Consider the following 129,475-nt stretch of genomic DNA (forward strand, 5'->3'; position numbering starts at 1 on the left):
CATCGTGAACATTCTCACATCTGTCTTTGAAGTGTGTGTACCATTCAAATATGCTGATATGACATTTCATTATCATAAATAGTTTTTAAGATTTCATACATTTGTTTCAGATTGTCTAAGCTTAAAGAAAAATATGATAATTTGTTCATTGCTCCATTGCGAAATCATGACATGGAACTTTAATGCTACTAATGAAACTGGTTGTTACTTGCATGCTCTCAGTCTACTGGACAATCTCTCTACCACCATCTTTTGGAACAAGTTTAAACTACTTCTGTTTATTTTCAAACTCATTGAACATGGCTACAACAGTCCAGGAACTTTATTGCCACACCTCACATGTACACCTATCATCTTCTCCACGTCTGTCTTTCTCTCAGAGGGATTCCCAGTAGATGTTCATGAAATTTTATATTTGGGTTTTTTCATTAAAATTAAAATTAATGTTGTATTGTTAACTTCAGACAGTCTGTGCATACTTTGCATGTATTGTTGTGTAAGACTCATGGATGTGGCATTAATTGTGAAGAGATATACACACAGAAAAGACTTAAAAGTATATGGAAGATGTAATTAAACTGAATGGCTAAGGTTAGAGAATGCAAAACTATAGTTTTATTAAGTATTCTATAAAGTTATAATCTTACTAATTGATAAGGATATAACTATATTTACTTCCCACTTCTGTTAATAACAAAAAAAAGAAAAACAATCGAACATGCCTAAAATGTATTGCACTGCATACATTGACTAACTATTTTCACCTCAAACTTTGGTTTTCATCCAGGAGAATAGGCAAACTGACCATAGAGTTCATTCAAGTAACCATTATATACAGACACCTCATAGCCTCGGTTGTTTTGGTACAAATGTGGTAATGGGAGTGCTTATTACATTTCTGTGTGTGTGGTAAATTGAGGTTGCACAGACACCCTCAAAGAATGGTGCAGGTGCAACAATTTTTATTTTTAAATTCTGATTTTTTTTTTTTTTTATGTGAACGCCAAACACGAGAGGTATTAGAACCTATAGTACTTAGTACCGTGCTTGGGTTGGAGGTTGAGAAGACGAAAGAAGATATTTGTTGACATTGGACTTGAACTTCTGTAGATTGTAATTTTCGGGAAGGTTGTTCCAGAAAACGGCAGTTGAATGAATAAATGAGGAAGATGAAAACTTGGTTCTGTGGGTTTGAAGTTGGACAGTAAATGGATATTGGCTGGTGGCGGCACGTGTTCGGACTGTTTTGAAAGAGAGAGCGGGAATTATAGAAGCCAATTCAGAAGAACAGTGCCCATGGAAGTATCTGTAGAAGAGGCATGTAGCAGAAACAGTACATCTATGAGAAAGCGAGTGGAGAGACTCTGTTAGAGATGAATCATTAATTAACTTAACTGCCCTCTTCTGAATGGAATCAAGAAGCCTGAGAGAGGTTTTGGGGGCACCACCCCAGATGTGGGAACAATAAGAAGAACAGTGCCCATGGCAGGGCGGATTTGCGATTTATACAGAGTGAGCAGCTGTTTGGAAGAAAAGTAACGCCGAGAGCGAAACAGAAAACCAAGTTTTTTAGATGCAGGGGAAGCAATATTTGTAATGTGCTTGTGCCAAGAGAGATTAGAAGTCAGGGTAATCCCCAAAAGAGATATATCATTTTGCCTAGAAATCGGAGTGTCACCAAAGATAAGCATAGGAGCAGAAGAATCCTTTTTGCGAGATATAAGACAAGACTGAGTTTTAGAAGGGTTGAAATCAACTAAGTTGTCTTTGCCCCACTGGAGAATTACCTGAAGATCGGCATTTAAAGAATTGGTAGCAGATTTTCGAGAAGTTGAAGCTGATTGAGCAGGACAAGGTTTCTCAAAATGGAAAGTGGAATGCAATGTGCTATCATCGGCAAAACTATGGATAGGATTTCCAGTCAATCGAAGAAGGTCATTGATATACAAGAGGAAAAGAGTGGGGGAAAGAAATGAACCTTGGGGAACACCGGCATTAGTGGAGAAGTTAGAAGACAGAGAGCCATCACCCTCAGTGAGCGATCAGAGAAAAAACTGGATAAACAATTACTAAAAACAGTTGGCAAACCATAAGATGGAAGCTTGTTTAGAAGAAGACCTTTATGCCAAACACGATCAAAAGCCTTTGAGATGTCAAGAGCAACTACTTGTGTTTCACCGAACCTTTCCATTGAATTAGTCCATAAATGGGTAACATAAGCCAGAATATCACTAGTGGATCGACACTGATGGAATCCATACTGGCGATTGTTGATCAGACGGAAGGTTTCTAGGTAGTTTAAGAGTTGGCGGTTGATTGATTTCTCCATTAATTTAGAAAGAGTAGAAGTAATTGGATGGGAGGGATTTGTCACCCTTTTTAGGAACTGGCTGGATATGAGCAAATTTCCAAGCAGAAGGAAAAGCACATTTGGAATAAGAAAGTGAAAAAAGGCGGCAAAGAATAGGAGTAAGTTCAGGAGCACAGGTTTTGAGAACAAGGGGAGAAATACCATCAGGACCTGGAGTTTTCTTAGCATCAAGATTCATCAAAATCCTTCTGATATCCTTTTGACGGAAGACCAGGCGTCTCCGTAGCCAGGTGGGAAGGAGCAGCAGTGTGTAGTACACACTTCTTGATTAGACCGGGGTTCGAGCCCGTCACCACCAAATACGGAGGATGCGGAAAGGTCAGGGAATGACCACCGCATATCCCGGAGCAATATGGCCTTAGTTGCTAATGCTCCTAAAAACCAAATAACAAACAACAGACGGAATTGAATGGAGCGCGTTGGGAATGGTGGGAGGTGTTTTACCAAGATCATTAATACATGAGCTGGAAGAAAAATGGGATGCTAGTAGGTCAGTTTTATCCTTGGCTGAAGTGACAACCGAACCATCTTGTTTGGACGGAGGTGGGAGCAGAGATGGGCAAAAGTTGCGGCCAATAGCTTTGGCAAGAGACCAGAATGCTCGGCTACCATTAGGGCAAGAAGCAAGTTTTCTACTCTTAGCCTGTTCAAACTCTAGTTTGGACATTAATAACTGCTTTACAATTGTTGCGAGCTTTGGTGTAGGCAGAAAATGAAACTGAAGAATTAGAAACAAGCCAATTATGATATGCTACATTCTTCTCTTGAACAGCCTTAGCACATTAGGCACCTCCATAGCCAGGTGGGAAGGAGCAGCAGTGCATAGCACACGCTTCTTGATTAGACCGTGGTTCGAGCCCGTCACCACCAAATATGGAGGATGCGGAAAGGTCAGGCAATGACCACCGCATATCCCGAAGCAATATAGCCTTAGTTGCTAATGCTCCTAAAAAACCAAGGTTTAGATAAAGGACGAGATTTTAAAGTGGAGTGTGGGATAAAGGATTCCATTATTGCAAGAATAATTTCGCTGACACGATCTGAGCAAACGTTGACATCAGAAGTTTTGAAACAGTAATCCAACCAAGGAAAAGAAGAAAAGTCTCGCAGGTCAAACCATTTTGCATTCTTGTAATGCCAAACAACACGAGGTTGGGAATAGCCATGAGATAAAGGTTCCATTGGAGAAGAGACAATCACCAAGTTGTGATCTGAAGTGCCTAAAGGACCTCTCACTTCGACCGTGTACTTAGAAGGGTTGTTTGTGAGAAAAAGATCAAGCGTATTGGCTGTATGATTAGGATTGTCCGGTATTCTTGTAGGTAAATGAACAATCTGTGCTAGATCATTAGTAATGGCAAAAGCCTCAGCATCTCGACCTGCTGGGTCGGTGTGACTAGAAAACGGAAGCCAGCTGGAGTTGTGAACATTAAAATCACCAAGAAAATTACCTCACTGTTAGGAAAGGTGGACTGGAGAAAGTCAGTTGCAAAGAGAGGAAGTCAAAGAGCTCCAAGTGATTAGTGGAGTTGGGAGAACGGTAGAGACAACAGATGAATTTGGCACAATGAGGTAGAGAGATTTTAAGCCAGAGAAGATCAAAGAGAGGAGATTCCAGATTGCCAAATCTCTGACAGGGAATATCAGAACGGACATATGCAGAAGTACCACCTTTGAGGCAAAAGGAATCATACAGCGAATAATTTGGGCATCTGAGATGAGCAGTAGTTGAATCAACCAATAACTGAGATTCTGTCAGAAAAAGTACATGGGGGTTGGCAGACTGCAAGTGGAAATGGACATCGTTGAGATTAGAATTGAGACCACGTATATTTGTGAAATGAATTAGGAAGTGCTTGGGAGGTTTAGATCTTTTTGCAGATAAGCTTACTCTATCAGTTTGACAATTCATGGTGTATTCAATAGTAAGGAAAAGTGGGTGGGACATGCTGTAAGAAGTAATGAAATTTTTGGATATGGTGTACACATGGTAAGAATATACCCAGATCCTTGACATAACGTGGCCTCGACAATGCTCCCCGCATACACACTACACTTCCTCCAGTAACTATCTGCCAGAGTAGAGGTGGCAAGATTATACACTAGCTGATCCAGAAGCCTCCTAGAGAGTTACCAATAGGTTCGGTCTGGTGTACTAACTAGCGGCCGGCCTGCGAACACCGTTTTAGAGCTGTACCCTCGAAATGTAAGGAATATTGGACCTCGCCACGACGTTCATCATAACCTGAAAAGTCATCAATCATACTGCATGATGGAAGAGATAGGGAAGGGTTGACTGGAACTTAGCTCTAGAGACTAAACATGGTCTTCAAGCCTCTAATAAGTAAAGTGGTGGTATTGCACCAGTTGATGAGAGTCATCTACCACCTAGTACTGCCTGGTAACACAGAGGGGTGGCATTCTTCCATGTGGTGTGGCAGCCACACCTCGACCCCTGCTTACGTTGGTTCATACCTGGGTGGTCACCCACAGTGTGCTTGTGCATGGAGGTTATACCCAGGATTACTAACAGTCCCACCATCGTGAAGGTGCAAGCAGAGGATTTGGCTGTCACAGACCGTCCGGACTTCACCGAAATTGGGTCCACTTGACTTGAGTGTCACCCGAATATCAGTTTCACAGCGTTTAGACTCCCAGGTAGCAAGTACAGCTTGTTTGGCATATCTGAGAGAATGTCTGTGACAACCTCAAGGACTAGTTTTAGTTTACCTATGGTTCTTGAGGCTGTCACAGACATTCTCTCAGGTATGACAAACTGGGCTCGCTACCTGAGTTTAAAATGCTAATAGAACTCGTATTCAGGTGACACTAGAGTCAAGTGGATTGAATTTTGGTGAAGCCTGTCATTTTGTGACACAAATCCTCTGCATGCACATTCATGATGGTGGGATTGTTATAACCCCCATGTGCAAGTCCTTAAATACGGCCTCTAGTATAATGGAACAGACCACCCAAGTGCAAACCAATGTATGCAGGGGTTGAGGTAAGGCATCCACACCACACTGATGAATGCCACCCCTCTGTGTTACCAGGCAATATTAGGTGGTAGATGATTAATTATGTGATGATTCATTTGGTATCACCACTTTGCTTATTGGAGGCTTGAAGTGGTAGAACTAATGTTTACTCTCCAGAACAAAGCTCTGGTATCCTCTCTCATTTCTTCCATCGTGGTATAATTGCTGTCTTTTGAGTGTTTGGGCATCACGAAATCCAATCTAAAACTGTGTTCATAGATCTACCACTAGACCTGTGACTAGTCTGTCACACCGAACTACTGTTAATGCTCTGAGGCTCCTGGATCAGCTAGTGTATAATCTTGCTGCCTCTACCTTGCTAGTTAGTGACTGGAGGGAGTCCAAGTAATGTAATGTGGGGACACATTGTCTAGGCCACGTTATGTTAAGGAGCTGGGTGTATTCGATATCCAAAAATTTTATTACTTCATACACGTCCTTACTGAATCCATCACGAATAGGCAAACTAATAGAACAAATTTATCTGTGAAAAGAGCACCTTCCCCCCCCCCCCCAAAAAATTTTCTTTTGCTCATTTCACAAATATATGTGGACTCAGTTCCAATATACACAAAGTCCATTTCCACTTAGTCTGCCAAGCCCCACTTACTTTTTCTGACAGAATCCCAATTATTGATTGATTCAACCACTGCTCATTTCAATTGTCCTAATTATTTGCTGTACAATTCCTTTTGCTTCAAAGGTTGTACTTGTGCATTATATCTGTTCTAATATTCCCTGTTAGAGACAGTAATTTCGAATCTTCATTTTTTTAATCTTCTCTGGCTTAAAACTTCTACCCCATTCTATCAAATTCATCTCTTGCCTCTCCCAGTCACTTGGAACCCTGACTTTCTCTTTACTTTCTCCAGTCCAACTTTCCTGACGGTAATTTTCCTTAGTGATATTAATGTTCACAACTCCAATGCTTTTATTTTCTAGTCACATGAACTCAAATGGTTGAGATGTTGAGGCATTTTTTGCAATTACTAATGACCAGGTGAGTGGTCCTCTAAAATTGCAACTTGGTGATGGTCTCTTCTCTAATGGAGCCTTTCTCTTGTGATCATTCTCAAACTCATGTTTAGCATTACAAGAATGCAAAATGGGATGATGATCTGCATGATTTCTTTTCCTCTGGTGGATTACTCTTTTAAATCTGATGCCAGTGTTTGCTCAGATTGTGTAAGTGAAATTATTCTTGTAGGGATGAAATCATTTCACACTCAACTTTAAAATCTCGTCATTTATCTAAACCTTGGTTTTCCAATAAATATGTTAGGGTTGTTCAAGATAAGAACGTTGCATATCACAATTGGCTTGCATCCAAAATATCCAGGTTCATTTTCCACCTACACCCTAACTCAACAATTGTAAAGTGGTTATTAATCAATTCAAACTAGATTTTGAACAGGCTAAGGGTAGAAAACTTCTAACTTGCTGAACCAAAAGTTTCTGCCAATAGCTCTTGCCACAGATATTGGCTGGAACTTTTGCCCAACTGTATTTCCACCTCTGTCAAACCTGGATGATTTTATTCAGCTAAAGATAAAGCTGACCACTAGCATCCTACTTTTCTTCTAACTCATGTATTGATGATCTTGGTAAAATACCTCCTGCCATTCCCAGTACATTCCATTCAATTGCTCCTATGGTCTTCCAGCAAAAGGATGTTAGAATTTAACTCTTGATGACAAGAAAGTGCCAGGTTCTGATGGTATTTCTCCACTTGTTCTCAAAGCCTGTGCTCCTGAGCTTACTCCTGTTGTGTTGACTTTTTACACTTCCTTATTCCACCAGCATGTTTGGAAATTTGTTCATAATCCATCCACTTCCTAAAAAGGGTGACAAATCCATCCAGTTTTCATCCCACTGCACTTCTACTCTTTCTAAAGTAATGGAGAAATTCATTAACCACCAACTCCTAAACTATCTATAAATCTTCCTTCTGATCAGTGATTGCCTGTATGGATCTACTGGTGATATACTGGCTTATGTTACCCAGCTATGGCAAAATTTAATGGAAAATATTGATGAAACTCAAGCAGTTGCTCTGAATGTTTCAAAGGCCTATGATAGTGTTTGCCATAAAAACCTAAATAAGCTTCCATCTTATGGTTTGCCAACTGGTTGAGTTTCCAGTTTTTCGAACCACTCACTTTGGGTGATGGTAGATGCTCTGTGTTTTAATTTCCCCATTAATGCTGATGTTATCCAAGTTTCAGTTCTTTCTTCCACTCTTGTATATTAGTAACTTTTCCATTGATTGGAAATCCTATCCATAGTTTTGCCGATGACAGCACAATACCTTCCAGTTTGAGAAACCTTGCCCTACACAAACAGCTTCAACTTCTCAAATATCCTTTACATTCCTTAAATGCTGACCTACAAGTAATTTTCCTGTGAGGTAAAGATAACTTGAATCCTTGAATTGTTATGCAAAAAAAAAAAAAAATTGAGACATCCCCGTGTTAGGTTCTGTGCTATTAAACATGTGGAAAAATCTAGATTTCAGTTTCATTAGCATTAGTAGAGGCATTTGATGCAAGAAAGCAAGCTTATGCAGCATCAGCCAAAAATAAAAATAAATTAATTAATAAATAAAATAAATAACTATTGGATAACGTGTCAGGCCATCCAAACTTTGAAGTAATGTTCCTAGTACAACTTGAATTAGAGTAAGGCATTATATCTACCTTTGAAACTCATTACATCAGAAAATTGTTACAATGGATTTTGAAAAAAATTGATTCTGAATCTATTGAAGTGATGGAGGCATGAAAACATTTTTCAATTGTGGACTGTATCGGAATCATAGCTTTATTACTCAAAGAAGAAAAACTATCGACATTAAATGCATGCTGGAAAAATGTATGGCCAGAGTCTGTTCATTCAGGAAATATAGGCGAACCAACAGAAAACTGAATCCGGGTGATAGTAGAACTTGTTAAGTCAGTAAGAGGGGAAGGTTTTGTTGATATGACTATTGAAGCCCTCGTGGGTAGGTGCCTCCGTAGCCAGGTGGGAAGGAGCAGCAGTGCGTAGCACACGCTTCTTGATTAGACCGGGGTTCGAGCCCGTCACCACCAAATACGGAGGATGCGGAAAGGTCATTCAGGGAATGACCACCGCATATCCCGGAGCAATATGGCCTTATGGCCTTAGTTGCTAATGCTCCTAAAAACCAAATAACAACAACAACAACAACCTCGTGGGTAGTAATGAGTTTCAAAGGTACAGTTGGTAGGAGGAGGGATAATACCTCCTTATACCTGCTAGAAAAATTCCTGTATATCATTGACAAGACACCATGAGCTACTCTTGCAGACTGTCTGCACTTTTAGAAGACTTTATATCTGACTGCACAATTACCTCCAGGTCCTTTTCACTCTCTACCTCTGTCAGTGTAGTACCACACAGTTAATACATTACTCTGGGGTTACTGCTACCCATATGCAGTACTTTACATATGTTAAAGTTCAGTTGCCACCTCTCAGCCCATCTGCTCAACTTTTCTAGATCCTGTTGCAGTAGCAAAAGGGTCTCTCTTTGAAACCAATCTGAACATGTGCCACAATGAGTCAGCATTCCTTTTACTGGTCAACTTCCAATTAAAAAAAAATTAGTTTACAGAAATTCAAGTCTAATGTTAATGAGTATCTTCTTTCATTTTCTCAACCTTCAACCCATGCACAGTATTAATTATTATACATTCTAATAGCTTGTGTGCTTGAGGTTTTTATATAAAAAAAAAAACAATGCTTATGCTTGGCTTTTACCCCATGAATTGCAATTCATACTTATTACGATTTTATATTTTAAGTTGTTGGCTGTTTGTGTTTGATTACAAAACTTTTTTTTTTTTTTTTTTTTTTGCTGTTTCATTCCAGCTTTACCAGAAAAGCATATTGCTTGCTTTAGAAATTCATAATACTTTCAAGCTATTTTTTTTTTTTTTTTTTTCACTTTCACAATTTAATTTTCAAGAAATACCTATGAAGCAAAGGAAACTATTCCATAAAACTCAAGTTGAAGGAATAAATGAGGAAGAAGAAAGTTGGTTCTGTGAGCTTGAAGTTGGACAGTAAAAGGATGCTGACTGATTGTGCCATGTGTTTAGACTGTTTTGGAAGAGAGAATGACTTGTTCCAGTAGCTCTACATCCTTCCTAAAATGAAGTATCCAGATCTGTATGCAGTACTCAAGTTGTGGCCTGACCATTGCCTTATACAAGCAAATTATCACCTCCTTATCTCTCCTAGCAAAATTCCTGTATATTATTGACAAGACCCCATGAGCTGCTCTGCTCAGAAAACTTCATATTGGACTGCACAATTACCCCCAGGTCCTTTTCATTCTCCACTACCCCGAGCATAGTACCACACAGTCGGTAGGTTATTTTGGGGTTACTGTTTCCACTATGCAGTACTTTGCATTTGTCATTGTTACACTTCAATTGCCACTTCTCAGCCCATCTGCCCAACTTTTCTAGATGCTGTTCAATAGTGTGCTGTCATTAACAACCCCGCCAACCTTCGTATCATCTGCAATCTTGGGCATTAAGCCTGATATACCTCCATCAATATCATTGATAAATATAGAAAACAATGGGTCAACACCGAACCCTGGGGGACTCCACTAATAACATTAGTCCACGAAGAGCAGTGTCCACTAATTACCACTCTGTCTTCTCCCACTCAATCATCCCTGTATCCATTTTTGATTCAGTTTAGCAATATAGCACGGGTCAATGGCTCTTATCCCGATAGGCAGAAATCTTAAAAATATTACTATACAACAAATTTTAACGGTTTTCTTGTGTGGGGATGCTGGAAATTATACATTCACTTTTGGAGACTTTTCATACATATGCACTCTATTGGTTTATAATTTCTGGTACTGAATGGGAATAATCATCTGTTTTGTTTCAAGGAAGCCAGTGGTAATGGCATCAACAAACAAGTCCTTAAGATCTTTTTGAATGTGGCAAACCTATCAGACTAGGGGGACTGTTTTAATGGTTGTACGTATCTGGGAAAAAAGAGGAACCCATACTGGCATGGGTATCATTTCTCAACGTTTATCTTATCTGTTGAAAAAAAAAAAAAAAAGAAAACAATGGCAAAACCTATATTTGTTGCACTAGAAAAGACATCCATATAACTGCTGTAACTAGTTGCAACGATTTTGTATTGTCTGTAACACGTTCTGCAATCTTGGAGATATTTCAAAATGATCAACAGTTGCAGAAATATTAAAATTAAAGGAAAAAATATTTTAGTTGTAAATGAAGCTTCACCTCATCACATTTTAACAAATCAGCTAAATCTGAGAAACAATTGATATTTGGAATTTATTTACTGAAATAAGGTATTGTTGATAGCCAAATTAAGTTTTAAAGAGTACCACTGAAGAAATTTTGTTAAAAAAAAAAAAAAAGTCATCTTCCAGACAACACAACTTACATAACTCCACTCTTTTGTGGCAAGAAAATAATTTTGTTCCTCCAACTAATCTTGTTGCTCTCTTTTGTACCCTTTCCAACAAATGTATGTCCCTCCTAAAATGTGGTTTGCAAACCTGTATGCTGTATTCCAGATGGGATAAGCCCCTCTTTGCCATTGCTAACAAAGGTCCTGTATAGTACTGACCCCATGAGCTATTCTAGTAGCCACCTGTTGCTCAGAGAACTTCATGTTGGGCATATAATTATGCATAAGTCTTTTTTCTTAACTATCTTGAGTTTGGTGCTAGGATTACTGCTACCCAAATGCAGTCAGTACCTTGTTATTTAACATTTACCAATGTTAAACATCTTGTGCCATTCTTCAACTCATTTGCTTAGTTTATCTAGATCAGTGGTTTGCAAGATGATTACATGCTTGCCCATCACATAATTCTGAGAAGCATATTTTTGTGACTTGGGGGTTCATTGCAAAGCTAGGAATCAAAAGGGTTCCATAGCCAAAAAAAAAAACAAAAAAAAAAAACGTTTGTAACACTGATCTAGATCTTCCAATAGCACATCCACCTTTGCATCAACTGTAACTGTTGTCTTTTACTGCTTAATCATTGGTTTAGCCATAGCAGTAGCTTGCCACATTGCCCCATCACTAATTCTGAGAAGCACATTTTTGTGACTTGTTATCATTGCAAAGCCATAATGGTCTCCATAGCCAAGTGGTCAGGAGCAGAAGTGCAGTAGCACACACACACTGAGTAGACTGGGGTTCAAGCCTCTGACTGCTAAATACGGTCAACCTGCACTGGACCAGTGTGGCAGATTGTGGTCTATTTCCCTCAACGTGAATTGTTGAGGAGGCTTCCATCCTGAAGTGGATTGATAATGGCTGCAGTGTATTGCTTTTCTTTTTTTTTTTTTTTTCTACAAAGTGGCAAAGCTAGGAATCAAAAGGAATACATATCAAAAAAAAAAAAAAAAGTTTGTGACACTGATCATCATCTGTAACTACTGTCTCTTACTGCTTAAACATTGGATTAGTCACAGTAGTAGCTTGCCACAATTTCTATGCAACAATCATTCATGTGGAACAGTATTAAGAACTTTACTGAAATCTATGTTGCAAAATTAAATTTTGTATCCAGTTATTTTCTAATGTCCTGATAGTTGCCATCAGAAATGTAATAAATGTAGGGCATATGGAATACAAGTTGCTTGAATAGAATAACACATCTCTGAATATAAAATTTATTAGAATTTAAACTAGCTGTACACTAACTATTACATTTACCATTTCACATTATCTCAGAGTTTCGTCATCAGTAAATTAAAATAAATACTTAAGCTGGAAACAGGAGAAATATTAATTGAAGTGCCAGACAGAAGAACAGAATTTTCCACGTTCCATTTTATTTTGTTTTTTGGAAACTGGACAGGACTGTAAGATGTATTAGTTTCAGTATTTAATTTTTTGAAGAAGAAACTTCAGTTCTTCATCAAATTTTTAATATAATAGTAATGTATAGTTTAAATTTCAAGATTTCCTAATAAGCTTTATACATAGAGAAGGGGCATTCTAAACAAGCATGTAGAGATATACCACTGAAACAGCCTCGTACTTCAATTAATATTAATGAGAAAATTTAACATCCAAAACTGATGTCTGTTAATAGTTAAAATTCTAATACTGAGTTTGTTTATAAATGTATAAAACTGAGAGACTTATACTTATTTTCAAATTTTGAAAATCCCATCTTGCAGTAGTGTGTTGCCTATAAACGCCTTGAAGATTATGCAAACACCTTGCCTTGATGTTTTCATGTGGGTTAGTCAATTATATAATTAGTTAATATTTATTTAATATAATTTATTAGAATCAAAATATAGTGATCCGGATATTCTGTCATTAATAACAACCATTAAAACTTTATTACAGCTGTAATATTTAACATTTAGAATAAAGTACTCCTGTCTTCATGACAATTTTTTTCTTTCATCTTGAAAAGATATAAAAGGAAACAAATTAAAAGATAACTTAGTGAACATCACAAAAAATCCCGTGATGTATATGAAGTATTTAACCAATAGTCCTTAAACTACTTTGTTTTAAAATTATTATACTGATACAGAAAGGTATGCCTATCAAATGTGGTTATATTTCATAGTCTACAATTAATTCACACCAGAAAATAATCTGTGGAATGATACTTAGTGTGTGGATTTTCAAATAGAATAAAATTTTGGTTGATATAATTACCTTATGCCAATGGCAGATTAGCCTGAGATAATTGTACACTTAAACGCAGATATGATATTAAGCAGTTAAATTTTAACTCGACAGACTTTTTTTTAAAGACTAAAATTTCTTGGTTTACAGGACATACAAAATCCTCCTTTTTTTTTTTTCTCTCTACCAACCATAAATAATAAAACCTAATTTCATAATTTGTGAAAATTTACAAAATTCATTTGAATTAACTTCTTAAACTGATACTGGAATGTCAAAATAGTTAATACGACAAGTCAACAATATTTTGAGCATTTACCTCAAGGTATCTTACTTTACTAACATCAATTGCTGAATATATTTATGCTCAAAATCAGATTAATATTTATTTACAGGAAATGGTGGGGACTTTCATTTACTGACCAATGAGATTACTAATCGACCACAGAGCAGTTAACTTCTGCTATGCATAATATATGACTTCAATATAAAAATGAATAAATACAAAGAATTAGATCAACATTATTTACACTCCAAACTCTGTACAAATCAATATTGCTTTGGAATCGCATAATACTGTCAACTATGACACATTTCACATTTTGCAACCTAATGTAGAATACTAACAAAGTTCTGAGTAGATGAAGTAAGCCCTTATTTCCAATGTATATATATGTGTGTGTGTGGTTTGTTTCATGGGAGCAAAAACAGATCAACAACTGTTTTTGCTCCCATGAAAAGGAAGTGTATTTTTGAATATCAAATGCAATTACAACAATTAGTTGTTTCCACTTTGTTGCTGTCTTGAGTATTCTTGCTGTAGTTCTTTCAAGTTGGCTTCTAGCATATTCACTTCGTCATACTTATGATCTAATCGTGCTTGCTTGATGTAATGCTGTATGATGTTGATTTGTTGTAACATAGGGTCGTCTTCTGGACTCATGCCAGATGGTACAGAGTTACTGACAGTCCAACCTCCTTCAGGTGATACCAGTTCTCTCTGTGGGGGAAGACGTTGAAGCACCTCCTTTTGTTCTCTCTGCTCCCGTTGTTCTTTCTGCTGATGAGCCTCCAATACAGCTTGCTTCTCTTGTTGAACACGCCTCTGAACTTCCTGGCGATAGCTATGCTGATATCGATGCACTTCTTCTTCAGACGGAAGTGAAGGAAGGCCTAGCACTGTATCCCTGAGGAAATAACTTGCAGCTAAACGGACACCACCCTGTAGTTGTAAGGTTCTTGGGGACTGAGGAAGCTCATCATGGGTTCCTAATGTTGCAATCTTACGGCTATTGAAAAGACAAATAATAGTATATAAGATTCTATCACATTACTGGTGAGTTGATGCATTAGTAGGAAAATTCTAGAATACTGAAACAGTTGAATGAAAATATTCATCTTAGAGATGTATTAAGAGCAAAAGCTTGAAATATATTAAGCAAAACAAATAATGTAGTTTCTTGTTTTAGGACTGGTAAGAGCTGAAATATACTTAAACCTAGTATGTAACTTGTAAGAGAATAAAAATAAATAAAAAAGAAAGAGCTCCGATCTCTGGTTCATCATCCATATGCTAGTCAAAGTGCACAACTGCAGAACGATTTTGTTTTGACAGAGTGGTGGAGCAATGTTGCCACTATAACAATTACAACACATTGCTCACTGTGTAAAGTTTTCCAAGCAATGACAAATATATTATTAAATAAACCTGAACTCTATTTCATGATAGTAGTCCTGAACCTTATGATATACTGGGAAACTCTGCTATATCTTCAGTGGGCAAGGAAAGATTCAGAGGGTAAGGAATATGCTATTGAAGGAAGGGCAATATGCTCTTCCTTCAAATTTTTTTCATGCAGCCTTGTTGAATTTCAATGTAATACATTTGACTGACAGTCTGATTTGGTGGGACGTATTCAGCCATAATCCAAAGCCAATATCGAAAGAAAGAAAAAAAAAAAAAAAAATTCCTGCTTTTTTTTGGTCTTGTTGGGATTTTGTCTTCGACTGCACTGACTGTGTTTTAGACAAAACATCTTCACAAACTTGGAGTCTTCTCATTCTTTGATTGTCATTCAAAATTTTTGGCACCACCCTGGTACGCATTTTTCTCATGCCTAAATTTTCAGTTCTGATGCAGCCATTCTAATGCTTAAATGAAAATCACTCCTAACAGTGTCCTTACCTGGTTCACATTTTCATCAGTTTTCATGGATACTGGAAGGCCTGGTTGTTTCCACATTCTCTCTTCCTTCTAAAAATCTTTTATGCCATTCAAACACATGAGTTACTGACATATCTTCTTCATAAAATGGACATAAAAACTCATAACTTTCAGTTGATGTTTTCTTTAGTTTTGTTAAAAAATTGAGGTTGATTCATTGTTTGATCCTTTTGTCTGTCTTGGAAAACTGCAAAAACACAAAGAAATAAAAACCTGTCTCACTGCAAAGCAAATGAGCATGTTGGAATGACTTGCCAGACAACTAGGAAAGGTTCAAGGTCAACTGCTGTGCTTTTTTACACAGGTGGTACTTGGTGAGTAGTGCTTGCACAGTCTTGTTGTTTAACAGCCACACCTCGTACTAGGATTCTGCAAAAAAAAATTCATAGTAGTATTGCAAATTACATTATAACTATAGGAAACTTTGCTATAGCTTCTTTCAGCAGTATTTCCTGATATCAGTGAACTTGCATTATGGTAAGATTGAGCAGTTCACTGAAATCAAGCTGAGTTGCATCTCTCTTACTTGTTGTTCCTAATCACATCTCATAGTTACTGTCGTTCAAACTGTATGTCATATAAAGTTGAAATCAAGCAAGAATACAGGAAGCCTATTTCAAGAAATGTACACAAGGAAGTTGCTGAAGCATCATACTATATGTGGAGTTAGATTATCAACAAACTACTAAATCATAACATAGCATAGGCTTGATATTACCGTGCAGCAAAGTTCCTGCATGGATAGCTGTATTATGGTCAGTACTGTATTGATTATACAGTGAACCCTTCATTTTATGGGCTAGCAAGGAGAAGAGAATGTTCATTATTGCTGAATGACCATTAAATCAAAAGTTTTTTTCGAGACCATTTTATCCCACATAACTGACAATGGTATGTACATAATAGTATGTATGTATTAGAAACAGTGAAATAAAGTTAAGCAATAAAAATACAAGCTTTTATTTACCTTGGCTTTTTTGGTTGATAAATGTTTACTAGAAGATAACGGATCATGATGACTGTATGATGTTGCCTAGAAAAGAGTCAGAATGACGAAGTCAAAGTTGAGATAGTTGTGAACCGTTAGTGTTCCTTCACAGGTGCAAACCAATGTAATCCATTGTGAAGGCAAAGTTTTTTCCTGCTGTGTGTATAAAGACCACTGCATTAGTGTGATGAAGGCCAGAATTGTATCTGCTTTTATATTGGCTGTAGTTATTTAAAAAAATGAGACACATCTATTTGAAAGCAGTACGTCACTAAGTACAAATCAGAAGGCAAAGTTTGTTCTGCTGAGAACAAAGAATATTAGAACTTTACTTTTTTTACAACATCTGATGCATTTTTTTTTCACTCAATATTCCTCATAGATGAGGGAAAGAGGCACACCAGAGTAACTCCTTTAACAATAATTTCTGTGCAACACTGAGACGCTTTTTCTTTTCATCAGTTTTCTTAGGGCCACGATGATACACTGAGGTTATAATTGGCACAGATGAGCTATTAACAATATGACAGCAAGCTTATCCACAAACACATTGATATGCCTGCTCGTGACTCAAGTTCCCAATTTCCTCTATTTCACGAGCACCTCAGAATACATTTTTCTGTAATATAATATTTTGTCATTTTTACTTTATTAATGGTTAATACAATAGCTAATCGGAATACCATAACACACAGACATGACTTGTACATTAAATTTAAAATGGTAGAGGAGGAAAATGATTTGTGGGTTATGATTTTAGACAGACATGTAATTCTCTATGCAGGGTAGATAAACAGCAAGGGGACCCATGGTATTAAACAACTGCTTGTGAGATAGATTATAATAGTACTGTATGTGAGTGCAAGTGACAATTGTGAGGCTGCAAGTGAAATACCATGTCCAGGTATGGAGGCCACACCTGAAGAAAGTGTCTTGAAAAGGACAAAGAAAGACAATAGGCCTGGTGAGATAAGCTAAAGGGCAACCATAAGTGGAGAGATTTCAAATATGTGGGCCACAGAGCTTGGCCACTAAGTATCTTAATTTGATTAGGATTAATCAAATTAAGGTTGAGAGGGAATAGTTAAAACAGATAGTGAAATTTTTATAATATTAAATGATGTTAGACCCAGGGACAAATTTGGTGCCTCCTATGGCAATGATCAACAAATTGTGCACTAAATGGATAACTGTGTATAAGGGGTGATCGATATTCAACTAGCACTTCTGATGACAGAAGGTTGAAACCAGCATTTTTATTAGTTGTTTTCTACACAGCCACTGGCAGGAAGACATTGTGCTACCAAATGAATGCATTTCCAAAGATTACCTTTGTAACAAAGTGACCTATGGACATGTGAAACTGTGACTCAATTTCAGAAATGACGGCATTATCACTAGTATGATTTGCTGTGCAAAAAAAAAAACAAAAACAGGACTCCAGGGAAGGAAAGAGGATTAACTATGAATAATGGATGAGATCAGAAATGCAGTGAATGTAGTAAAATTTCAAGCCACATTTAGCTTGGCAGTATTTGTTGGGTTGTTAGGGAACAGCTCTCTTTTGGTCAGCATCACTTGCCATTTTTTTCTTGACAGGTGTATATAAATAAGACAGAAGGTCCCACGTCATACTTGCTCAGGATCACACCATACTGGTCACAGAAAATCAACATCATCCTGTCACTTTTCAAGCAGATGTCTATGCCCCTATGTTCATCAGGAGTGATGAATCCCATCTCACCGTGTGGTCATTGCTGCATATCATCAAAAGTTGCTCTATGCAATTTTGCTTTGCATCCATCAACTGGAAAGGTGACAGCAGTTGACGGATCAATCTGGCAGAAATTTATGCAGGTGCAAGTGGTTTTTCATGATGTTTTCCAGAGAGCCCAGACAGAACTTTTTATGAGCCAATTATGAATTACAAAACTGTGGCCTTTCCATGATAAATTCCTCCACTTTTTTTCTTTCACATTCTCCTTCATCAAACAAACTGTAAGGTGCCCTGGAATGTCTCTATCATGAACACTAACCAATTGCCACAGTTCTCTGATAGAATGAATAATACTCTTGATCTGATTATCAGCAGTGATTATTTATGCATTAAGAATTTGCAGATAAAGGAACCACTGGGTGACAGTGAACACAATGTACTAATGTGGGAATTACTTTAAGATGTAACTACCATCAAGGCTAAAGGGAAGGACATTTGCTTTCATAAAGGTGACTACAGGGGTCTCAAGGAGTTTTTAAATTCTGTACAGTGGGATCAACTGATGATGTTACCAACATTGAATTCTAAATGGGAAGCCTTCAGGGACTTAATCTTGGAGGCTACTAGGCTTTTCATTCCAGCTAAGAAATACTGTTCAAGATTCAGGCCTAAATGGATGTCAGATGAATTAATGAGGCTCGTGGCAGAGAAGACACACGTATGGGATGCATAAAAATTATCAGGTGACACAGAAGCCTATGGCAGATATAAGTTGGTCTGTAATCAAGTCACAAAGGAGGTCAGACAGGCGAAGCCAGTTTACGAGAAATCTTTGGCAAAGGATGCAAAGAGTTCTTTACTTATGTAAACTCTAAAAGGAAAGGGACGAATCAGATTGGGCCACTTAACATAGATGGGTTGACTATTGATGATCATGCTCAGGTAGCTGCAAAACTGAATGAGTATTTTGCATCTACATTCACACATGAGGAGCTATTCAATGAGGGGAATGCCAGAAGTTTATCAAACTCTTAAAACAGGGAGCTAAGTGATTTTGCAATAACTGAGAGCAAAGTGGAGGAGAAATTGTTGAAGTTAAACATAAGGAAGGCACCTGGGGTGGACGGTATCTATCCAATTATATTAAAGGAGGCAGCAAAGGAAGTAAGCAAACCCTTAGCCATAATTATAAGAGTTTCCTTGGATTCAGGGGAAGTCCCCATGGACTGGAGGTGTGCAAATGTATCACCAATTCACAAAGTGGGTTCAAAATGTGACACAAGTAACTATAGACCTGTTAGTTTAACTTGTGTTCCGGGGAAAATAATGGAGTCACTGGTTAAAGAAGCATTGCAGGATCATCTAGACAAGACTGCAGTAATAGTTAAGACACAGCATGGGTTTGTTAAAGGGAGGTCTTGACTGACAAATTTGATTGGATACTATGATGTGGTCACAAAGGAACTGAATGTCAAAAATAATTTTGATATCATATACTTGGATAGGTATGGCATTAAGGGTAAGTTGCTACAACGGATAAAGGGATGGTTAAGTGGGAGATGACAGAGTGGTAATCAATGGACACTGCTCTTCATGGACAAATGTTATTAGTGGAGTTCACCAGGGTTTGGTGCTGGGCCCATTGTTGTTTTGTGTATTCATCAATGATATTGATGAAGGTATATCAAGATTAATGTCCAAGTGCGCATATGATACAAAGGTTGGTAGGGTTGTTAATGACAGTAAAGACAGTATGTTACTCCAACTGGATCTAGATAAGTTGAGCAAATGGGCTGAGAAGTGGCAACTGAAGTTTAACATTGACAAATGCAAAGTACTGCATATGGGTAGCAATAATCCAAGAGAAAAGTACCACCTGTGTGGTACTACACTCAGGGAAGTGGAAAGTGAAAAATACATGGGGGTAATTATGCAGTCAAATATGAAGTTTGCTGAGCAGGGTAGGTCATGGAGTCTTGTCAATGATATATAGGAATTTTGCTAGCAGGGACAGGGAGGTGATTATCCAGTTGTACAAGGCAATGGCCGGGCCACACCTAGAGTACTGTGTACAGGTCTGGAGACCTCATTTTAGGAAGGATGTAGAGTTGCTAGAATGAGTACAAAGAAGGGCAACAAGATTTTGAGGGGAACAAAGGGGTGCTATTACCAAGAAAGGCTTAAGTTCTGCAAATTGCAGTGCCTGGAGAGTAGACACCTGCGAGATGATCTCATTGAGGTGTATAAGGCCTTGAATGGGTTGAGCAAGCTGAATGCTGATGAGATTCTTCCTCTTGCTCAGATTAAGAACCCAAGGGGGCACAGTTTCAAATTGAGCAAAAACAGTTGTAGAGTGGATGTGCAGATGTTTGCTTTTAGCCAGAGGGTGGTTGGTTGGTGGAACAAACTTCCATCTTTTGTTGTGGAAGCTGATAGCCTAAATAAATTTAAGGCTGAGCTGGACAGGCATTTGGAATGAATGGGATGTTTTTTTTTGGCTGATGCTATATAAGCTTGCTTTCTTGCATCGTATGCCTCTGCTAATGGATAGCTCTCCCTACAGATGAATATAGATCTTGACTGAACAATCCTCATAACAAAAAATCAAACTATAAGAATTAAAAATATGTTGAAAATATGGAAGAGGAGAAACATATTACTTTCCAAATTTTGACACCTTTAAAATTGACCAACTCTTTATTCTGAAAGACTGATTTTAAACATTTACATTAAAAATAAATATTTTTTTAAAATCAAGTTTCTTAATTTACCATTCATTATCTTTTCATACATAAATTATGAAATACAAAAAACTGTATTTACAAGCCATGTTACCGCCATTTCTATAAGTATTTGCATTCTTTTATCATGTCACACATCTTAAGTATTTCCACAATTTTATTTTATAAAATCTAAACTAATAAAAAGGAACTAATCAATATTACCTATATATATCAACATTTTCTGCTAATTTTGTCAATTTTAATCTAACTTGCTGAGCATCAGTCAGGCTGTATGTTGTTTCTCCTGTACTGCAAAAAAAATTTTTTTTAGATAAGAAAAAAAAAAAAAAAACAGTAAGTAAAATTCAAATGAAGCTATTTGTTTAAAGCTATTAAAATTGCTTAATTTTTGTGAACAACAGTAGAAAACAGAAATATCTCCATATGAATAACAGTACAATATAAATTTCCTATAAAAATAAACCGAAATTGATAATGGTTAGAAACCACAAGTACTGCACGATATTCAACTAGGAATTTGATAGGGGGAAACCTTATGTTATTTACAATATAAGTGTAAATAAAACGGTTCTTTATTCTCAAATAATTAGTTGTATGAAAACAGTTTTGTCATTAATTTTAACTATAATTTAAAAAAACAAACATTTAAGTTTAAAAAATAAAAATTATATAGATCATAGGAGACATTTTGAAATTCCTCATGGTATTTCTTCAAAATAGAATTAATCCTGCTTACATTTTTTTTTTTTTTTTTTTTGTTAGTTGTTTAGATCATCATCATCAGCCATTTTCAATCCACTGCAGGATGAAGGCCTCTCCAGCAACTTTCCAGTTTCTTCTATTTTGAGCACTGGCCATCCATTTACTCCAAAAAACTCACGAATTTCATCTATCAATCTCCGCCTTTGTCTTCCAGGTTTTCTTCTAGCTCCTCTTGGGTACCATTCTGTTATTTTCTTAGTCCATCTGTCATCATGTCTTCGAGCTATGTGTCCTGCCCAAGACCATTTTAGTTCTTTAGTTTTGATAATGAGTTTGCTGCTTAATCCATGTGTTTCTCTTCTTATCTAACAGTCTGATTCCCAGTATAATTCGTTCCATTCTTCACTGTGTAGTTCTCAGCTTCTCTTCCATTCTTTTGGTGAGTGCCCAAGTTTCACTTCCATAAGTCATGATGGGGAGTATACATTGATTCATTATTTTACGTTTCAGACAAACTGGGGTATTGCTCTTCAGTATGTGACTATATTTCCTGAATGCTATCCATCCAAAATTTATTCTTCTCTTGACTTCCAGCCATTTATCATTATTACAGCTAATAACTTGTCCCAGATAAGTATATGACTCCACCTTTTCAATTACTGCTCCTTCAATCATTATTTCCCTTTCTGTGGCATACTTGTTCATCATTACTTTTGTTTTAGCCATATTCATCTTTAGTCCAAAATCCTTACTAACTGTGCATAACTGATTAAGCTTTTCCTCTAATTCTTTGGGATCGTGGCTTATGACCACAATGTCGTCTGCAAATCGTAAATGGTTTAGGTACTCTCCGTTCACATTGACTCCTTTCTGCGACCAGTCTAATCTTCTGAAAGCTTCCTCAAGGGCAGCAGTAAACAGCTTCGGAGATATTGTGTCTCCTTGTCGAACTCCTTTCTCGATTTTAAATTTCCTACTGTCTTTGTCTAGTCTAATAAAGGAGGTAGCACTCTCATATATTTTCTTCGAAATCATAATATATGGGGTACCTATGCCTTGTCTTTCCAGTGCCCGAAACATTGCCTTATGCTGTATGGAGTCAAATGCCTTTTCATAATCCACAAATGCCAGGCATAATGGTGTTTTATATTCATTTGCTTTCTCCATTAGCTGTGATATTACGTGAAGGTGATCCATAGTTGAGAATCCTGTCCTAAAGCCAGCTTGCTCTTTTGGTTGATTCTCATCAAGTATTCTTTCTAATCTGTTAGTAACGACCCTTGTGAACAACTTGTAGATGTGGGATAACAAGCTAATTGGTCTATAATTTCCAATTTCTGATTTATCTCCTTTCTTATGCAGCAAAACTATGATTGCATTATTCCACTGCTTAGGCGTCACACCTTTTCTAATGTACTTTGTGAAGAGCCTTGCCAGTTTTTGTGTTATGTCTCTTCCTCCCAATTTTAACAACTCTACAGTAACTTCTCTTCCCCCGGGGCTTTCCAATTCTTCATTTTCTTCAATGCATGTTCTACCTCATCAGGAAGAATATCGGGTATGTCGTATGTGTTGCTACTTTTCAATTTAGATAACCAGCTTTAACAGTATTTGGTAAGTTTGGAGTATTGAACGTGAGTATTACGCTATGGGTTCGAATAAGAATGCCATCTCTACGAGTCAGAATTCTCTCAGCTAGTATAATCTTTTGGTCTTTCAGTTCTTGCACAAGTTCCTCTTCTGTTACATTCAACAGATCCCACTCAAAGATAACACCTTTAGAACTATTTAGGGGTGGCGTGGGGAGAGATTTTAACAGGAATTCTCCCAAATGTTGTAAGCTTTAAGAACAGTTCAATGTTTTGACTGTGTCGTCTCAATGAGTAAATCCCCTGACTGTAATATTTTGACCATTTTAGGTGAACCAACAGCATTTTGTAGGAATCTTTGTATTATAAACACTGGTTGACTACTTAAAGAATGGATAATGAGGAAAGTTGTTTCCTCATTATCCATTCTTTAAGTAGTAGTAGGAGTAGAAATACTCAGTTTGGTGATTATCTGTTTTTAAGTGCTTAATTTACGTATTTCCTTGATCCAAGTTATACCAATCTGTGGTATTTAAGCTCGGAGGCTCTAATGCTGGATAATTTTCTTTATCCATGTCAGCTCCTTTTCGCCCTGGGGGATTAGTTTATCCACCCAGGTTACTAGCCCTGCCACGGGGAGGCAGGAGCAGTGCCGCTTGTGGCCAAGCATAGGAATTAGTTCGGTTAGTAAATTAATAAAGAGTAAAGAAAAAGGTACTTTCCTTTTCCTCACTCTCTTTTTATATTTTAAAAAAGTAGAGTTAATAAACAGAAAGACATATAAAATGAAATAAAACAGAGAAACAGGAAAATGAGAAACTCAGTCGCACTAGAAAAAAATTGCTCTAGGAAATAGCACAGAAGATCGCTTGGCACCCGGGGCCCCCCTCACTCGCATACTTATAATAACACCATCCCAATTTTTTCATGTAAGTGTTTATTTCTAAAACTACATTGTGCCCCTCATTCCAGGGTCAACAAATCTTGCATCTACAACAATAAGTCTTATAAATGACTTATTTAATACACAAAAGTAAGGAATAAAAAATTTAATCATGCCATACCTAGTGGCCAGATACTCAGGTATCTAGCTATCAATATGGCAGGTTAAGTCATTTATATAATAGAACTACATTTATTTAAGATATACTTACCAGATTGAATCATACATTTTAAAGTAGAGAGGAACCAACTTATCCACTTCATTCATATGATTCCGCATTCTCTGTGAGCGAAAAAAAGCAAGCATAATTTAACTATGAATAAAAAAGGTTAAAAGGTTAAAAAGGCAATAAAAGTACGATGTAAGTAATGATAATTCCCATTTTTTTCTGTCAAGCTGCAGTTACAGTTACATATAATGGAACTATAATTAAAACCAATGGCAATTAGAAACACTTTCTTTAACTTAATTTTCACTTTTATAACATTAAAAATCATTGCCCTCAGTTTCAAGCACATTTTTGTAGTCTCCTTATTATATTAAAATGTTATATAAATAATTAGGAATAAAATAAAATGAATTAAAAAGAGCTATGCAATTTATTTTTCTGGGCTACTTACGGTAGCATGTGGCATTTTTATATACACTACATTGCACTCTTCAATGTATTTGGACATCAGTACCTTTCAAGAAAATGGATGTATAAGGCAATTAAAAATTTTACAAGTAGACAGCTGATCACCCCCCCCACTCACTTTCATTCATAGTAATGGCAGCTGCACAGTCATAGATATGTTGGCTACATCCTGGTTTTGCATTTCAAATGCATCACAGATATGTTTCATCGGATACAGAACTGTAGTGTAATGGAACAAGTCTATACATTTTTTTATTTTAAATTTGAAGTACTTATTTATTATTATCAATACTATTTAATATTATCAACTGATAATAAATAGTTTTTATAGGATTGAAAATTATATTTAATAAAAGTAAATTATCTGATTACCTCTGATTAAAAAAAACCAAAAAAAAAAAAAAAATAGTAAAATAACAAAAGCAAAGGCAAGTAGGGTTCCTGGTTTTGATAGCATATATCCAGTAATATTCAGGAAGGTGGACAGTGTCTTGAACCACTGAGGTTAATTATGAGGGCATTGTTGCACTCGGGAGAGATTCCTTTGGATTGGAGAAGTACCAATGTATCAATAATACAAAAAGGCAGTTCTAAGAGTGAAGTTGTTAACTAAAGACTGGTTAGTCTGACTTCAGTGGTAGGGAAAATCTTAGAGGCAATGATTAAGAGTGCAATTCAGAGACATTTAGATAGAAATGGCATTCTGGAAGACATAACATGATTTTCTATTAACAAAACCATGTTTAACTAACCTGGTATCTGACACAGTTACTAATGAGGTGGATGCAGAGTACAATATCGACATAGTTTATTTTGATTTTAGCAGAACATTTGACTTAATCCCTCATGAGAGGTTACTGTATAAGCTGGAAAAATTCTAAGATGGATTGGAGGGGGATACAGGGCAGAAGGTTGTGATTTATGAATATTCTCCAGAGTGGTGGTGTAATAGGAGTAGGAGACCGGCGGAATTACTTAACAAGTACAGGTTACTGTTGAAAAAAAGCCGTGAATTAGGATTGAATTTTAAAGTGTCTGCAATTCTGCCCAGACACAATAGGAGGGAGTATATGATGAGAGCCCTGTCGATCAATTCGGCCCTGGAAAGATTGTGCAAGGTTCAAGGGGTAGAATTTTTTTCAGCCTGGTCTGTACTTGTTAACAGGAGAGACTGCTTCTACAGGGATGGTATACACTTAAATAGAAAGGGTGCAAGAATGTTTGCTGATGCTATTGAGGCAGTGTTAGGTGGGTCGGAAAACTGCTAGATTGGGGAGATACAAGGACTAATAGATTAACAGTAGCCACTGGCAGAGGTGAAAGTGATTCTTGCACTGCTTCTATTGGAATGAGCAGCAGCAGCCAGGAAAATAAGATGCAGGATATTTCAGAGACTGCTGGAAGTCATTGCGGTACAAGTAAACACATGGATTGTGTTAGGGAAGCTAAGAAAGAGAACAGGTGCATGTATACTTGCGTGTACACCAATGCTAGGAGTTTAGTAAATAAATTTGATGAATTTGAGGTATTGCTCAAAACATCAAACGCAGATATTGTTGCGATTTCAGAGACGTGGTGTCACACAGATATAAGGAATGCAGAACTGGAATTTGGGGAGTACAATGTCTACAGAAAGGATAGACAGGAGAGGAAGGGAGGAGGGGTTATGCTCTTAGTTAAGAAATACATAAAATCCAAGGAAGTGAAGCCAGTCGACATCGCTGGACAGTGCAGTGTCGAGTCAGTTTGGTGTGACATAAGCATTGGGAGATCAAAATTGAGAGTAGGAGTGTGCTATAGCCCTAATGACTCTGATGAGTATAATAAGAAACTGTACAGGGAAATAGAGTGGGCCAGTAAATCAGAGAGTCTTATAAAGGGGGATTTTAATTTCCCAGATATTGACTGGAATTTGGGGCTGTTCACTCACACACTAGCAAGGCTTTTGTGGATTTATTGGATGATTGTTTTCTACATCAGCATGTTCGGGAGGCAACTAGAGGGAGTAATACTCTTGATTTGATTATCAATAGTGATTCTTCGTGCATTAAGAATCTTCAGATAAATGAACCACTAGGTGGCAGTGATAACAGTGTGCTGAAGTGGGATTTACTCAAAGAGGTAACTACCATTAGGGGTAAAGGGAAGGGTTATTGCTTTCGTAAAGGGGACTACGATGGACTGAGACAGTATTTAAATTCTATACAGTGGGACCAACTGATGATGTTACCAACAGCAAATTCAAAATGGGAAGCATTCAAAGAACTTATCTTGGAAGCTACTAGGCTTTACATACCAACTAAGAAATATTGTTCAAGGTTTAGGCCTAAATGGATGTCAGATGAACTAATGAGACATATGGCAGAGAAGAAAAATGCATGGGATACATACAAATTAACATGTGACACAGAAGCCTATGATAGATACAAGTTGATCTGTAACCAAGTTACAAAGGAGGTTAGGAAGGCGAAGGTAGATTACGAGATATCTTTGGCAAGGGATGCAAAGAAAAACAGCAAAGAGTTCTTTACTTATGTAAACTCTAGAAGGAAGGGGATGAATCAGATTGGTCCACTTGATATTGATGGATCAACTGTTGATCATCCTGCTCAGGTAGCTAACAAACTAAATGAATATTTTGCATTGACATTCACACATGAGGAGTTATTCAGCGAGGGGAATGCCAGAGGTGTATTCAACTCTGGCAGTAAGATAGAGAATCTTGTAATAACTGAGAGTAAAGTGGAGGATAAATTGTTGAAGATAAACACAAGAAAGGCACCTGGGGTGGTTGGGATCTATCCAGTTATATTAAAGGAGGCAGCAAAGGAAGTAAACAAACCCTTAGCCATAATTATGAGAGCTTCATTGGACTCAGGGGAGGTACCCATACTAGAGATGTGCAAATGTGACCCCAATTCACAAAGGAGTATCTTCTTTTCCAGGAAAATTAATGGAGGCCCTCATTAAAAAAGCAAGCAAATAAACAATATAACACAATTGCAATATAACAATATAGCAAAGGAAGTAAGCAAACCCTTAGCCATAATTATGAGAGCTTCCTTGGATTCAGGGGAGGTACCCATAGACTGGAGATGAGCAAATGTGACCCCAATTCACAAAGGAGGATCAAAGGCTGACACAAGTAATTATAGACCTGTGAGTTTAACTTCTGTTCCCGGAAAATTAATGGAGGCACTGGTTAAAGAAGCACTGCAGGATCATCTAGACAAGACTTCAGTTATAGCTCGGACACAGCATGGTTTTGTTAAGGGGAAGTCTTGCCTGACCAATTTGATTGGATACTATGATGCAGTCACAAAAGAACTGGATGCAGGGAATAACTTTGATATTGTATACTTGGATCTTAGAAAGGCTTTTGATACTGTTGCACATGGAAGACTGCTGCACAAATTGGAGCAGTGTGGCATTGGAGGCAAATTGCTGCTATGGATAAAGGGGTGGTTGAGGGAGAGAAGACAGAGAGTGGTAATCAATGGACATTGCTCATCGTGGACTAATGTTATTAGTGGAGTCCCTCAGGGTTCAGTATTGGGTCCATTATTGTTTTTTGTATTTATAAATGATATTGATGATGGTATATCAAGCTTAATGTCCAAGTTTGCAGATGATATATGAAGGTTGGCAGGGTTGTCAAGGACACTACTGACACTATGCTACTGCAAAAGGATCTGGAAAGGTTGAGCAGATGGGCTGAGAGGTGGCAAATGAAGTTTAACATTGACAAATGTAAAGTACTACATATGGGAAACAGCAACACCAGAGCAACATATCAACTCTGTGGTACTACACTGATAGTGGTAGAGAATGAAAGGGACCTGGGGGTGGTTGTGCAGGCAGATATGAAGTTCTCTGAGCAGTGCAGACGGGCTGCAAGAGTAGCTCATGATGTATTGTCAATGATATATAGGAATTTTTCTAGCAGGGATAAGGAGGTGATTATTCCCTTGTATAAGGCAATGGTCAGACCACACCCAGAGTACTGTATACAGGCCTGGAAGGCTCATTTCAAGAAGGATGTAGAGCTGCTGGAACGAGTACAGAGAAGGGTAACAAGATTAGTGAATGGAACAAATGGGTGCTCTTACGAAGAAAGGCTTAAGTTTTGCAAATTACAGTGCCTGGAGACTAGGCACCAGCGAGATGATCTGATAGAGGTGTATAAAGCCTTGAATGGTTTGAGCATGCTCAATGCTGATGGGATTCTTCCTCTTGCTCAGAATAATCACCTGAGAGGGCATAAATTCAAATTGAGGAAAGACAGATGTAGGATAGATGTGCGGAAATTTGCCTTTAGCCAGCGGGTGTTTGGTAGGTGGAACAGACTTCCATCCCTTGTCGTGGAAGTTGATAGCCTAAATAAGTTTAAGGCTTTAGCTGGACAGGTATTTCGAACAAACAGAGGGGTGAAGTGGTTATTTTTTATTTATTTATTTTTTTTTTTTGGCTGATGCTGCATAAGCTTGCTTTCTTGCATCAAATGCCTCTACTAATATTAATGCTAATATCAAAAGCGGGATTCCCAAGAATCAGTTCTTGGACTACTGCTGTTTCTGATTTTCATAAATGACATCAACAAAGGGATAAAGGATGACATGTCAAAATTTGCAGATGATGTAAAGCTTGGGATAGCCATTAATGATCAGTGCCAAGCAGCACTACTTCAGGATGACCTATACAGGTTTGAATAATGGTCAGAAAAGTTGCATCGATGTTTTAAAATGAAATAACTTATACACGTGGTGGCATTAAATTAAAAACAGTAGAGGAAGAAAGAGATCTGCAAGTTATTATATAGGCAGGCATGAAGTTCTCCAATCAGTGTAAACAGGTGGTCAGGAAAGCCCAATGTGTCCTATCGATGATTTCTTGAACATTCTGTAGAGATAGGGAGGTCATAATCTCACTGTATAAGGCAACTGTAAGAGTCCATTTGGATTATTGTATCCAAGTATGAAGATTATTCTCCATACTTGGACACATCTGAAAAAAAAAAAAAAAAAAAAAAAGACACCGAGCTTCTCAAAAGAGTCCAAAAATGGGAAAACTTACATGGTGAAATTGGGCAAAAGGGCAACAGTACAAGGAAAGACTTCAATTATGTTGGCTGTAGGGCTTGACAACCAGGCACCTTAGAAAGGACCCGACTGGGGTTTATAAAGCTCTGAGAGGGATTAGTAAAATGAATGAAGGTGGAATTTTCGCTATTATAAAGAATTCCAGAACTATGGGCCATGAATTCAAATTAGTGGAAGAAGTTCAGACTGGATTGTAGGAAGTTTTCTTTTAGCCAGTGAACTGTTGATTATTGAAACACAATTGCATCTGCAGGTAGTTGAGCCTGAAAGTTTGAGGAAATTCAAATGTGAACTGGATAGTTATCTGTGTGAGGAGGGAAGTGCACAATTTGTTTTATATTTTCTTATCTCCTTTTTAATTATTTATTTTTTTGCCTGGTGCTGCAAATGCTTTTTTCGCTATATGGCTAATACTAATACTGATTTATTTTAAATCAGTAATACTTCACTGATACAAATTTAGTGAAGTAATGCTAAGTAATAAAGAAGAGGTAAGGTTCTATTTATTATAGCCATTTAGGCTGGCATACTTTACACACACACACACACACACACACGCACACTTAGTTACAAGGTGCTAATAGTAGTGTCTGTTAGCTAATAGCAGTGTCTATGGAATTTATATCCAGTGAATTCGGCAGTTGAAGTAGCACTTGAAAGTAACTTTTGTGTTAGGTGAATCACTTGAACAATATCAGCAATTTGGCAGGGCATATTATCCTGCTGGAACCACTCGTGCTATTTGTAAAGACAGTAACTACGAAGGGGATGCACCTGATCAGCTACAATGGAGAGGTAGTTTCCAGCATTCAGAGTGTGATCTAAGGATATGGGGGATCCAAGAGACTCCTAGGAAAACATCCCCATACCAAAAGGTCTCCTGGACCAGGACACTGGAGCACAGTTTGTCACTGTACCCTCTATCTACCATCTGCACAGCACAGAAGAAAACGTGATTCATTGGAAAAGCTACTTTTTCCAGTCATCAATAGTTCAATGATGCCATTCAAATGCAAACTTTAGGCATTGTTGGTAATGGGTGGACATAAGCATGGATAGCTCAACTGGGCACCTATTCCAGAGGCCCATATGGAGGAGGGTTCACTGGATTGTAGTCTTGAAAACATTACTCACCCCCTGGTTGAAGTCCATGGTTAGCCATTGCACCATTTTCCATCTGTCAGCTTGCACTGGACAGATCAGCCTATGTTCACCACCACCACTGATGAGGCATGGGCATCCACTATTGTCCCTGTGACTGTTGCTCTTTCCACTATCTGCCCACTCTTGGAACATCTTAACTACAACACTGTGAACAACCCACAAGGTTTGCAGTTTCAATAATAATGTCACCCTTCAATTGGTACCTGACAAACATCCCTTTTTTCAATGTATGTCAGATCACTTTCCTAGCCAACAAGTCATCTTGTGCCAACAGCTGAATGCTGAAACACAGGGGGAGGGATCATAATGTTTTGACTGGACAGTGTATGTATTTATATATGTATCTTCAAGACGCCTGGTCAGCGTGAAGAGGAAAAGACCAAACCCTCCAGCAATGAGAGCACAACAATACAAATGGCCCTCAGTCCCCAGCAGCTTTCACTTTCCCTCTTACGGCAGCGATAGGATCAGAGTGGAAGCAGAGGGTGCTAAGAATCTCTGGGTATGACCAGGCTGCCATGCACGGAAATTGAACTTGGCCTGTTATAACGTACGATCACTCATCGGTGAAGACAGGATATTAGAGCTGGAAAAGGAATTAGAAAATGTGAATTGGAATATCATCGGTTTGGCTGAAACAAGAAGAAGAAATGAATCACTTATAAGTTTATCAAATGGAAATCTGCTGTACACCAATGGAAACAGTGAAAGGAGTGAAGGTGGAGTTGGGTTTCTGGTCCATAAAGATTTTAAAAACAACATTTTGGAATTCAAAAGTACATCACCAAGGGTGTCAAGACTAATATTCAAGATTTCTAAGAGGTACAAGCTAAAGATTATAATGATTTATGCACCAACATCGAGCCATGATGATGAAGAGGTTGAAGAAATGTACACTGAAATTGAGAGTCTTCTAGATGAGCAGAAAACCCACTACACTATTATTATGGGGGACTTCAATGCTAAGGTTGGAAAAAGGCAAAACAGCGCAGAAAGAGGAACTATAGGAAATTTTGGAATTGGTGAAAGAAATAAAAGAGGTGAAAGAAATAAAAGAGGTGAAAGACTTGTGGAATTTGCAGAATCTCAAGGACTGTCAGTAATGAACACTTTTTTCAAGAAAAGGGAGAACAGAAAGTGGACATGGAAGAGTCCAAATGGATTAACAACTAATGAAATCGACTTCATCCTCACTAACAGAAGATATATTGTGAATGATGTTACCGTCCTGAATAAGGTAAATGTTGGAAGTGATCACAGAATGGTAAGATGTACACTTGATATAGATGTAGGAAAGGAAAGGAAAAAACTGACTTGAGTAAATAATACAAAGGTCTTTGAAATAACAGAGGAGGAGAAAAAGCAGTATGTACTGGAACTTAAGAACAAGTTTGAGCTTCTGCAGACTGCTCAGGACCAAGATATCGACGAGGAATATTACAACTTTCTGAAAGTGATAAAGCCCAAGAAACCTATAGGGAAACAGAAATCCAAAGAAGAAAAAATTAGTCAAGAAACACTTGTCATGATGAACCAAAGACGACAAATGAAGAGCAAGAAAAACACTGACAGGGAGAAAATTGAGTATACTGAGTTATGCAAAGCCATTAGAAAGAGACTCAGAGAGGAAATAAGAAGATTTAACACAAGAAAAGTAGAACAAGCATTAAGGGAAAACAAAGGATTTAAATCAGCAGCCATGAGCAGTAATACAGAAAGACAAATGATACTGAAACTGAAGAATAGCGATGGTGTACTTATAAACAGCAGAAAAGGCATAATTCAAATAGCAGAAGACTACTATAGAGAATTATACAAGGAGCGAGGGAATGATACCAGCAGTGGGGAAGATGGATTGCAAAGTAGCAACACATACGACATACCCGATATTCTTCCTGATGAGGTAGAACATGCATTGAAGAAAATGAAGAATCAGAAAGCCCCGGGGGAAGATGAAGTTACTGTAGAGTTGTTAAAATTGGGAGGAAGAGACATAACACAAAAACTGGCAAGGCTCTTCACAAAGGGCATTAGAAAAGGTGTGATGCCTAAGCAGTGGAATAATGCAATCATAGTTTTGCTGCATAAGAAAGGAGATAAATCAGAAATTGGAAATTATAGACCAATTAGCTTGTTATCCCATATCTACAAGTTGTTCACAAGGGTCATTACTAACAGATTAGAAAGAATACTTGATGAGAATCAACCGAAAGAGCAAGCTGGCTTTAGGACAGGATTCTCAACTATGGATCACCTTCACGTAATATCACAGCTAATGGAGAAAGCAAATGAATATAAAACACCATTATGCCTGGCATTTGTGGATTATGAAAAGGCATTTGACTCCATACAGCATAAGGCAATGTTTCGGGCACTGGAAAGACAAGGCATAGATACTCCATATATTATGATTTTGAAGAAAATATATGAGAGTGCTACATCCTTTATTAGACTAGACAAAGACAGTAGCAAATTTAAAATCGAGAAAGGAGTTCGACAAGGAGACACAATATCTCCGAAGCTGTTTACTGCTGCCCTTGAGGAAGCTTTCAGAAGATTAGACTGGTCGCAGAAAGGAGTCAATGTGAACGGAGAGTACCTAAACCATTTACGATTTGCAGATGACATTGTGGTCATAAGCTACGATCCCAAAGAATTAGAGGAAAATCTTAATCAGTTATACACAGTTAGTAAGGATTTTGGACTAAAGATGAATATGGCTAAAACAAAAGTAATGATGAACAAGTATGCCACGGAAAGGGAAATAATGATTGAAGGAGCAGTAATTGAAAAGGTGGAGTCATATACTTATCTGGGACAAGTTATTAGCTGTAATAATGATAAATGGCTGGAAGTCAAGAGAAGAATAAATTTTGGATGGATAGCATTCAGGAAATATAGTCACATACTGAAGAGCAATATCCCAGTTTGTCTGAAACGTAAAATAATGAACCAATGTATACTCCCCACCATGACTTATGGAAGTGAAACTTGGGCACTCACCAAAAGAATGGAAGAGAAGCTAAGAACTACACAGCGAAGAATGGAACAAATTATATTGGGAATCAGACTGTTAGATAAGAAGAGAAACACATGGATTAGGCAGCAAACTCAAGTAAAGGACATTCTTATCAAAACTAAAGAACTAAAATGGTCTTGGGCAGGACACATAGCTCGAAGACATGATGACAGATGGACTAAGAAAATAACAGAATGGTACCCAAGAGGAGCTAGAAGAAAACATGGAAGACAAAGGCGGAGATGGATAGATGAAATTCATGAGTTTTTGAGTAGTAAATGGATGGCCAGTGCTCAAAACAGAAGGAAGTGGAAAGTTGCTGGAGAGGCCTTCATCCTGCAGTGGATTGAAAATGGCTGATGATGATGATGATGTATTTATAACATAAATATATATATAAACGAAATAAACTTTATATAATATATTTATTTTAAACAAACAATTCTAACGACACAGATGGATATTAGCATTATAGAGGCACATGATACAAAAAAGCAAGCTTATACAGCATCAGCCAAAAAAAAAAAAAAAAACACCATTTCCCATTTCACTGATCCATTCATTCCAAATGTTTCTCTAGTTCTGCCTTGAATTTATTTAATTTATCTATCAACTTCCACAACAACAGATGGAAGTTTGTTCCAGCAATCAACTAATTGCTGGCTAAAGGCAAACTTCCGCACACCTATTCTATAACTGTCTTTCCTCAGTTTGGATCTATGCCCCCCTCTCAGGTTTATAATCTGAGTAAGAGGAAGAATCCTCTCAGCATTAAGCCTGCTCAATCCATTTAAGGCCTTATACACCTCAATCAGATCACCTCAAAGGTGCCTAGGCTCCAGAAGCTGCAATTTGCAGAACTTAAGCCTTTCGTCATAAGAGCACCCCTTTGTTCCCTTCAACAGTCTTGTTGCCCTTCTCTGTACTTGTTCTAGCAACTCTACATCTTCCTAAAATGTTGTTGTTGTTGTTGTTTGTGGTTTTTAGGACTATTAGCAACCAAGGCCATATTGCTCAGGGATATGTGGTGGTCACTCCCTGACCTTTCCGTATCCTCCGTATTTGGTGGTGACGGGCTCGAACCCCGGTCGAATCAAGAAGCGCGTGATACGCACTGCTACTCCTTCCCACCTGGCTACAGAGGCACCCCTAAAATGAGGCTTCCAGACCTGTATGCAGTACTCAAGGTGTGGCCTGACCATACAAGGGGATAATCACCTCCTTTTCCCTGCTCGCAAAATTCCTGTATATCATTGATAAGACCTGACCTACTCTGGCAGCCTGTCTGCACTGCTCAGAAAACTTCATATCTGACTGCACAATTAACTCAAGGTCTCCATTCTCCACTACCCTGAGTGTAACACCATAGTTGGTACATTTCTCTGGGATTATTGCTACCCATATACAGTACTTTGCATTTGTCAACGTTAAACTTCAGTTGCCACTTCTCAGCCCATCTACCCAACTTTTCAAGATCCTGTTGCACACCCCCGAGCCTGATGTGACTCAGCTAGTTTACAAATGTTTGGCTTTGTGATGACACCCCATTATCAGTATGGGAAACCAACGTCTATGTTGGGAACCAGTGGTCCAACCTTTAATGAAAATCAAAGTATTTGCTACCGCAAGCAAATAAACAATATAACCCAATTGCAATATAACAATATAGCAAAGGAAGTAAGCAAACCCTTAGCCATAATTATAAGAGCTTCCTTGGACTCAGGGGAGGTACCCATGGACTGGAGATGTGCAAATGTGACCCCAATTCACAAGGGAGGATCAAAGGCTGACACAAGTAATTATAGACCTGTGAGTTTAACTTCTGTTCCCGGAAAATTAATGGAGGCACTGGTTAAAGAAGCACTGCAGGATCATTTAGACAAGACTTCAGTTATAGCTCAGACACAGCATGGTTTTGTTAAGGGGAAGTCTTGCCTGACCAACTTGATTGGATACTATGATGCAGTCACAAAAGAACTGGATGCAGGGAATAACTTTGATATTATATACTTGGATCTTAGAAAGGCTTTTGATACTGTTGCACATGGAAGACTGCTGCACAAATTGGAGCAGTGTGGCATTGGAGGCAAATTGCTGCTATGGATAAAGGGGTGGTTAAGGGAGAGAAGACAGAGAGTGGTAATCAATGGACACTGCTCATCGTGGACTAATGTTATTAGTGGAGTCCCTCAGGGTTCAGTATTGGGTCCATTATTGTTTTTTGTATTTATAAATGATACTGATGATGGTATATCAAGCTTAATGTCCAAGTTTGCAGATGATATATGAAGGTTGGCAGGGTTGTCAAGGACACTACTGACACTATGCTACTGCAAAAGGATCTGGAAAGGTTGAGCAGATGGGCTTCGAGGTGGCAAATGAAGTTTAACATTGACAAATGTAAAGTACTACATATGGGAAACAGCAACCCCAGAGCAACATATCAACTCTGTGGTACTACACTGATAGTGGTAGAGAATGAAAGGGACCTGGGGGGTGGTTGTGCAGGCAGATATGAAGTTCTCTGAGCAGTGCAGACGGGCTGCAAGAGTAGCTCATGGTGTATTGTCAATGATATATAGGAATTTTTCTAGCAGGGATAAGGAGGTGATCATTCCCTTGTATAAGGCAATGGTCAGGCCACACCTAGAGTACTGTATACAGGCCTGGAGGCCTCATTTCAAGAAGGATGTAGAGCTGCTGGAACGAGTACAGAGAAGGGCAACAAGATTAGTGAATGGAACAAAGGGGTGCTCTTACGAAGAAAGGCTTAAGTTTTGCGAATTACAGTGTCTGGAGACTAGGCACCAGCGAGGTGATCTGATAGAGGTGTACAAAGCCTTGAATGGTTTGAGCATGCTCAATGCTGATGGGATTCTTCCTCTTGCTCAGAATAATCACCTGAGAGGGCATAAATTAAAATTGAGGAAAGACAGATGTAGGATAGATGTGCGGAAATTTGCCTTTAGCCAGCGGGTGTTTGGTAGGTGGAACAGACTTCCATCCCTTGCCGTGGAAGTTGATAGCCTAAATAAGTTTAAGGCTCAGCTGGACAGGTATTTCGAACGAACAGAGGGGTGAAGTGGAAGTGGTTATTTTTTATTTATTTATTTTACTTTATTTTTTTTTTTGGCTGATGCTGCATAAGCTTGCTTTCTTGCATCAAATGCCTCTGCTAATGCTAATACAGAACTGCTGAATTGTTACTACTATGCATATTAATTTAGTTGCATCTGTCAGTGCAAACATGTTTACATTTAACTTGTCAATATCATTTTCTACCGCAATTGAATATAATATTAACTGTCTGATCAGCAACTGCTATAACCAAAAAGCAGCCAGAGTTTCTATGACCAGTGAAATTATGTGATTCTGATAAACTCTTTACTTGTTTTCTTTTTTAAACAAGACAATGGCATTTGGCAACTGTAATTTAAATCTTCTTTATAAAGAAATTAAGGGAAAAAAATCTTTACCAGGAGGTGGAAGCAAGTCAAAAGATGGGTTTGAGAATCTTCTCCATAAATCAAAAGAGCTGCAAGCTCTTTAATGTGTGTATGAAAGTGTGTATATGCAGGGGTGGGGAGAATTCACTTTAACTTAAAGAATAGCAAAAGCTGAGTTTAGTCAATACCTCATACATCTGGACTAAAATAGGCTTTAGAGCATGTTGTTCTACTTGCTGATCTCGACGGATTAATAATGCTTTGCAGTCCCTACACACTCTGATATGTGGTTCTCCTACTGCACTAACCACTGACAAAAGACTGCTACTACTGCTTCTACGTTGCAGAGGTGGACGTGATACTGTTGGTGGAGCCTCATGGCTCATTGTTGGCCGGATCAGTTTTCCTAGATGGAAAAAAAAAAAAAAAAAAAAACCCACAATTAAAATATAATATTACAACTGAGAAAGTTAATAATTCTATGGTATGCACATTTCTTCAAATGTCTTATTGGAGTTTCTAGATGGCCATTTGTAACTTTCCATAGAAGCAGCAAAAGAATGTGAATTCATTTAATGAGTCTAATTATTCATTTAATAAGTCTGGTTTGAGCAATTTTTATATTTGCGATTCAGAAGTGAAAATACAGTGCTTATGACTATCTATTACCCAATTTATATAACTGCAATGTTTATGGAACATATATAATGATATCAAAAAAATAACAGAAATGAAGAAACAATGCCAACAAAAGTCTCCAAATCGCCTTTCAGCGTGAAAGGTGTGTGTGTGTGTGGGGGGGGGGGGGAATCAAGGACCTTAAAAATAACACAGTTTAAGTAAAGAATCAGATTACTATTTCAATTGTGTTATAAGTCAAATGACTGTGATGAGTAAAACAAACAACTACTACTTTTGCAAAGAGAGTGAGCAAGTAAATAAGAATGCCATATCATGGGAGATTTTAACTTTCCACATATTCACTGGAACTTAAGTTGATCACTGACACATTTACAATACTTTTCTGGATTTATTGGATGACTGTTTTTCTACATCAGAACATTAGAGAGGCAAAGTGTGTTAGTTGTGTGATGGCACTAGTGGTTTACCCCATCAACGCAACGTTAGAGAGGCAATGAGAGAAAGTAATACTCTTGATTTGATTATCAGCAATGATTCTTTATTCACTAAGAATTTTCAGGTAAAGGAACCATTAAGTGGCAGTGATCACAATGTATTGATGTGGGATTTACTTAAAGATGCAACTATTAATGGCAAAGGGAAGGGCTTTTGCATTTCATAAAGGTAACTAAAATAATCTCAGTCAGTTTCTAAAATCTATTCAGTGGGACTAACTAATGATGTAACCAATGACAAATTCTACGTGGGAAAGCATTTGGGGAAATAATCATAGAAACTACTAGGCTTTTTATACCAAATAAGAGATACTGTTCAAGGTGCAGACTGAAATGGATGTCAGATGAAATGATGAGAACTCTAGTGGCAGAGAATAAAAATACATGGGATGTGTATAAATTATCAGAGGACACAGAAACCTGCAGCAGATATAAACTAGTCTACAATCAAGTCACAAAGAAACTAGTCTACAATCAAGTCACAAAGAGGGTTAGGTAAGCTAAGTCAGATTATGAGAAATCTTTAGCAAAGAACAGTAGCAAAGACTTCTTTCTAGCAGAGATTTGTTTCCATCACATATGATTTGCATTGTTTTTTTATTGCACGGTTTTGCTATTGCGTGGTCATGTATTTACTACCAAAATTTTAGATTGCATGGCGAGTTTCACTGCCTACGCGATTTTTGTTTACAAAGTTTCAAAAATAGGAATAAAGAGCAGATTTTGAAAATTTGTTTTTTATAGATTGAAGATTTCATTGAAGGAGAAAAACATTTCGCCACAATAACGTAGAATCCCGCAGAATTTCAGCTGTCGGTATTATTGCAAATGCAATAAGTTGAGTTTACTATCCATTTATAATCAAGATTGCACTAACAGAAAAGTCCAATAAACTGGAAAGTTCAAATTGCTTTTATTGTTTTATGGTCACAACCTCCAGAAATATGCTTTAGAAAAATATCTCAAAGACATTCAAAACTGATTCTTATAACCAAACATAGCAATAAATGGTGGTGTGTTTGTCTGGTTATTTTTGAAACAACTTCCTCATTCGGGAACCTTCTTCATCAGTTATCCTGTGTTAGCTGTTCAGACAGAATATTTTTCTGGTTCGTGCAACGTAAAGTGTTTTAATCGGTAAGCATTGCTTTTGCTAATTTAATATTTCTTGTATATATAAAGTGTGTGTTTAATTAGTGTCTAAAATGAAGAAAGCTACAAAAAAAAAAAAAAAAAAAAAAAATTTAATTTAGAGGAAAAATTAAAAGTCGTTATGGAGTTAGAAAATGGCGAAAAGGTTGTGACATTGGCCAAGAAATACAGCACTAAAAAAAGTGAAATCTGTTAATAAAGAAAACTGAAAACTTTCTTTCTGGATAAAAGATCTTAATCAAAAGAGAATGCCTATTAGTTCAGATATTATTCATGCCAAAGCTCTACAAATTTTTAATCACTTACAAGAAGAAGAAGCCGGTCCATCCAATGCAGACATATTTCAGGACAGTAAGGGTTGGTTGGAAAATTTAAAAAAAAATGTCAGTCTTCACAATCTAAAATTAATGGGTAAAGCAGCCATTATTATTATTATTAGCCATATGGTGCAAGGAAACCCGAGGCTTATGCTGCACAAGCCAAAAAAAAATTCCCCGAGTTACCTTGAGAGTGTGAGAGAGAGAGCAAGAGTCAGAAGTAAAAGGGAATCACCAAGAAAGAGAAGAATAATGATATCCAGCTTAGGACCCTGGGTGTGCCAAGCCCATACTCACAAGATGTGAGCCCCTGGGGTAGATACGGAAGCTGCTTCTTTGTATCCGAACACTTTCAAGGATGTTATTGCGATTGAGGGCTATCTAGCAAGTCAAGTGTTTAATGCTGATGAGACCAGCTTATTTTGGAAGCATATGCCAAGCCAAACATTCATTTTAAAGAAGAGAAAACCATCCCAGGTTTCAAAGCTGCAAAGAGTCAGAAAAAAAGAGTCAGAAGTAAAAGGGAATCACCAAGAAAGAGAAGAATAATGATATCCAGCTTAGGACCCTGGGTGTGCCAAGCCCATACTCACAAGATGTGAGCCCCTGGGGTAGATACGGAAGCTGCTTCTTTGTATCCGAACACTTTCAAGGATGTTATTGCGATTGAGGGCTATCTAGCAAGTCAAGTGTTTAATGCTGATGAGACCAGCTTATTTTGGAAGCATATGCCAAGCCAAACATTCATTTTAAAGAAGAGAAAACCATCCCAGGTTTCAAAGCTGCAAAAGATAGATTAACATTTTTGTTGTGGCAATGCAGAGGGTGACTTTAAGCGTAAACCACTGCTAATTTATACATCAGAAAATCCTCATGCTTTTAAAGGAATATCAAAAAAGATCCTTACCAGTTCATTGGAAATCGAGCAAAAAAGACAGGATGACCGCTAAAATCTTCGAGGATTGGTTTTTAAATTGCTTTTTCATCGAAACAAAAGGATATTGCCTGAAGAACATAGCATTCAAAATCTTGCTCATTCTTGACAATGCACCCAGTCATCCTGCACATTTGTCTGATCTGCACCCAAATGTGAAAGTTACCTTTCTTCCAGCAAATACAAGTTCGTTAATTCAGCCGATGGACCAAGATGTTATAGCTTCCTTTAAACTTTATTACCTAAGATCTTTTTTTACAATTGGTAGAAGCTACTGATGGAATAGGCAGTCTTTCAATTCGAGATTATTGGCAGAATTATAACATTCTTGATGTAAAAAATATTGAATTTGCGTGGGGTGAAGTTAAGAACTCAACAATGAATGCAGTGTGGAAAAAGCTGTGGCCACAAAGCTTCACTAAAGAAGCCATGGTTGAAATGCCAGAGGAAGTTGAGATTGCGAGAATTGGCAAAATGATTAGCGGAGAGCGATTTAAAGAACTGGAACCAGCAGATATCAAAGAACTCCTTGAATCTCATGGAGAACGCAGTGGATGACATTTTTTCGCAATGTGAAGATTACAAAAATGATAAAAATGAAGACGCACACAATGACCGTGAAGAGACTAGCTGAGTTTTTAGGACTTGCAAATCAGCTTAGCCAAGAAGCTCTGGATATGGATCCTAATTTGGAGAGGATTTTAAATTTTCACAGAACTTTATTATTAGCTTTAGTTCTTTATGAAGAAATTTATAGAGAAAAACAGCGTGCTTCTAAGCAAACAATTTTAACTAATTTTTTTCAAAAACTGACTGATACTGTTGCAAGTTTATCACAGGAAAACAGTGACAAAGAAGCAATGAATTTAGATAAAAAATCTAGAGGTAAGTATTAGCAAGATTAATTTTATGGACATGTTTCTAATTTTTTTCTTTTTTTCTTACCAAATGAAGACAATTTTTTTTCAATTTAATTTTTTTGCACATTTTTTTTTGTGTACATGTACGGAACCCTCATTATGTCATATAAACTATGTTTTGCATTGCGTGGATTTGGACTGTGCAGTATTTTCCCGGAACGAAACCCCCACGCAAATGGGGGGATGACTGTACTTAGATATATTAATACAGGTCGACCATCACTAATCCGGTAGTGTTGGGACCTGTGGGGTGCCGGATTAGTGAGTTTGCCGGATCACCGGTGGTTATTTTTAGCACATATTTTATCCAACAGCTAACCACCTCCTTCTACCTTTAACATGTTGACTGTCAAGCTAGTTTAAGAAAAAAATTCCCCAGGAGCCAAAAAATATTTAGGAAATAATTTGATTAGTAATTCTAAAATAAATATTGTAATGTCAGTGTTGTTTTTTCGCTTAAAATATATATAAAAAAAAAGTATTTTTTTTATTTCGCATATACGTTTTATAACTAAAGTATGTTGGTTACTTTATTTCTTGAGAAGCCATGTTGGCCACATACATGTGATGCTATTACGGCATACATATGACGGTTATTTTTGTTATTTGGTTTTTTTAGGAGCATTAGCAACTAAGGCCATATTGCTCTGGGATATGCGGTGGTCATTCCCTGAATGACCTTTCCGCATCCTCCGTATTTGGTGGTGACGGGCTCGAACCCCGGTCTAATCAAGAAGCGTGTGCTATGCACTGCTGCTCCTTCCCACCTGGCTACGGAGGCGCCTACATACATATGACGGTCGTTTGTGATTAGTTTATTGCACCTGCGGCGAGCGCAGCAATAAAACTAATTGCGATAAAATAAACTCTCAAATGTCGCAATAAGTTTGTCAGTATTGTTAGAGATTTTGTGAAAACAAGTTCATTAGCATGCTGTATTATCCATCATATTGTGTTGTGTGGCGCCTCCGTAGCCAGGTGGGAAGGAGCAGCAGTGCGTACCACACGCTTCTTGATTAGACCGGGGTTCGAGCCCGTCACCACCAAATACGGAGGATGCGGAAAGGTCAGGGAATGACCACCGCATATTCCGGAGCAATATGGCCTTAGTTGCTAATGCTCCTAAAAAAAAAAAAAAAAAAACAATTGTGTTGTGTTTTTCTGCAAGTTTGTATAAGTGTGTTGTAAAAAAAAAAAAAAAAAATCCAAAAAGGAATGGCTAAAAGAAAATTACTAAGATAAGAGGAACTGAGAGAAGTTGCTGCAATTTACAATTAAACAAAGTTAAACTTCTCATAGACACACCACTGTCGAGTTTTTTCAGAAGTTCAACTTTATCTGTTATGGACAATGTATGGTGTTTGTGCTTTACAACATGAGAGGCACTTCCTTTATGCATTGGAACCACGGCTGGGGCTAAATGTGAGCAGGTTATAATAATAAATGCAATAAACAAGTGGGAATGGCTTTCCAGTGTTTACGAGTTCGTGCCAACAGCTGATGCTGCAATCAACGCCACCAAAACAGTAGCGGCAGGTCGGTGTGCCGACCCGGGAAATTTGAAATTACACTCACAGAAATCATGTCCGAATTAGCGGTGGAACCGGATTACCAGTGGCTGGATTAGTGATGGTCAACCTGTACTAGAAGGAGAGGGAGGAATCACATTGGTCCACTAGATATGGTATTACTGTTAATGATCCTGTTCAGGTTGCTGACAAATTGAATAAATATTTTTCGTCCAGCTGCAATGATTTTTAGGGATCAAATTACCAGAATACTGAGTTTTAATTAGAAGCTATATGAATTTGTAATACTTTATAAGAGAGTGGAAGAGAAATTGTTAATACTAAATGTAAACAAGGCACCTGGGTCTGATGTATCTATACAATTATATTCAAAGAAGCAGAAAAAGGGATAAGCAAACAGTTGACCATAATTATGTGATCTTTGAATTCAGGAATGGTCCTAACAGATAAGAGATGGGCAAATGTCTCTCCTATACACAAACATGGAGGGGGGAGGAATCCAAGGACAGAGCGAGTAATTACAAATCCAAACCATCTAGACAAAATGCAATCATACTACAGCATGGATTTGTTGAGGGATGATTTTGTCTGACCAACCTGACTGGATACTATGATGCAGTAACAAAGTAACTGGATGCAAAAAATAATTTTGCATTCAGTTCATTTGTTTCCATTATACACTTAGATTTCAGAAAAGCTTTTGATACTGCTTCTCATAAGAGATTGGTGTACAATGGAAGACAGACAGTTGATATCAAAGGGCATAGCTCTTCTTGGATTAATGCTATTACTGGAATAGCTCCAGGGTGCAATGTAAATAAAATTAGTTGTTTTTAATATTTAATATTTGTTAAAGATATTAATGAAGGCATCAGGTTTAATGTCAAAGTTTGCAGATGATACAAAGATTGGAAGGGTGGTTAATTACAGTAATCAGGGTATGCTACTGCACCAAGATTTAACAAAATTAGAGAGATGGGCTGAGAGGGCGCAACCAATGTTAAACATTAATAAATGAGTTACTACATAAGGGTAAGAGTAATCCCAAATTAGCACACCAACTGTATGATACCACACTAACGGTAGTAGAGAATGAAAAGTACTCTGGGGGGGGGGGGAAGAGTAATTGCAGAGTCCAATATGCAGTTCTCTAAGCAGTGCAGACAGGTTACTTGGACAGCTCATGGGATTTTGTCAATGATATACAGAAAATTTGCCAGTAGGGGTAAGGAGGTAATTATTCCTTTGTATAAGGCAAAGGTACTCAGGTCTGAAAGCCTCATTGTAGGAAGGATGTGAATCTGTTGGAATGGGTACAGAAAAAAGAAACAAGATTAGTGAGGGAAACAAATGGATACTCTTACAAAGAAAGCCTTCAATTCTGCAAATTGCAACATTTTGAAAGTAGGCACCTGAGAGGACATCTGATCATGGTGTTTAAGGCTCTGGATTGAATAAGTAAGCTAAATTTTAATGGCATGCTTACTCTAGTTCAGACAACACACAAGGAGGCACAAATTTAAATTAATGTAGGATGGTTTCAGGATAGATATGCAGGAAAAACAGTGAATATATGCATTGAATCTAAATGAAAAAAAAAAAAAAAAAAAAAGGTAAACTGCACCCATTATCAACCCACTGCAGGATGGAAGCCTCCTCAACAATTCATGTTGAGGGAAATGGACCATAATCTGCCATGCTGGTCCAGTGCGAGTTGGCAGATCGATTGTATTTAGCAGTCAGGGGCTTGAACCCCAGTCTACTCAAGGAGCGTGTACTACTGCACTCCCGCTCCTGACCACTCGGCTACAGAGGCCTTAACCTAAAATGAATAATAAATCTAAAATAAATCTAAATGAATCATAGGCTAAATAAATTAATATATATAATCAAACCTAAATAAATCAAAACAGTTTAATTAAGCAAAATAAAAAAAAGAGATAACTGGAGACTATTGTAAAATGTTGATTCGTATCACAGTTACAAGCACATACATGTAACGAAACCACTGATGGGGAGAGATATTATTAGCCATATGGTGCAAGAAAGCCTAAGGCTTATGCTTGCAGCAGCCAAAAAAAAAAAAAAAAAAAAAAAAATTGAGTAACTCAGAGAGAGAGAGAGAGAGAGAGAGAGAGAGAGAGAGAGAGAGAGAGAGAGAGAGAGAGAGAGAGAGATATTAAAAAGTAGAAGGGAATAACCAAGAAAGAGAAGAATGATAATATCCAGTTCAGGACCCTGAGTGTGCCAAGCCCATACTCACCAGATGTGAGCCCCTGGGGTCATGCACAAGGAATCACTGGTGAAAAGAGTTAAGAACAGTAACAAGGAATTATATATACAGCAGGCCCTCGTTATAACACGGTTCGCTATAACACTGTTCTTATATTATAACTCGTAACTGACTATAACACCATCACAAATCACTATAACGCTCTTTTACAGATTGCATTTTTGGCATATTTAACAAAATCGTTTCGTTTGATGGAGTCAATAGCTTGAAAATGAATATCAAAACATCATTAAAATGTTTCCCACGCCAGCTTGAGAAATTTTCCCACACTCAGTGAAATTTTCTCGCACGCTAATTTAATTACAGGACAGTGACTTGTTATGTATTCCGGGATCAACATTTTAAAAAATGATCAAGTATATTGCTTGTAATATTTGTGTTATATGCAGTCCGAAGTCTAGTGATCACTCAGTACAGTATTAGACATTGTGTGTAATGGACAGTTTACTCAAACATTGTATCATAATTAATGCAAACCAACGCTGTTACATTTTCGAAGAGTTAATAATGGCGGATTAGAATGAAAAAGCAACAACGTCTGGACACAGTACGAAGATTATAAATGTAAGAAAAAGACTGAATTTCAAAATTAAATTAGATGTTTTGAAGCAAATCGATTCCGGTCAACGACAAGCAGATGTGTGCCATAATTTAGGACTGGCAAGTTTAACTGTAAGAACAATTATAAAAAATAAAGAATTAATTTTAGCAGCAGGAAAGACAGCTGTTCCATTGCAAGCAACTAGGACTAGGTCAGCTATTAGGATTGAAATGGAGAGACTTAACTAATTTTATTGAAGATAATATCCAATGCAGAATTCAGTTAAGTTAAATATGATAAAAAAAAAAGAGAGAGGGGGAATGATGATCTGAAGAAAACGCACCTAAAAAAAAAAAAAAAAATAGAATCATTTAAAACTAGTAAGGGCTGGTTGAACAGATTTAAAATCCAAGGAGAAGCCGCAAGTGCAGATCAAGGAGCTGAAACTTTCAAAAAAGAATTTGTTAAAATTATTGAAGAGGGGTATTGTGTGTTACACTTCTCAACAAGTTTTTAACATAGATGAAGCAGGACTTTTTTGGAAACAAATGCCTAAAAGAAGTTTCATATTGAAAGAAGAAAAAAACATGCCAGGTTTCAAAGTGGCGAAGGATCGGTTGACTTTATTGTTGGGTAGTAATGCTGCGGGGGATTTAAAATTAAAACCCCTTTTAGTTTACCAGGAAGAGGACCAAAGTACAACCCAAAATCGACACATTTTTCATGATTAAATTCCTCAATTAAATTAAATCAATTTAGATCAATTAAATTCATGATTTTAATTGGAATTTTAAGTTTAATTTTGATACGCAAGTAGTTACCACATAATTATATACGTATGTAATGCAGAATATTTTATATGTAGAAATATTTGAATATTAAATATTTTGACCGACATTTGTGCATCTTTTCACTACCGTTTATTATTGATTAGGAAATATCCTATGGCACCAACCGCAACTCACGAATACATATGTTACCTTATGGGAATGCGGCGCTCGCTTAAAGTGGATTCACTTAGTGCTCTGTTTTTCTGGAACGAATTATTAGCATTAAGCGGGGGTCACCTGTATACACAAAAGAGAGGAGCATACATCAGAGAGAATCTTTAAAGAACCGAAGTGATGGAATCATAGACAATCCGGATGAAGTGACAGAGCACTGAGCAGGTACTTTGCAATGGTCTTTACAATGAAAAGACCACTCAGAGCAATTAAGATGAGTCAGATTGCTTATATTAAATGATTAATTATTTCTGAAAAGTTTTTATCACAAAAATTACTAGGGCTGATGGAGAGTAAGTTCCAAGGAAGTATATATCAAGGTACACTAAAAAAAAAGGCATATGAGTAATCAAACCATAATGTTAATCTTGGTCTCATAAACATTGGGAATGTAAATACCCTGGAGTGGAGAAGTAATAAGGGAGGAGCTAAAGAGATGATAAACACTACAGCCTAGCGAGTTTGACTTCCATATTGGGCTAAATCATGGAGTTCTACGATTTCTCCATCTGTTTAAAGACAGAATACAAGACCACTACAAAAAATGGAATCCTAAAGGGATTCCATTTTTTGAATTAGCCTTGTATTTTTTTAATTCCATTTTTGGTTCACGAAGGGGAAAGCCTTTCCTAGCCAATCTGATTAAATACTACGGCATGGTCATAAAACAGTTCAGATGCAAGAAACATTACTAACATTTTGTACCTAGATTTTTGATATATGCTTCACAAGAGGTTTTATATGAAATGGAGCAAGCTGGGATTGCAAAGAATTGAAGCAGGAACTGGCTGAAAGACAGGCAACAAAGGGGACATTTCTCAGAGTGGACCAGTGCAGAAAGTGGATCCTTGCAGGACTAGTGCTGAAGCTCTTCTTTCTAATCTTCCTTAATGACATTGACAAGGGAGTATACAGGAAAACTATCCAAAGTGGTTGATAATTTGAAGGTTGGGAGGGTGATAAATGATCATAATCAAGCTATGCTGTTCAAAATGACTTAGACTAGTTACAAATATGGTCTGAAAAATGGCAACCAAGGTTAAAGCTATTAAATGTAAGGGACTGCATCCTTGGAGAACAGAAATACAGGTGTAAGTTATACACTGTGGTTAAGAGGAGTTAAAGGTGATTCACGGCAAGAAAGATTTTGGGATTAAAGTAAAACCATCGGGCTATTCAAAAACTCCCAGAACACATGTGGCATCCACTCTTGCATAAGGTCCAAACCCATTCCCCACCTTCAATTTATTCATTCATTCATTCCCTCTACTTCCATTCTTTAGCACAACCTTTTAATATGCATTTTTTCAAAATTACCTACGTATAATCATATCCAGTGTAAACAAGTTTCTTCTTGTGTTTAACACTAAAATAGAAAAATAATTAACATGCATCTACACAGCACATAAAGATCCTGCAGATGACATCATTCCTTATACCAGGGGTAGACAACTTAATTTGTGATGCGATCTACTTTTTTTTCTTTAAAATGTGCCACAATCTACCATTTCAAGAATTTCACTGCACATGGTTAAAAAAAGTTAATCAACACATATTGAAAACGGTCGTTTATAAATTTTAAAATGAAATACAATTCAGAATTCTTATTTTAAATTAATATATATTTAAATTTTCAATTTATGTGAAATATGGGTCTTCATGTCATCTGCCAAGCTTTCAAAATTGGGGATATACTGTGATAAAAAAGTTAATCAACACATATTGAAAATTGTCGTTTATAAATTTTAAAATTTAATACAATTCAGAATTCCTATTTTAAATTAACATATATTTAAATTTTTAATTTACATGAAGTTTGTGTCTTCATGTCATCTGCCAAGCTTTCAAAATCGGGGATATACTGTGACAAGGCCAACAGTAAAGAATCTTCTGTATGCAAATCCGTAACAGTAGAGTGATTCTTCGTCTTTGTTTGTTTCAAATATGAAAAGGCCGATTCACATAGATATGTGGAACCAAAACAGGAATTTAAAAGTAAACTGCATTTTTTTTAGATTTGGGTGCTTCTCTTGGCAAGCATATTTCCAAGTCTTTTTCTGATGATCTGGCTTTCAGGAAGATATTGTTTTGCAATATAATAAGTTCATTTTCAAGTAATATTTTCTCCATGAGAAAAATCTCATCGATTTTTTCTGCAATTTGTTTCATATCTAAGTCAACATTAAATGGATAAGAAATATATTGAATAATGTCTTCAATTGTTTTAAAATCACCAAATCTGGCTTCAAAATCCACAACGTTCTCAATTTCAGAAACATATTTCTCACTATTAAATTCAAAAGCAGGATTTCACATTTGGTGAGTATGGACTTGGCACACCCAGGGACTGACTCTCTCTCTCTCTCTCTCTCTCTCTCTCTCTCTCTCTCTCTCTCTCTCTCTCTCTCTCTCTCTCTCTCTCTCAGGGTAACTCAGAAAATTTTTTTGGCTAGTGCAGCATAAGCCTCAGGCTTCCTTGCACCATACAGCTATTAATAATAAAAATAATATTTTTGCAAATGATCTTGCATATTTGCAAAATGATAGAATTTATTTTCTTTGAGATCCTTAACTATTGCCAAAAAATTGATATTTATATGCAGAAATACTACTAATCATGTCACCCACATTTTTATTTTTTCCTTGTAATTTCAAATTCAGATCACTTTAATTTACTTGTAAAATCTGACAAAAAAGCCAGATCACACAACCACTCCATATCTTTAGCTGCTGATAATCATCTCCCCTTTGATCAACAAATTTTTTAATTTCATTCAGTAAATTTCAAAATCTCTGTAGAAACTTACTCCGACTCGGCCTCTTCACATCTGTGTGTAATATCAGATCTGGTTCATTTTCTTCAAGTTACATTTTGAAATGTCTCCTTTGAAGAAATTGTCCTCTGATGGAATTCACGATTTCGAAAGCTATGTCCATAACACTTTTAGTATTTAATCTTTTGTTAGCTAACACTTGTTGGTGGATGCAAAGAGTGCAAGGAAATTAGGCGACAACTCGGCGTTGTTATGGGCCTATATGAGACCTTGAAGGACAGGGTGGATGCCCTCGAAGGAAATAAATTGAGGGGCCCATCAAGCTCTCAGCTGCCCACATCAACACCAGAGCTTGGACTTGGTCATCTTGCAACACAGAGGCAGCCCCCAAGGCAGAATGCGCTGGTCCAACAGGAACTAGTAGTTGTTGGTGACTCAATTGTCAGGGAAACGGGGAACATGCTTTGTAAAAAGGATAGGTGGAACAGGACCAGGGTATGTCTGCCAGGGGCAAAGGTTGATGACGTTGTAGAGCAGATATCATCTTTTAAGGGCACAAAAGGTGATATAGTTGTACACGTTGGCACTAATGATATTAAGAGTAGGAGACCAGCGGAATTACTTAACAAGTACAGGTCACTGTTGAAAAAAAGCCGTGAAGTAGGGTTGAATTTGAAAGTGTCTGCAATTCTGCCCAGACACGATAGGAGGGAGTATATGATGAGAGCCTTGTCGATCAATTCGGCCCTGGAAAGATTGTGCAAGGCTGAAGGGGTAGAATTTTTTTCAGCCTGGACTGTACTTGTTAACAGGAGAGATTGCTTCTACAGGGATGGGATACACTTAAATAGAAAGGGTGCAAGAATATTTGCTGATGCTATCGAGGCAGTGTTAGGTGGGTCGGAAAACTGCTAGCTTGGGGGGAGACAAAGACTAATGGATTAACAGTAGCCACTGGCAGAGGTGAAAGAGATTCTTGCACTGCTTCTATTGGAATGAGCAGAAGCCTGAAAAACAAGATGCAGGATATTTCAGAGACTGCTGGAAGTCATTGCGGTACAAGTAAACACATGGGTTGTGTTAGGGTAGCTAAGAATAGAAACAGGTGCATGTATACTTGCGTGTACACTAATGCTAGGAGTTTAGTAAATAAATTTGATGAATTTGAGGTATTACTCAAAACATCAAAGGCAGATATTGTTGGGATATCAGAGACGTGGTGTCACACAGATATAAGGAATGCAGAACTGGAATTTGGGGAGTACAACGTCTACAGAAAGGATAGACAGGATAGGAAGGGAGGAGGGGTTATGCTATTAGTTAAAAAACACATAAAATCCAAGGAAGTGAAGCCAGTTGACATCGCTGGACAGTGCAGTGTTGAGTCAGTTTGGTGTGACATAAGCATAGGTAAATCAAAATTGAGAGTAGGAGTGTGCTATAGGCCTAATGACTCTGATGAGTATAATAAGATACTGTACAGGGAAATAGAATGGGCCAGTAAATCAGAGAGTCTTATAATGGGGGATTTTAATTTCCCAGATATTGACTGGAATTTGTGGGTTGGTCACTCACACACTAGCAAGGCTTTTGTGGATTTATTGGATGATTGTTTTCTACACCAGCATGTTCGGGAGGCAACTAGAGGGAGTAATACTCTTGATCTGATTATCAGTAGTGATTCTTCATGCATTAGGAATCTGCAGATAAATGAACCACTGGGTGGCAGTGATCACAGTGTGCTGAAGTGGGATTTACTCAAGGAGGTAACTACCATCAGAGGTAAAGGGAAGGGTTTTTGCTTTCGTAAAGGCGACTATGATGGTCTGAGACAGTATTTAAATTCTATACAATGGGACCAACTGATGATGTTACCAACAGCAAATTCAAAATGGGAAGCATTCAAGGAACTAATCTTGGAAGCTACCAGGCTTTACATACCAACCAAGAAATATTGTTCAAGGTTCAGGCCTAAATGGTTGTCAGATGAACTAATGAGACATATGGCAGAGAAGAAAAATGCATGGGATACATACAAATTAATGGGTGACGTAGAAGCCTATGATAGATATAAGTTGGTCTGTAACCAAGTCACAAAGGAGATTAGGCAGGCAAAGGCAGATTATGAGAAATCCTTGGCAAAGGATGCAAAGAAAAACAGAAAAGAGTTCTTTACCTATTTAAACTCAAGAAGGAAAGGGATGAATCAGATTGGTCCACTGGATGTTGATGGTTCAACAGTTGAGGATCCAGCTCAGGTGGCTAACAATCGAAAACGAGTATTTTGCATCTACATTCACACATGAGGAGTTATTCAGGAAGGGGAATGTCGTAGGTGAAGTAAACATTGGCAGTGAGCTAGATGATTTTCTAATAACTGAGAGGAAAGTGGAGGAGAAATTGTTGAGGATAAACATAAAAAAGGCACCCGGGGTGGATGGGATCTATCCAGTTATATTAAAGGAGGCAGCAAAGGAAGTAAGCAAACCCCTAGCCATAATTATGAGAGCTTCTTTGGACTCAGGGGAAGTACCCATGGACTGGAGATGTGCAAATGTAACCCCAATTCACAAAGGAGGATCAAAGGCTGACACAAGTAATTATAGACCTGTTAGTTTAACTTCGGTTCCAGGAAAATTAATGGAGGCACTGGTTAAAGAAGCACTGCAGGATCATCTGGACAAGAATTCAGTTATAGCTCAGACACAGCATGGGTTTGTTAAGGGCAGGTCTTGTCTGACCAATTTGATTGGATACTATGATGTAGTCACAAAAGAACTCGATGCAGGGAATAACTTTGATATTATATATTTGGATCTTAGAAAGGCTTTTGATACTGTTGCGCATGGAAGACTGCTGCACAAATTGGAGAAGTGTGGCATTCGAGGCAAATTGCTGCTATGGATAAAGGGATGGTTGAGTGGCAGAAGACAGAGAGTGGTAATCAATGGACACTGCTCAACGTGGACTAATGTTATTAGTGGAGTTCCTCAGGGTTCAGTGTTGGGTCCATTGTTGTTTTCTGTATTTATAAATGATATTGATGATGGTGTATCAGGCTTAATGTCCACGTTTGCAGACGATACAAAGGTTGGCAGGGTTGTTAAGGACACTACTGATACTATGCTGCTGCAACAGGATCTGGAAAGGTTGAGCAGATGGGCTGAGAGGTGGCAAATGAAGTTTAACATTGACAAATGTAAAGTACTACATATGGGAAACAGTAACCCCAGATCAACGTATCAACTCTGTGGTACTACGCTGACAGTGGTAGTGAATGAAAAGGACCTGGGGGTAATTGTGCAGGCAGATATGAAGTTCTCTGAGCAGTGCAGACGAGCTGCAAGAGTAGCTCATGGTGTCTTGTCAATGATATACAGGAATTTTTCTAGCAGGGACAGGGATGTGATTATTCCCTTGTATAAGGCATTGGTCAGGCCACACCTTGAGTACTGTATACAGGTCTGGAGGCCTCATTTCAAGAAGGATGTAGAGCTGCTGGAACAAGTACAGAGAAGGGCAACAAGATTAGTGAATGGAACAAAGGGTTGCTCTTACGAAGAAAGGCTTAAGTTTTGCAAATTACAGAGCCTGGAGACTAGGCATCGCCGAGGTGATCTGATAGAGGTGTACAAGGCTTTGAATGGCTTGAGCATGCTCAATGCCGATGGGATTCTTCCTCTTGCTCAGAATAATCACCTGAGAGGGCATAAATTCAAATTGAGGAAGGACGGATGTCGGATAGATGTGCGGAAATTCGCCTTTAGCCAGCGGGCAGTTGGTTTGTGGGATAGACTTCCATCGCTTGTTGTTGAAGTTGATAGCCTAAACAAATTTAAGGCTCAGCTGGACAGGTATTTCGAACGAATTGAGGGGTGAAATGGGAGTAGTGGTTGTTTTTTTTTTTTTTTTTTTTTGGCTGATGCTGAATAAGCTTGCTTTCTTGCATCATATGCCTCTACTAATGCTAATACTAATGCTAATGCTAATGATACAATAGTAGCTCAAACAATCTGGGAATTCATCATCCTTTTGGCACAATGCGATGAATCTGTTAAGATGCCCTGTCATTGCTTTAGCTCCATCTGTTGTTACTGATACGAGCTTAAATAGTGACAATTAAAATTTTTCAATGAAATTTTTGAATGTGTTAAATATATCAAGATCTCTAGTTCTTTTTTGTAATGAAACCATACCCAGCAGTTCTCTAGTGGCAGAATCATCAAAAACCATAGGAATAAAAACGAGCAACTGAGCTGTAACACTGACGTCCGTAGATTCATCCAGTTGTAAAGAAAAGGACACACAATTAGCAATATGAGCACGCAATTGTTTGCTCACATTTTTACTAATTTTTTTGATGGGTCACATCACAGTACAGGCATACCTCGGTTAACGTTACCTCTGATAACGAAGCTTCAATATAACGAAGTCAGCAATTTCAAGCCCCATTCAACATAAAAAAAATTCCAGTTTAATCACCTGAAATCTAAACAAACTGAAGAAATTACGGAAACCTTTGGGGCTTCTCGTGGTTGGTTCAAGAAATTTAAAAAACGGGCCAGGATTCATAGTGTAAAATTAACAGGAGAAGCTGCAAATAAGTTTCCAAAAAAACTAAAGGAAATAATTGAACGTGAAAATTTTCCAAATTTGGTGTTCAATGTTGACGAAAGCGGTTTGTTCTGGAAACGGCTACCAACAAAAAGCTTCATTTCTATTGAAGAAAAATCAGCTGCTGGGTTCAAAGCAGCCAAAGACCGTTTAACGTTACTCTTTGGATCAAATGCCTCTGGCGATTATAAATTAAAATTGTTATTAGTTTACCATTCAGAAAATCCGAGGGCGTTAAAAGGTAACATCAAAATGAATTTACCTGTAATATGGAAAGCAAACAGAAAAGCGTGGGTTACCAAGGAGTTATTTACTGATTGGTTTGTTAACCACTTTTGTCCTGAAGTAAAACGGTATTGTCAAAAAAAAAACAACTTTGAAGAAAAAGCTCTTTTGTTGTTAAACAATGCTCCGGGACATCCTACTGATCTTAACATGTTGGACACATGCATTCCTGTCAAAGTTGTGTTTCTTCCAGCAAACACAACTTCCCTGATTCAACCATTGGATCAGGGAGTAATAAAAAAGTAAAAGTAAAGTGCAGCCATTATCAACCCACTGCAGAGTGGAAGCCTCCTCAACAATTCATGCTGAGGGAAATGGACCATAATCTGCCACGCTGGTCCAGTGCGGGTTGGCAGATCGACCGTATTCAGCAGACAGGGGCTTGAACCCCGGTCTACTCAAAGAGCGTGTGCTACTGCACTCCCGCTCCTGCCCACTCGGCTACGGAGGAGTAATAGCATCATTTAAAGCTTATTATCTGCGTCGAACATTAAGCAGTTTAACTGAACTAGAGGATAAAGAGGAAATGACAGTTAAAACTTTTTGGAAAAACTACACCATTAAAAATGCAATTGAAAACATTGATAGTTCTTGGAAAGAAGTCACTAAGAAATGCTTAAATGGAGTTTGGCACAAAATATGGCCAGAAGTTGTACTAGAAGAAGAAAATAACATCCAAGAAATTAGAAATGAAGTTATCCAGATGGCTCAATCAATAGGTTTCGAAAATGTTGATGAAGAGGATGTTAGAAATTTATTGAATGCAGAAGATGGTTTTTCAGTGGAAGATTTAGAAAACCTTGTTAGCAACAAAGACAAAGATAACGAAGACGAAGTTAAAGAAGTTCCTGCCGAAAAAGTGTTAACAACCAAAGATTTAAAAAGGTGCTTAAATGACATTGAAAACGTTTTAAATTTTTTTAGTGAAAATGATCCTGATTTAGGAAGAAGTGTTATTGTTAAGCGATCAGTGTTAAATGCAATAACTCCGTATAGGCAATTGTTAAATGAAAGAGAAAAAAAGCATAAGCAATCAATTTTAAAATGTGATTTCACTTTGTATGTAAGGTGACTGTTTATTTAATAAAACTTTTCTTTGTTCGAAAAAAAAGCTTTTCATTTTCTTTATGTAGGAACGTATCCCTATTCTGGCCATAGTATTTTTACCTCTGAAAATGAAGTTTCGCTTAACGAAGTAATTTCGTGGAACGCATCCTATTCGTTATTCGAGGTATGCCTGTATTTCGAGATAATTGCAGATCTAGAAGAGCACTTTTAATTTCATTTTTGCTCTTAAAATTGTCAAACGAATCCTAAAAGAAATGAGTCATCAAAAAAATGGTTTGCATTTTTTGATGAGTCAAAAAATGCATTTTTTGATGAGTCAAAAAATGCGAAATCCTGCTTTTGACTACTTAAAATTTGATGACCCAAAAAATGCAATTTAAAGTGAGTCATCTTAAAAGAAGATGACTCACTTTAAATGATGCTACAGTTACTGCTTTAGATTGTAAATTAGGTGTTATGAAGAAATTTTGTTGTGCGAATAATCTGGATATAAGCTCTTTTAATTTATTTTTTCTAAGGTCACCATTAGGCAGAAAATCCGATTGGTGTTTACTGTGGAGTGCACTAAAGTGCCTTTCTAAATTTCCTTTTTTCGGTAGAGCCACGGAAGCATTGTAAATCAAACATTTTTCTTTCATTACTGCAAAAAAGTATTCTAGTTCCCACTCTTGATGAAAATGATATGTTTTACTCTTTTTTGTAGTATTCATTTTAAATCAAAAGGTATTAAATTAATGTATAAGTACTGTCCAGTTATTAATAGTAAGTAATCTAAATAAGAATTCGACACATATACATGCTCTCCACAATGTAGCTACATGAATTTTCATTAGACAAGCCTAGCAGCTGCGCGGCAACAAGAGTAATCATGTGGTTCAACAGATTTGTAATAAGTGTATGCAGTGGGGCGCATAATAATAATAATAATAATAATAATAATAACAACATTTAGATTTTGACTAATCTATTTTTTATATATTTTTAAAATTTGTTGTGACGTGATCGACCGAAATTGAAGCTGCGATTGACTGGTAGATTTTGATCGATTTGTTAGCCACCCCTGCCTTATTCAATTTAATCGTACTCTATTCTTTATCCTTTTGCATTTTATTTCACAAATCTAGATTCCTTTGAAATCGCTAACTGGAGGAAACCAGATTGTTTGAGCATTCTTTGATATACTTACATAAGTGCTTTTAAAAAAAATTTTTTCACTTAATTATGTGAGAGATACTCTGTATAAATTAACTCTAAACTATGAGGGGTAGTCTCTAAGTAGTTATATTCACTCAGAAATATTGTGTGCATGTGCTTACATACTACTGTCTCATAAGTTAACATATATTTGTTTTTCTAGATCCACTGGTTACTGAACCAGAGCCATGAATAGAGTAAGAGGTGGTATGATGGAGAAGGTTGAAGTTCAACCCATTTGCAAGGCACAGAAGCAAGACAAATCCATGAGGAGATAAAAGCTATATTTGGGAAGGATTGCCCATCATATGAGACCATGAAAAATTGTAAAAGGTAGTTCAGGTATGAGTAAAGCAGTGTGCAAAATGCCCCAAGGGAAGGACAACCCATCTCAGCCACATCCCTGCTTTTGGGTTAAAATGGAACAGCTAGTCCTTCAAGAGAGACATGTGACTATAAATTTTATAACAAATGAAGTGAACATTAGCTAAGGATCTGTTTGCACCATAATGCATGAGTTCCTGCAAGTGTCTAAGGTGGCAGCTGATAAGTTCTGAGATTGTTTTGACACTTCCTCAAAATTTCCATAGGAATAAAATAGATAAATAAGAAAATAAATAAACATGAAGTAGTCATTAGAGGCAGTAAAATACAAATCCTCCACATGATACCCAATATATTACTGAAATTACGTATGGAAAAATTAATACAAATGTCCGTAGTATGGCAAAACTGTAGAGCGAAAATTTAACATAAACCTAACAATTAATCGTAATAGGGAGGGCAGAGAAGGGGTAACAAGACAGAAACTGTAGCCGAAACCCTCCAAATAATTCAGAATATAGTTTAAATCCAATTCAAATATATCCATTTTAAAATTTAAAATATAGAACCAATTGTATAACAATTTAGCGGCACTCCCCCAGTAAGGTACCAGTTCCAAGAAACATGAAATATCACCAAAAGAGACTAATCAAACTACTAAAACAAAATAAAATAAAGATAGACTAACCATTATGCCCCATATCAACAGAGGGCCACGAGGTCCTCTGTCGTTTGGAATCATTACTTCTGTTTTAAAAACAAATTGAGGATGTTTTATCAAAAAACAAAACAAATTTTTTCCAACCCGAGTTTCTGTTTTTAAAAGTTTTATTTCAATTACTGCTATATACAGTTAATTTACTGTGCACAGACATTAGGCATTTGCACATTCATTATTTTTACTAAAATAGAAACCATTGAATGGATTCAAGGTCAATAAGAATTCAAGTTTACAAAATTATTCAGTGAAAACAAAACTGCAACTGATTTCAAAATATTGTAATGATAAAAAAATACTTAAATAGTCAGAAAAAATATAATTTTTTCATGCACTTACTTGCAAATGAAAACTCAATGAATTCTGAACAGGTCTGGCACATGACTCCTCCACAAAGTCGGCAATGATGCCTCCGCCGTGAAAGACCAAAAGTACGTGCACAGCCAGGACATAACCTAACATCGGCATCTGGTATCCAGGATACTATTTTCTTCTCATGAGCTGAGAGTCAGAGAATGATAATTATCAGACAATGATGAACCAAAACACTACAAAAATTATTATAAGCATTAAATTTTAAGATTAAAGCCTAAAATAAAACTTATAATAAATAATAGTTGATAATAAAAATAACGAAAATTTGTCACAAAGCTAAATACAAAATCTAGAATTAGTCTTTATTAAATGAAAGTCCCATTCCTTGGATGACTCTCCTAAGCTATTTAAGGCTATGCTACCTCTGTGAGTTTAGTATTAGTATTAATAGTGGCAAATGATGGATGCAAAAAATCAACTTATATTGCATCAGCCAAAAAAAAAAAAAAAAAAAACCCATTTCAGCTATCCATCTCCTCCAATAGTTCATCTAGTTCTTCCTTGAATATATTCAAAACTATCCACTTCCACAACAGATGGAAGCTGTTGGTGGTTGATTTACACCAATCAACCACCTGTTGGCTGAAGGAAAACTTCTGTACATCTGTTTAACAGCCACCCTTCCTCAATTTGAATTTATGTTCTCACATGTACATAGTCTAAGCCAGTGGTCTCCAAACTTTTTTGGTTGTGCACTCTTATTATATCTGGGTTAAAAAATAAGGTTAAGAATAAAAAATTAAAAATTAAATATATATAATATATTTTTTTTATTTATAAATCATTTATATGGAAGGCATTATATCTAAAATCACATTTATAAAATCATTTGTTTGTTTGCTTAATCTCCATTTGTTCAGTAAGTTAAACAAGGATGGAAAATATATTCCGAGCCTGAAGCGAGCATGTGGCTGCATCATGGGTGAAACTGACTGCATAATCAAATAACGATGCACGATCAAATAAAGCTGCATATTGAAGTATTAAAAAAAATTTATTTATAATTTTTATTTTCAATTACGTTTCAAAAAACTGAAGTTTTCATAATTAATAAATATTGATTTATTGGGGATTATCTCGCACACCCCTAGGGGTGCATGCACCCAACTTTGGAGACCACTGGTCTAAGCAAGAGGAAACACCCCATCAGCACTGAGTTTGTTCCATTTAAAGCCTTAAACACCTCAATCAAATCACCTCACAGGTGCTTAGTCTCCAGATGCTGAAATTTGCAGTTTATGTGGTTTTTGACTATTAAGATCTGCTAAATGATTCCCAATGGGGCAGTTTTTGCTTTTCATTGTTAGAGGGTTCCACATTCCATCATATTCACACCCAGGAGAGGAAACCATAACTAGTTATTGAATAGACAGTTTGGGTTTTCTCCTTGAACACGAGCACAGAACTTTCAATCCACAAGAGTCCAGAGAAAGCAGCAGTTTGCAATGGGCCTGACACGAAACCCTGGGGGACTCCACTAATAGCCTATGAAGAGCAATTTCCATTGATTACTACTCTCTGTCTTGATGAGGTGAACATTAATGTTTCCTAGGTGTTTTAAGATTAAGAAGTTGAGTCATTTGGGCATCAAGGATCTGGAGTATATCTTTTCAGAGCCTACCATGAAGGAGGCCTTAAAGACCAATACTCAATGGTGTTAAGAGCTAATGATAAAAATTAACAAAGCTTATACAAATAAATAAAAAAAAATTGTTTATACTCTGGGACAGAAATAGGTCAAGAGAGTTTACAATTTCATAAGAATTTCCTGAGCTTTGCTAATAGTAATTAGATCAAAATAACAGTGACCTTGATAAAGCTTTGATAAAAATCATCATATCTGCAAACTTTTAGAAAATGAAAAATGGACAACTTTTAACGAACATGTTTGACTGTTCAAGAACACAGTTCCCAACCTTTTTTTCTGGATTTATGATAACTAATTAATGCAATATACACTGCAGTGGGTAAATTATGCATGCCATCATGAAATATAGTAAACTATATTTTAAAGTTCTTTTCTTTGTTTGTTTATTTATTTATTCTATTCAGTTACACAGTATTGACTAATGCAAAATCCTTACTTTCCAAGACCTGGTTGAAGTTGACTATAGTGCACCACTGCCAGAAATAAGAATGCCACAGTGCAGTTATTCAACAAATTCAAAGTAAACTCATCTTTCACAAAAAAATTCTCTTAAAAAAAAAATAATAAAACATTTAAATATTCAAACTAACCTAATCTTCTTACAATTACACAACACAGAACAAACTACCAGATAGCCAGTAACAAAAATAATGCACATGTTAATGCTATTTATAAAAAACAAGCAGTAAAATTAAGATATTGAATAAATTCATTATCTCAATAAACGAATTCAGTATACACATAAAATATATTAAATGTTTGCATGTTATTATAATATTATACTAAGAATACTTAAACAACAATATACAGTAGACTTTTTTTTTTTGAAAATGAAATGCACAAGGCATAATTCTTATGGATTTTGGTAATTAACTATATAGTATTGGTGTAAATACACCACAGTTAACCCATAAATTTTAACTACGTAAGTAGTGTAGAGGGTATCGTTTTAATTGTATCTCATATTGTGGTTGCCTTCACAACGAGATAGCGGTATTGCACTACTTCAAATAAATAATGCTTCTCTAGTAGAGAAGACTACTGTTATTTATTTTAATGGGTGGTGGTATCCTCTGAAAATAAATAACAGTAGTCTTCTCTACTAGAGAAGCGTTATTTATTTGAAGTAGTGCAATACTGCTATCTCGTTGTGAAGGCAACCACAATATGAGATACAATTAAAACAATGCCCTCTACACTACTTACGTAGTTCAAATTTATGGGTTAACTATGGTGTATTTACACCAATACTATACAGTAGACTTTTATAACTTACATCTGTTATAAAAAGTTTCATACTCTAATACCTAATGTAATTCATCCTTGTTACATTCTAGGAGAAAATTAGTTCAGTATGCATTTTCACTTTATGCAAAAATTTTCACAATTCTCTCTGGAAATCAGTGTAATTTGTGCATTCTCAACTTTCTCTTCAAATGTTACATTTTTACAGGATTTCAGAGTTTTCTTTAGGAACTCCTCTAATACTTTAGTTTAAATATTTGTGTGTAGCATTACGATGAATATATATATAAATTTTCTTCAATTATATTGTATATTCTATATTATTTCAGTATGGCAAATGGTATATTACCATATGCTATTTCATTATTACTAATTAATACTAATACATAAAACACTGAAATAATAGAATACATAATTATATAATTAAGAAATTTAGATTTTTTAATTTTTAGCATATTACCTTTACGTTTTTCTGGATCATCTGGGGCATCTGTTATAAGTTTATCTAATCGAATTAAGAGTTTATTTGTTTCAATAACATACCGATCCATTCTGCAACCCCTAACTTTCTTAAAATAATCAGTATGACATCTTGAATGGCCTGTGATGAGAAAAACAAAATGTTATCACAAAAAAAGTGAAAACAAAATTCCATTAAATAAGTTACTTACAGCTGTTTATACCTACTTCAACACAAATCATAAATGAAATTACTTGCATAGAGTAGGCTAATTATCTCACATAAAAACTAACTGTGCAATGCATTAGCCCCTAACTCATGGCCCTCAGGCAAGTTTTTTGAAGCGCTCTCTCTCTCCTCTCAGAGGGAGGGAAAAAAAAAAAATTATTGCATGTTATGATTAATTAGAAATTAAATAGAATAAATCTGCTAAGAATCAATATTCTTGCCAAGAACTGTACTGAACAGTTAACATAATACACTTTAATATCAGACACAAATAACAATCGTATGGCCAGCTGCAGAGTGCTTCAAGTCTGCTGACAACATATAGTCAGAATCCAAGTTTATTAACATTAATGTAAACTTCACTAGTTTATCAATAATGACAGCAACCATAAGGATCCATACACCAAGATCACATCATGGCAGTTGTTATAAGTAGCCATGGTAGATGACTTTCATCAACCGGTGAAATACCACCACTTTGCTTATTGGAGGCTTGAAGTGGTGAAACCCATGTTTAGTCTCTAGAGCAAAGTTTCCGGCATCCCCTTCCCCCCATACTTCTCTTTCAACCCATGCACGGTACTAAGTACTATAGGTTTTGATACCTTTCGTGTTTGGGGTTTTCATAAAAAAAAAAAAAAAAAAAAAAATCACACATATGCGTGCATATATGTGTAAGCAGTAGAAACCAGCCAGTTGGCTTTTGCCTTTTAGTGCTATCATTAAATGTGCTGTCCTGAACCTCCACTTTAACACAGAGATCAGCTTTTTTCATTTCTATTTTTACCTTTTACCTGATATTCAAGTGTATTATTTTGGTAAGTTTCAAAAATGTTCTAAAAGCCACTTTGGTAAACTTTACCCCCTTAAAGTTCAGGGATCTTTTGCAAAGTGCAGGTTCTTTTTTTAACCATGCAGCCAAACAGGAGATACACAGCTATCAATCATGATTAGTGAAAGCCGATGACAGTGAAAGGTGAATGTGCAATTGTCAATTGTGATTAGTGGAAGCCAACAATAACCAGTGAATTATGCCACACAGCCAAATGCATGAAATCTACGGCAACAATAACGATATAGTGGTAAAAACAATAGATACTTTTGTATATATAATAGGCCACAAAAAACCTCCATGGATCTATTATGCAACGGTCTTTCCCCAATTTGAATCTATACTCCCCCCCAGGTTCTTAATCTGACCAAGTGGAAGTATCCCATCAGAATTAGGCAGGTTCAAACCATTCAAGGCCTTATTTACACCTCAATCAGATCACCTCGCAGGTGCATAGTCTCCACATGCTCCAACTTGCAGAATTTAAATATTTCTTCTTAAGCACACACCCCCCTTTGTTCCTCTCAGCAACAAGATTGCTGAGAGGAAAAAAGGGGTACTTGTTCTAGCAACTCTCTATCCTTCCAAAAATGAGGCCTCCAGACCTGTACGCAATACTCAAGGTGTGGCCTGACCACAGCCTTATACAAAGGGATAATTGCCTTCTTGTCTCTGCTAGCAAAATTCCTATATATCATTGACAAAACTCCATGACCTGCTCTGGCAACCCATCTGCACTGCTCAGAGAACTTCATATCTGACTGCACAATTACCCCCAGGTCTTTTTCATTCTCCAACTCCCTGAGTGTAGTACCACACAGTTGGTTTGTTTCTCTTGGGTTACTACTACCCATATGCAGTACTTTGGATTTGCCAATCAGCCAATTTGACTAACTTTTCTAGATCCTGTTGCAGTAGCAACCCTGCCAACTTTTGTATCATCTGCAAACTTGGACATTAAGTCTTATATAGCTTCATCAATATCACTGATAAATCCACAGAACAACAATGGGTCTAGCACGAAACCCTGGGGGACTGCACCAATAACATTAGTCCCCGTAGAGCAGTGTCCATTTATTACCACTCTCTGCCGTCTCCCACTCAACCATCCCTTTATCTACTGCAGCAACTTGCCCTTAATGCCATACCGCTCCAATTTGTACAGCAGTCTTCCATATGCAAAAATATGGGTTGTTGTTATTGTTATTTGGTTTTTAGGAGCATTAGCAACTAAGGCCATATTGCTCCGAGGATATGCGGTGGTCAATCCCTGACCTTTCCGCATCCTCCGTATTTGGTGGTGACGGGCTCGAACCCAGGTCTAATCAAGAAGCATGTGCTACGCACTTTTGCTCCTTCCCACCTGGCTACGGAGGCGCCCCAAAAATATGGGATCTACATCCTTCCTCATTTTAGGAAGGATGTACAGTTGCTAGAACAAGTACAGGGAAGTGCAACAAGATTGCACTTCTTGGTGAGAGGAACAAAGAGGTGTGCTTGCAAAGAAAGGCTAAAGTTCTGCAAGTTGCAGCATCTGGGGACTAGGCACCAGTGAGGTGATCTGATCGAGATGTATAAGGCCTTGAATGGTTTGAACAGGCTCAATGATGGGATGCTTCTGCTTGCTCAGATTAAGAACCTGAGGAGGCATAGATTCAAATTGAGGAAAGACGGTTGTAGAATAGATGTACGGATGTTTGCCTTTAGCCAGCAGGTAGTTGATTGCTGAAATGAACTTCCATCTGTTGTGGAAGTTGATAGCTTATATAAATTTAAGACTGAACTAGACAAACATTTGGAGTGACTGGATGAGTGAAATGGTAAGGTTTTTTTTGCTGATGCTGTATAAGCTTGCTTTCTTGCATTATATGCCTCAACTAATGCTAATATCAAAAGCTTTCTGAAATCCAAATTATTTCTTGATATCAAAATTATTTTTTGCATCCAGTTCCTTTGTGACCACATCATAGTATCCAATCAAATTGGTCAGACAAGACTTCCCCTTAACAAACCCATGCTGTGTCTGAACTATTACTGCAGTCTTGTCTAGATCAGAGAACGAGTGTAGCCTTGTGCAGGCGAAGTTTTTCTGTTTTATTAGCTTAAATTGGCATATTAACTTATTTTCTAGAGTAGCTTTATATTCCTAGTTATGATACTTAGTTTAAAGTTTAACTTAGATATAGATTTTGTAGGTATTACTTAGTATCGGTAAGGGTATCAAATCCACATGTTACAAGTTGCAGCTCCTCTGAATGAGAAGTTTTTTAGCCATATTTAGCCGCTTTATTTACCAATTGTTATATTAAATTATTTTCTATAAGTAGTTTTTTCACACGTCAGGATCCTTAGTTTATTCTGAATTGAGACAGCGAGATTTGGAAGTTAATTAATACTTAAGTGTCTGTAGATTTACCGCTCGTAACTTGCCGTCATTGTTATATGATACAATGTTATAACCTGAACTAGATAGTGTTAGCTTAGTATAGTATATAATATAATATTGTTAATTAATCAGTAAAATCTATTAATCTTGTTAAACTTCATTGTCAATTAAATTATACTTTTTAACTAAATACATATAACGACTTAGATTACAAACGTAACATAATTAATTAATACATAACTTGATATGGAAGTTATATAAATGGAACTCGTAGATAATACTCAATACTGAAAAAAATATATAGCGTTATAATTGTGTTGGGATACAAGTTTAGGGTTATAATTATGTACTGAAATTGAAATTTTATTGAAATTAAATCGAAATAATGACTCAGACCAGAGCAGCAAAGCAAAAGGCTCAAGCTAATGGGAGTGCTGTGGCTCGGAAGAACTGAGGAGGGGGCAGTTGCCCTCTCAATCACAGCCTTTTAAAATGCACTGCTTGCTTGATGTTTGTGGAGCAATCGGGTACGGGACATGATATTGTCACGGGGGATGTCTGTGTGTGGGCGATGTAAGGAAACCAGGCAACAACTCAGCGTTGTTATGGGCCTATATGAGAGCTTGAAAGACAAGGTGGATGCCCTCGAAGGATCTAAATTGAGGGGCTTGATATCAAGCTCTCAGCTGCCCACATCAACGCCAGAGCTTGCACTTGGTCATCATGCAACACAGCAGCAACCCCCAAGGCAGAATGCGCTGGTCCCACAGGAACTAGTAGTTGTTGGTGACTCTATTGTCAGGGAAACAGGGAACATGGTATGTAAAAAGGATAGGTGGAACAGGACCAGAATATGTCTACCAGGGGCAAAGGTTGATGACGTTGTATATCGGATATCATCTTTAAAGGGCACAAAAGGTGATACAGTTGTACACGTTGGCACTAATGATATTAAGAGTAGGAGATACCTGCGGAGATACAAGTACATGTCACTGTTGAAAAAAAGCCGTGAATTAAGGTTGAATTTGAAAGTATCTGCAATTCTTCCCAGACACGATAGGAGGGAGTATATGATGAGAGCCTTGTTGATCAATTCGGCCCTGAAAGATTGTGCAAAGCTCAAGGGGTAGAATTTTTTTCCGCCTGGTCTATACTTGTTAACAGAAGGGACTGCTTCTACAGGGATGGAATACACTTAAATAGAAAGGGTGCAAGAATATTTGCTGATGCTATCGAGGCAGTGTTAGGTGGGTCGGAAAACTGCTAGCTTAGGGGGATACAAGGACTAATAGATTAACAGTAGCCACTGGCACAGGTGAAAGTGATTCTTGCACTGCTTCTATTGGAATGAGCAGCAGCCTGGAAAACAAGATGCAGGGTATTTCAGAGACAGCTGGGAGTCATTGCGGTACAAGTAAACACATGGGTTGTGTTAGGGTAGCTAAGAATAGGAACAGGTGTACGTATACTTGCATGCTAGGGGTGTGGTAAATAAATTTGATGAATTTGAGGTATTGCTCAAAACATTAAAGGCAGATATCGTTGGGATATCAGAGACGTGGTGTCCCACAGATATAAGGAATGAAGAACTGGAATTTGGGGAGTACAATGTGTACAGAAAGGATAGGAAGGGAGGAGGGATTATGCTATTAGTTAAGAAACACAAAATCCAAGGAAGAGAAGCCAGTTGACATCGCTGGACAGTGCAGTGTCGAGTAAGTTTGGTGTGATATAAGCATTGGGAGATCAAAATTGAGAATAGGAGTGTGCTATAGGCCTAATGACTCTGATGAGTATAATAAGAAACTGTACAGGGAAATAGAGTGGGCCAGTAATTCAGAGTCTTATAATGGGGGATTTTAATTTCCCAGATATTGACTGGAATTTGTGGGTTGGTCACTCACACACTAGCAAGGCTTTTGTGGATTTATTGGATGATTGTTTTCTACATCAGCATGTTCGGGAGGCAACTAGAGGGAGTAATACTCTTGATCTGATTATCAGTAGTGATTCTTCATGCATTAAGAATCTGCAGATTCTTATCTGACTTTGATGCCTTGACCGGCACTTCAAATTCTTCAAATTTATTTACTATACTTCTAGAATTGGTGTATATGCAAGTACACATTGCACCTGTTCCTACTCTTAGTTACCTTAACACAGCCCATGTATTTACTTTTTCCATGATAACTCCCAGTAGCTCTTGAAATCCCCAGCAACTTGCTCTCTAGGCTGCTGCTCATTACAATAGAAGCAGTGCAATGATCACTTTCACCTCTGCCTGCGACTACTGTTAATCTTTTAATCTGTGAATCCCCCCTCAAGCTAGCAGTTTTCCAACCCACCTAACACTGATGCCTTGATAACATCAGCAAATATTCTTACACCCTTTCTATTTAAGTGTATTCCATCCCTGTAGAAGCAGTCTCTCCTGTTAGCAAGCACAGACCGTGCTGAAAAAAATTCTACCCCACGAGTCTTGCACATTCTCTCCAGGGCCGAATTGACTGACAAGGCTCTCATCATATACTCCCTCCTACCGTGTCTGGGCAGAATTGTAGACACTTTCAAATTTAACCCTAACTCGCGACTTTCTTTTAGCTTTGACTTGTAGTTGTTAAGTAAATCTGCAGATATCTTACTCTTAACGTCATTAGTGCCAAGTACAACAACATTACCTTTTTGCCCTTAAAAGATTATAGCTACCTTACAACATCATCAACTTTAGTCCCTGGCAGACATACCCTGGTCCTGTTCCACCTATCCTTTTTTGCAAAATATATTTCCCATTTCTCTGACAATTGAGTCACCAACAATAACTGGCTCCTGTGGGATCAGTGCATTCTGCTCTGAAGGTTACCCTGTGTTGCTTGGTGCATAAGAGTGAACTCTGGTGTCGAGTGGGGTAGCTGAGAGCTTGATGGGCCCCCATTTTAATTTCTTCGAGGGAATCCACCCAACTCTTCAAGCTCTCATAGATGCCCATCAGAACGCTGAGTTGGCGACTAATTTCTTCACATTCTCTGCACCTAACACCCAAAGACATCCTCCTTGGCTAGATCATGTCCTGTTCTAGGACATGGTTTAGTCAAGTTCCTGTTCAAACATTTCACATTCCACACATTCTTTTTAGACTGTGATGCATTGGAGAATCGCTGTAGCTCACAGGAGAATCCTTTGGTTCTCCCATGAGCCACAGTACTACTGCTACTTTGTGCTTGTTGCTTTGGTGCTCCAGTCTAGGTCATGATTCCGTTTAAGTATAATTTAATTAATAGTGAAATTAACAATAAAAATAAGATTAATAAATTTTACTGATTAACTGATAATACTATACTAATCTAACAGAATTCTAATACAGTGCTAAGTATTTCATTATTTAGTTCTTCAAATAGGCCTCTGGGGTTGGGTATATTCATACTATGATTTTTAGCATTTCTCACCAACCATTGAAGTAAAAACAAAAACCTAAATCTTAAAAAGCTTTATATTTAAATTTACAATAAATTTACAGTAGATCAAACACAATAAATGTGATTATACAAATAAAATGTTACTGATAATAAAATACTGAATTAAGATAGAATAAAACAAATGTAGTTTACAGTGAATGTACAAATAAAATGATAATAAAATACTGAATTAAAATGCAATAAAATATACTAGATTAAAAGCATTAAAAGCACTTTTGGGACCGCAAGTGGCTCGAGAGCCTACGAATTAGTTCTATGGGGAATAATATAAATAGAGACAGGGGTACACGCATTCATCCCCTCTTTGAGGCGGTAATCCTTGGAAGGGATGAACGTTTTCGCCTGGAACGCTCCCGAGTCGCTTCCGGTTCCAACATGTACGGGAACAGTACACGTTTAAGTGAGATGCACCATGAACCTGCTGGTATATAATGAGGCACCGCAGAATAGAAGTGCACTGTTGAGAAAGAAGGCAGAAGCCTTTGAAAGCTTCAGTTATTTTAGCGCTTTTAATCTAGTATATTTTATTGCATTTTAATTCAGTATTTTGAATTAAGTGAGAGGGTGACCTCGATGCATTTGTCATTAGTGATTAGTGTGGTATCGACGAAAGTAAAACGGATTTCTGACATTTACAGACAAAGACAAATGAGTTAAGTTCAATAGAACTAAGGAACAAGCCATGACCAGGGGTAATTGTGATAATAATACTAACAGCAACTTTATCGTTAATATAAGTAGTAAGCAATTGACTGAAGATCAGATAGAAGTCTTAAATTTAGGACCTAAGTTTGCTATGATTTCGCCCAAAGTACCCATAGCAGAAATAGCTATGGGCATTGAGAGAGCAGTAAATAGATTACCTGTGTGCATGGCCAACGAAATTCGTGTAAAGACAGCAGCTATTCTAAGTCAAGCTAAGAAAGCTCCCCCTAATCTTAATACAAAGCAAAGACTAGCACTTAAGAGTCTCAAGCAAGAAGATAGTGTAGTGGTCCTACCGGCTGATAAAGGTAGAGTAACGGTGGTTTTGGATAAAGAGGCATACGTAAATAAAGCATTAGACTTGTTGAATGATCAAACAACCTATAAGATCATTCATAAAAATCCATTGTTGAACCTGGAACGTCAAGTTAATAGAATGGTGCAGAACTGGATGAAGTCTAACAAGATTTCCAAGGAGTGGTATTGGTCGTTACATGCAACAGGAAGCCAGATACCAAGATTTTACGGCTTGCCAAAAGTACACAAAGTGGGTGTGTCACTCAGACCTATAGTTTCGTTTATAGGCAGCCCCACGTATGCGCTATCTGGTTTCCTGGCCAAACTGCTGTCACCATTAGTAGGGCTTTCTGAGCATAGTATCAGAGACAGCAAGGAGTTTGCACAATTTATAAGAGGACAATGCATAGAAGAAAATGAAATTATGGTATCCTTCGACGTGACATCTCTGTTTACATGCATTCCAATTGACCATGGGGTACGTTGTGTGTACATGGCCTTACAGAGAGACACCACTTTGAATAGTAGGACACAATTAAGCCTAGAGGATATATGTAAGGGAATAGAGTTATGTCTTTCAAGCACCACTATGATGTTCTGTAACACCATGTACAAGCAGGTTAACGGTGCAGCCATGGGCTCCCCCATTAGTGCGATCATAGCTAATTTAGCTATGGAGGAGCTCGAGGCTAGACTATTCAATGATATGGTTCTCCCAATGCGTCCTTGGAAAAGATACGTTGATGATACGTTTTCAATTATTCGGAAGGGGAGTGATGATGAGACGTTGAATTTTCTTAACAGCTTCTCCCCATTCATACAATTCACCTCTGAGGTAGAAGAAGGAGGGGTTTTGCTGTTCCTGGATGTGTTGATCTGTAGAGAAGGCCAGTGTTTGAAAACAAAAGTGTTTAGAAAACCTATGTGCAAAGGCCAATACTCACATTACAACTCAGCTCAGGCCAACCATCACAGGAACAGTGTGATAAGAGCACTAGTAGATAGGGCAAAATCGCATTGTAGTACCTCAGAGGATAGAAAAATAGAGTATGAGCGTGTTACGGCAGACCTTCTGAAGTGTGGGTACCCCCAGAGGATCATAGAGAAATACATTAGTGGAGGGCAGAGCAGATGTGAGTCCTTCACACCGATAGCCACCGCATACGTTCCCTACTATCCGGGTTTAACCGAGCATATAGCTCGTATACTAAGGAATTACCAGATGCGTTGTGTGCAGCTCCCAGGTCGGAAGCTGCACACGGTCGTGTCACAGGTGAAAGACCCCATCTCACACGAAAACATGTGGGGTCGTATATAGAATCAAGTGCCCGGATTGTGGGGAGTGTTATGTGGGGGAAACAAAACGACGCCTCAAAGGTCGTCTGGGGGAGCACACAAACGCAATAAGAAATGCGGATTATGGTAAATCTGCCATAGCTGAACATTTTTGGGAGAAGCAACATCATATCTCCCCGGATGAAGCAGTCATCACTGATCGGGCGCATAGATTTTGGGACCGCAAGTGGCTCGAGAGCCTACGGATTAGTTCTCTTGGGAATAATATAAATAGAGACAGGGGTACACGCATTCATCTCCTCTTTGAGGCGGTAATCCTTGGAGGGGATGAACGTTTTCGCCTGGAGCGCTCCCGAGCTGCTTCCGGTTCCAACATGTATGGGAACAGTACACGTTTAAGTGAGATGCACCGTGAACCTGCTGGTATATAATGAGGCACCGCAGAATAGAAGTGCACTGTTGAGAAAAAAGGCAGAAGCCTTTGAAAGCTTCAGTTATTTTAGCGCTTTTAATCTAGTATATTTTATTGCATTTTAATTCAGTATTTTATTATCATTTTATTTGTACATTCACTGTAAACTACATTTGCTTTATTCTATCTTAATTCAGTATTTTATTATCAGTAACATTTTATTTGTATAATCACATTTATTGTGTTTGATCTGCTGTAAATTTATTGTAAATTTAAATATAAAGCTTTTTAAGATTTAGGTTTTCGTTTTTACTTCAATGGTTGGTGAAAAACGCTAAAAATCATAGTATTTCACTATTTAGTTTTACATTAAACTTTACACTATGAAGTTCGGGATTTACATTACACCATTCCATATCGTAAAACAATGACAGCAAGTTACGAATGGTAAGATCTACAGACACTAAGTAAGGGCACACCCTGACTTATGCAATACTTGACTTCTGTAAATTTGACTTTACTTAAGTTTTTGCCGGCCGGTGTAAACTTAAAAAAAAATCGTGGAAATGCATTCTGCATCCTTTAGGAATAAATGGGGGTATTGTGAAAACATCGCAATTTGAACCCAATAACACAATTTTTTTTGGTAATTCGTTCAAAGACCTCGGAAGTTGAAATTTTCTCTATATAACTAAGCTAGTTACTGCTCTAAAAGGTCATTTTTATAATAACTACCCTTTCATCATTCTCATATGTTCCATTATAAGAATCAATTTTAAACGGCTTTGTTGACATTTTTCTAAAGAACATTTCTGGAGGTCACGACCATAAAACAATAAAAACAATTTGCACTTTCCAGTTTATTGGGCTTTTCTGTTAGTGCAATCTATTATAAACACGTAGTAAACTCAATCTTATTGCATGTGCAATAATCCCGATAACTGGAATTGTGTGGGTTTTTACGTTATTATGGTGAAATCTGTTCCACTTCACTAAAATTTTCAATCATATAAAAACATAAATACATTTTCAGAATCTTCTCTTCATTTTTATTTACAGTACTTATTACAATGATGAAGGGAAAACGACCAATGGTAAGTGCAAGTGGTAGAAGTGATAGGAAAATTAACAAAATTGATTTAGAAATGAAGACGAAAATGATTAAGTACGAAGCAGGACAAAGTTTGTCATCTATTGCATGGGAATTAGGTCTCGCTGCTTCAACAGTGAATACTATTTTAAAGGATAAAAGAACATGTTAAAAGATCAATGCAGTTAAGATCAACAGTGATCACAAAACAGCGTTCAGGTGCTATATGGAAGATGGAAAAGCTATAATAATATGGATGTAAAATCAGATTCAGAAGTGATTGCCCTTGAGTCTAATGACCGTTCAAGCAAAAGCAGCAAGTATTTATGAATATATTAAGGATAAGTATGGCAAACCCCAAGTCAAGTTTGTGGCAAGCAACAGATGGTTTAATAGGTTCAAGCATTGCACTGGTTTCCACAATGTGGTGAAGTTGCCAGTGCCGATTCTGCAGCAGCAGAGAAATTTTGTGATATGTTGGAAAAAATCCCTTCTAAATTTCCACAGCCCTCAATCAATATCTCAAGTGAAGATATTGATTCTGTCAACTATGCTCGAAAGGTAAAACTTGCTGACGTTATGCCTGTCCCCTCCCTTTTTTTTTGTAATTTTATAATTTTGAAATTTTTGTAATTTTTCCTATGCATGAGATTAAAAAAAAACGGATCACCATTTGATCAATTATATGAATAAATAATTCTATTTACATGTTCGTCACATTTCTTTTTGCTTCAATCAAATTCAGCAAGCATAGTTGCGAGTGCTGCAAAAGCATTTAGGGAAATTCCGACTTATGTAACAATCGACTTATGCAGAGTTCTGCGGAATGCAACCTTTACGTAAGTCGGGGAGTGTCTTTATTAACTTTCAAAACCACTACAAAGCTACTTATAGCAAATAATTTAGTATAACAGTTAAGTCAATAAAATGACTAAATATATATAAAAACTTAGTGTTTGCCAGAGCTGCAAAAATCTTAACCAACATGGTAATAACCTCATATCCAGATCCAGTTGTATATGCCAATGTGTGTGAACACATTTAACAATACAAAATGATGCTTACAATGGACTGATATAAAGTAAATCCACCACAACTGCATACAGAGCTAAGCATCTTAGCATTGAGTTGCACAGATGTAGATTAGCCTCCTGCAGTATTTCCAACCAAATCTATTGTACCTGGTTCCTCAGAACATCTGTGGTCTCTGCTGGCTGCAAGTGGCTCTGTAGATGGCATCAATGTAGATGGAGATCAGGTAATTATAAGCAGGAGAAAAAAGGGAGATTTTTGATGCTGGCTAGACTTGGCTGTCAAGAGCATTTTCAAAGCATCACCAGAAAAGAAGATCTGAACTCTTTATTTTTCTCACCTGGCTGAATATTCTTTCGCACTCGGAATCACTATGAGGATTTATTAAAATGTTGAGCAAAGTAACAGCTATATTTGGTTAAGAGGTTAAGAGCTATATTTGGATTTTCAAACATTGGCATAACATTTAGAAGAAACAAGCAAATTGCTTATTCAAGCCAGAAGAAAGGAACAAGAACAGACTTTCTGCATGATTGAGTACAACATGCCTAGAATTAATGGTTTTTTTCTTCGCCAGGTTAAGATTGCTTTCACCAAATCTTTGTGATTCAGGAGTTCTTTTTCTTGAGTTCAAACTTTTGGTTCATAAATTGGATTTGAACATGAGCCAATACCACTCACTAGTGATTGCTTGCTACAATTTTCAGTTGGTAACTCTGGAAAGTGTTCATATGGTTAGTTAGTTAGTTGTTTGGTTTTTAGGAGCATTAGCAACTAAGGCCATATTGCTCCGGGATATGCGGTGGTCATTCCCTGACCTTTCCACATCCTCCGTATTTGGTGGTGACGGGCTCGAACCCCGGTCTAATCAAGAAGCGTGTGCTGCGTACTGCTGCTCCTTCCCACCTGGCTACGGAGGCGCCTATGTTGTTGTTGTTCATATGGCTTTTCTCACCACTTCTAACCTCCTCTTTAAACAGAGTTCTCAAAGATGGTTGCCTTTGTTCTACCAATTCTAGTTACACATTTAACCAAAGACAGCCAATGTATTCCGAAATGCTTCAACTGCAGACATCAACTGAAATTATTTAAATTTATTTTTCCTCTTAGCAATTCTTTTTAGATGATAGCAAATTTCTACCAAATATTCATCCACGTTCACAGAAAGACATGCAGCCCCTTTTTAGTATCCTAATAAGATGACAAAGACAACTATTACCACTAAATGCTCAATCTCCTCTTTAATTGGCCTTGCCACTCCAGTTTTTAGGCCTATCATAAAAGAGTTACCATAACTAGATTTCTATTAAACTGGTTAGCAATAACTAGTCTTTTTGATTGAATTAAAAGTTTGCACAGAAACAATGGTTGATAACAGTGTAAGAGATAATGCTAATGTTTCTGATAAGAAAAAGTCCTTTGTAATTAAAAGTTAAAATAACAGAAGTGAGTGAAATGAATCTATCACATAGTGAAATCAGTCAGGACAAATTACAGGACACAAAAACAATATAATCCATTTTAAGTCAAGATCTGCATTATGGCAGAGCCAAAACCCCTAACCAATCATAAACTGAGGCACATGTCCAAAAACTATAGTAGATATCAACTTTTATAAACTATTCCATAAACTTTTAAAATGATTTAATGGCAAGAATAGCTAAAACAGAAAATAAAAGACTTGACAAACCCATTCCTTGGGTATCCCAGAAAAAAAACTCAGATGGATTATGGTCTTCATCATATGGTCTCTTATCATCAAAACTAGAATCTTGCTTTAGAATCTTTCTTTTTGCTTTTCCTGAAATATATCAATGAGAACAAAAAATAAACGAAATCACAACTTTTAATCTATACTAATATTTTGAATTTAAATATCTAGTTGCAAAACACGCTGCAATTTAAGTTCGAAGATGTCAATATACATATATCACTAATAGTATTAACTTAACTTTGTTTCTGGATAAATACAGTAAAAGTATTACATATTAAGTTGTATTATACACTAAGTTTTATTTATTTTATAAACATACCAATGAAACCTTTAAGAGATTGTAATACATCATGATCTGCAGAGTGTGCTACATCAAAGTGTTCCTGTAACTGGCTTACAGATCCATAATCCTGAAGACATATTGGACAAAGAAGACCTTCACGAACTTCGCCATCTACATGAATGTCATTTGGTCTTGCCATAACTAAAGTATATATACAAAAAATATTTTTAAAAACCTGAACTGCTAAAAAGCTACACCACATACTATTATAGGCCCATATAAAATGCTAATGCATATCCATATAAATTCACATTTACATAAATAAAAGCACTTATAAGTACTTAATTATACAGATATGCAGTGAAAGTCTGAATGGTATTTCCCCCCCCCCCCCAAGCAAAAAGGCTTCCTTGAGTGATGTCAGTGCTGAGAAACACCCCATACATTTGGTACAAAGGTCTCTAAGACAGTATCAGGCTTTTTATTATTGAGAAAAGTTGAAATATCTGAAATACACCAAGTGATCACTGAATTAGTAGTTGGAACTAGTAGTTGTTGGTGACTCTATTGTCAGGGAAACGGGGAACATGCTTTGTAAAAAAGATAGGTGGAACAGGAACAGGTATGTCTGCCAGGGGCAAAGGTTGATGACGTTGTAGAGCGAATATCATCTTTTAAGGGCACAAAAGGTGATATAGTTGTACACGTTGGCACTAATAATATTAAGAGTAGGAGACCGGCAGAATTACTTAACAAGTACAGGTCACTGTTGAACAAAAGCCGAGAATTAGGGTTGAATTTGAAAGTGTCTGCAATTCTGCCCAGACACGATAGGAGGGAGTATATGATGAGAGCCTTGTCGATCAATTCGGCCCTGGAAAGATTGTGCAAGGCTCAAGGGGTAGAATTTTTTTCAGCCTGGACTGCACTTGTTAACAGGAGAGATTGCTTCTACAGGGATGGGATACACTTAAATAGAAAGGGTGTAAGAATATTTGCTGATGCTATCGAGGCAGTGTTAGGTGGGTCGGAAAACTGCTAGCTTGGGGGGATACAAAGACCAATAGATTGACAGTAGCCACTGGCAGAGGTGAAAGAGATTCTTGCACTGCTTCTATTAGAATGAGCAGAAGCCTGAAAAACAAGATGCATGGTATTTCAGAGACTGCTGGGAGCCATTGCGGTACAAGTAAACACATGGGTTGTGTTAGGGTAGCTAAGAATAGAAACAGGTGCAGGTATACTTGCGTGTACACCAATGCTAGGAGTTTAGTAAATAAATTTGATGAATTTGAGGTATTGCTCAAAACATCAAAGGCAGATATTGTTAGGATATCAGAGACGTGGTGTCACACAGATATAAGGGATGCAGAACTGCAATTTGGGGAGTACAACGTCTACAGAAAGGATAGACAGGATAGGAAGGGGGGAGGTGTTATGCTATTAGTTAAGAAACACATAAAAACCAAGGAAGTGAAGCCAGTCGACATCGCTGGACAGTACAGTGTTGAGTCAGTTTGGTGTGACATAAGCATTGGGAGATCAAAATTGAGAGTAGGAGTGTGCTATAGGCCTAATGACTCTGATGAGTATAATAAGGAACTGTACAGGGAAATAGAGTGGGCCAGTAAATCAGAGAGTCTTATATAATGGGAGATTTTAATTTCCCAGATATTGACTGGAATTTGGGGGCTGGTTACTCACACACTAGCAGGACTTTTGTGGATTTATTGGATGATTGTTTTCTACATCAGCATGTTCAGGAGGCAACTAGAGGGAGTAATACTCTTGATTTGATTATCAGCAGTGATTCTTCATGCATTAAGAATCTGCAGATAAATGAACCACTAGGTGGCAGTGATCACAGTGTGCTGAAGTGGGATTTACTGAAAGAGGTAACTACCATTAGGGGTAAAGGGAAGGGTTATTGCTTCCGTAAAGGCGACTACGATGGACTGAGACAGTATTTAAATTCTATACAGTGGAACCAACTGATGATGTTACCAACAGCAAATTCAAAATGGGAAGCATTCAAAGAACTTATCTTGGAAGCTACTAGGCTTTACATACCAACTAAGAAATATTGTTCAAGGTTTAGGCCAAAATGGATGTCAGATGAACTAATGAGGCATATGGCAGAGAAGAAAAATGCATGGGATACTTACAAATTAACACATGACACAGAAGCCTATGATAGATACAAGTTGATATGCAACCAAGTTACAAAGGAGGTTAGGCAGGCGAAGGCAGATTACGAGAAATCCTTGGCAAGGGATGCAAAGAAAAACAGCAAAGAGTTCTTTACTTATGTAAACTCTAGAAGGAAGGGGATGAATCAGATTGGTCCACTTGATATTGATGGGTCAACTGTTGATGATCCTGCTCAGGTAGCTAACAAACTAAATGAATATTTTGCATCGACATTCACACATGAGGAGTTATTCAGCAAGGGGAATGCCAGAGGTGTATTCAACTCTAGCAGTAAGCTACAGAATCTTGAAATAACTGGGAGTAAAGTGGAGGAGAAACTGTTGAAGATAAACACAAGAAAGGCACCCGGGGTGGATGGGATCTATCCAGTTATATTAAAGGAGGCAGCAAAGGAAGTAAGCAAACCCTTAGCCATAATTATGAGAGCTTCCTTGGACTCAGGGGAGGTACCCATAGACTGGAAATGTGCAAATGTGACCCCAATTCACAAAGGAGGATCAAAGGCTGACACAAGTAATTATAGACCTGTGAGCTTAACTTCTGTTCCAGGAAAATTAATGGAGGCACTGGTTAAAGAAGCACTGCAGGATCATTTAGACAAGACTTTAGTTATAGCTCAGACACAGCATGGTTTTGTTAAGGGGAAGTCTTGCCTGACCAACTTGATTGGATACTATGATGCAGTCACAAAAGAACTGGATGCAGGGAATAACTTTGATATTATATACTTGGATCTTAGAAAGGCTTTTGATACTGTTGCACATGGAAGACTGCTACACAAATTGGAGCAGTGTGACATTGGAGGCAAATTGCTGCTATGGATAAAGGGGTGGTTGAGAGGGAGAAGACAGAGAGTGGTAATCAATGGACACTGCTCATCGTGGACTGATGTTATTAGTGGAGTCCCTCAGGGCTCAGTGTTGGGTCCATTATTGTTTTCTGTATTTATAAATGATATTGATGATGGTATATGAAGCTTAATGTCCAAGTTTGCAGATGATACAAAGGTTGGCAGGGTTGTCAAGGACACTACTGACACTATGCTGCTGCAACAGGATCTGGAAAGGTTGAGCAGATGGGCTGAGAGGTGGCAAATGAAGTTTAACATTGACAAATGTAAAGTACTACACACGGGAAACAGCAACCCCAGAGCAACGTATCAACTCTGTGGTACTACACTGACAGCGGTAGAGAATGAAAGGGACTTGGGGGTGATTGTGCAGGCAGATATGAAGTTCTCTGAGCAGTGCAGACGGGCTGCAAGAGTAGCTCATGGAGTATTGTCAATGATATACAGGAATTTTTCCAGCAGGGATAAGGAGGTGATTATTCCATTGTATAAGGCAATGGTCAGGCCACACCTAGAGTACTGTATACAGGTCTGGAGGCCTCATTTCAAGAAGGATGTAGAGCTGCTGGAACGAGTACAGAGAAGGGCAACAAGATTAGTGAATGGAACAAAGGGGTACTCTTACGAAGAAAGGCTTAAGTTTTGCAAATTACAGTGTCTGGAGACTAGGCACCAGCGAGGTGATCTGATAGAGGTGTATAAAGCCTTGAATGGTTTAAGCATGCTCAATGCTGATGGGATTCTTCCTCTAGCTCAGAAAAATCACCTGAGAGGGCATAAATTCAAATTGAGGAAAGACAGACGTAGGATAGACGTGCTGAAATTTGCCTTTAGCCAGCGGGTGGTTGGTTGGTGGAACAGACTGCCATCCCTTGTGGTGGAGGTTGATAGCCTAAATAAGTTTAAGGCTCAGCTGGACAGGTATTTTGAACGAACAGAGGGGTGAAGTGGAAGTGGGTTTTTTTTTTTTTTTGGCTGATGCTGCATAAGCTTGCTTTCTTGCATCAAATGCCTCTGCTAATGCTAATGCTAATTATGACCACCTACCTAATACTTCATAGGTCCTCCTTTTGCCCTCAGTACAGCAGCTATCCGACGTAACATTGATTCAACAAGATGTCGACGCGTTCGGGAGGTATGGCCAAACAAGCTGTGTGTAATGCAGTCAGCAATGCAGGTATGGAGGTGATTGGTGTATCCAGACACCTGATATGCCTTTCCATAGTGTCCCACAAGTGCTCTATGGGATTGATATCGGGGGAGTTCGGAGACCAATCGATACGCTGGAAGTTAGAACTGTGTTCCTCAAACCATTCCAGCACAAAAAGTGTCCGATGGCTCGGTGCATTGTCCTCTTGGAAGACACCATCGCCATTCGGGAAAGTGTAACACAGCAGGGTGTACACAGTCAACAAGCAGTTGACGATAGCGGAGACCACTGATACGTTGTTCCACATGCAACAGGGGTCCAAGTTCCTGCCAGTGAAACATGCCCCACACCATACAACCGCCTCCATCAGCCTGCACTTTTAATACCATGCATGATGGATGAAGAGCCTCATGTTGTTGACACCAAATCCGTACACGACCATTCACAGTGTGGAGTAAATAACTTGACTCATCCGACCAGCACACCTTCTTCCAGTCTTCTAATGTCCAACTTGCATGCTCTTTGTACCTGGTGAGTCTTTTACATCGATGAACCTTGGTTAGGAGAGGATGCTGTAGGGATCATCTGCTGGTATAGCCCATACATGCGAGCATGTGATGCATGGTTATGCCAGATATTGTTCCAGGTTGGTCCATGTTGTACTGGATAGTCAACTCTTCAACGGTGCTGCACCTTTTTTGCCTGTACGAGTCATCAGTCCTGGTGCTCACCTCTAACATCAACCTTTCGCTGACCTTTGCAGTTTTGCCGTCGGGTCATTGTTTGGCCAGTTTGACGTCAGTCCTGGTAAACTTTAACTGCGGCAGCTGTTGAACACCCCACAAGTTCAGCCGTTTGGGAAATCGAGGCAGTAGCTTGTCAAGCACCCGCAATCTGTCCTTTATCAAAGTCCAATAAATCGTTCCTTTTACCCATCACGCTCGGAATTTTACTACCGACTGAACACTGACACCTTATCTATGCTACATAGGTTGACTAACTCCGCACTCTCGTACCTCAAGTGGTCAACGGGTCACATTCAGTTTTCATAGGGTCGTCATAATTCAGTGATCACTCAGTGTATACTTCCATTTATATGTATAGGGTGTTTCAAAAAAATTGTGCAAAAAATCTTGTGATGTATTCTAGGATCCAAAATAAGGGTGGTGAAGTCATAAGCATATGCCTAAGTGATACCCAGAAAAGTTTGCAACAGCTTAATATCGGACTAGCCTCCACGTGTCACTACCTAAAAACTGGCCAACTGTTTGCAATAGTGTATTACTAGCAAACTTAATTATATTGTACATAACTAATTATAAAGTATAGCATCACAGAAACCATTAAATCCAACAGGCAATGTTTCTAGTTAAAATAGAAGCTGTCTGAAAAATTCCACTACCTATACTCAAGCATGTTTGCTTGAATATATATGTCATTTACTATACAATAATTATAATTAGATATATATATTACACTGCATTTCAGGTATATGTTTAGAAATTTTCTTTTAGGAAGGGGAGGGACATAGGGGAAATTCATTAAATTACTGACATGACATTTGGTACAAGGTCTCCAAGACAGTACCAATCACATTTTTTATTCTTGAGCAGAGTTGAAATATCTAAAATATACTTCCATTTATACTTGTATGTTATTTTGAATGTGCAAAAAACTGTGATATATTCTAGGATTCAAAATAAGAAAAAAAAAAGTCATAAACATGTGCCCGATTTTCAATAGATGCAGAACTATGTTTAAATTTTAAAAAATGACTATGGAGTCTAATAGTACAAAATAAAAAACAACAGAATAAATTAGAATAAACAGACATACCTAGTACAAATAAAAATTTTACTAGGAAGAGTAAAACCTCAAAAATTTGGACCCTCTATAATTCATGCTGCTGTTTTCATGTATTTATTTAAGAACAGTGAATTTTCCTAAAAAAAAAAATTACTGATACAATTTCAAACTTTTTTGGATAAGTACTGTATAAGTAATTTCATAGCATAAGTAATTTTACATTACTTTGTAAAAAAATTCAAAAGGAAAAATTAAATACAAATGAAAAAAATAAGACTATGTTACTGTTTGATAATAACACCTGCACCTTCATACACAATGTACATAAATAGTACTAATTAATTATGCTGATCAAACTGCCCTGCCACAAAGATGCATCCCATGCATCAGATTTATAAAGAACAATGCAGTCTCTCACATATTAGTATACGAAATGCTAGGGGCATAATTAACTAATATGATGAATTTGAAGCATGCCAACATAACTGGAATATTAGAAACGTGGTGTCATTCTGATATACTAGATAATGACATTAATTTTTAATACAATAAGGCAATAAGTATATGAAAGACAAACAGAAGGAGGTGAATGAGTAATGCTGCTGATCAGAAAGCACACTGATTCAAGAAAAGTATATAAACTAGATAGGAAACAGCACCTCGCAGTTACATGGGTTAAAATAGGTTAAAACTTCACTGTGAGTTCCCTGGTATTCACTTAAAATAAAAAGTTCTGATAGAGAAGTATATTGCTATTTATTTAAATTCAATGTCATTTCCCAGCCCACAAATTTGGTACTGTTTAACACCATTAGTGGGGAAATAGGCACTATAAATAACCTGGCAACCCAGTAATGGCAAACTACTTACTACTGAGACACCAAGCAATGTTGAAACTGCAGTCCGAAGATTAGCACACATTTTAAATAAATGACAATTCATGGCCTTGGTTAAATGCAAAGGTATGACAGTACATGAGCATGAGGTGATTGTGGTTTTGGCCTGCGTGACTGCTGAAAAAAATATTCTTGTATTATATCTTATGAGCCCTTTTTACCCCATGTAGAGTATAAACAGAAACTATTTCGTTTATTGTTTTTTTAAATAGCAATATACTTCTCTATTGGAGTAGCACTTTTTATTTAAAGTGAACAATGCAATACTAAGGCAACTCATGGTGAAGTGCCTCCACAAGACTAATGCATATAATACAAACTTGCTTACTGAATGCTACATACAGAATGAAGCTATTCCCTTCATACCACAGAGTTGATAAGTGGCTCTGGGGTTGCTGTTTTCCATATGTAGTACTTTACATTTGTCAATGTTAAGCTCTCATAGCATAAGGCCAATACTCTAAATCTGTTGAAATAAGCTATAATATAATTCCAAAACCAATACTATTCTTTTTTTGCCATTAGTTTCTACTACTCTTTCTAACACATTAAACAACTCTTCCATTTCATCTGATGATTTTTTTTTTTAAGACTTCAAATGAGATATATGCACATACAAATTTTGTGAAGGAGAAACAGACACACAAACAAGGGAATCTATCTTAAATTTTGTTCACATAATTCTACTGGATAATGTCTCAGCCAATTAAAGTTTCTTCCAAACTACTGAGCATTACCAGGGCATATGATGCAAGAAAGCAAGCTTACATAGCATCAGCCAAAAAAAAAAAAAAAAAAACATTTCCATTTCACCCAACCATTCACTCCAACCGTTTGTCTAGTTCTGCCTTGAACTTATTTAAGTTGCTGACCTCCACTACAACAGATGGAAGTTTGTTCCAACTATCAACCATCCACTGGCTAAAGGTGAATTTCTGCATATCTATTCTACAATTGTCTTTCAATTTGAATTTATACCTCTCAGGTGAGTAATCTGAGCAAGAGGAAGAATCCCATTAGCATTGAGCTTGCTCAATCCATTTAAAACCCACCTCAATTAAATCATCTTGCAGGTGCCTAGTGTCCAGAAGCTGCAATTTGCAGAACTTAAGCCTTTCTTGGTAACATCACCCTTTGTTCCACTCACCAATCTCATTGCCCTTCTCTGTACTCATTCTAGCAGCTCTACATCTTTCCTAAAATGAGGCCTGTATACAGTACTCAAGGTGTGACCTGACCGTTGCATTATACAAGAGGACAATCACCCTCCCCCCCCCCTTATCCCTGCTAGCAAAATTCCTGTATATCATTGACAAGACACCATGAGCTACTCTTGCAGCCTTTTTTGCACTGCTCAGAAAATTTCATATCTGACTGCACAATTACCCCAGGTCCTTTTCATTCTCCACAACCATGAGTGTAGTACCACCCAGTTGATACGTTACTCTGGGGTTACTGCTACCCATATACAGTTCTTTACATTTGTCAATGTTAAACTTCAGTTGCCACCTCTCAGCCCATATGCTCAACTTTTCCTGATCCTGTTGCAGTAGCATACTATCATTACTGTCATTAACTACTCAGCCAACCTTCGTATCATCTGCAAACTTAAGACATTAACCCTGATATACCTTCTTCAATATCACTGATAAATACCGAAAACAACAACGGACACAACACCGAGTACTGGGGAACTCCACTAATAACATTAGTCCATGAGGAGCGGTGTCCATTGATAACCACTCCTTGTCTTCTCCCACTCAACCACCTTTTATCCATTGTAGCAACTTGCCCTTAATGCCATAATGCTCCAATTTGTACAGTAGCCTTCCATGTGCCACAGTATCAAAAGATTTCCTAAAATCCAAGTATATGATAGTATATACTATAATTGCAGTCTTGTTGCAGTCTTGTCTATATGATTCTGCATTGCTTCCTTAACCGGACTCCATTATTTTCACCTGGAACAGAAGTTAGACTAACAGGCCTGTAATTACCAGTGTCACCCTTTGATTCCCCCCCTTTGTGAATTGGGGACACATTTGCACTTCTCCAGTTCATGGGGACCTCCCCTGAGTCCAAGGAAGCTTTCATAATTATGGCTAAGGGTTTGCTTACTTCCTCTGCTGCCTCTAATATAACTGGATAGATCCCATCCACTCCAGGTACCTTCCTTATGTTTAACTTCAACAATTTCTTCTCCACTTTGCTCTCAGTTATTACAAAATCACTTAGCTCCCTGTTAGAGGTTGATAAACATCTGGCCCTCTCCTCCTTGAATAACTCCTCATGTGTAAATGTAGATGCAAAATGCTCATTTAGTTTGGCAGCTATCTCAGAATAATCATAGTCAAACTATTGATATCAAGTGGACCAATATGATTCATCCCCATCCACTTCTAAAAACTATTGCTACATCTTCCTTGCACAGTGTCTTACTTTCAGAATGAATTAATAGTTTGCAACTCATTTTTCTTCATTCATTCTCTTGGTTTCTGTGATAATTGCTATTCATAATCACTTTAGTTTCTCTGCCAAACTTCTTTGTAATTTAAGCTTCTTGATGGTTCCCCCAACAGCAGGGAGCTTGCTGACCCAAGTTGACATACTAAATGTTATGTCTCAACTGCATTTTCTTACCATGGTATTAAGATTTTAAGCTATAATTTTAACCACGGTATTAAGATTTTAAGCTATTATTAACACAGCCAAATTGTCTTAATTCTAAGACAATTTTGCTGTCTTAGTCCCATACTGGCAGCGCATCCTTGTTCATTTAGTAGCCATAAATGAACAAGGATGTGGCAACCCCACTAGCAGGTCACACCACAAGAAGGTGGAGTTCCCCAGGGTTCGGTGTTGGGCCCATTGTTGTTTTGTATATTTATCAATGATACTGATGAAGGTATATCAGGTTTAATGTCCAAGTTTGCAGATGATACAAAGGTTGGCAAGGTTAACAACAGTAATGACAGTATGCTACTCCAACCGGATCTAGATAAGTTGGGAAAATGGGCTGAGAAGTGGCAACTGGAGTTTAACATTGACAAATGCAAAGTACTGCATATAGGTCGCAAAAACTGAAGAGAAATGTACCAACTGGGTGGTACTACACTCAGGGAAGTGGAAAGTGAAAAAGACTTGGGGGTAATTGTGCAGCCAAATATGAAGTTCGCTGAGCAGTGCAAATGGGTTGCCAGGGCAGGTCATGGAGTCTTGTCAATGATATATACGAATTTTGCTAGCAGGGACAGGGAGGTGATAAACCCGTTATACAAGGAAATGGTCAGGCCACACCTAGAGTACTATGTACCGGTCTGGAGGCCTCATTTTAGGAAGGATGTAGAGTTGCTAAACGAGTACAAAGAAGGGCAACAAGATTGGTGAGGGGAACAAAGGGGTGCTCTTACCAAGAAAGGCTTAAGTTCTGCAAATTGCAGCACCTGGAGAGTAGGCACCTGCGAGGTAATCTGATTGAGGTGTATAAGGCCTTGAATGGGTTGAGCAAGCTGAATGCTGATGGGATTCTTTGTCTTGCTCAGACTAAGAACCTGAGGGGGCACAGTTTCAAATCGAGGAAAGACAGTTGTAGAATAGATGTGCGGAAATTTGTCTTTAGCCAGCGGGTAGTTGATTGGTGGAACTGGCTTCCATCTTTTGTTGTGCAAGCTAATAGCCTAAATAAATTTAAGGCTGAGCTGGACAGGCATTTGGAAGGAATGGAGGGATGAAATGGAGGGATTTTTTTTTTTTTTTCGGCTGATGCGGCATAAGCTTGCTTTCTTGCATCATATGCCTCTGCTAATGCTAAGGTGAGGAGTGAACATGAAGTTTGGAATCCAGTGGGCTCATCAAGAAAATTAAGTTTAAAAGATCTAGGGGTTTCTTCACTGAAAGGCAAACAAAAAAAAAATAAATAAATAACAGAATTAGTATAATCACTTTTTTTTAAATTTTTATTTTACTTCTATACGCTAACTGAATTTTTAATAAATATGTTTTTCATTCACAAAAGATTTTTTTTTTTTTTTAAATTGCTTAACTCACTCAACTCACCAAAACAAAGCTTGCTTTCCCACTAAAATGTCATGACTGTGATAATGGCACAAAAACTGACAGGTAGATGGGTGTAACAACGAAAGCCACTGGGTTCAGTGAGCACTTAGTGAGAAACAAATCTACATTAGTGCTTAGAGGCTTCATACATTCAGATTTTACCAGCCCTCTTCCATAAGTTAGCACACATACACACACAATTTTAATGTGCAAGCTTGCTGAAAAATGTATAGTTATGTATGTTTTTCAAGTGTGGGCTCCTTGTGGTATACAAATATATATATATATAGGATATTTCCTAATATTATGAGCTGTACTTTTAGGATTGATTCAAGATCAGAAAAAAAAAAATAAAAAAGTTTACATAAACATGTTTAATTCTGAACAATTATGAAGCTATAGTCATTTAAATTTAAAAAAAAAAAAAAAAATTACTATGGTAAAAGGCACAGGCACCTGCAAGGTGAGCTGAGTGAGGTGTTTTAAGTCTTTTGAATGGATTGAGCAAGCTCAATACTGATGAAATCCTTTTTCTTGCTCAGATTACACACAAATTTAAATTGAGGAAGGATATTTGCTGGATAGATATGCAGAAGTTGGCCTTCAGCCAGTAAGTGGTTGATTGTTGGAACAAATTTTGATCTGTTGTTGTGGAAGTGGGTAGGATGAATAAATTCAAGGGATTGGTTTGGTTTGTTTGGATTTTTTTGGCGCATTAGCAACTACGGCTATAATGCGCCAAGACTAGGTAATATTTAAAAAATTTTAAATTCTCGGTGACCTAATTAGTAAGGCCACCATGTCCAGATATATAATAACAAAGATATAAAAAATAAATCAATAAAGTAACAATAGCATAAATTAAATACAATTAAAAACTTTTATTAATTTAAAATAGCTAAAAACAGCAGACACGTTGTCATTGTCGGATAAAATCTGACTGAGTGTATATAGCTCAGTCAGATGATTAAAAGCGGTAAAACGGATATTGCTAAAATCTGGGCATTCAACTAAAATGTGTCTTATTGTTAAAATTGTGCCACAGGACTCACACATAGGAGGGTCATCAGCCCTCAGCAGAAACGAATGGGTTCAATTACAGGCTTTATACAATATAGTTTATTCCCAGTCTGTCTATTCCACAAGTCCTGCCATTGGGAATATATCTTTTGGTGTATTATTTGCCTGTAGTCTGTATAGGGGACTGACAGGCAGCGGTTATTATTGGGAATTGCTGATTTGGCTGCGGCGTCAGCCAAATCATTTCCCCTAATCCCAATGTGGCTGGGAATCCAGCAGAAGCGGATATCATATTCACGTCCACGGAGGAAGTGAATCTTCTGCTGAATACTAGACAGAACTGGATGAGGATTATATCTCACAGATATTAAAGCCTGTAACATGCTTAGAGAGTCGGAATATAAAATGAACCGTTGGTATTGGCATTTACTAATGTGATCCAAGGCTAACTCTACAGCGTGCAGCTCTGCAGTAAATATGCTGCATTCAGAGGGAATCTGCTCTGATATAGTGCTGTCTTTAAAGACAGCAGCAGATCCCGCATATGATTCTGACTTCGAACCGTCTGTGTAGACTGGCGCGAAGTCGGGATATTCAGTTCGGTGTGCTGAATGAAGCTGCAGGTAGACACATGATGGAGTGTCCGACTTTCCCCAGTTTCTAAGCGACAAGTCACATGCCGGGACAAGAGCATGCCAGGGTGAAAAGGGTTGCTTTGGTGTTTGGGCAACCTTGTCTACCTTGATATTAAGTTCTTTGAATAGCTCTTGGAGACGAATACCTAAAGGACGATTGGCAGTCTTACGGGTATTGTATAAATTTTCCCATCGTGGCTCAAAAACGAATGGCCACGTAGGATGGTCTGGCAGGGATTTCAGTTTTAAAGCGTACTTTAAAGACAACTGCTTACATTGAAGCGATAACGGTGGTTCGTTTGCTTCGACGTATAAACTCTGGACAGGAGATGTTCGAAATGCTCCAGTAGCGATACGTAGAGCCTGATGATGGACAGGGTCCAGCCATCGAAGGGCACTGTCTCTGGCTGAAGAATATACTTGGGACCCATAATCTAATTTGGATCGCACAAGTGCACGGTAAAGCTGTAGAAGGGTGCATCGGTCTGCACCCCAAGATACAGAGGAAAGCGAGTGGAGCATATTAAGGCCTCTTGTGCACTTTGTGCGGAGTTGACGAATATGATCCAAAAAGGTCAGTTTTTTTATCGAATATGAGTCCCAAGAATTTTGTGTTCGCTGCTACTGGAATAGCATTTTGTCTGAGCCTTAATTCAGGTTCAGGATGAAGATTACGCTTGCGACAAAAGTGTACGCAAACGGTCTCCTCCGGCGAGAGCCTGAAGCCATTTGCAAGTGCCCAGGAATTCAGACTATCAATGGCTTTCTGCAGTTGTCTTTCAATAACCCTCATGTTGCACGACTGACAAAAAATGCTAAAGTCATCAACATAGAGGGCACTGTTTACAGTCGGAGGAAGTTGTTCTGTGATGGAATTTATTTTTATGGCAAAAAGCGTGACACTTAATACTGATCCTTGTGGTACTCCCTCCTCTTGGCTAAAGGAGCGAGAGAGTAAGGATCTCACACGAACTTGGAACGATCGATTGGCTAAAAAGGTTTGAATAAAAAAGGGGAGATGCCCTCTAAGGCCTAGGCTATGTAAAACTTTTAGAATGCCAAATCTCCAAGTTGTGTCATACGCTTTTTCCATGTCAAAGAACACCGACACCAAGTGTTCGCGTTTTAGGAAAGCATCCCGGATGGATGCTTCCAATCTAATAAGATGGTCCAAAGTGGACCAGTTCCTTCGGAAGCCGCACTGGATGTTGGAGAGAAGGTCATTTGATTCGAGATACCATATTAAACGAGAATTAACCATTCTCTCCAGGATTTTGCACAGACAGCTAGTCAGAGCAATAGGACGATAGTTGGTGGTGACTTTTGGATCCTTTCCTGGCTTAGGGAAGGCAAGAACGATTGCCTTTCGCCAGGAGTCCGGAAACAGCCCTTCAGTAAAGATTCTGTTATATAGAAGGAGCAGACAATCCATAGATTTTGGTGAAAGATGTTTAATCATTTCATAATGGATGCCATCTGGTCCAACGGCACTTGCTTTGGAAAGAGCGAGGGCTCTTTTCTTCCTGAATAGTGAAATTCCCGTTGTAGGGATAAATGCTCTTAGATTTAAAGCTAAGTGCCTGTTTTTCGATTTTATATTTCAGGACCAGGAACTCTGGGGAATACGAAGATGTTGCAGAGATGTTAGAGAATGTTTCCCCAAGAGAATTAGCTATTGCAGTTGGATCTGCAATAGCGCATCCATTATAATCTAGGATTGAAGAAGGGTGGGATGTATATTTTCCCTTCATTTTCCGGATTTTATCCCAGACTACCTTAGAGTTGGTAGACTGGTTAACAGATGATGTAAAACGGATCCACGATTCCTTTTGACTCTGACGGCGGATATATCGTGCTTTGGCTCGTGCACGTTTAAAGGCTATAAGGTTGGTCGTGGTAGGATATCGGCGGAATAACCCCCACGCTTTGGTTTGAGCCTTTTTTGCTGCTGTGCATTGTGAATTCCACCAAGGTTTAGGAAATGGTGGAAACCGGGCAGATGTTTTTGGAACAGCATTCGCAGCTGCTTGGACAATATTTTCTGTGATGTACTTAACTGCATCATTGATAGGCTCTTGACTGACTGTGCTAAGATCAAAATTTGCCTGATGTTGGAAGGCAGTCCAGTCAGCCTGATCAATCTTCCACCGTGGTAACATAAAAGGAAGACATGGTCTCCCACTGTGTAACAAGGTTATCATGGGGAAGTGATCGCTTCCGTATGGATTCTCCTCCACTTCCCAAGTGAGTGAAGGGAGTAGAGAAGGGGAGCAGATAGAGAGGTCAATGGCAGAAAAAGTACGGGTAGGCATGTGGAAGAAGGTGTTTGTTCCAGTATTTAGAAGGGAAAGGTCATTGTCATTGAGCATACGCTCTATGACTCGTCCCCTTCCGTTGATGTTAGCACTACCCCACAGGGTGTTATGTCCGTTAAAATCCCCGAGAAGTAAGAAAGGGGGAGGCAGCTGCATTAGAAGATCATCAAGGTCTGCCTGGGAGATGTCAGTCCCAGGTGGCAAATAAATGGAGCACACAGTTAATAAAAAACCCACTGAAAGGCGAATTGCAACAGCCTCTATGCTGGTTGTAATTAGCAAGGGCTGCACTAGGGTCTGGTTAGCCACAAGGATAGCCACTCCCCCATGTACAGAGCCATCCGCAATTCTATCCTTTCGAAAAAATGTGATGTTGTGCATGGTGGGATCATCATTTGCCTTTAGATATGTCTCCTGCAAGCAAAAGCAAACTGGCTCGTGCTTTTGCAGGAGGGCCTTGATGTCATCAATATTTCGCCGGAATCCACGACAATTCCATTGTAGGAATTTAGCCATTATTTTGGCTTGGTGGGTCCATCAGGCGGCTTCCGAGGTGCTGAGGGCTTACTTTTATCAGTCTTGGATTTATCTTTTTTGGGGAAGAATGGACGCTGTCCCGTGTCCATTTCTTCCTCCGCAAAGAGTTCCAAGACTGAATCTTCGGGTACCTCCTTCTGCTCGACATCCATCTTATCTTGGGTACTAGGGGGGACTTCCCCTTTCTTATTCTTTTCTTTCACAGTTAACTTTGTTACTTGTGGAGCGTTAGGAGGTACCGATATAGGAGTGGCAGCTGATTAGTCCTTCTGTGCAGGTTTTTGAGAACTTAAAAGATATCGCGCGATGGGAGTGAAAGACTCCTTTGGAGGAATGGTCATGTCCGTCTGAGTTCCGACGGAACATCTCCCTGCTACCTTCTGGGCGTAGGTAGGTTGGTTGATATTCAGGAATTTGACCGATTTCCTTGCCTCCTGGTATGATATATTTAGCTCTGCCTTCAGCCGTTGAATTTCTTTTTCTTCTTTCCACCTCTGGCATGCTCGTGAATAGGCCGGGTATTCGCCTTCACAGTTAATACAGGTGGGTTTTGCGGCTGAACATGCTGTTGTTTCGTGGTCCTTTACACCGCATCGAGCGCATGCAAGGACTCCATGGCAGGCCATTTGAGAATGTCCATACTTCTGGCATTTAAAACACCGTAAAGGGCTCGGTAAGTATGGACGCACTGAACAGTTGATGTATCCAGCTTTAATCTCGTCAGGAGGTTTAGGAGAGTTAAAAGTCAGGATAACGCTCCTGGTTTTAACAATTTTTCCATCCCTTCGCGCAGTGATTCTCTTGACGGCAATGACTACCTGTGGTTTTAATTCGGAGCAGATTTCCTCCTCGGTTACGTCGAGAAGGTCCCACTCCGAAATGACACCTGTCGATGAATTGAGTGTTCTGTGTGGTGTCACTGTTATAGGGATTCCTCCGATTGATGTTGTTTGGAGGAGATGTTCAGATTGCCTGTCATTTTTAGTTTCAATTAAAAGGTCTCCAGAACGAAGCCTCTTAACTGATTTGGGTGAACCTGCTAACCCATCTAACCCTTTTTGAATGAAAAAGGGCGACATTTTACCAATCGGTGTCTCATTGGTAGAATGCATGATTAAGAACCTTGGGACTGGCCCTGATGGTAATTCGGTTCGCTGCCTCTTTTTAGCAATACTGCTATCTGTATCTTTCTCATTGATTTCGGATAGGGACCGGGTTGGGGCCCCTGAAGAAGTAAGTTTATCAGGATTCATAGAAATTTTATTTGGTTCAGTGCCCGGGCTCCCCACCCACCACGGAGCCCAAAGGGACACCCACTACCCGGCATGCAATAAATGCGCTCGGGAGTGGAATGCCAGGGCTACCCAGACACTATACCCGCACCGCCGCCAGCCTGAATCCTGTCCCTCGGACCATGAGGGTAGGGGCGTGGCATTGACACGGTTGACCCTCGCAGGTGAGCCTACTAGCCGATTGATCCTAGCCGGGCCTTCCAGGACCACCCGTCTTGTCGAAGCAGGGGCCAAAGTGGTGTATTGAAGCTGGGCCCCTCAACCACCAGGATCCCCCTTTCCGAATTTCCACGGGTCGCAGCGCACGGCAAACACGCCGGATTCCATTGATGTAAGCCTGGAACCTGGGCTGTGGGCGTTGGATCCCAGTGATGCTAGTCTGGAAGTCCAGCAGCATCACTGGGAGGTCCCCTCACCACATACAGATGCCCACGTCGAGGGGAAATTCAAGGGAAAAAACTATATAAATTATTGGAGGGGATAGACAGATGATGTGGGAATTTATTTATTTATTTTTTTTTTTTTTGGCTCATAATACTAATAGTAAAAAGATAATAAAAAAAAAAAAAAAATCTTGAAATGGTCTTGGAACATTTGGTTTACCAAACAAAAGGGTTAAACAAAATAATAGGGATATATTTTCTTCCCCTGATACTATATATATATATATATATATATTTTTTTTTTTTTTTTTAATAAAAATCCCAAGCACGAAAGGTATTAGAACCTATAGCACTTAGTACCATGCATAGGTTGAAGGTTGAGAAGATACTTGTTGATATTAATTTCTGTAAATTGTAATTTCCAAATACATATGAAGGGAGGTTGTTCCAGAAAATGGAAGCTTAAGGAATAAATGAGAAAGAAGAAAAGTTGGTTCTGTGGGTTTAAAGTTGGACAGTAAAAGAATGCCGACTGGTTGTGGCACTTGTTCACACTAGTTTTGAAGAGAGAGGGAGCGAGCAGAAATTCATCATCATCATCAGCCAATTTCAATCCACTGCAGGATGAAGGCCTCTCCAGCAACTTTCCAGTTGTTTCTGTTTTGAGCACTGGCCATCCATTTACTACTCAAAAACTCATGAATTTCATCTATCCATCTCCGCCTTTGTCTTCCAGGTTTTCTTCTAGCTCCTCTTGGGTACCATTCTGTTATTTTCTTAGTCCATCTGTCATCATGTCTTCGAGCTATGTGTCCTGCCCAAGACCATTTTAGTTCTTTAGTTTTGATAAGAATGTCCTTTACTTGAGTTTGCTGCCTAATCCATGTGTTTCTCTTCTTATCTAACAGTCTGATTCCCAATATAATTCGTTCCATTCTTCGCTGTGTAGTTCTTAGCTTCTCTTCCATTCTTTTGGTGAGTGCCCAAGTTTCACTTCCATAAGTCATGGTGGGGAGTATACATTGATTCATTATTTTACGTTTCAGACAAACTGGGATATTGCTCTTCAGTATGTGACTATATTTCCTGAATGCTATCCATCCAAAATTTATTCTTCTCTTGACTTCCAGCCACTTATCATTATTACAGCTAATAACTTGTCCCAGATAAGTATATGACTCCACCTTTTCAATTACTGCTCCTTCAATCATTATTTCCCTTTCCGTGGCATACTTGTTCATCATTACTTTTGTTTTAGCCATATTCATCTTTAGTCCAAAATCCTTACTAACTGTGCATAACTGATTAAGATTTTCCTCTAATTCTTTGGGATCGTGGCTTATGACCACAATGTCATCTGCAAATCGTAAATGGTTTAGGTACTCTCCGTTCACATTGACTCCTTTCTGCGACCAGTCTAATCTTCTGAAAGCTTCCTCAAGGGCAGCAGTAAACAGCTTCGGAGATATTGTGTCTCCTTGTCGAACTCCTTTCTCGATTTTTAATTTGCTACTGTCTTTGTCTAGTCTAATAAAGGATGTAGCACTCTCATATATTTTCTTCAAAATCATAATATATGGAGTATCTATGCCTTGTCTTTCCAGTGCCCGAAACATTGCCTTATGCTGTATGGAGTCAAATGCCTTTTCATAATCCACAAATGCCAGGCATAATGGTGTTTTATATTCATTTGCTTTCTCCATTAGCTGTGATATTACGTGAAGGTGATCCATAGTTGAGAATCCTGTCCTAAAGCCAGCTTGCTCTTTCGGTTGATTCTCATCAAGTATTCTTTCTAATCTGTTAGTAATGACCCTTGTGAACAACTTGTAGATATGGGATAACAAGCTAATTGGTCTATAATTTCCAATTTCTGATTTATCTCCTTTCTTATGCAGCAAAACTATGATTGCATTATTCCACTGCTTAGGCATCACACCTTTTCTAATGCCCTTTGTGAAGAGCCTTGCCAGTTTTTGTGTTATGTCTCTTCCTCCCAATTTTAACAACTCTACAGTAACTTCATCTTCCCCCGGGGCTTTCTGATTCTTCATTTTCTTCAATGCATGTTCTACCTCATCAGGAAGAATATCGGGTATGTCGTATGTGTTGCTACTTTGCAATCCATCTTCCCCACTGCTGGTATCATTCCCTCGCTCCTTGTATAATTCTCTATAGTAGTCTTCTGCTATTTGAATTATGCCTTTTCTGCTGTTTATAAGTACACTATCGCTATTCTTCAGTTTCAGTATCATTTGTCTTTCTGTATTACTGCTCATGGCTGCTGATTTAAATCCTTTGTTTTCCCTTAATGCTTGTTCTACTTTTCTTGTGTTAAATCTTCTTATTTCCTCTCTGAGTCTCTTTCTAATGGCTTCGCATAACTCAGTATACTCAATTTTCGCCCTGTCAGTGTTTTTCTTGTCTTCTTGTTTTTCTTCATTTGGCGTCTTTGGTTCATCATGACAAGTATTTCTTGACTAATTTTTTCTTCTTTGGATTTCTGATTCCCTATAGGTTTCTTGGGCTTTATCACTTTCAGAAAGTTGTAATATTCCTCGTCGATATCTTGGTCCTGAGCAGTCTGCAGAAGCTCAAACTTGTTCTTAAGTTCCAGTACATACTGCTTTTTCTCCTCCTCTGTTATTTCAAAGACCTTTGTATTATTTACTCGAGTCAGTTTTTTCCTTTCCTTTCCTACATCTATATCAAGTGTACATCTTACCATTCTGTGATCACTTCCAACATTTACCTTATTCAGGACGGTAACATCATTCACAATATATCTTCTGTTAGTGAGGATGAAGTCGATTTCATTAGTTGTTAATCCATTTGGACTCTTCCATGTCCACTTTCTGTTCACCCTTTTCTTGAAAAAAGTGTTCATTACTGACAGTCCTTGAGATTCTGCAAATTCCACAAGTCTTTCACCTCTTTTATTTCTTTCACCAATTCCAAAATTTCCTATAGTTCCTCTTTCTGCGCTGTTTTGCCTTTTTCCAACCTTAGCATTGAAGTCCCCCATAATAATAGTGTAGTGGGTTTTCTGCTCATCTAGAAGACTCTCAATTTCAGTGTACATTTCTTCAACCTCTTCATCATCATGGCTCGATGTTGGTGCATAAATCATTATAATCTTTAGCTTGTACCTCTTAGAAATCTTGAATATTAGTCTTGACACCCTTGGTGATGTACTTTTGAATTCCAAAATGTTGTTTTTAAAATCTTTATGGACCAGAAACCCAACTCCACCTTCACTCCTTTCACTGTTTCCATTGGAGCAGAAATTATAGAAACCAATTCAGAACAGTGCCCATGGAAGTATCTATAGGGAAAGGCATGCAGCAGAAACAAGGAGTCTATGACACAGGACTTTGTTAGAAACTAATTTCCCTCTTTTGAAAGAAATCTAGAAGCCTGAGAGAGGGCTTGGGGGCACTACCCCAGATGTAAGAACAATGATTCATGGTAGAGCAGATTTGCAGATGAACAGGTGTTTGGAAGAAAAATAATGCTGAGAGCAAAAAGAGAAAACCCAGTTTTCCAGATGCAGAGGAAACAATATTTGTGATGTTCTTATGCTAAGACAGATTAGAAGTGAGGGTAATACCCAATAGAGATATGTGATCTCGTCCAGAAATCAGTGTCATTGAACATAAGCACAGAAGCAGAAGAATCCTTTTAGCGAGATATAAGACGGCACCGAGTTTTAGGATTGAAATCAATTAAATTATCTTTGACCCACTGAAAAGAATTACTTGCAGATCAGCATTTAAGGAATTGGTAGTGGGTAATTGAGAAGTTGAAGCTGTTTCAGCAGGAGAAGGTTTCTCAAACTGAAAGGTGGAATTCTATGTGCTATAATCAGCAAAACTATGGATAGCATTAGTAGAAACACATGATGCAAGAAAGCAAGCTTATACACAATCAGCCAAAAAAAAAAAAAAAAACTTTCCCATTTCACTGATCCATTCTTTCCAAATGTTTGTCTAGTTCTGCCTTGAATAAATTTAACCTATCAGCTTCCACAACAAGAGATGGAAGTTTCTTCCAGCAATCAACTACCCACTGGCTAAAGGCAAACTTCCTCATATCTATTCTACAACTATCTTTCCTCAGTTTGAATCTATGCCCCCCCCCCCTAAGGTTTGTAATCTGAGCAAGAGAAAGAATTCCATCAGCATTGAGTCTGCTCAATCCATTTAAGGCCTTATACATCTCAATCAGATCACCTCGAAGGTGCCTATTCTCCAGAAGCTGCAATTTGCAGAACTTAAGCCTTTCTTCATAAGAGCATCCCTTTACCAGTCTTGTTTGCCCTCCCCTGTACTCATTCTAGAAACTCTATATCCTTCCTAAAATGAGGCTTCCAGGCCTGAACGCAGTAACACAAGGTGTGGCCTGACCATTGCCTTATACAAGCAGATAATCACCTCCTTATCACTGCTTGCAAAATTCCTGTATGTCATTGACAAGACCCCATGACCTACTTGGCAGCCTGTCTGCACAGCTCTGAAAATTTCATATCTGACTGCACAATTATCCCTCCCTCCCTCCCTCCCCCAGTTTCTTTCATTCTCCACTATCCTGAGTATAACACCATAGTTGGTACATTTCTCTGGGATTACGGCTACCCATATGCAGTACTTTGCATTTGTCAATATTAAACTTCAGTTGCCACTTCTCAGCCCATCTACCCAACTTTTCCAGATCCTGTTGCAGCAGCATACTGTCATTACTGTTATTAACAACCCTGCCAACCTTTGTATCATCTGCAAACTTTGACACTAAACTTGATATACCTTCATCAATAACATTGATAAATATACAAAACAACAAAGGGCCCAACAACGAATCCTGAGGGACACCACTAATAACATTAGTCCAAGTAGAGCAGTACACATTGATTACGACTCTGTCTTCTCCCACTCAACCATCCTTTTATCCATTGTAGCAATTTGCCCTTAATGCCATACTGCTACAATTTATACAGTAGTCTTCCATGTGCAACAGTATCAAAAGCTTTCCCTAAAATCCAAGTATATGATATCAAAATTATTCTTTCCATCCAGTTCCTTTGTGACCACATCCCAGTATCCAATCAAATTGGTCAGACGAGACTTCCCTTTAACAAACCCATGCTGTATCTGAACTATTACTGCAGTCTTGTCTAGGTGATCCAGTATCACCTCTTTAACCAGTGACTCCATTATTTTCCGAGGAACAGAAGTAAACTAACAGGTCTATAATTATTTGTGTCATCCTTTGCACCCCCTTGTGAATTGGGGTCACATTTGCACATCTCCAGTCCATGGTTATCTCCCCTGAGTCCAAAGAAGCTCTCATAATTATATCTAAGGGACTGCTTACTTCCTTTGCTGCCTCCTTTAACATAACTGGATAGATCCCATCCACCCCAGGTGCCTTTCTTATGTTTATCTTCAATAATTTCTCCTCCACTTTGCACTCAGTTATTACAAAATCATTTAACTCCCTGTTAGAGTTTGATAAACATCTGGCCCTCTCCTTCTTGAATAACTCCTCATGTGTGAATGTAGATGCAAAATACTCATTCAGTTTGGCAGCTATCAGAGAATGATCATCTACAGTCAAACCACTGACACCAGGTGTCTCCGTAGCCAGGTGGGAAGGAGCAGCAGTGCATAGTTCACGCTTCTTGATTAGACCGGGGTTCGAGCCCGTCACCACCAAATACAGAGGATGCGGAAAGGTCGAGGAATGACCACCGCATATTCCCGGAGCAATATGGCCTTAGTTGCTAATGCTCCTACAAACCAAATACAAACAACAACATAACCTCTGACATGAAGTGGACTAATCTGATTCATTCCCCTTCCTTTTAGAGTTTATATAAGTAAAGAAGTCTTTGCTGTTTTTCTTTGCATCCTTTGCCAAAGATTTTTCATAATCTGCCTTCACTTGCCTAACCTCCTTTGTGACTTGATTACAGATTAGCTTGTATCTACCATAGGCTTCTGTGTCGTCTGACAATTCATGTGCATCCCACGCATTTTTCTTCTCTGCCACGAGTCTCATTAGTTCACCTGATATCCATTTAGGCCTAAATCTTGAACAATATTTCTAGTAGCTTCCAAGATTACCTTCTTGAATGCTTCCCATTTAGAATTTGCTGTTGGTAACATCATCACTTGGTCCCACTGTATAGAATTTAAAAACTGTTTAAGACCACTGTAGTCACCTTTACGAAAGCAAAACCCTTCCCTTTACCTTTGATGGTAGTTATCTTTAAGTAAATCCCACATCAGTACACTGTGATCACTGTCACCTAGTGGTTACTTAATCTGCAAATTCTTAATGCATGGATAATCACTGCTGATAATCAGATCAAGAGTGCTACTCCCATTTGTTGCCTCTCTAACATGCTGCTGTAGAAAACAATCAACCAATAAATCCACAAAAGTCTTGCTGGTGTGGCAGACAACCCACAAGTTCCAGTCTATATCTGGGAAGTTAAAATCCCTCATAAGACACTCAGATTGACTGGCTCACTTTATTTCTCTATATAATTGTTCATCATTGTACTCATCAGAGTCACATTAGGCTTATAACAAACTATTATCCTCATTTTCGCTTTCCCAGTGCTTATGTCACACCAAACTGATTCAACATTGCACTGTCAACTGGATGCACTTCCTTAGATTTTATAACAGCATAACCTCTTCTCCCTTCCTATCCTGTCTATCCTTTCTGTACACATTGTATACCCCAAATTCCAAATCTGCATCCCTTATATCTGAGTGGCACCACGTCTCTGATATCCCAACAATATCTGCCTTGGATGTCTTAACCAGCACTTCAAATTCATCAAGTTTATTTACTATACTCCTAGCAATGGTGTACATGCAAGTATACATGCACCTGTTCTTACTCTTAGTTACTGTAACACAGCCCACGTATTTACTTGTTTCATGACCTCCAGCAGTTCCTGAAATCGCCAGCAACTGGCTTTCCGGGCTGGTGCTAATTCCAATAGAAGCAGTGCAAGAATCATTTCCACCTCTGCCTGCGGCTACTGTTAATCTCTTAGTCTTTGAATCCCTCCAAGCTAGCAGTTTTCCGACCCACCTAAGATTGCCTCAATAGCATCAGCAAATATTCTTGCACCCCTTCTATTTAAGTGTATCCCATCTGTGTAGAAGCAATCTCTCCTGTTAACAAGCACAGACCATGATGAGAAAAATTCTACCCCATGAGCCCTGCACCATCTCTCCAAGGCTAAATTGATTGACAAGGATATCATCATATACTCCCTCCTATTGTGTCTAGGCAGGATTGCAAACACTTTCAAATTTAACCCTAACTCGCAATGTTTTTTCAGCATTAACATGTACTTGCTTAATAAATTCACAGGTCTCTTACACTTAGTGCCAACGTGTACAATGATATCACCTTTTGTGCCCATAAAAGATGATATCTGCTCTACAAAGTTATTAACTTTTGCCCCAGGTAGACATACCACCCTGGTACTATTATTCTGAGCTCCTAACAATTAAGGCGAAGGCAGCAATGGGAATGAAAAAAACATCCCAAAAAGGACAAGAAATGAAATTAATCATAATCATTGTTCTTCATGATAATGCTTAGTCTGATAGGGCAAATAAGGTCATCACAACACTCTGGATATGTCTGTTTCACATTTCAATTCTCTGCACTATTAAATGGACAGAATTATAACAATGATATGACAATACAGGTGTTATCTTAAGTGGCTTTGAATCCAACCAAAAATTTATGTGTTGCAGGGATACTAGCCATTATCCCTGTATAACAAAGCTTACAAAATGGACAAGCCGCGTTACAGATATCACCACAAAGAAGCAATCACTAATACCCTTTAGTTAGTGATCTTCATCAAATTATATATGTTAACAGTTTTACACTCAGATAAGTTTAGATTTATTTCATTAGTAATAGTTAGAAAGTGTTGTATTCCCACAAGTAGAAGTACGGTAGGCCCTCGATTTAACGGACTTCGGATTTAACAGACAAAAAATTTCTGTCATAAAGGAAAAATTTAGAACCTATTTATATCTGATAGTGTCTCACATCAGACAGCACATCTGTCTGATGTGCAACACTATCAGACAGATGAGCTGAAAATTCCTTCTAATGAAATATAGGCTGTTTTACTGCTAGATAATGCACCTGCTCACACTAATTCTGAGAGATTAGTTAGCGGGATGAGGAAATTAATGTGTTTTTCTGCCTCCTAACATTACCACTGATACAGCCGATGGATCAGGGTGTAATCGTTGCATGTAAGAGGTTGTATGATAAGAAGTTTTTGGAAGAGGTGATGGTTGTTTTAGAAGAAACAGAAGATGCAGAAGAAGATACAAGAGGCACTAGGACACAGCAAAATTTACATGCATACAACATCATATCTGCTATCATCAACTTAGCAGCTGTGTGGAAAAATGTTAAGTTTGCTACCTTGTCCAATGATTGGAAGAAGTTGTATGACGTAGAACCTGAAATGGACTTTGAGGGAGTTGAGGCATCTAATTTTCGGGACATTCTTCTGAGGGCCGGCAACATTTTAATACGTCCTGTACATTGTAAGCTTGTTATTAATACATGTTTTTAAAATAATGCAACTGAGAATGATGTGGAACAGTGGCTCAAAAATGATCCGGGCTATCAAATTTTTTCTGAGGGAGAGAATGCGGAAAATATTCTTCATGGAGAACATGAGGATGATTATGATGACAAAGGCGAAGAATCAGTTGCACCTCATCCTAAATTGTCTGTTATAAGACAACATATAGATGACATCATACATTATACTGAATCATCATCAGACCCTGATGTGCTTACTAATTATGAACATTTTAGAGAATTTCGATCTACAGTAATAAGGAAGCAGCACCAAGGTGTAAGGCAACTGAAGCTTGATGATTTCTTCAAGACCACTTCATCAACTTGACCTGTTTCACCAGAACCCTCTACCAGCAAGGAATTAACACCTCTCCCTCCATGACAGTTGTTTCTGACTCTGAAAATTGTGATTCTTTCAATTAAGTTAATATTAATATTGAATATTATGTATCTCTTTTTAACATTTTTTGTATGTTTTATATTAAATGGAGTTTAAGAATTTTAAGGTATTTTTTCTCTCTAAAATGGATTTAAATGAAAAAAACTAATGTTCACGTTGAAAACAACTTTGTGTGAACTTTAAAAAAAAATTTTTAAAAGTGGTGGAAACACTCCATTAGTTACATTGTATAGTTTTTGACGTGTTTAATTAAAATAAAGTTTGGTTCCTGTTGAAATTTATTTTTATATTTTTAACAGATGTTTTAGTGGCATGTATAAATTACTCAATGTACATTATAATAATATTTAATTCATACTTATACATTATAATAACATTTTAATACATCCTGTACATTGTAAGCTTGTTATTAATATATGTTTTTTAAAATACATTCGGTTTAATGGACTTTCAGCAATAGAGGACACTGTTTCCCCCAATTAGTCCGTTAAATCGAGGGCCTACTGTAATCATGAAAAAAGGTTATGTTGTTGTTATTTGGTTTTTAGGAGCATTAGCAACTAAGGCCATATTGCTCCGGGGATATGCGGTGGTCATTTTCTGACCTTTCCGCATCCACCGTATTTGGTGGTCACGGGCTCGAACCCCGGTCTAATCAAGAAGCGTGTGCTACACACTGCTGCTCCTGCCTACCTGGCTACGGAGGTGCCATTCTTCCTAGCAACAATCTTGTATGTTCAGTTCAGACTGAAACGCGGTGCAAGATGCAGTAACAGTCGTAAGTTGATCAGTCGTAAAGCGCATAGGTCATAAGTCGACGACTACCTGTATTGACATTAGACTTGAATTTCTGTAGATTTTCAGGAAATATGTATGAAGGGAGGTTTTTCCAGAAAATGGAAGTTGAATGAATAAATGAGGAAGAAGAAAAGTTGGTTCTGTAAGTTTGAAGTTGGACAGTAAGAGGATGTTGACTGGTTGTAGCATGCGTTCGGACAATAAAGTAAATTTGTTTTCCACGATGGCCCCACAAACTATTAAACAAAATTTTTGATGCAATTTGAAATGCATGATATATGTTTTTGCATTTTATTTTCTTGCAGATCTGTTGTCAATAACAAAATATGTTCAGTTCAATATGTAAACCTGAAAAATTTTGATTTTGCAGCCAGTAATTATGTGTAACTACTATTTATTTATAATTTCAAAATAATATTAGCTCTGGGTATTTTTTGCATCATTAATGCTTAAAATATTCTATTATAAATTAATAACTGTATAAAATACTGCGCTCTACAAATACATTAAACTTTATCTCATTTATCTAGTATAAATAAATAATAAATATTGTATATAAGTTATATTGTTGTTATATCATAAATATACACTGAGTGATCACTGAATTATGACCACCTACCTAATATTTCATAGGTCCTCCTTTTGCCCTCAGCACAGCAGCTATCCGACGTGACATTGATTCAACAAGATGTCGGAAGCATTCGGGAGATATGGCCAACCAAGCTGTATGTAATGCGACTAGCAATGCAAGTATGGAGGTGATTGCTGTATCCAGATGCCTGATATGCCTTTCCATAGTGTCCCACAAGTGCTCTATGGGATTGATATCGGCGGAGTTCGGAGGCCAATCAATATGCTAGAAGTCAGAACTGTGTTCCTCAAACCATTCCGACACAGTCATCTTGGAAGACACCATCACCATTCGGGAAAAAAGTATAGCGGGGTGTACACAGTCAGCAAGCAGTTGACAATAGCGGAGACCACTGATATGTTGTTCCACATGCACCAGGGGTCTAAGTTCCGGCCAGTAAAACATGCCGCACACCATACAACCACCTCCACCGGCCTGCACTTTTGATACCATGCATAATGGATGAAGAGCCTCATATTGTTGACACCAAATCCGTACATGACCATCCACAGTGTGGAGTAAATAATGTGACTCATCCAACCAGCACACCTTCCAGTCTTCTAACGTCCAACTTGTATGCTCTTTACACCAGGCAAGTTTTTTACACTGATGAACCTTGGTTAGGAGAGGATGCCGTAGGGGTCATCTGCTGGAATAGCCCATATGTGCGGGTGTGTGACGCATGGTCATACCAGATATTGTTCTGGGTTGGCCCATGTTGTATTGGGTAGTCAACTCTTCAACAGTGCTGTGCCTGTTTACCTGTAGGAGTTGTCGGACCCGGCGCTCACCTCTAACATCAACCTTTCGCTGACCTTTGCAGTTTTACAATCAGATCGCTGTTTGACCATTTTGACGCCAGTTCTGGTACACTTTAACAACGACGGCTCTCGAGACATCAGCTCGTCAAGCTCCCACAATCTGTCCTTTATCAAAGTCTGATAAATCATTCCTTTTACCCATCACGCTCGGAATTTTACTACCTACTGAACCACTGACACCATATCTGTGCTACATAAACAAATATAATTTGTTGGCATGAAAACAACTTTTGCTGCATCCAATAGACAAAGGCTTGGAAACAATATTTAAGCTTAATTGAAAACAATATTTAAGCCTATTATCTCTGATGGAGCATGCAATTAATCCCCGAGAGACAGTAAGGACTAGCTTGGGAGTTTTGGTTCACAGACATTACGACATCAAGAATGGATATCACTTGAGGTATTATGAGTGATACTTAGCATTATATGTGGCCAGAATGCATTCACATTAGTCAGGAACTTGCTAATGTCCTTGAAATTTAGTTACCGATTGCAGAATTGGCAAAAGATCAGCTTTGAAAAATTGGGCATATGATGCTGAACTAACCTGAGGATCAAAAATTGCAGCAACACAATAAAAATTGCAGGAGGAAGAGGAACTGCACACATAACAAGTAAATGGCTCATGACAAACACCTCTTTCTTAATCAAGCTGAAACTTAGTTTGTTCATAAAGGGATAGCTATTCTCATTTTGAGAAAATCCAAACACAAAACCGAGCAGCAAGCTCAGTCACGAGTGGAGTGTTCTTTTGCACTGATGTATCAAGAAATGAAGCAAAATTTTGCTTCATCTATTCTTGGCTTCTTAAACTGTGAATAATTTGGTACGACTAATACAGTATGTAAATAATGAACATTTAGAATACAATTTTATTATTATTTAGAATTTTTAATATTCATTTATTTAATTTTTGTTTTTAATGAATAGTTAATGTTAAATTTGAATTAGGTTGGGGAGTCAAAAAATTTTACCATGGGAATGCATCTCCCCTTCACAAGAAATACATGTACATATATAAAAATCATGTCTGATTTATTATGTTGAATCACCATCACTGGCACAGATCCATAATGTAAATTGGAAACTACCTGTACATTTGTGAAAAAAAAAAAGAGTTGAAAAAGGACTGGGTTTGCACTTGTCAGAAAAATTAAATATTTACAGAAAAAATGATCGAATTACTAAATTATAGTTATAAAAATTGAAATTTATCCTCAAATGGAAAATTGCTTAAATACTTCATTATAATAATTCATTCGTAAGCATATTATATTTCAAGGTACATCACCTCCCCACGACATAAGCCACTTGATAGGATTTGATATGCTGGGTGGGTGGGGGGCTGTACTAGCACTCCCACAAGTGTCTCGTTGAACAAGTGCATGCATGTCGAGCAGTACGTTAAGAAGACTGTCTAGTGTGAAACATGTAAGTTAGTTTATTCACAAGCTTATCATCAAAATTCCAAGTCCACCCTCATACACACAGACATTTTCTGTTGTTTTTAGTAAATGTTTTCATATTTCAATCTCACCGCAACTGAATAAGGGCATAAATCCTACAATTAAACTGCATAATTTATGCCCATTAAGTAAGAAAGATTTAATAAAACACTTTTCCACATTAAGTAATTTAATTAGTTTACTGATATGCAAAGGATACTGTCCATAATACTTCAGGTGGAAAAGGTGTGTTCATTAAATCCTTCTTACTTAGTTCATGTTCTAGAATTACTACATGCAATATTCTAGAATTTAATTATGCTCATTTTCTCAGACTCAGTAAGTAGAAGCTGTTAACTGGCTCATTTTTATTAAGTAAATTTTCCATAGAGATGACAAATTCTGATCTCAACATGCTTGTTGTAAATGTATTCAGAAAAATATAGTGATCACTACTGAATACAAATGATAAACTAAAAACAGTTCCTCCAAAAACATGGGACAGAACTTTAAACGAAAGAATAAAATAATGCTATACAAGCCCAGAATATAATATAGCAAAAAGGAGCCAACACACTCCCAATCAAATGCCACAATTAAGTCATCCTATAATCCAAGTCATGTTCAAGTAACACACAAAAAAAATTGATATGTAGATACTAACAATTATATTTGGAATGTTGCTCCCCTATATTTAAATTTTGCAATTAATTTAACAACACTACTTCAACCCAAACTGATCTGGACTCAATTATCAATATTTGAATGGAATTTATCATAAAATTTTGTCAATAAAGATGATAGAAACACTAAGGTAATAAACATTATAATAACAGATATGACTGGAGATGACGATAATAGTAACAGGTAGAATTATCAGGCATAAACAAAAGTGGTGAGGGGAGGGGAGATAGTTACTGATATTTATAAGAAAAAGAAGCAGGTGGTAGTATATAGCGTGTACACAGCGGTTGCAAACAATTCAGACGTATGCTGATATAGTGTTAGCCACCGGAATTTTTCATTAGCATTTTTCATTTTTCAAAAAAAAAAAAAAAAAGTGAAAGGGAGGAGACTGGAAATCCCTGCATTAGAAGATACTTCACAATTCAGATATAATTAAAATACTAGCAAACCCTTACAGGATAAAAAGAAATTAAACACAAAAATCCACACGAAATATTTTAAATTAAAACTAATTTCTGAATCTGTAAAGTGTACCTGAATAATTAATTCATCTTTATTTCTTTGCATGCTAGCATTACACAAAATCCTAGTGTCAATCCTTGTTGACAGTAGCTATTGCAGCAAGTTCAGCTGGGTCAGATGGCGCCGTTCAGGAAACACCCTACAGGACTAATGAGGGTTATTTGAGTTCGCAATACTTAGAAGAATAAATGGAAAAATGACAGAACGAACACAATAAACTGAAGAAGCTCTTCATGAAAGTATAAATCCGAACATAAAATCCGAATATATCACTTACAGCAAATTTTATGTAAATTTGCTATATTTTTCTTGAAATGTGTTCGGTCAGTCGTTAACTTCAAAAATCATATTAAAAACACTTGCATTTTTTTCTCCACAATGTTTTTATATTGTACAACTGCTTACGATTTATTCATTCACATGCCAGAATCATCACGGTGGTTATCTGAGTTTGGCTGGTGGTATCACATGATACGCACATCTTCCATAACCCATCCATGGATAAAGCTGGCGAAAATATCATTCACACTAACGCCCTATGCATCACGTGACCAGTGGTTACAAAAATAAATCACTTGGTAAAAATATAAAATAATCTTTCTTTCGGATGAGTGAAAGAATATATCAGAAATTACTATCTTATAAATTCAATAAACATCAACGTTATTACAAAATAAAGCCACAGACTACAGCCGACAGTTTGCAAAAATAATACGGGGGATCAATGGAACGTCTCCAAAAGTCTCAAACATTAATTGCTCGTCGTTGAATCCACTTAAAGCTCAATCCACTTGAGTCCACTTAAATAATCCTAAGTTTAATGAGAAAGTGTTTGCCATCTGTTTCATTATACAGTAGAAAAATAGCTACGATAAGTGATTAGTACATAGCAGAAAATTTTGCAGCATAAAGGAGAACTCAACAAATTTTACCGCTTATTCTTGGTCAGGAGACAGACTTGACAACAAATTATCAGGGATCGCACCTTGTAAATTTCAAAGAAATATTTTGCTATTAAATCGGTGATTAGTGATCTACGCAATATATATATATATATATATATATGCATACTGATTTAATGTACTCATGAGGTGCTGAACGTATGTCGCAGTGATGCTGGTCCGTGTTGACTCGATTGTGTCCCATAGCTGTTAGAAATTTGGCTGGGGCTAATCTCTACTCTGAACAGCTTGTTTCACCTTATCCAGGTGCTCAGTTCAAAAGACATCTGGTGATCTAGTCACTAGATCTCTTTTGAACTGAGGGGGGGGGGGCATCCATAGGCTAATATACACGCTCATGTTCCTGGAACTAGTTCTGTATAATTCTGGCCTTTTAGCATGGCTTATTATCCGGTTGGAAGAACTCACAAAATTTATCATGCACTCACTAGAACCATTATGAGATGATAAAATGTTTTCTACATTGTCATTTTTGCATCTAGTAGGCATACTCTTGTGCCGGATTCGAAAGTACGTCGTCAGACATACCATCAGAGATTTGAGTCTCTGATTATCTCCCAGAATAAATTTGCTTCAAGACACCTGAAATATTTAGTCTGGAGGAGGGAGGGAGGGGAGCTTATCTTAAGGAAATATCTCCTTTCTCAGAGAATCTATCGTCCCTGACAGTATGCTGAGTTTGGAATTCAGTTCGTCCGATTTCTGGAATCTTGCACAAATAAATAACTTTCCATCAGATAGAGAAAGTTCGGCGACAACGAGTGTAAGCAAATCGTTTTGCATGTTATGGCTAATTTTCCTTTGTGAACCGTCTTTTACATGCAGTTTAAAATTACAAATTATCTAAACGATAAATTAAGATAACAACTAGTTATTCGACTGGAAATATCAGACTTCACCTACAACATGCACAGATGTCTATGTGTTAATCGCCAAAACAACTAAGATTATGAGGCGTCAGTATATTGTTCCTGTAATTGCTTGTATGCTTTTGTCGATTTGCTATTTGTTGGACAAAAAACGTGTTTCCGGATCAAAAACCATAAACCATTGCCGGAGATGGAACAACTTGGTAGCATTAGCATTAGCAAAGGCACATGATGCAAGAAAGCAAGTTTATATAGCATCAGCCAAAAAAAAAAAAAAAAATCCCCTTATTTCACCCATCCACTCGCTCCAATTGTTTGTCAAGTTCTGAATCTGTTTAAGCTATCAACTTGTACAACGGCAGATGGAAGTTTGTTCCAGCAATCAACCACCCACCGCTCGGTAAAGGCAAACTTCCGAACATCTGTCCTACAACCATCTTTCCTCAATTTGAATTTATGCCCTCTCAGGCGATTATTCTGAGCAAGAGGAAGAATCCCATCAGGATTGAGCATCTTCAAACCATTCAAGGCTTTATACACCTCAATCAGATCACCTTACAGGTGCCTAGTCTCCAGACACTGTAAGACTTAGCTGATTTGAACAAAAAAAAAAAACTAAAAATTCTTCGTTTCCTCGAACATGAACAGGTGTATCGAGGGGGGGAAAATGTCTATTTTAGTTAATAGCAAATTTTTATTTCGAAAAAATAATTGCTACCGATTATTTTGCATGATTATATGCGTTGTAGGGTTATGCTTGGTGATAGTGGCATTAGATCTAACAATACTTTAACTGCGATGGCTATAAACTGTACGCCATATTGTGCTCATCTGATATTGTTTTGGAGTCAAATTTCTAGATGGACACTGCAATTAGAAATAAGAAAAACGTAGGTATCTTCTTTAGAAAGGTGAAACGCTTCTCTAGACTTGGTTCTTGTAGAGCTAGAAGGTTCCTGTAGAGTTCGAAGAGATAAAAATGTTTCTTGTATTTCTTGTTGATAACTCCAATAAATTGGTATTTACTGTAAGAATCTTATGGCAATGAGTCTTGTCTTCTGAGAAGATAAAGATGAAGATATATGAATGCATTCAATGCGCATTCTGGCAAGGATCATTTCTTCTCGTCGTACTTTTCTAGTGCTGAACTCCAGAAGGGTGGTTGAGTCTTAATTTCGACACGTGCGTTGTTAGTATATTCACTTAGTTTTGCCACTTCTGGTAGAAGGCCTTTTGTGTGGTAATTTTTTAAGCTTGAACAAAAATCCTCCCTTTCAATCACAATTGATTTTATCGGTTGTTTTACTGCCTGATCTTTGCCTTCGTTTCCTGTTATTCCAGAATGGGCTGGTGTCCAACAGACACCAATGTGTGGCGTCTGTCTTGTTGCCACATTTGTTTAATCCGTCTGTTTCAACATGGGAGGGACAGCACATAGTTCATTCTGCATTCAGCCTTGTATTAATTTTAGCAAAGATGAGAATGGTTGATATTCTGTGTGGATAGATAAAGGGCAAATAATTCCGGAGAGAAATTGTTAAATTTTATTGGTTGAGAAGCCAAAACAATGCAAGCAGGTAAGATTACAGCATCACTTTATGCTGTCTCCAACTTTGAGGGATCAGTGTATATCTGTTTATACTAGTTGTGTATATCTGATTACACTAATTGTGTATATCTGATTACACTAATTGTGTATATCTGATTTGAACTAGTTGTTATCAGTGACTCTATTGCCAGGGAAATGGGAAATATATAGTGTAATAGCTAGGGTGTAGTGAAATATATAGTGTAGTGAAAATGGGAAATATATAGTGTAGTGAAAATGGGAAATATATAGTGTAGTGAAAATGGGAAATATATAGTGTAGTGAAAATGGGAAATATATAGTGTAGTGAAAATGGGAAATATATAGTGTAGTGAAAATGGGAAATATATAGTGTAGTGAAAATGGGAAATATATAGTGTATAGTGTTGATTGTCAAGCGGCACCCGAAGTCTCCCCCCCAACTCTGCATTTTCGTACTCTGTATCGCAGTACAAACTCTGTAAAGGCCAGAGATAGTGTGAGTTTTAGTGTTGGTCTGCATAGTGTAGTGTAGTGTAGTGTCTGCATAGTGTTGGGTTCTGTTCGTTTGTTGGTTCTCCGGTCATTTAGCTAGTGGGACCCATTTTTCTCGTCCTCTGCTCGGAGAAGGAAGTCCGGGTGTGGTAGGAAATAGAAAGGTCTCTGGCGGGGGCTGTCCCTGGATGATGCCTGAGCTTTCCAGGGAGGGCCCCAGGGGAAAAAAACCAACTCTGGCAAGTGAAAAAGAGAGTTGGGAAGACAAATGAGAAGGAAAGGAACAGATGAAGATAAAGAAGGCGGATGATAGGAAAACTTTCCACGTGTAAACAGTAAGTTAAAGGGGAGAAGGGCATTTCTCATAGGGGAACTGTTAAGAACAGGAAAAGATTGGTGGTAGAGTTCACCAGGCGAAAAAATTGGGACGGAATTTGAGATAGGGCGACAGGGATTGGAGAGGATTAAAGTCATGAGGCCGGGATCCGCATGTGGGGAAGGAATCACACTGTTAACATGCAGTACTTCTCTCCTAGTGATCCCACACGGGCAAGGCCAGCTGATGCCAGTGTCAGCAAATCCCATATCATGCTTCAGAAGAAGGGATATGAAGTCAGCACAGCAGAGTGGTTCCCTGGTACATTGCCTCCATTGTAGGCTAATTTGCAGAAGCCTATTAGAACAATACGCACTCAATGCAATCATTCTAATTGCACACTTCCACACTTCCACATTACTTTTTTTTATATAATACGTATTTAGGGGCAGACTAAATAACAGCGCAAACACAACGCTCCCTCATATATTTATCATCTTACTTCCATCATCACATAGACAGCAGGACATAAGTGCCACCGAAACATAACAACTACTAAATACAACACAATTTTTTTTTAATACTAATCACAAACATTCATCGCCCTATTTTTTTTTTTTTAATTTGCATGTTAAGTGGACTCATACAGAAAGGACAGACAAGATAGGAGGGGATATATGCTATTAGTTAAGAAGCATATAAAATCTATTAGTTAAGAAGCATATAAAATCTAAGGCAGGGCATCCAGTTCACATGGCTGGCCAATGTAATGCTGGGTCAGTTTAGTGTGACACAAACACCGAGAGACCAAAAATGGGAGTAGCAGAATGTAACAGTTCTAATGACTCTGAGGAGTAACAACGAACAACTATACAGATAAACAGGGTAGGCCAGTAAATCAGAATGACTTATATTGGGGGATTTGAACTTTCCAGATATTGACCGAAAATTGTAAGATGGTCACGTAAGATTTCGTTGGAGTTCTTGTATGACTATTTTTTACAGCAGCATTTACACAGGCAAAAAGGGGAATAACACCTTGATCTACTAATCAACAATGATTATTCATGCATTAAGAATCCCCAGATAAAAGAACCGCTAGGTGGCAGTGATCACAGCGTATTGATTTGGGATTGACATAAAGATGTATCTACCATAAATGGTAAAGGGAAGGGTTTTTGCTTTTATAAAGATGACTACAGTGTTCGCAGACAGTTTTTAAACACTATACAGTGGGCCAACAGATTATTATTATTATTAGCCATAAAGTGCAAGGAAGCCTGAGGCCTATGCTACAACATTAACCAAAAAAAAAAAAATTCTGAGTTATCCTGAGAGAGAGAGAGAGAGAGAGAGAGAGAGAGAGAGGATCAGAAGTAGAAGAGAATCACCAAGAAAGAGAAGAATGATGATATCCAACTCCAGCTCAGGACACTGGAGCTGGAGTTGGATACCAAGCCCATACTCATCTAGCCCCTGGGATAGATGATGTTGACATCAGAAAATTCTAAATGAGAAGTATTCAAGGAATTAAGCAAAGACGCTACTAGGCTTTGCATACCAACTAAGAGACATTCTCTTCAAGGTATAGGCCTAAATGGATGTCAGATGAACTGATGACTCGATGCAGGGAATAAAAATGCATGGGCTACATACGAATTATCAGGCGACACAAAAGCCTATGAGAGATATAAAATGGTCTCTAATCAAATAACAAAGGAAGTTAGGAAAATTATGAGAAGTCTTTGGCGAAGATGCAAAGAAAAAACAGCACAGACTTTTTTACTTACGTAAACACTAGAAGAAAGGGGATAAATCAAATTGTCCACTTGGTATCGATGGTTCGATTTTGATGATTATGCCCAGGTTGCTGACAAACTGTATGAGCAATTTTCATCTGCATTCACACATGAGGAATTTTGTTGGGAATTGGAGGCCAGAAATTTATCAAGCTCTAACAGAAGCTAAATTTTGTAATTACTGTGAAGAAAGTGGAAGAGAAATTGTTAAAGTTAAACATAAGAAAGGCACCTGGGGTGGATGGGATATATCCAATTATAATAAGGGAAACATCAAAGTAAGTAAGCAAACCCTGAGCCATAATTATGAGAGCATCCTTGAATTTAGACAGTGGTAATCAATGAACAGTGCTCTTCGTACACTACTGTTATTAGTAGATTCTCCAGGATTCAGAAAACACTGGTGAATCTACTTTCTCCAGAGAATCTAATTTCTTTATTTCTTAATTGATTGTGTTTATTTTTGTGTTGTTTTCTTATTTCTTAATGATATTGATGAAGACAGAGAAACGTACCAACTGTGTAGTACTACGCTTAAGGTGGTAGAAAATGAAAAAGACCTGGGAGTAATTGTGCAGTCAGATACAAAGTTTTCTGAGCAATGCAGACAGGCTGAATTCTGATGGGATCCGTCCACTTGTTCAGATTACGAACCTAAGGGGGCATAAATTCAAATTAAGAAAAGACAGATGTAGAATAGATGTGCGGAAATTTGTCTTAAGCCAGCGGGTTGTTAATTGCTGGAACAATTAACAATTAGCCAGTCGACATAATTGCTGGAACAATAGAACAATTAGCCAGTCGACATAGCTGGACAATGCAGTGTCGAGTAAGTTTGGTGTGACATAAGCATTGGGAGATCAAAATTGAGAGTAGGAGTGTTCTATAGGCCTAATGACTCTGATGAGTATAATAAGAAACTGTACAGGGAAATAGAGTGGGCCAGTAAATCAGAGAGTCTTATAGTTGGGGATTTTAATTTCCCAGATATTGACTGGAATTTATGGGTTCGTCACTCACACAATAGCAAGGCTATTGGGAATTTATTGGATGATTGTTTTCTACATCAGCATGTTCGGGAGGCAACTAGAGGGAGAATACTCTTGATGTGATTATCAGTAGTGATTCTTCATGCATTAAGAATCTGCAGAAAAAGGAACCACTAGGTGGCAGTGATCACAGTGTGCTGAAGTTGGATTTACTCAAAGAGGTAACTACCATCAGGGGTAAAGGGAAGAGTTTTGGCTTTCGTAAAGGTAACTACGATGGACTGAGACAGTATTTAAATTTTATACAGTGGGACCAACTGATGATGTTACCAACAGAAAATTCAAAATGGTAAGCATTCAAAGAACTTATCTTGGAAGCTACTAGGCTTTACATGTCAACTAAGAAATATTGTTCAAGGTTTAGCCCTAAATGTATGTTAGATGAACTTATGAGACATATGGCAGAGAAGAAAAATGCATGGGATACATATAAATTAACATGTGACACAGAAGCCTATGATATAAGCTGGTCTGTAACCACGATTACAAAGAAGGTTAGGCAGGCGAAGGCAGATTACGAGAAATCTTTGGCAAAGGATGCAAAGAAAAACAACAAAGAGTTCTTTACTTATGTAAACTCTAGAAGAAAGGGGATGAATCGATGGTTCAACTGTTGATGATCCTTCTCAGGTAGCTAACAAACTAAATGAATACTTTTGCATCGACATTCACACGGGGAGTTATTCAGCGAGGGGAATACTAGAGGTGTATTGAACTCTGGCAGTAAGCTAGATAATTTGTAATAACTGAGAGTAAAGTGGAGGAGAAATTGTTGAAATTAACAAACGAAAGGCACCTGGGGTGGATGGGATCTATCCAGTTATATTAAAGGAGGCAGCAAAGGAAGTAAGCAAACCATTAGTCATAATTATGAGAGCTTCCTTGGACTCAGGGGAGGTACCCATAGACTGGAGATGTGCGAATGTGACCCCAATTCACAAAGGAGGATCAAAGGCTGACACAAGTAATTATAGACCTGTGAGTTTAACTTCTGTTCCAGGAAAATTAATGAAGGCACTGGTTAAAGAAGCACTGCAGGATCATCTAGAGAAGACTTCAGTTTTCGCTCCGACACAGCATGGTTTTGTTAAGGGGAAGTCTTGCCTGACGAATTTGATTGGATATTATGATGCAGTCACAAAAGAACTAGATGCAGGGAATAACTTTGATATTATATATTTGGAACTTAGAAAGGCTTTTGACACTGTACAAATGGAAGACTGCTGCACAAATTGGAGCAGTGTGGCATTGGAGGAAAATTGCTGCTATGGATAAAGGGATGGTTGAGGGGGAGAAGACAAAGAGAGAGAGAGAGAGAGAGAGAGAGAGAGAGAGAGAGAGAGAGAGAGAGAGAGAGAGAGAGAGAGGTAATCAATGGACACTGCTCATCATGGACTAATGTTAATTGTGGAGTTCCTCAGGGTTCAGTATTAGGTCTGTTATTGTTTTCTGTATTTATAAATGATATATATTGTTTTCTGTATTTATAAATGATATATATTGTTTTCTGTATTTATAAATGAATATCAAGCTTAATGTCCAAATTTGCAGATGATACAAAGGTTGGCAGGATTGTTATGGACACTACTGATGCTATGCTGCTGCTGCAACAGGATCTGGAAAGTTTGAGCAGATGGGCTGAGAGTTGGCAAATGAAATTTAACATTGACAAATGTAATGTACTATACAAATGTACCATACATATGGGAAACAGCAACCCCAGAGCAACGTATCAACTCTGTGGTACTATACTGACAGTGGTAGAGAATGAAAAGGACCTGGAGGTAATTGTGCAGGCATATATGAAGTTCTCTGAGCAGTGCAGACGGGCTTCAAGAGTAGCTCATGATGTGTTGTCAATGATATACAGGAATTTTTCCAGCAGAAATAAGGAGGTGATTATTCCCCTGTATAAAGCAATGGTCAAGCCACACCTTGAGTACTGTGTACATGTCTGGAGGCCTCATTTCAAGGAGGATGTAGAGCTGCTGGAACGAGTACAGAGAAGGGCAACAAGATTACTGAATGGAACAAAGGGTTGCTCTTACGAAGAAAGGCTTAAGTTTTACAATGTTTGAAGACTAGGCACCTGCGAGGGGATCTGATAGAGGTGTATAAAGCCTTGCATGGTTTGAGCATGCTCAATGCCGATGGGATTCTTCCTCTTGCTCAGAATAATCACCTGAGTGGGCATAAATTCAGATTGAGGAAGGACAGATGTAGGATAGATGTGCAGAAATTTTCCTTTAGCCAGCTGATAGTTGGTTGGTGGAACAGACTTCCATCCCTTGTTGTAGAAGTTGATACTGTGAAAAGTATTTTCACTTTTCAGCCCTTTCGCTTACTTTCAAGAAGTAATTTTGCTTAATAGTGCCTGATATTTTTTTTTACAGTCTGTACAATGAACATAGCGTCACTTGACAGAGCGAAGCTTTACTTTCGATTTAAAACACCCCAGGGGTGCGGTCGCCGTAATACTACACTCTGTGACGTCACCTGTTCTCCGGTGTAACTCCGTGCATGGTACAGTATCCATTTAATTCTTCCCCCCACATAGTTGACTCGTGAGAATAACACAATTGTTAGGGAGCGCAGTTGAGGGGAAGTGGAGGGGATATATTTGAAAGGGGAAAAACAAGACACACAGTTAACTTTGAGCAAGACATGACGGAAGGAAAGAGTAGTGATAGTTTTGGCCGATTTTTGTCATTATGTAAAGAAGAGGTAAATTAATAATATGAGGGAAAAGATGAGAAAAGAATCATATTGATGTCTGATACAGATCCCCCCCCACCGAGGGGGTGCAGAATATTTTCAGGTAAGCCAACCCTTATTGTTTAATAACAAACTGTATGAAATCAACCAAAAGTCGAACCTATTACCTGCATATGTTTTAATGCATTTATAAGACATCTTTCCTCACATATATATATATAAATATACCCCGACAATTGGATTATTTTCTTAGAACTCAGTTTAATTGATAGTGCCACTTATTAATTTAATTGTCAAATATTAATTACACTATTAAGTTAATATAATTCCCTGTTCTAGTGTTTGAACAAGGTTATGTTATGACAAACACAAAGAATTTTGTACTTGATAGAGAATTAGTGTAAAAGTCACATGAAGAACATTACAAAATTATAATATTGCTAAAGCAAGATACTGCTTGTATCCAGTTAGTTTACTTAACAATTACATACCAATTAATCTAACTTATGTACCAATTATATTGTACTCAGTTGTATACATATATGTTAAATAAACCCTTTTGGTTTGTTAATATTTACGTCAAGACCATTTTTTCTAGATACACACAATTCACTTAACAATCTTTTTTTAAAAAAGAATTATTAATTGCGGTCATTTAGGGGGCCCCTTATCTAAGAGGGACCTCTGGATGAAAATCACAGCGCGTCTAGAGGTTGCAATTGCTCTTTACTTCTCAGAGTAAATTTAGAACACTAGATTAATTTGTCCTAACTAAATCGCTAGTCGATCAGATCGAAGCTCAGGCCTCCTGGAATGCTAATGTTAGTGATGAGTTCGTCAGGAAAACCATTTTATATACACTTGAATGTTGAGTAATTGTAATAGTTGATTGTCTTAATCGCTAGGTGATAAAGGTTTCCCGGCGAACGCACTATAACAGGAGAGCTTGTTAACACTGTTGCTAATCGTGACCAGGATGAAATGTGCTTTTGCGGGATGAAAAACTTTTTTTATATAAAAGCTTGAGTTATCAGGATTACTGTAAACGGAAGGGCAAAGCACAACAGGAGAAGCTGGTGAATAGAAGACAAAATAAAGAGATTGCTGTTGTAATAGAAAGAAAGTGAAAACGTCTAACACTAATGATTTTGTGTGTATACAGAGAATGGTTAGAGGCATTTTATTAATTTTCGTTTTCTTTTTCAGCAATACAAATAACACAGTCCTCCAGTACATACATAATAGTAACACTTAGCAACTAGAAGCATTTAGGGTAGTTAATTTATTTGTCAAAACAAATAATAATAATAAATTACAAAAAAAAAAAATTTCTAGTTGCTGTGTTAGAAACTCATTTTGATTTTAGCATTGCTCAGTACTAACAGTTTAGTTCTGTTTCAGCTACGTAAAGGTAAGTACACTGTTTTGGAGGGACCTTCCCACCTCAAATTTTACTCAAATATTAAGAGTCATCTAATTTAACATAACACTTATAAATCCAACATGGAAGAACAAATCCCACAAACTTCAACCGACCTTTCTGCTGCATTGTTTTATACGCAACAAACACAATCCCCTCCTGAATCAGGCTAATATCGCAGGTTACCTAAGTTTGGTGCCTACTTTTTTTGGTACAGATGAAGGCCCATCTGTCCAATATTTTTTTGAAACTTTAGAAAGCGTAGGGAAATTAGCGGCTTGGCAAAGCTCAGAAATGATAGCCATTTCAAGATCTAAATTTCGTTCTGTAGCAGCGGAATTTCTAGCACAATCCACTGAATTGCATAAGGAAGAACATTATAACGTGTTCAAAAATGCTTTCTTAGCTCACTTTGAAAAAACGGAACCCATAGTCACTTGTTTAAGTGAATTCGCTAAGCTTTGGAGCCCGAATTCAAAACCTGGCAAGAAAGGCGTTTAAGATACAGAATGAAACCCCCGAAGCAAATTCGATTTTAGATCAGGCAATATTAGTCCAGTTTCTTAGGGGTGTTTCAAATAAAATTAAAAGGACAGTCTTGTCACAAATCCCCCTCACTTTCCATCAGGCAATTATTATCTCGAAACGAGAGGAGACAAATGAACTTCTTACAGAAACAAAACACAGACCAATTAATGCCATGTATTGTCAATCTAATAGTGAAGTAGTCGGTAGCCAGCAGGAAAATTATTTTGAAAATTTTATTAAACCTTTACAAGATGAAATACTGGACTTGAAACAATCACTTAAAGCATTAGCTGTATGTAACGCGACTTGTAATAATTTACAAACGCCAGTTAACGAAATGAAACAACGTCAAAATTATGATACTGCAGCTTATCCATTTTTTCCTCCCTACAATAACAGAGTGCCCAGTTTTACGTATTCGCGGTCTGACGAACGAAGAGCCGCTATGCCCTCAGGCGTCAGTAGCAATGAACTCGCCCGAAGTGAGAGACGCGATTTTACTCCATGCTATGCTGGGAAGAATGTATACTGTAACCCTACGTACGAAGCAAGACAAAAAAAAATTACTGTATTAGGGTTACCCGTAAATGAAATTACATTAACCCGTATTCGTGTCTGTAAATTGCGTGTGTTCTCTGGTCGATTTGCCTGTTTTGCTGGACGAAAAAACCTCAGTTTCTGAGGGAAAAAACCTTGCTATCTACACCTGAGACCGACTAACTCAGCCACGGAGTGAAAAAAGCCCACTAAAAGTTCCGTCATCGACGGGATTCGAACCCGGGCCTTTTCCACCCGGTGTGGGGAGGACGGTTGCGGTACCACTGTGCTACCCACGCAGACTACGAAGCAAGACAGTCGGAAGGACGCTATGTGCTTGGCGGTCGCGGCGGCAGCTCCCGACCGATGCCAAATTATCCTAACCATCCGTGCACGAGTCGCGGAGAACGTGAATACACTGCGTTACCAAAATATCGGACGCCTTATGTTAATACACAAAGTGGTAATTTTAATGGAAATGGGGTTAAAAATGCAAACAAAATGTATTATAATAATCGAAATAGGACAGATATGAACTCTTATACAGAGGTAAGAAAAGAAATACCTAGAAATAAGTTTAATCAGGTACAAACTCACCCTAAAGCGATTTTTGGTAGTCAAATTAACCAGGTAGATAATGTAAGTTACAGACAAGATAGAGATAGGTATTTCTGACATAAACGGATGTCTGAAGGAAATAGAAGGGACTATCAGCATCATAGAAATGTGTTACCAGGTCAAAATTATTATAGAGGAGCTAAATCGTATGCCAACCACAAAAATGTGCAACATGGAGTTTATATTTTAGATAACAATTCTCAATTGCCGTTGATCATGGGATCAGTTCAAAATGTTGAGGCTAAATTTTTGGTAGATTCAGGGGCAAGCATAACATTATTAAGTACAGACTTATTTAATAAAATTAAACATGAAAAATCTCTAAATCCAAGAACTCCAAACTTGACGGTAACGGGTGTTTCAGGTTATGTAGTACCCATCCATACTGAAATTACAGTAAACATTAAACTGGATAATGCATGTTTTCAAGATAATGTTTTGGTAGCTAATGGAAATTTCACCGGACAATATAATGTTATATTAGGATTGAATGTTTTGAGACGTTTTTCGTTCATAATTGAATTAGGTAAAAAAAAAAAAAAAAATGGTTCGCTCAATCCCATTGAATATTTGTTTAAGAGAAGTAGGTGTTAGGGAACGAATTATGAGTTCTAAACCCGTGGTAGCTAAGCTCACATGCAAACATGTGCTACCAGGATATTCCGAAAGGGTGGTGACAGCATATTGTGACCAGCTTGCTGTTTCCACAGAACAACTTGTGTTAACAGAGCCTAATTATAACCTTGGTCATGAGGACTTAGCTGTCTGTTGTTCAGTGGACAAAATACAGTCCGATGGATTGATATCAGTCCTGGTGGCGAATTTGTCATCTGAGCCTTTACATCTTCCAAAGGGGGTGGGTATTGCTAGTTTGGAAAGGGTTGAAATTAATCCAGTTACTTTTACAGGTAAGGAAGTAGAAGAAAATAAGACATCTCCTGTGACTTTAAAAGATTTTAATCTTGATCATTTGACTGGTGATCAGAAGCATAAACTCTCAGACTTGTTGTACGAATATAGAGACATTTTTGCCAAGTCTCTAGTTCAGCTAGGAAATTCAAAGGTATATAAACATAGAATTAAATTGACGGACAGTATACCGGTTAAGCAGTCAGCTTATAGAGTTCCTTTCTTGTTGAAAGATGAAGTTCGGAGGCAGGTGAATGAACTTTTGGAGGCAAACATCATTCAACCCAGCAACTCCCCATATTCAGCGCCAATTGTTTTGGTGCGCAAAAAGGACCAATCATATAGGCTTTGTATTGATTTTCGGAGATTGAATGCGAAAATGGTTTCAGATGCATATCCTGTCCCGGATTTAAATGAAATTCTTCAACTTCTAGGGAAAGCGCGCTACTTCTCTTCACTCGACTTACAAAGTGGTTTCCACCAAATTGAGGTGCACCCCGCCGATCGTCACAAAACCGCTTTCACCACTGGTGAATCTTTATTTGAGTTTTTACGCATGCATTTCGGTCTTCGAAACGGAGTCGCATCGTTTGTGAGAACTATGTCATTGGTGCTTTCTGGCCTGGAAAATCAATCGATATTCGCTTACCTCGAAGACGTAATTGTAGTTTCAGAAACCTGGAATTCACAGATTGCCAAATTGTGGATGGTCTTCCAACGTCTGAGAGACTATGACCTAAAATTGAAGCCTAAAAAGTGTGAATTTGGTAAACAACAAATTTGTTACCTTGGCCACCTGGTGAGCAGCGAGGGCATTCGTCCAAATCCCGAAAACTTAGTCGCCGTTCGAGACGCACGTCCCCCGCGGAATGTAAAACAAGTCCGATCGTTTCTTGGAATGGCAGGTTTCTACAGAAAATTCATTCCAAATTTTGCTGAGATAGCAAGACCCCTTACTTTGCTAACAAAAAAAGAAACACCTTTTGTTTGGGACTGTTCCACGCAGCAATCTTTCGATCAATTGAAAACTGCCTTGACAACTGAACCTCTGTTGGTTTTTCCTGACTTCACAAGATCATTTGTCTTATCAACAGATGCCTCAGCGTACTGCGTAGGGGCCTGTCTCAAGCTTCAGATGGATGAAGATACAAGACAGCCAGTTGCCTATGCTTCTAGGCTATTAAAGAAGTCAGAATTGAATTACAGTACGACAGAGAAAGAAGCTTTGGCTATTGTTTTTGCGGTAACAAAGTTCAGACCTTTTTTAGTGTCCAATCATTTCACCCTGACAACAGATCACCAACCCTTGAGTTATTTGCTCAATTTGAAGAATCCTTCCCCCCGCTTAGCAAGATGGAGCATGCTTTTACAAGATTTCGACTTCCAAATTCAGTACCGTCCTGGTTAAGTACATTCAAATGCTGATTTTCTTTCAAGGCCAGTGTTAGAAGAGGGTGAAAAGAAAAAAAGGCCAAGGAAGGCTAAAACAACGGAGTTAGTAGCTCCCATATCAGCTGATTTAACCACCGAGTCATTGGTGATGCCCCAGCAACAAACCAGAAATTTAATTAAAACCCTGCAACGAGAAGATCCAGTTTTACAAAAGTTAATTGATCAATTGGAAGGAATACCCCAGGCATCAGCGAAAATCCCAGATTCTTACTATTTATCTGAAGAGGGAATACTATATCATTACACTTTATCTGACCCTGGAGCGACAAGAGAAGAGCCAACAGAACAATTAGTGGTCCCCGTTGGCCTAAAGACAGAGGTATTGAAAGCATCCCACGAGAACGCTCTTTCTGGCGGCCATCTTGGGCTACAGAAGACGGAGAAACTCAGAAAGAATTTTTTTTGGATTGGGATATTTTCAGATGTAAGGAACTACATTGAGTCATGTCCATCGTGTATGGAACGTAGAGGTTACAATCCTAAAGCTAAAGCAGCTCTGATGAGAGTTCCCAGTGAAAATTCACCTTGGGTGCGAGTATCATTAGATATCTTAGGACCTCTTCCTATGTTCTTGAGAGGACACAAATATTTATTGTTAGCTATGGATAATTTCACGCGTTATGTTGAAGCAATTCCACTCCACACTCAGAAGGCAGACGAAGTAGCCACAGCATTTATAAACAACGTGATTGCGAGCCATGGAATTCCTAAATACATACTCACCGATCAAGGTACAAATTTCATGTCCTCATTGTTGCGACAAGTGTGTGAGAAGTTGAACATTCATAAACTTCATACATCTAAGTATCACGCCCAGTGCAATGCAAAAGTGGAACGTATAAATCGTACCTTAGCGAACATATTATCTCATGTCGTAAATCAGACCCAGTAAGATTGGGATGAGATGGTTCCACTGGCTGTGGCTGTATATCATGCTGCAACTCACAGTTCTACTCAAGAAACACCCAACTTTTTAATCTATGGCAGAGATTTAGTGTTACCTTCAGATTTATGGCATGCAAAATTAAGGCCAAGTTACGCATCCTTAGAGAACTATTCAGAAGAAATGTGTGCACAACTCCGTAGAGCTTATGAAATGGTCTCTGAACATTTGGAGGAAGCAGTGCAGAAGCAAGAACAACATAGAGCAGCAGTGGCTGTGGATAAGAATATTCGAGTAGGAAGTCTTGTTTACCTTTTCACTCCTAAGGTGAAAGCCGGTACCACGAGGAAATTGGCTCGATTGAGTACAGGACCTTACCGTGTGATCAATCAGACTTCTCCAGTCAATTTTGAAATACAGAATTTATAGTCCCAAAGGACAGACAGTTAGTGCATGTTGACAGATTGACAAAGGTAGTAAATAGAAAAGTGTTTCCTGAACTTAGAGTAGAAGAGTCAGAAGAATCAGAAGATGGTGAAATACAAGATCAATCTGGTACAGTGACAGTGCCAAAAGAAACATGGATCTTTGATGACCCCATAATAGAAGAATGTGATTTAATCCCACCGATAGACCCCCAACCTGTGTATTTGCAGCCAACCAGAACTGCACCTATTCCAGAACCTTTGACGACATCAAATGAGAACCAAAATAGGCCATCAGTGATAAAACAGTCTGAAGAGACAGTTGAATCTACCCATAGGCCACCACAGACACATGACTATAATTTGCGCAGTCGTAGTCGTGTAACTCACACACCATATGTGGTAACCCTTAATCCACCGTCACAAAACGAAGTGAGAGTTCCAGAATCAGCTTCTGACAGTAGAGTAGGAACAGAACATGGAAGCTCCTCTCATGAAACAGAGATGCAGAGAGGCGAACCTTCTGATCAAAATACAGAAGAACATGGAAGTGCAGATCAAGCTGATCAACCCAGTGGATTAGATAGGACTATTCAGTGGATGTTGGGAAGTCCACTTACCGCGAGGTTAAATACACCAAATAATGACAAAGGCCTTGATTTGGCAAGTCTTATCAGAGATGCATGGAGAGATTAAAAGTAAAAATGGTAATGTTGGAATTGTGAGAAAGAGAAAACAGTATGAGGAAAAGTTTGTTATTATGTTCCTCCGTCTCTAAAGAAAAGAAGTCAGTTCTTGGAAAGGGAAAGTTATACAAGAATGAAGATTCCAGTAACATGCTAAATTGATGCATTATGCCGTGATGAATATGGCATTCGGCTGAAGATGATTTGATTATAAGCTAAATGATACATTAAATGAAGCTTCCGATTAATTAGAGTATCAGACCCATGAAATTTTACTTATAAAGAGAAAAGAAGGTTAGTTTTCATCAAACTCTATCATTGTGTTCATCAGCAGTTTTGTTATGGATGATGCAGGAGCACAAAGGATTAAAGGATACAGGAAGGGAACGTGGAAAGAGAATCAGGATTTCAAATAAAAACAAGAGTTATTTTCAGGAGTTGTTTAAATAAAAAAAAAGAAGATAAGTACTAGAAATCTTATTCAAATTTGACCATTGAGGAAAGTATTTTCTTATGGAACCTATATTATCACCCTCTTCCACAAAACATGTTGCAATCATAGGCCAATGTAAAGAGGAAGGTTACAGTGGATACTTGGGCCTTTTCGGTGCACCCCTGGTTTCCCTTTGTTTTCTCTCTCTCTCATTGCCTGGCTAAAATTTCACTACAAGAGAAAAGATTCTGAAAAATATGAATATGTCTATATATATATATATATATTTAGGCTTTTCTTTTGAAGATCGGATGAAATAAGTGGCCTGAGGACGGCTGGTTCTGCCCAGTCACTGCTTGTTTTGTCGTTCCTCCGAAGAGAAGGGTAGAGTGAAATAAATAGTAACACCTGTGTTACTAGATGAAGATAAGAGAATCTTTCCTTGTACCATTTAGGAAAAGAATACTCAGCCTCATCCTGAGTTAAAGTTCTGAAACAATAAAAATCAGAGTTCTAGTTCCACAAATATATTTTTTTTTTGGAAAGAAATTTATCCACCAATTGGAAGTTTATCACGAATGACATTAGAAAGGTTAATGATATTGTATTAATGTAAAGAGAGTTTGGATGGTATGCATATTTAGACAATATAAACTTCACAATAAAAGGAAAACAGAAATCAAACTGTTGAAATATCGCTCTTGTGCTCTTGCCTTTGATAATCCAAATAGCTGATGATTAAAGCAGTGTGCTGATTGAGAAGATCAGAGCTCATTTTCAAGTTTAGAGATTGGTTACCAATTCCTTTTATGGGAATCTTGTTAATCTATCATGAGTGACTTGTATGTTTCTGTTTTGAAAGTAAAGAGAAAAATCCATTTTTTTTTTAAAGAAATGAAAGGAAGTAAGGAGGTGACAGTTTTGGAATGTGATCAAGTACAAGAAAAGTGAGTGGAAAGTGTATAGATGAAGGGTAAATGGCATGAGACCTCACCCCCTCTCCTACAAGTCAAAACAAAATGGAAAAGATGAATAAAGGCTGTGAACATGACATTTGAATGTATTGAACAGAAAAAAAAGGAAAGACAGAAAGAGAAAATGAGATTCACTTAACATTTTACCCTCTTCTTGCTCAGTTGCTTAGAGGACATTTTTTTAGGATGTCTCAGTTTTATGTGCATGATGGTTGTCCTTCTTCTGAATGCAAAGGTTCTCCCACTCAGAACGGTAGAGAACATTTAGGCTTTTTCATGCTCTGACATGGTGTTCCAGTCAACAGTGAAGTACTATCTCCATGAAATCACTCAAGGAATATTATGCTGTCTTCACAGCTGACAAGTGTACTCAGTGGCCTTAAACTTTAAGGATTTGTGGACCCAAGAACTCTCTCTATGTCTGGAGAGTTAGTGAGATATTCCCCACAGATAATGGTTGCACCATCAGAAGGTGCTGAACAGTTAAACTATGTAATTGGTCAGTTGATAACTGCCTAAATTTTTACAGTTCAATTGGTAGTCTTATAACTTTGCAAGAATAAGTTGGTACTTGCAGCCATATTTATGCAATGTATTCTTTGATTTTTTAATATATAGAATTTGCAATTATATTTGAGGATTTATATTATATAATCATTTAGTGTTTGATGTTTGCCATGTTTTTCTTTTAAAAAAAAAAGATAATAATAAATAAAATAAATAAGATAGAATAAGTAAAATAAATGTTCACCTGTTAGAAGAATATTTGTTTTTGCTGTTTGCTTGATATATTTTTAAATACATTTTTTATAAAAGGATGTCATATGTATTGAATATTTGTGTTGACTCAGTTGTTAATTGTCATAATGAATAGTATATCTAGTGTCATATTATACTAATTATGTTAAAAGGAATAGATACTGATTCTTTGATTTTTTTTCTTTGCATGTAATACTATTGTGTTGAGCAATGGTGATATAAGGGAAATGTGACCAAAGAATTCTTTGAGAAGAAGTTCCAGTATTTTTCCCTGACCAACAATGAACAATGCTATCAGTATTCCAGTGCTTCAATTGTCCAGTTCGTAGAGAACATCCAGTACAACGATATCAAAACAATATGTTTAAAAAAAAAAGAAAAAAAAAAACGAAAATAAATGATTAAATAAACATTATTACAATATAGACATTGCATATATGATAAACACCTCTTGTGAAAATTTACTTGCTAATGTGTGATTTTGTTTAAGGTCTGTGGAGACCAAGTTGTTGGCCCAACCAAGGTAGGATTGTTGGATGTGAAAATTTACATAAAATTATCGTTGTTTGTTATTAGAGGACTCAGAAGATTTTGAAAAATTGTATGTAGACACATTATTTCTTTTGTTTGGGGTACCATTTATCATAGTGGAGAACAATCCGAATTCTGTAAGAGGAAAGATGTCTGTCACTTCATTTTTTTTTTCACACCGGTAGAATTCATGTTACACGTTTTTTTAAAAAAAAAAAAAGAAACTTGAGAAATTTTGAGCTTGTGAAATTCTCAACGCTCAAGAATTTCTTGCCCGTAGGGGAGGTGTGTGAAAAATATTTTCACTTTTCATTACTTCTTGAAAGTAAGCGTTATCGCTTACTTTCAAGGAGTAATTTTGCCTAATAGTGCCTGATATTTTTTTTTACGGTCTGAACAACGAACATAGCGTCACTTGACAGAGCGAAGCTTTACTTTCGATTTCAAACACCCCAGGGGTGCGGTCGCCGTAATACTACACCCTGTGACGTCACCTGTTCTCCGGTGTAACTCCGTGCATGGTACAGTATCCATTTAATTCATCCCCCCACATAGTTGACTTGTGAGAATAACACAATTGTTAGGGAGCGCAGTTGAGGGGAAATATTTGAAAGGGGAAAAACAAGACACACAGAGACACACAGTTAACTTTGAGCAAGACATGACGAAAGGAAAGAGTAGTGATAGTTTTGGCCGATTTTTGTCATTGTGTAAAGAAGAGGTAAATTAATAATATGAGGGAAAAGATGAGAAAAGAATCGTATTGATGTCTGATACAGATCCCCCCTTCCCACCGAGGCGGTGCAGAATATTTTCGGGTAAGCCAACCCTTATTGTTTAATAACAAACTGTATTAAATCAACCAAAAGCCGAACCTATTACCTGCATACGTTTTAATGCATTTATAAGACATCTTTCCTCACATATATATATAAATATACCCCGACAATTGGATTATTTTCTTAGCACTCACTTAAGAAACACATAAAACTTAAGAAACACATAAAAACCAAGGAAGTGAAGCCAGTCGACATCGCTGGACAGTGCAGTGTTGAGTCAGTTTGGTGTGACATAAGCATTGGGAGATCAAAATTGAGAGTAGGAGTGTGCTATAGGCCTAATGACTCTGATGAGTATAATAAGGAACTGCACAGGGAAATAGAGTGGGCCAGTAAATCAGAGAGTCTTATAATGGGAGATTTTAATTTCCCAGATATTGACTGGAATTTGTGGGCTGGTTACTCACGCACTAGCAGGCCTTTTGTGGATTTATTGGATGATTGTTTTCTACATCAGCATGTTCGGGAGGCAACTAGAGGGAGTAATACTCTTGATTTGATTATCAGCAGTGATTCTTCATGCATTAAGAATCTGCAGATAAATGAACCACTAGGTGGCAGTGATCACAGTGTGCTGAAGTGGGATTTACTCAAAGAGGTAACTACCATTAGGGGTAAAGGGGAGGGTTATTGCTTCCGTAAAGGCGACTACGATGGACTGAGACAGTATTTAAATTCTATACAGTGGGACCAACTGATGATGTTACCAACAGCAAATTCAAAATGGGAAGCATTCAAAGAACTTATCTTGGAAGCTACTAGGCTTTACATACCAACTAAGAAATATTGTTCAAGGTTTAGGCCAAAATGGATGTCAGATGAACTAATGAGGCATATGGCAGAAAAGAAAAATGCATGGGATACTTACAAATTAACACATGACACAGAAGCCTATGATAGATACAAGTTGATATGCAACCAAGTTACAAAGCAGGTTAGGCAGGCGAAGGCAGATTACGAGAAATCCTTGGCAAGGGATGCAAAGAAAAACAGCAAAGAGTTCTTTACTTATGTAAACTCTAGAAGCAAGGGGATGAATCAGATTGGTCCACTTGATATTGATGGGTCAACTGTTGATGATCCTGCTCAGGTTGCTAACAAACTAAATGAATATTTTGCATCGACATTCACACATGAGGAGTTATTCAGCAAGGGGAATGCCAGAGGTGTATTCAACTCTAGCAGTAAGCTACAGAATCTTGAAATAACTGGGAGTAAAGTGGAGGAGAAACTGTTGAAGATAAACACAAGAAAGGCACCCGGGGTGGATGGGATCTATCCAGTTATATTAAAGGAGGCAGCAAAGGAAGTAAGCAAACCCTTAGCCATAATTATGAGAGCTTCCTTGGACTCAGGGGAGGTACCCATAGACTGGAAATGTGCAAATGTGACCCCAATTCACAAAGGAGGATCAAAGGCTGACACAAGTAATTATAGACCTGTGAGCTTAACTTCTGTTCCAGGAAAATTAATGGAGGCACTGGTTAAGGAAGCACTGCAGGATCATTTAGACAAGACTTTAGTTATAGCTCAGACACAGCATGGTTTTGTTAAGGGGAAGTCTTGCCTGACCAACTTGATTGGATACTATGATGCAGTCACAAAAGAACTGGATGCAGGGAATAACTTTGATATTATATACTTGGATCTTAGAAAGGCTTTTGATACTGTTGCACATGGAAGACTGCTACACAAATTGGAGCAGTGTGACATTGGAGGCAAATTGCTGCTATGGATAAAGGGGTGGTTGAGGGGGAGAAGACAGAGAGTGGTAATAAATGGACACTGCTCATCGTGGACTAATGTTATTAGTGGAGTCCCTCAGGGTTCAGTATTGGGTCCATTATTGTTTTCTGTATTTATAAATGATATTGATGATGGTATATCGGGCTTAATGTCCAAGTTTGCAGACGATACAAAGGTTGGCAGGGTTGTCAAGGACACTACTGACACTATGCTACTG

General features: G+C 37.8%; 1 protein-coding gene across 1 annotated transcript; it reads right to left on the minus strand.

Annotated features, from left to right (window-relative positions):
* Window positions 1-13,776: 13,776 nt before the first annotated feature.
* Window positions 13,777-107,258, minus strand: Rbsn-5 (Rabenosyn-5). Its single transcript, XM_090373811.1, has 9 exons — window positions 106,759-107,258; window positions 75,685-75,849; window positions 75,342-75,452; window positions 61,901-62,041; window positions 58,512-58,673; window positions 37,558-37,775; window positions 24,216-24,286; window positions 20,972-21,058; window positions 13,777-14,386 (listed from the first exon to the last, which is right to left on the minus strand). Exons 2-9 carry the CDS (start codon window positions 75,845-75,847, stop codon window positions 13,876-13,878), a joined length of 1,464 nt encoding a protein of 487 aa, XP_090229937.1. The 5' UTR covers window positions 75,848-75,849; window positions 106,759-107,258; the 3' UTR covers window positions 13,777-13,875.
* Window positions 107,259-129,475: the final 22,217 nt, after the last annotated feature.

The sequence above is a fragment of the Mastigoproctus giganteus genome, chromosome 5 (assembly GCF_048544385.1).
Source record: "Mastigoproctus giganteus isolate SK-2022 chromosome 5, ASM4854438v1, whole genome shotgun sequence".
NCBI lineage: Eukaryota > Metazoa > Arthropoda > Arachnida > Uropygi > Thelyphonidae > Mastigoproctus > Mastigoproctus giganteus.

What these genes read in the sequence shown, in the direction of transcription:
- Rbsn-5 (XM_090373811.1), bottom strand. Translation starts at nt 75,847, where the DNA reads ATGGCAAGACCAAATGACATTCATGTAGATGGCGAAGTTCGTGAAGGT. An exon ending in CTGGGATACCCAAGGAATGG is followed by an intron (nt 62,042 to 75,341) that starts GTTTGTCAAGTC and finishes TTCTCATCACAG; the next exon opens with GCCATTCAAGATGTCATACT. An exon ending in CATTGAGTTTTCATTTGCAA is followed by an intron (nt 37,776 to 58,511) that starts GTAAGTGCATGA and finishes TTTTCCATCTAG; the next exon opens with GAAAACTGATCCGGCCAACA.